The 112,764-nt window shown below is 53.8% G+C and overlaps 8 protein-coding genes and 2 long non-coding RNA genes across 29 annotated transcripts; 4 read left to right on the top strand and 6 right to left on the bottom strand.

Moving 5' to 3' along the window:
• Positions 1-7,194: 7,194 nt before the first annotated feature.
• Positions 7,195-22,907, bottom strand: TMEM161A (transmembrane protein 161A). 2 transcript variants are annotated; one of them, XM_017642275.3, is made up of 12 exons: positions 22,810-22,907; positions 19,510-19,613; positions 18,832-18,912; positions 18,403-18,500; positions 18,125-18,281; positions 17,021-17,172; positions 9,209-9,269; positions 8,967-9,110; positions 8,750-8,863; positions 8,431-8,605; positions 8,211-8,307; positions 7,195-7,734 (listed from the first exon to the last, which is right to left on the bottom strand). In XM_017642275.3, exons 1-12 carry the CDS (start codon positions 22,810-22,812, stop codon positions 7,481-7,483), a joined length of 1,440 nt encoding a protein of 479 aa, XP_017497764.1. In that variant the 5' UTR covers positions 22,813-22,907; the 3' UTR covers positions 7,195-7,480. The 2 variants fall into 2 exon arrangements, with proteins under 2 accessions (XP_017497764.1, XP_073076366.1); XM_073220265.1 differs by having other exon boundaries at positions 8,211-8,605.
• Positions 8,447-17,778, top strand: LOC108385010 (uncharacterized). Of its 3 annotated transcripts, none has more exons than XR_012124477.1 (4): positions 8,447-8,615; positions 16,732-16,821; positions 17,031-17,151; positions 17,244-17,778. It is a non-coding gene; the product is annotated as an uncharacterized lncRNA (long non-coding RNA). The 3 variants fall into 3 exon arrangements; XR_005055308.2 differs by having other exon boundaries at positions 16,732-16,837; XR_012124476.1 differs by having other exon boundaries at positions 16,732-16,837; positions 17,241-17,778.
• Positions 22,908-25,309: 2,402 nt separating the features above from the next.
• Positions 25,310-29,881, top strand: LOC118967960 (uncharacterized). 3 transcript variants are annotated; one of them, XR_005055312.2, is made up of 3 exons: positions 25,310-25,422; positions 28,753-28,839; positions 29,348-29,881. It is a non-coding gene; the product is annotated as an uncharacterized lncRNA (long non-coding RNA). The 3 variants fall into 3 exon arrangements; XR_005055313.2 differs by having other exon boundaries at positions 25,326-25,532; XR_005055311.2 differs by lacking the exon at positions 25,310-25,422 and adding an exon at positions 26,026-26,164.
• MEF2B (myocyte enhancer factor 2B) lies at positions 26,156-41,913 on the bottom strand. 2 transcript variants are annotated; one of them, XM_017642262.3, is made up of 9 exons: positions 41,833-41,913; positions 30,019-30,101; positions 29,288-29,491; positions 28,199-28,333; positions 27,587-27,734; positions 27,286-27,419; positions 27,101-27,194; positions 26,826-26,937; positions 26,156-26,528 (listed from the first exon to the last, which is right to left on the bottom strand). In XM_017642262.3, the coding sequence occupies exons 2-9, from the start codon at positions 30,070-30,072 to the stop codon at positions 26,303-26,305; spliced, it is 1,107 nt and encodes a 368-aa protein (XP_017497751.1). In that variant the 5' UTR covers positions 30,073-30,101; positions 41,833-41,913; the 3' UTR covers positions 26,156-26,302. The 2 variants fall into 2 exon arrangements, with proteins under 2 accessions (XP_017497751.1, XP_036852058.1); XM_036996163.2 differs by lacking the exons at positions 30,019-30,101; positions 41,833-41,913 and having other exon boundaries at positions 29,288-29,581.
• Positions 41,914-46,481: 4,568 nt separating this feature from the next.
• On the bottom strand, positions 46,482-56,023 carry BORCS8 (BLOC-1 related complex subunit 8). Of its 6 annotated transcripts, none has more exons than XM_036996172.2 (7): positions 55,894-56,020; positions 55,587-55,679; positions 53,362-53,474; positions 52,757-52,821; positions 50,097-50,207; positions 48,645-48,720; positions 46,482-46,823 (listed from the first exon to the last, which is right to left on the bottom strand). In XM_036996172.2, exons 1-6 carry the CDS (start codon positions 55,928-55,930, stop codon positions 48,687-48,689), a joined length of 453 nt encoding a protein of 150 aa, XP_036852067.2. In that variant the 5' UTR covers positions 55,931-56,020; the 3' UTR covers positions 46,482-46,823; positions 48,645-48,686. The 6 variants fall into 6 exon arrangements, 5 of the variants coding, with proteins under 5 accessions (XP_036852067.2, XP_036852069.2, XP_036852068.2 ...); XM_036996174.2 differs by lacking the exon at positions 46,482-46,823 and adding an exon at positions 48,080-48,305 and having other exon boundaries at positions 55,894-56,022; XM_036996173.2 differs by lacking the exon at positions 46,482-46,823 and adding an exon at positions 48,080-48,309 and having other exon boundaries at positions 55,894-56,021.
• RFXANK (regulatory factor X associated ankyrin containing protein) lies at positions 56,011-61,812 on the top strand. Of its 5 annotated transcripts, none has more exons than XM_036996168.2 (10): positions 56,011-56,140; positions 56,882-56,962; positions 57,437-57,627; positions 58,820-58,900; positions 59,024-59,089; positions 59,361-59,461; positions 59,618-59,743; positions 60,114-60,180; positions 60,575-60,655; positions 61,588-61,812. In XM_036996168.2, exons 1-10 carry the CDS (start codon positions 56,103-56,105, stop codon positions 61,656-61,658), a joined length of 903 nt encoding a protein of 300 aa, XP_036852063.1. In that variant the 5' UTR covers positions 56,011-56,102; the 3' UTR covers positions 61,659-61,812. The 5 variants fall into 5 exon arrangements, with proteins under 5 accessions (XP_036852063.1, XP_036852062.1, XP_036852061.2 ...); XM_036996167.2 differs by having other exon boundaries at positions 58,817-58,900; XM_036996166.2 differs by having other exon boundaries at positions 57,437-57,678.
• Positions 61,285-63,470, bottom strand: NR2C2AP (nuclear receptor 2C2 associated protein). Its single transcript, XM_017642285.3, has 5 exons — positions 62,927-63,470; positions 62,675-62,765; positions 62,377-62,482; positions 62,234-62,301; positions 61,285-61,981 (listed from the first exon to the last, which is right to left on the bottom strand). Exons 1-5 carry the CDS (start codon positions 62,962-62,964, stop codon positions 61,865-61,867), a joined length of 420 nt encoding a protein of 139 aa, XP_017497774.1. The 5' UTR covers positions 62,965-63,470; the 3' UTR covers positions 61,285-61,864.
• A 4,905-nt stretch (positions 63,471-68,375) lies between these two features.
• Positions 68,376-92,902, top strand: NCAN (neurocan). 3 transcript variants are annotated; one of them, XM_036996149.2, is made up of 15 exons: positions 68,376-68,512; positions 72,688-72,767; positions 73,642-74,052; positions 75,686-75,860; positions 75,978-76,105; positions 76,566-76,859; positions 77,698-78,294; positions 78,487-79,959; positions 84,283-84,399; positions 85,435-85,548; positions 86,797-86,955; positions 87,965-88,047; positions 89,914-90,058; positions 90,807-90,989; positions 91,217-92,902. In XM_036996149.2, the coding sequence occupies exons 2-15, from the start codon at positions 72,695-72,697 to the stop codon at positions 91,546-91,548; spliced, it is 4,284 nt and encodes a 1,427-aa protein (XP_036852044.2). In that variant the 5' UTR covers positions 68,376-68,512; positions 72,688-72,694; the 3' UTR covers positions 91,549-92,902. The 3 variants fall into 3 exon arrangements, with proteins under 3 accessions (XP_036852044.2, XP_036852045.2, XP_036852046.2); XM_036996150.2 differs by having other exon boundaries at positions 91,213-91,490; XM_036996151.2 differs by lacking the exon at positions 90,807-90,989 and having other exon boundaries at positions 91,213-91,490.
• Positions 92,903-96,393: 3,491 nt separating this feature from the next.
• HAPLN4 (hyaluronan and proteoglycan link protein 4) lies at positions 96,394-103,679 on the bottom strand. 2 transcript variants are annotated; one of them, XM_073220261.1, is made up of 6 exons: positions 103,026-103,679; positions 102,782-102,894; positions 101,896-102,013; positions 101,238-101,600; positions 99,220-99,552; positions 96,394-98,878 (listed from the first exon to the last, which is right to left on the bottom strand). In XM_073220261.1, exons 2-6 carry the CDS (start codon positions 102,782-102,784, stop codon positions 98,487-98,489), a joined length of 1,209 nt encoding a protein of 402 aa, XP_073076362.1. In that variant the 5' UTR covers positions 102,785-102,894; positions 103,026-103,679; the 3' UTR covers positions 96,394-98,486. The 2 variants fall into 2 exon arrangements, with proteins under 2 accessions (XP_073076362.1, XP_036852057.1); XM_036996162.2 differs by having other exon boundaries at positions 102,782-103,679.
• Positions 103,680-103,784: 105 nt separating this feature from the next.
• On the bottom strand, positions 103,785-111,103 carry TM6SF2 (transmembrane 6 superfamily member 2). Of its 2 annotated transcripts, none has more exons than XM_073220260.1 (10): positions 110,323-111,103; positions 108,654-108,757; positions 108,235-108,376; positions 108,063-108,166; positions 107,600-107,682; positions 106,907-107,031; positions 106,646-106,747; positions 106,224-106,316; positions 105,437-105,556; positions 103,785-104,508 (listed from the first exon to the last, which is right to left on the bottom strand). In XM_073220260.1, the coding sequence occupies exons 1-10, from the start codon at positions 110,767-110,769 to the stop codon at positions 104,302-104,304; spliced, it is 1,527 nt and encodes a 508-aa protein (XP_073076361.1). In that variant the 5' UTR covers positions 110,770-111,103; the 3' UTR covers positions 103,785-104,301. The 2 variants fall into 2 exon arrangements, with proteins under 2 accessions (XP_073076361.1, XP_017497756.3); XM_017642267.3 differs by having other exon boundaries at positions 108,235-108,332; positions 110,323-110,556.
• Positions 111,104-112,764: the final 1,661 nt, after the last annotated feature.

Raw genomic sequence — 112,764 nt, 5'->3', positions numbered from 1 at the left:
CACTTAAGACTGGGGAACTTAAAGATGTGACTGAAATTTATTCTCTCCCAGTTTAGGAGGCCAGGCGTCAGCAGGGTTGGCTCCTTCCAAGGACCAAGAGGGAAGGATCTGTTCAGGACTCTCCTTGTTTGGGCTGTCTTCTCCCTAGCCTTCACATTGTCTCCCTTTTGTGCCTATCTGTGTCTAAATTTCCTCTAATAATGACAAAAAAGAAAAAATTCCTCTTGGAAGGCCACCAGTCCTGTTGGATCTGGGCCTACCCCAATGACCTCATTTTAACTTCACCACCTCTTTAAAGACCCTCTCTCCAAAAATGGTCACATTCTGCAATCCTGTTAGTTAGGACTTGAACATAAGAATTTTGGGAAAGATGCAGTGTAGCCCAAACCCTCACTAATGGCCAATCACCAGCCTCTTGGATCAGCACGAATCTGACAGGTAAAAAATGGTGTCTCTAGAATTAATACTGTCAAAATGGCCATCCTGCCCAAAGCAATCTACAGATTCAATGCAATCCCTATCAAAATACCAACAGCATTCTTCAACAAACTGGAACTAATAGTTCTAAAATTCATATGGAACCGCCAAAGACCCCAAATAGCCAAAGCAATCCTGAGAAGGAAGAATAAAGTGGGAGGGATATTGCTTCCCAACTTCAAGCTCTACTACAAAGCCACAGTAATCAAGACAATTTGGTACTGGCACAAGAACAGATCCACAGACCAGTGGAACAGAATAGAGTCCCCAGACATTAACCCAAACATACATGGTCAATTAATATACAATACAGGAGCCATGGACATACAATGGGGAAATGACAGCCTCTTCAACAGCTGGTGTTGGCAAAACTGGACAGCTACATGTAAGAGAATGAAGCTGGATCAATGCCTAACCCCATACACAAAAGTAAATTTGAAATGGATCAAAGACCTGGATGTAAGTCATGAAACCATAAAACTCTTAGAAAAAACATAGGCAAAAATCTCTTGGACATAAACATGAGCGACTTCATGAACATATCTCCCCGGGAAAGGGAAACAAAAGCAAAAATAAACAAGTGGGACTATATCAAACTGAAAAGCTTCTGTACAGCAAAGGACACCATCAGAAGAACAAAAAGGCATCCTACAGTATGGGAGAATATATTCATAAATGACAGATCATATAAAGGGTTGACATCCAAAATATATAAAGAGCTCATGCACCTCAACAAACAAAAAGCAAATAATCCAATAAAAAAATGGTCAGAGGAGCTGAACAGCCACTTCTCCAAAGAAGAAATTCAGATGGCCAACAGGCACATGAAAACATGCTCCACATTGCTTGTCATCAGAGAAATGCAAATTAAAACCAGAATGAGATATCATCTCATACCAGTAAGGATCGCCACCATCCAAAAGACAAACAACAATAAATGTTGGCGAGGATGTGGTGAAAGGGGAACCCTCCTACACTGCTGGTGGGAATGTAAATTAGTTCAACCATTGTGGAAAGCAGTATGGAGGTTCCTCAAAATGCTCAAAATAGAAATACCATTTAACCCAGGAATTCCACTTCTAGGAATTTACCCTAAGAATGCAGCACTCCAGTTTGAAAAAGACAGATGCACCCCTATGTTTATCACTGCACTATTTACAATAGCCAAGATATGGAAGCAACCTAAATGTCCATCAGTAGATGAATGGATAAAGAAGATGTGGCATATATACACAATGGAATATTATTCAGCCATAAGAAGAAAACAGATCCTACCATTTGCAACAACATGGATGGAGCTAGAGGGTATTATACTCAGTGAAATAAGCCAGGCGGAGAAAGACAAGTACCAAATGATTTCACTCATATGTGGAGTATAAGAACAAAAGAAAACTGAAGGAACAAAACAGCAGCAGAAGCACAGAACCCAAGAATGGACTAACAGTTACCAAAGGGAAAGGGGCTGGGGAGGACGGGTGGGAAGGGAGGGATAAGGGTGGGAAAAAGAAAGGGGGCATTACGATTAACATGTATAGTGGGGGGGCATGGGGAGGGCTGGCAAACACAGGGAAGACAAGTAGTGATTTTACAGCATCTTACTATGTTGATGGACAGTGACTGTGAACGGGTATGTGGGGGGGGACTTGGTGAGGGGGAATCCTAGTGAACATAATGTCCTTCATGTAATTGTAGATTAATGATACCAAAAATAAAATAAAAAAAAAAAAGAATGCAGCAGCCCAGTTTGAAAAAGACAGATGCACCCCTATGTTTTCGCAGCACTGTTTACAATAGCCAAGATATGGAAGCAACCTAAGTGTCCATCAGTAGATGAATGGCTAAAGAAGATGTGTTACATATACACAATGGAATATTATTCAGCCATAAGAAGAAAACAAATCCTACCATTTGCAACAACATGGATGGAGCTAGAGGGTATTATGCTCAGTGAAATAAGCCAGGCAGAGAAAGACAAAGCACCAAATGATTTCACTCATCTGTGGAGCATAAGAACAAAGCAAAAACTGAAGGAACAAAACAGCAGCAGAATCACTGAGCCCAAGAATGGACTGACAGTTACCAAAGGGAAAGGGACTGGGGAGGGTGGGAGGGAAGGGAGGGATAAGGGTGGGGGAAGAAAGGGGGCATTACGATTAGCATGTATAATGTGGGGGGCTTGGGGAGGGCTGTGCAACACAGAGAAGACAAGTAGTGATTCTACAGCATCTTACTACGCTGATGGACAGTGACTGCAATAGGGTATGTGGGGGGGACTTGGTGATGGGGGGAGTCTAGTAAACATAATGTTCCTCATGTAATTGTAGAGTAATGATACCAAAAAAAACGGTGTCTCGTGATTTAACACTACGTGGTTTCTGTTGTATTTTTCTCCCCCAAGTCCATCCTGGGGAGCTTTCCGTATAAGAACCCAATTTTTCATGTGCGTACTGACTGCGTAAGTTTGCACAGCTGAATTACTCATTCCCAGGCCAGCTGTCAGCTGTTCGAAATAAGGCGGTGACTGCCACCTTTGCTTCTGCACCCTTGGGCACAAATCTGTGTGGAATGTCCCCCTCAGGGACCTGCCAGCCATGGGGTCGCCTCTTCCAGGTGCTGCCAAGGCACTCCCCAGCATGGCCATGCCAGCGCAGGCATCCCGGGGTGGCATGCAGCACTCAAGCCACACCCTGGTTTGTACCTGATGGCCTCTGGCTCCTCCAGTTGGGGTGTGTGGTGTGTCGTCTCCTGTTTGTTTTAGTCTAGATCCTCCTGTGATCTCTGGTGAGGCAGGGCATCTCTCCACGACTGTTGACCATTTATTTTTTTCCCCTCCTCTTAGCCATTGTGTGTATTGCAGCCCCAAACGCCTGGTGAGAGGGGTGAGAGAGATTCTCACTAAACATGAACAGGAATTTTATGTGTCATGTGGCCTAGTGAGACGGGACCAGGTGTGATGTCATATGCTGGCGGCGTGCAGCCGACTGTGCCGCTGCCTCGTGCAGGCCCCATGTGTGATGGATCGTGTGCATCATCAGGAAGGAGTGAGTCAGGGTTTCAGACTCTCTCTAGCCTGGGGGGCTTCTTCAGGATGGACAGTGCGGATGGGTGTGCCGCTCTGATCTTGCTGCAAAAAATTTAAAAAACACGCCATGCTGCTGAAGGAAGGCAGATGGGAATTCTGGAGTGCAGCTAAGGAAGAGAAAGACCCCACCCAGAGTGTTGGGAAAAGCCCCAGGAGGGGCTTTAGAATCCCCTGCAGGGTGGTGACAGGCAACAACTCCCGAGTCTGGTACTGGGGAACCATGGAGGGTTTTTGAGCAGGGGAGACAGGGGGAAGGGGGAGCAAGAGCATGGAGCTGGGTTGGGGCTTGGCTGAGCAAAGGGAAGTAGGCAGGGTCTGTGGGCTGAGAAGGTTCCAGAGGACCCTGGACCTGCCTTCAACCTGTCACCTTCTGCCCAGCCCAGGCTCCAGTCTTTTACTTGGGGTCTCCTTCAGATAGTGATTTCTAATAAATCCTCGCTCTGCTTGGATGTCCCCTCCCAGAACTCAGTTGGAAGATTCTTCTTCGGGCCCTCCCCTAATTTCCTCTGTGTCTCCTTCTGTTTTCTATATCTTTTATCTTTTTGTTCCTTCTGCAAGATTTGTACAACCCTATCCTCCATCTCCAAGAGCTCCAAAAGAAATGACAAAGTTCTTCAGAAGCTCCTTTTAGTACTTACTGTTCTCCTTTCAAGGATACAACCTCTTCTCTCTGGGAACATTCTGGACTGTTTGTTTTGTAAGTTTTCTTTTCCCTATAGAGTTAATTTCCCCAGGTTGCTGTTTTCTGTTTGGGTCTGTTTTCCATGCTGGATGCTTCCTCAGATCCCTAGGCAGCCCTGGCTGTGGGCTCATGATGAATGGGGACTGAGACAAGCAGGTCGGGAAGCCAAGCGTGAGGCTGGCAGCATGCGGACTCAGAGCCAAAGTGGCAGCTGAAGGGAGCGCCGTGGTGCCAGTGTCTTCAGGTCTTTCTTCTTGGCCTGGTTGGATTCCTCAGGAGCCTTCAGTTCTCATGCCTGAAAGGTTCTGGAATCCGCACGCAGGGTGAGGAATGGTGGCTCTCTCCATTATGTGCGGACACCATTTGACACACTCCCTCCCAAGCCCGGCTTCCCTCCTCCTGGCTGTCCAGTGGCACCATATGAGGGCCTTGAGCACCTAAGAACTTTCCAAGCAGCTTCCACACCAGCAGCCTCCATGTTTCACCCCCATCCTCAGCCCAGCCCAGTGGCACCTGGTGCAGTCAGTGCCTCTGGAAGATTCTACAGGTTAAATCCAGATAGTTCCTGAGCTTTAGGTTTGACGTCCACAGACCTGACGGTCAACTGTGGCTCCTCCCTTAATTCCCACCTTCCAGAATGACCTGCAGCCTCTGTGCTTTTACAGGGATTTTGAGGAGGATCAGAATTAGATGATGCATTCGATTCTCCTAAATACAGGTGTAAGTCCGGGGAGAGGAAATCCTGGGGCAAAATACCTCAAAAAACCGAAATCAGTCAAAGGGAGAAATAAAGTTTAAAACCCATTTACTGTTCACAAACTGCAGTCCCGGGCCATCTTTCTCCTCTGCCCCAGCAGCAGCAAAACCGGCCCTCCCCTCCCCTCTCAGGTACAGATCAACCCTCCTGCCCAAGTAATTACCCACTGATATGGAGAGGAACTTCTCTCTACCCCCAGGAATGATGCAAATGCACCAAAGCCATACTTCTCTGCACCTCTGAATGCCTGCTGATATGCAGATGCACTAAAGCCAGGCGAGATATTCTGGAAATGTTACAATTTTACTCACACCAGGTTTTAACCCTTATTTTTAATATACTTTGCACTTTTATCCACATAACAAAAGCTGATGCGTGTCAGTGCTTTCCGTGGGTATCTGTTTATAACCTCACTTTTCTAAGGGGAATCATGCTTCCTTTGGTTTAAGATGTCAGTGAGGGGCAGCAAGCGGTGAGGGTGCTTCTCCCCACAGGTGATGCACACTTGACACAGGGGAGGGAGCTCAGAGCAGGTGGCCCAGATAAAGTACAAGGCCCCAAGGCAGGTCACACTTGCAGAGATGGCAGGGCAGCAACAGCAAGGCCCAGCTGCGGGCTTCTGAGCAGATCACATGGCCCTTCAGCTCTCTGACCAGGGGCATGGCTGCAACTCATCGTTTTTATTCCTAGTATCCATTGGACATATACTAGAAGATTACACAATCCACACAGTGTAAATAAAGAAGACAACCCAAATAGGAGTCTCATCAACTCCAGATCACCACATGGAAACTTAATTACAGTTTTGGCTTTTCCCGAAGTAGAACCTTAAACCAATCAATCAGGAATCCCCTGATCAGAACAACAGGTGACCTGCTTGACAGACCCCTGCGACCACTAAAGGAAGGTGACCTTGCCACAGCCAATCCAAGTTTGGCCAGTATAACCCCCTTCTTCCTGCTCCCTTCTGTCCATGAAATTCTCTCATTTAATACAGCTGCTGGGAGTTCCATCCTCCAAGCTCCTAGCTCCAATGGCTGGATTGGATCCTGCCCAGTTCATGAAATCATTGAATAAAGCCAGTAAGATCTTTAAAATGCACTCAGATGAATGTGTTTTTAACAACACGTCCATTATACTACATGCATGCACACACACCAGGTTCCCACCATGTGACAGTAAAATGCCAGAGTCCGTGACCTTCTCGACCTCCTTCCCCAGGGTCACCAGGGCCTCAACAATGTGCCCATTTGCCTGCATTGTGATCTTCATATTGTGCAAGTGAATAAAGGAACTTCACTTAAAATGGAGTCAGGAAGCCAGCAAGGGGAGTTCTCACACCCAACCACTCACCTTCAATTACAGAGGCAACATAGACAGACACACCTTGCACAGCCCACAGGAAGAAACCTCTATTTTCCTACACCAGCCGGAAGATTTTCTCTTGGCTCAGAGACAGCCCAGCCAATGAGAAGCCACTACACTTCAGAACTCCCTGTTTCCTCCAATGGACTTTTTGCTTAGAGCAGCCACCCCCCTTTCCTCTAGAAAAAAGAAGTTCCTCCCTTTTATTTTCCAGATTTGCCTATGGCTTTGCTCGAGTTTGCAAGTTCTGACTTGCAATTCGCTGCTGTTTCCAAGTTCATTTTTGCTGGTAGAATAACTGACAAGTCTTATTTCTAAGGTTAATAGTGTGAAAGTAGTCTTTGTGCCTGTGGCGGCAGCAGGTAGCGGGCCCCCTGCCCAGCGCCCTGGGCTCCCGCCACCGCCAGCTCCCTGCCTGTGCTCACTCCTCACCTTTGTTTTCCCTCTGGCCCTTTCCAGGCATTCTTCTGCAGGGCTTATTTTCCTGCGCTCCCTCCCTCTACGGGGGCTGGTGCCGCGCCCTCTCCTCCTTTTACTAAATCCCCCAGCACGGGGCGCCTTCCCTGTCAGCGCCACGCCCTCTGCCCCTTCTCTCCTCCACCCTCCCTCCTGTCCAGCTTGTCCTCTGAATGTTGTCATGTTTCTTCTCCCCCTTTCCTCCTCTCCTCACTTATCCTTAGGCCGCTGCTTACCGTCTGGGTCGCCCTGCGTCTCACTGTGGATCCCTTTCATTCTCAGCACCGAAGCCTGTCCCCCAGGGCTCCCACCCTGCCCCTAAGTGGCCCAGACCACATGGACTTGAAGGAAGGCGCCTCCCAAACCACTCAAATCTTCTTTGTAAAAAGTGGCCGGCTCCTTTATTTGAGAGAGTGTCCGCTCCCACCCAAAACCAGGCACACAATCCAGGAGCAGTGGCCCTGGACCCTCAGCTGCTGGCCCTGGGGCACAGTTTCAGGGAAGAAACGCGGGGCCCCAAGGGGGTCACAGCACAGGCACTGCGGTGAAGGGGCTCCCGGCCCCGATTTGCACCTGGGGACGCTGAGGCACATAAAAGGGGGCCGTCTGCGTCCCACTGGCCCAGTACAGGCCTTGCAGCCCCAGGAGCATCTGCAGGTGGCTAGGAGCCTGCCAGGTGCTGGTGGAAGTAGAGGCCAAAGAGGCTGGAGAGCAGCTGGCAGGCAGCGGTCCACCAGACGAGGAAGGAGAGGACCCCGCGGAGGAAGAGGGGCGTGAGCAGGCTGCCCAGGACCTCAGTGATCCGGGCAGCCGTCTGCTGGGCCTCATCTTCCCCGGTGCCGGCCGGATGATCGTGGACTGAGGACAGGGTGGGGGGCAGTGGAGGGACCGGCCCCAGGCCCCAGGAGTAGTAGCCTGCGAAAAGTCAGGATGGAGAGGGTGATGGCCAGGGCGGGCTGGCCTCCTGGAGCCCCGGCTGCGCTGACCCTCACGGCACCTGCCCCGATCAGTCCCAGGAGGCCCTGCACCCTGCTCTGTCTCCCGACCCCACGTCAGCCTAGGCCCCGCCCGGCTCCAGCTCCAGGCCCTCGGGGCCCCACCTCCACCCCACCCGTCTCCGGCCCCAGGCCCCACCCCCACCCCGCTACAGCCGAACCCCGCCTCCACCCCACCCTAGAGCGGGGCCCTCCCCTCCCTACCCTCCGGGCCTTCCAGGCTCCGCCCACGCCCCTCCCCCACAGCCTGGCCCTGCCCCTGCCCCCCTGTAGCCGGAAAGGTTCCCTTCACGCCCCTCCCCGTTCTAATCCGGCCCCGCCTCTGCCCCGAGCCCCGCCCCTGGCCCTCCGGGCGGAATCCAGGCCCGCCTGCGCCCCGCCCACGCCACCTCTCACCCAGGGTCTTGAGCAGCAGCGTGCAGTTGAGGGTGAGGATGAGCGGCGTCAAGTACTGCAGGCTCACCACTGTAACGTAGCAGTAGACCCGCACCACCTGGTGGGCAGGCACAGTGACTACAGTGTGGGACCGTCTGGCCTCTGGGGGACTCCATGCCCAAGAAACAGGGGCCCCTGTTGCCTGAGCCCCAAGTTCGGACTCCGCCAGGGGCTCCCATACCCGCCTCTGGATCTCACGGGCCTCGATGCGGCCTGCCTCCCGCCGCAGCTGCTCCACGCGGGCCTTGGCCAGGCACAGATAAGCCTGTAGGTGAGGCCGGGTCACCGTCAGCCGCAGCAGGCACAGCGCCACCAGCACCCAGAGCCGTAACGAGTCGAAGGCCGAGTCCGACAGCCTGTGCGAAGGTAAGGGGGCTAGCAAGGCAGGCCCAGCCCCCGGATCTTACCGCAAGACTTTTGGCTCCTCCTGAGCCGCGGGGACTGGAGTACCCAGAGGGGTCCCCAGGTACCCTCCCTCCCAGCCCTGCCCGCATACGCACAGGGAGTAGGGCGTCCCCCCAAAGGGCGCCTGGTGCAGGAAGTCCCGTGCAATGGGCTTGGTCCAGAGCCACAGGACGAACAGTGGGGACAGGAAGCTGGTGTGCAGAAGGAACCTGGGGGCAAGGGTGCAGAGGGGTGAGTCCTAGGCACCCACCATCCCCCAGCTTCTCCCCCAGGCCCTCCAACCACCCGCCCCCAGCTGGCCCCCCACATAACTGCAGCATGGGCCTGCCTTCGGACATGGTCAGTGCATCCAGGTGGGTCTGGGCAAGGCGCAGGCCTGGGAAGGTGAGGAAGGCACCCAGCATGGAGCCCAAGACTGCCAGCCCTACGCGGATGGCCAGCTTGGCCAGAGGGAGCCTGGGGAGAAGAGAAGGGTCGGGGAGCCCCACAACCTGTCAGCAGCCTGCCTGCAGGTCACAGCCCGCCCCTGTCCCCCCTCCCTTCCCAGAACTCACGCCCAGTCCCAGCCCTGCATCTTCAGAAGTGGCTCCAAGTTCTGAGTCAGACTGGCCAGGCCTGGGGAAGACAAGGAAAGGGCGTGGCCTGGTGCATCCCTCGGGTCTCAGCGCCCACTCTGTGCCCCTCCCAGGTGTCCTTTGCTCCCCAGGTAGGAATGCACTGGTGGCAGCCAGGCCCTGTGCCAGGTGTAAGGAGAGCTTTGTGCTCTGGCTATATGCAGGTCTTTTTATTTATTTATTATTTTTTTATTAAGGTATCATTGATATACACTCTTATGAAGGTTTCACAAGAAAAACAATGTGAAATTCACCATTATTGAATCCCCCCCATACCCCATTGTAGTCACTGTCCGTCAGTGTAGCAGGATGCCACAGAGTCACTGTTTGTCTTCTCTGAGCTACATCGTCTTCCCTGTGACCCCACACACACCATGTGCACCAATCATGATCCCCACAACCCCTTCTCCCTCCCTCCTCACCCGCCCTCCCCTTTGGTAACTGCTAGTCCCTTCTTGGAATCTGGGAGTCTGCTGCTGTTTTGTTCCTTCAGTTTTGCTTCCTGTTTTACTCCACAAATGAGGGAAATCATTTGGTATTTGTCTTTCTCTGCCAAAGTTATTTCACTGAGCATAATACCCTCTAGCTCCATCCATGTTGTTGCAAATGGTAGGATATGTTTCTTTCTTATGGCTGAGTAGTATTCCATTGTATGTATGTACCACATCTTCTTGATCCATTCATTTACTGATGGACACTTAGGTTGCTTCCATATCTTGGCTATTGTAAATAGTGCTGTGATAAACATAGGGGTGCCTGTGTCTTTTTGAATCTGAGAAGTTGTTTTCTTGGGGTAAATTCTTAGGAGTGTTATTCCTGAGTCAAATGGTATTTCTATTTCTAGTTTTTGTGAGGAACCTCCATATTGCTTTCCACAATGGTTGAACTAGTTTACATTCCCACCAGCAGTGTAGGAGGGTTCCCCTTTCTCCACATCCTCGCCAGCATTTGTTGTTCCTAGTCTTTTCTATGTTGGCCATCCTAACTGGTGTGAGGGGATATCTCATTGTGGTTTTAATATGCACTTCCCTGATGATTAGCGATGTGAAGCATCTTTTCATGTTCCTGTTGGCCATCTGAATTTCTTCTTTGGCTAAGTGTCTATTCATATCTTCTGCCCACTTTTTATAGGGTTATTTGCTTTTTGGGTCTTGAGTGCAGCTCTTTTCAAAGAACAGAAGGTTCCAGGCAGACACTCATGATTGGACTGGGGGATCTGGGGACACTGAGTCTGAACTTCCTTGGATTATACCAGGAATCTGGAAAGGCATGCAAGAAGGTCTCCCACAGGAGAAAACAAAAGTTCTGGAAGAATCCTCAGTTCAGGCCCCTAGATTTTCCACAGAGTAAATGCAAGTAAGTAAGAGTTCACAACCAAAACTGCCACACACACAAGGAAACAGATCACCATAAAGGACAGTCAGAAGAAGAAAAAGAAGGTGATAACGATGAAGACAACAACAAAGAAGACCAAGAAGATGACGATGAAGATGAAGAAGAAGAAAGAAGAAAAAGAAGCTTAGACCCCCAAGGACTTCAGAAATTGGTGTTACCAGTTAGGTGTGAAATGCCTGAGGAAAATAAAAGTTGGAATCTGAGAACAGATGACATAAGGCTACCTCAGATAATGGGGTGGATTTGCAAAGGAACCAATTAAGCTCTTCCAAAGGGAAAATATAATTATTGAAATGATAATGTCAGGTAGCATATTACAGTCAAAGGAGGAATTGATAAATTGGATCTGTAGAAGTCACTCAGATTCCAACTTAGAAAGACAATGAGGAGGGAAATATGAAGGGAGATTGAGAGATAAGGAGGACAGAACAGAAAGTCCAGCAAAAGTCAGAGCCCCAGAGAGAGAGGAGAGGGACTGAAGGAAGAGAGGAGATATTGGAAGACCACAGTTTAGAAGTCTGCAAAATGGATGGTGCTCACAAAATATATCAAACCAGAAAAATACAAAGAAATCCATACCTAGACACACCATAGTTAAATTGGAATACCAAAAACAAACACATCACAAAGCAGCCAGGCAGTTAAGACAGATCATATTATATTACATTATATGACAGCCAATATCAACAGCAACAAGAGAAATGGAACAAACAGAAAGTCAGAAAGTAAGATAATAAAAATATAAAGCCAAACAGGCCAGTAATCACAATAAATATATGTGTATTAAAGTTTGAAGTTAAATGGTACAGGTGGTCAGACTGGATTGAGAATATCAGCTTTCTAAAGGAAACACCTCAACATAAGGTCACTGGAAGCTTGAAAGGATAGGGATATTTAAAAGATACAACAAATACTAACCAAAAGAAAGGTGTGCCTGTATATTTGAAAGTTGGTAAAAGATTAAATCTTAAAAGTTCTCATTATAAGAAAAAAGAAATTGTAACTATGTGGTGATGGATGTTAACTAGACGTATTGGAGTGGCCACATTTGTGATATATACAAATATCAAATCATTGCGTGTACACCTGAAACTAATATAATGTTATATGTCAGTTATATCTGAAAAAAAAAAAAGGTGGGGGTGGAGGAGAAAGCTGGAAAGGCTATGCTAATACCAGATAAACTAGACTAAGACAGAAGCATTTCTAGAATCAGAAGGGGTCAAATTATCAAGATAAAATGGCTGATTTTATGGAAGGATGAACTATAATGGAAAGATGGAAGATGTGGAAATTTTAAACTTTTAAAACACTTTGTCATTTAGCTCCAAAACATACAAAGAGAACACTGACAGAACAACTGGAGACACAGTGTTCCACTATCCGAGAGAGGCAAGTAACCCTTTAATGGCTGACAAAAAGTTAGGAAACATGGAGATATTAATTTACTGGACATATAGAGGCAGGGAGTATACTTTCTTTAAGCACACGTGGAATAGTCACAGAAGCTGACCACAGTCTTGGTCATAAGGCAAGTCTTAACAAATTTTAAAGCATTTATTTCAAACAGACCGCCTTCCGTAACCACAACACAATTAAGCTAGAAATGAATTAGAATTGTTGTAAAGTTCTATGTTTGAGGCTTTTGAAAAAGGTTAAAATGGAAACTTTAAAATACCTCAAACTGCATAATGAAAATAGAAATCAAAACGTAAAGACCAGACAAAAGTGGGACTCACTGACATATTTATAGCCGTAAATACTAAAAATAGAAATAGAAGAAACAGAAGATTAAAAAGCTAAGTAACCAACTAAGAAACTGGAAACAAGAAAAGAAAACCTACCAAGGCTGTAAAATCCATAGGTCCCATCTGAGCTGAAGGGGAAGTATTTGAAAGGATGAAAGAAAACCAAAAAGAATCCACAATTCACTAAAAATACAATTATTTAGCAAGGTTATTATTCTGTGGAAAACATTAATCTGATCCTCACCTCCTAACACAATAGTGAAAACTCCCAGGAATGTAAGGGTTTATGTGAAAAGCAAAACTTGAAAATTTGAAGAAAATAGAGAATGTCTTTCTGATAGTAGGAAAGGGACTTTCTTCAAGATAAAAATCAACTAAAATAATGAACTTTTCTTCATCAAAAGATAACCAGAATTGGGGATTGCAATTATTCTCAATGGTTTAGCCCAAAAATGTGTGGTGCATATGTGTGTATAAAGAAAACACAGCTGAGCCTTGAATAATATGGGCGTCTAGGGTACCAATCCCCTGTTACAGTAGAAAATCCTCGAATAAATTTTGACTCCCCCAAAAACTTTACTAATATCCTATTGTTGATTGGGAGCCTTACCAATAACATAAGCAGTTGATTAACACATATTTTATATGTTCTATCTCTTACACACTGTATTCTTGCAATAAAGTAAGTTAGAGTAACGATTGTTGCAAGTCTCCAAAAAAAATTGCAATACATTCATTGAAAAAAAAATCTGCTTATAAATGGATCTGTGTGGTTCAAACCCATGTTGTCCAACAGTCAGTTATAATGTAAATGTGGTCAAATGAACCTAGGTCAAGGGCATATTCATTAGAGGATTCTTCCAACTTCTCTGTAGGTTTGAATTTTTTTTAAATAAAACATTTGAGGGGAAACTTTTAAAGAAACAAAAAAACACTACAAAGAAAGTAAAAAGACACCTCACAAACTGGGAATTTAATCAATTCCAGGATACACTTTTTCCTCACATTTTAACTTCTTTAAAATTAAGATACATATGACAGTTCATGGCATGCAATAGTTTAAGTGACAAGTTTTTTAAAAATATTTTTTCAATGGTTCATGAAATAATGATGTATCAGATTTGATAGGAGGAAGTATGTTCAACACATGTAACAAAGCATGAGTATCCAGAATATATGAAGAAACTCTACAGATCATAAAGAAAAAAAATAAAAGAGAGAGAGACATAGCTCAGGAAAAACTTTACATTAGATTTGGAATGATTTCTTGGATGTGACACCAAAGTTACTGGCAACAAAAGGAAAAACAAACGGGACCTCATAAAAGTGAAATTTTTTTGTGTAGCAAAAGATACTATCAATGGAGTGAAAAGGCAATGCACAGAATGGGAGCAAATATTTGCAAATCATACCTCTGATGAGGGATTAATACCCAGAACATATAAAGAGCTCCTACAACAAAAAGCAAACAACCCAATTCAAAAATGGGCAAATGACTTAAACAGACATTTCTCCGAAGACGATATACAAATGATGATATACAAGCACATGAAAAGATGCTAAACATTACTAGTCATTAAGGAAACGCAAATCAAAACCACAATAAAATATCCCTTCACACCCACTAAGATGGCTACTCTTTAAAAAAAAAAAAAAACAGAAACAGAAAATAACAAATATTGGTGAAGATGTAGAGAATTTGGCACTCTTGGGCACTGCTGATGGTAATGCAATATGGTGCAGCCACTGCAGAAAACAGTTTGTTGGTTCTTCAGAAATTAAATATAAATTCACATAATCCAGCAATTCTACTTCTGGGTATGTACCTAAAAGAACTGAAAATAGGGTTCTGAAGAGATATTTGCACTCATGTTCATAGCAGCGGTATTCACAGTAGCCAAAACAAAGGAGTGACATAGGTGTCCATTGATGGATGAATGGATGAGTGAAAAGTGGTCTGTCTGTACAATGGAATATTACTTGGCCTTAAAAAGGAGGGGAATTCTGATACACACTAGAACTTGGATGAACCTTGAGGACATTATGCTCAATGAAGTAAAACAGTAACTAAAAAAAAAAAATACTGTATGATCCCACTCATATGAGGTTCCGAGAGGAGACAGATTCATTCAAACAGAAAGTAGATGGTGGGGGCCAGGGATTCGGGGAGGGGGAGGAGGAGTTAGTGTTTAATGGGGACAGTTTCAAATTTGCAAGATGAAAACTGTTCTGGAGATGGATGGTGGGGATGCTGCACAATAACGTGACTGGATTAATGCCGCTGAATTCTATACTTAAAAATGGCTAAGGTGAGAAATTTTATGTCATGCATATTTTACCACAATAAAAATTTGGAAAAAAACACACACCATATACAGCCCAAAAGAAAAATGGGTGACAATATGAACAGGCTTTTCATAGAAGAGGAAACATGAATCATCAGTAAACAGGAAAAGATGCCAGAAACCAGACAACCAGAGAAATGCATGTTAAGACCAAAAAGAGCACTGTTCTACAAGACCAGACGGACAAAAATCAAGCACTTTTCATAGATCTCGAGTTATTTATACCTTGCTGTCCCCTTGGGAGGCTGGTTCAGCCACCACCCTGCCTTTCAAGCAGGGACGCTGAGGCAGAGGGTGGGGCAACCTCGCCCATTCTCACATGCAGAGTGGCCCGGACTCAGTGGGCAGCCTGAGCCCAGAATCCACTGGCCCCCAAACTATGGAGTTGGTGGGTGCAGGAAGGAAATTACTCTGAAAAATACAGAGGTACCACCTTATAAAGTGGTGCTTTGTAAGTACCCACAGTCCCCAAATCCTGTGCCTGTAACAAATACCTGCACGTGTGTATGAGGAAACAAGAATGTTTCCAGTAGGCCCTGTGAAAAAGCTAAAATTTAGAAATCATATGAAGGACCAGCAACAGGACAATGGATAAATAAAGACAAGTGGAATCTCACAAAAGACCATCGTACATCTGCGACAGGAGAAGAACCGAAGCCACATAGATGGACACAGCCCTGTTTTGTAAACGAATAGCAAGGAAGGAAAGCACACAGTGGAAGGTTACACGTTGGCTGAGGCCATCAACGGCAACCACAGAAAGGAAAACCAGACCGTGGATGCTTTAGGGGCAGAAATACATGTGATGAAACTATTTTTTTTAAAGGCAAAGGAATCATAAATACAAAATTTGAGAATCTGGCTGGGTCTGGGAGTAAGAGAGGACGGCAGTGGGATCAGGAAGGAGCACCAGGGACCTGGAGAAGCGCTAGGAATGTTCTAGTTCTTATTTGAGAAGTGAGTTCATGGGTATTTAACATTATTATGTTGTTTTGTAATATACATATGAATGCTCTTTTATATATGTCAAACATTATTAATTTTAAAGATTGAAAAGTGAGGAGACTTGGTGAAGATATGAGCTGAAGGAGTCAGTAGGGCCATGTGGACCATAGAGAAAACTCTGGTCTTTACCCGAAGGCCCTTAGCTAAGTGGCTAGTGGAACAAGCCACTTAAACTCCACCCTCACCAGCTTACAGTAGCTTACATGACCCCGTGCCCCAGACTGACTTAGCATCTGATATCAGGCAGAGAAAAGACACGATCCAAATTATGTTTTCAAAAGATCATTAAAGGAATAAAGTCAAAAGAAAAATGGGGAACTAAGAAAAAAATAATTGCAACTCCTATCACACACAAAGGCTAATTTCCTTAATGTATAAAGAGCTCCTACAAACCAATAAAAGGGTCAACAACCTAGTAGAAAACTGGGCCAAAGAACAGACCTTTTCTGGAAGAGAGCTAGAAATAACTCTTCAACATAGGAAAAGATGCTCAACCTCACTATATTCACACCCACCAGATGACCCAATGTTGAAAGTCTGAGGAAACACATTGGAGCGGATATAGGGAAACAGGCACATTCATAAATCTTTTCCTGAAGGGCAATTTGCAACATTATCAAAACTACAAACGCCCTTTCTTGTGCAGGGCCACAGGCACATGGCTATTCCTGTACAGTAATGTTGTATAACCACATGGTATTGTGCAAACACCATCCATAAAATGAAATACCATGTAGCCGTTACAACAAATGACACTGTATGTAGCATCAAGGGACGACCTCTCCAGTATTGTTTTTAAGGGAAAAAGACAAGGTGTAGAGCCATATACACTATCATTTCGTATGAATAAAAGAAAGTGGTGGCCTAGGTTTCCTCTTGGAAGAACTACGGTGGAACGGTGATTATACTCTATGTATATCCTCTTGTACTTTATGAATTTTGTAACATTTGCCTATTTCCTCTCACAAAGTTGATTACAATAGGTAAATGTCAAATCACTGCAGCTGCTGAGTAGAGGACAGACTGGAGGGTGTGCCCGCATGGAGAGCTGCAGCCACAGGTGACCATCAGAGATGGTGAGACGTGTGTCCTCTTATCCCCAGAGCCCAGGGGGGCGCCCAGGGAGGCAACCACCTGTGGAGACTGCTCAGGAGTCTCCTCCTACTTACTATGTGCTAGTGGAACAAGCCACTTAAACCCCACCCTCCCTAGCTTGCAGTAGCTTACACGACCCCATGCCCCTGACTGACTGCACCTACCTGGCTCCAGGCCCAGCTCCAGGGTCTCCTCTCGCACCACCTGAACCAGCATGGCCAGGAGCAGGAAGAGGAAGGCGAAGGTGAGGCAGACGGAGCGCTCGCCCCCCTCCTCCGCGCTGAAGTACAACCAGGTCACCGTCAGGAACACCTTGCTGGGGGTGGGGCTAAGGAGGTCTTGAACACCTGTAGCACCCCCCGACCCTCTGCCGCCTCCTCCCAGCAGCCTCCCAGCCCCAGAGCACAAGCATCGGTGTCTGGGTTTGGAGACTCAGCGAGCAGAGGAGTGATCAAGGAGAGTGAGCCGTTCATCAAGGCCAGGATCTAAGGCCCAGGACTGCCCGCTCCTGTGGCAGCAGCGTGCGGTGTGCTGGTGGCAGGACACCTGGGCCAGGCCTCCAGCTTCGCCTCATCACCCCACCTGTGACCAGTTAGAGATGGCCACCAAGTCTGTCTTTTCAGGAGGTCCCACCACCCCAACCCGCCTAGGCACCCCCCAGCTGCATCCCCCAGCATGCAGTTTTCCTGTTCTTCTGAGAAGCTATCAGATACACGAGGACTGCATCTGTGATCTGTCCTCAGAGAGACCCTTGGGGCTTTCAGGAACCAGTGTGAACTTCAAGATGGGCTTCCCTTTCTCACAAGCCTATTCCACAAGGACACTGTTTCCAGCTTTTGGTTCTCAGAGTCATAGGTCTGCCTTGGCCCTCCATGCAGCTGAATAAAAATATTGCAGAGAGCTCTCTTTGCATACCCTTGTGTCTGGGCTGGCCCCGTGCCTTGCTTTGACCAAGAGAATGGACAAGGACAGGGGTGGGCTGAGTTGGGCAAAGTCTCAGGCGGCCTGCAACAACCCCTCTTCCTTGCTAGCACCCCTGCTGTGATGAGGAAGCTTGGCCCAGCCTGCTGGAAGGCAGGGCCACTTGGAGATGAGGTGGCCCAGCTGAGCCCAGCCATGAAAACAATAGTGGAAGTTTTGAACTCTGGGGAGGTTTGTAGCACAGCAGCTGATAACCGATGCACCAATTTAGGGCAGTCAGGGAAGCTGGAGTCTGGGTCCCACCTCCCTCCCACCTCCTCCGCGCAGGGATCCAGGAGGAAGGATACATGCAGAAGGCAACAGTGAGCAGACACCAAAACACAGCGATGTTGGTTTCCTTCGCTGGACCCACCACATAGTAGTAGACCTCTGTGAAGAGGTACATGCCGCCCGAGTACACAGCAAAGTCCACAAACCATTGGTACTCCAGGAAGAAACGCAGAACTGGGGGGAGTATGCAGCTCAGCCTCCCACCCAGCACCCAGCCAGCCCAGGGTGTTCCCCAACCAAACCCACCAGGGTGTGGGCCAAGGGAAGGGCACGGGGCACCCAGCTGGGCTGTTACCGAGGGCATCCACAGCTGTGAGGGGACAGGTCTTCAGCTTGAAAGGGGCGGCTCGGGGCACAGACAGTGGCTTCTCCTCGCTGTAGCCATTGGCCCACCTGGCAGGGGTGGTGGTGGTGGCTGGAGCTGCTTCCTGTTCTCCCCTCCCCAGCCAGCCACGGCAGCCCACCCCACCCCAGCCTGGGAGGCACCGCCATGACCACCTCAGAGCCCTGGAAGTGCTGGTCTTGGAGGAACATTCTCCCCCAGCGGGTCTCCTCTGGACAGCAGGGCACCACCCACCCACAGGGCTGACCCATCTAATGGCCACTGGAGGAAACCAGTGAATGACAGCAACCATCTCCTCAGCCTGGGGTGTCCCCGCTTGCCCTCTGTGCCCAGAGCAATGCCTGGAAGTGGGCAGGGCAGGCCCCAGGCGGCCTCACTCACCGCTCCTTTCTGCCTCTGGGCCTCTGCTTCCCCTCCAGGGCCCGAAGCTCTTCCTCGGAAGGGTGCTTGTATCGGAACAGACTGAGGGCCAAGATAGTCAGTCAGGAGAGCTCAGGCATGGGGAGATGGAGGCAGTGAACCCTAAAACCCTGGACTGGAGTCAGAGGGAGGGTTGGCCCCAAAACTCCTGTGGTCAGGATGTGCAGGGGTCATGGAAGGCTGGGGAGGCCAGGGAGGTGGGCTGGGGCTTGGCTGGGGGAAGCTCTGGGGAGAGGTGGGGTGGGGTGAGGGAGCCTGAATCCTCTGGTGACTTCTGGTTGAGCAGGTAGCTACTCTGTCCTGGAGAGAGAGCTCAGTTTCCCCCAGATCTCAGAAAGGCTCCCAGACTCAACAGTGACAAAAAGCATTGTAGGAAAGAGATCTACAGGGAGCCTTAGGGTGGAAGGGGGGTTGGATTACAGGAAGGCAGTGGGGAAGCTGCTGCTCCCGAGGGTGGCGATGCGGTCTCCCACGTGTGGACATCTGGCAAGAGGGATCCAATTGTGAGCTTCAAATATATGCCGCTATTGTACGCCAGGTATATCTCAATACAGTTTTTTTTTTAAAAGACCAAGCCCAGGTCGGCTCTTGGAGGCAGTGAGGGGGCGGGGCTCGACGGGGCCCCTCCCACAGGCTCACCTGCCATTGCAGAGCAGCCAGCGCGCGAAGGAGCAGTGCGGAGCCAGCCTATGCATGAGGGTAGCAGCGAGCAGGGTCATCACCAGCTGCACTCCAAGGACCGCCTGAGGGGAGAGGTATAAACGGCAGTGCCCGCCCGAAGGTCACACGCACACTGGCTGGGAACCCAGGCTATTTATAGAGACGCCAGGCCAGGTGGGGAGGCAGCTCCCTGGCTCCAGCTGCATCCTGGGGAAAGGGCCTGGGGTAGGCTCAGACCCGACGCAGGGAGTCCCCACTGAGCGTGGATCCCTTACGCCACCTACTCCCCACCTAGCTGGGGTGTAGCGTGGCGGAGAGCACGCGCCGGAGCAGAGACTGGGGTTCCTTCCAGCCTCTGCTTTGAATCTCAGATATTAATCTTCCTGAGCCTCCGTTTACGAATCTGGAAGTGGGGTGCTTAGTACTTTGTTTCATGTAGTCACGACCACCTTCTGGAGGTGAAAGCCTAGCACACACCCACGGAAGCACCTCCTCTCACGGTCCCATTCACGTACCAACTATGTCTTGGGTGGGCTTCTAGCTTCAGTGTTCACCTCGGTGGGTCCGTCCCTGTCTTCCCCCTCTTACATTATTCCGGATGGCTCCACCTCCCCGTTCTCCCTCCAATTCGTGAACAACCTCCTTGGAAAGCCGTCTATTTATAGCCACTACCTTTTTCAGGATAAAGACTTAACACATTTGAGCAGGATGACTTTTTTTCTATTCTTTTGTTGATTTTTTTTTTTTTTGGTATCATTAATCTACAATTACATGAGGAACATTATGTTTACTAGGCTCCCCCCTTCACCAAGTCCCCCCAACAAACTCCATTACAGTCACTGTCCATCTGCGTAGAAAGATGCTGTAGAGTCACTACTTGTCTTCTCTGTGTTGTGCAGCCCTCCCCATGTCACCCCCCCCACATTATACATGCTAATCGTAATGCCCCCTTTCTTTTTCCCCCTTATCCCTCCCTTCCCCCCCACCCTCCCCAGTCCCTTTCCCTTTGGTAGTAACTGTTAGTCCATTCTTGGGCTCTGTGATTCTGCTGCTGTTTTGTTCCTTCAGTTTTTTCTTTGTTCTTACACTGACTTTTTTTTTAAGTAGGAATTTTCTCACCAAATTCTGTGTAACAACCTTTAAACAACAATTCATAACATGTTTTTATACACTTACTTAAAAAAGCTTTAGAATTAATGTTTTCAGTAAGTCTGAAGCTAAAGCTGGGTTTTCCTGCTTGAATGCAGTAAATACCGATTTGCTATCAGTAATTATGTAATTATGTAAAATTATGTGCTCAGGAGAGCTGTCTTCTAGTCCTATGATATTATAATTAGCAATTAAAATGAAATAAAGGTAACTTTAATATCAAAATAAATTATTAAATTACCCTTTAATCAGGCAAAAATAAGCTAACTTTAATAGGAAAAGCTCCAGTGTGATGTATACCGGGCCTAGCACTGTAATTCAGAGTGGCTGCTGAGAAATCCATCATTAAAATAATGGACTATGAGGTGGTTTCTCTAGGCCTGTGACTTCTCAACTGAGGCCAGAAATATTTTTTCAGTAACGAGGATGGGGCGCTATCTTTCTGGTCTGTAAATCTTACCAGACTCCTACACTTACTGCGCACCACCCCCAGCACCGAACTGCGCGGGGAGCTCATGCCCACTCCAGGCCTACTGGGCTGGGCCTCTCCGCGGCCCCGCCCCTGCTCCTGGGACCCCTCCTCCGCTCCTCCCCGCGCCCCCAGCACTTCACACCAGCCGCGCTCTGAACTTGAGAATCTCGGAGCTCGGCCGCTGGCCCTTCTCTTCCCTCTGCCCTCTCCTCTGTGACCCCATCCCCTGGCAGGATTTTAACCACCCACCGCTCCAAGCGCACGGGCACCTCCAGCCTGGACCTCTCTGCCAATCTCAGATCATCTCTGCTCCAGGTCCTTCCAGGAGGCCCAGGTCAACATCTAACTCTGCTCCACAGCCTGAAAGGCCTGGTGGGCCTGGCTGGCTCAAGGCCACCCTGTCTCCCTGCACGGTTCTTTCCCAGGCCCTTCCGGAGTCCAACCAGTCAGGTGTCAGGGGCCCTCCCAGACCCCCGGGCTCTCGGTCACTGACTCCATTACCCTCCGAAAGCTCCCAGGGAGGGGACCATGGTTCAAACTGCAGTCCCAGTACTTAGGACAGGAAGGACGACGGAATGATGGAGGGAAGGGAGAAAGAAAAGCATCCTTCCCTCCACCTGAAGCGCTGGAGGTCTGTCAAGGATGTTGCCCACGCCTGGCTCCCAGCAGCCTCTGGTCTTGGCGTCCTCTCTTCACAGATCTCCAAAGATCTGGAGCCTCCCATTAGTTCATGGCTCTCCCCTGCTCAACGCCTTTCCCTGGATCTAAGATCCCAGAATCTAACACCAATGCGACTGACTTTCCTCAATCCTGTTCCCAGAACCCCTACTCTCACCTCCTCCAGCGTCCCACAGCCCGCCCCAGAATGATGCCTTTTCCATCAATTGCCCTTACTTCAGGCCCACCCCCAACGCCCCTCCTTGGAGATCCCCGCAGGCAGGGTCAGTCCGCCTTCAGGAGCCCTCCCACTGTCCAGTCGGAACCCCCAGGGATTGGGGGTTCGTCCCTCGCCCCGCACCAGCCTGAACCGTAGTGGCTGGTCTAAGTCTGCATTACAAACCCAGTGGGTGGGACCCAGAGCCACGTGAGACCTGAGGGTTCTAACTGTGCGGTTGCCAGTTCTGGGACCCTTGCCCGCCCTGAAGCCACCCAGATCCCCTTGGCCTGTTCCCTCCTCTCAGCGTGCTCCCTCGCCGGTCCAAACACCCCAGTATACCCTTCGCGACCCCACTGGACCCCACCGACGCTGCCACGCACCCACCCCTCACATTTCGGCAGGACCCCCGTCGCCAGAGGGGGACCCAGCCAGACTCCAGACCTCCCTCGAAAGGCTCCGAACGTGCTCAGGTCCCTAGGCCCCTCTCCAGGCCCACGACCCCTCGACAAGACCTCTGGTCCCTAGAGGGTCTCCAGAGACTTGCCCGAAGCTCAGAACTCTCAGGGCCTTTCGGTCCCCTAAGCACGACCCACGACCCCACAGAGGTCTTGCAGCGCGACTGTGACCCCAGAGAGGGACACACGGGCCTCGGCGCAACCCAGGGTCCTTCAGAGCCCCCAATCCCCACAGAGGGATTCCTGTTCCCTCGGTGTCTCCCTGGAGCCCCTCGGCGGGACCCCCGGCCTCTCAGGGCCCCTCATGCAGAGGGCCGCCGGCTCACCATGTAGCTGGACCGAGCGAGGTACGCTGTCCCACGGGCCTGGGGCTCCGGGCACCTCGGGGGGAACTTCACCAATCAGAGCCCGACTCTGTTCTGACAAACAGCCCGTGTCACCAATCATCCAGCTTGAAGCCAGACTCACGAGGGACAAGGGGTCGCTAGCACTGCATGCCGGTAGTTGTAGTTCGGAGACGCTCTAGCGCTCAGACCGAGGTTGAGTTAAGAGCGTGTCTGGGACCCTTATGTGGCCGGCCTCTCCGAGACTTGGTCTTCTCACCTGTACTTGTCTCGCAAGTCACAGGTGAATAAACATTCTGTCATTCACGTACTGTCTCCCTCTGGAGGGTTCTGCGTGTGGAACTCCCCTGATCAAGAACATTGAATGGCTCCCACTAACTAGACTCCCAAGTGCTCAGACTCAATTCAGACCCCTCTGCCAGACTTCAGTCGGCTTCCAGCATTACTGTACTGGCCATGCTCTCTCATACCTCCAGGCCTCTGTCTTCCACTTGGAATGCCTCCTTTTTCAATCTTTTTCACCTGGCAAAAGTCTTATTCATCTCTATCAGCCAGGAAGGACTGGTTAGGAGCCACAAAAAAATAAAAAACAAAAAAAATACAGTCAGTCTAACTCAAATAGGCTCCAAAAAGCTAAAATTTGTGCTCACATAACAAAAAACTCGAAAAGTATTCAGCTTCATGCATGGCTTGGATCAAGGACAAAAAGTCAGCCTCAGGAATCTGATGTTTTTTGTTTCCAGGCTTGGAAGAAAGAGCTTCTAGCATAAGCGCCTAAGTTTTGCCATCTGTGTTTCTGTGGATATGCCTGAGTGTGGACACATATGTGAGTGTAACGAGATGTCTGAGAGCCTGTGAGTGGGGCGTGTGGAGTTGACTGCCTTGTCTCTGTGGGTGTTTTTGTGTTTATGAGCACATGCGGACGTCTGGGGATGCACTATGACCTTGGTCCTCTGGACTCAGTGTCTGGAGAGAGGATGGGTGATCATGTTGGGGAGGGTCAATGGGGTTTCTCAGGACCTACATGGGGGCCATGAGATGCCCCTGAGGACCAGGGCACACAGCTGGGATTTGGTTTCAGGGAAAAGGCACCAAGAAAGCAAGCAGGGGCATTTGCACATTGCTGGGGCAGGGGAAATGGCACTGACTCATGTGCTCTCTCCAGCAGGCCAGGGTGGCAGAACGATTGTCATTCCATTGATGAAGATACTGAGGTTCTGAGAGGCCCAAATTTCTACTTCACACCCTGACCTCTCCCCCTGGGCCCAGGCTTAGGGGTCTAGGTGTCACCACACCCCCACATGGTAAATGACATCCTGGTCACCTTGCCTCCCCCACCTTCCCCATCCTTCAGGTGTTTATCCACAAAATCTGCAACTGTCTTTGACTGCTGTCTTGCCCCAGACCTGATCTGCCAGCCTCCCCCCGATGGCTCCACCTTCCAGTGTGTTCACAGCCCCACCCAGCCTTCGCCTTGCACCCTCCACTTATTTCAGCTTCCATCACCTCTCCCCTGCAGCTCCCTCCTCCCTAATATCTGGCTTCCATCTCCTGCCCCCAGCCCCACCCCTATAGTCTATTTTCCCCTGAGCAGCTTGAGGGTTCTAGTTAAGACTTGAGCCAGATCATGTCCCTCCTTTGCTCACAACCATCCATGGCTCCCACCTCACACAGAGCAAAAACCAAAGTCTACGTTGGAAGGTCCATATACTCCATCCTTCATTGTTCAACACCTCTGTTCTACATTGGACATTCCCCATTCTATATTCTGCGTTGGATGTGCATGCTGTCTGTTCTGCATTTTGGACGTTCCTTGTTCTCTCGTTTCCATTGGAGGAACCCACATTCTGTCCTACCCTGGCTTTGCCATGTTACCTGAGCCTCACTGGATGCTCCCAACATCCACATTAACGTCCCACATTCTCTGACTACACTGAGATCCATGCTCTCATTGCACCCTGACCATTCCACTCTATTTATGGTGTTCTTGGAAATTCACCTCTCAGATCTCTGACTTCTGTCACTACGTATGTGCCCAGGCCACGATTCCCAGGGTGCTTCCAACCAGTGACCAAACTCCTGGGAGATTCAGGGCCCTCCTGATGGTGACGTTGGCCTGCCCAAGATCACTGTGGTGTCCTTAGTAAATCCTGGGTGTAGGACACTTCCACACAACCCTCCCTGCTTCCTTCCCAGCAGAGCTGGGGTGTGGACTCAGAGGTGTTTCCAGAACCTGGGTAGTCTGCCCACTGTCCCCTCATGGACCAGGACACCCCAAGCTATATAGTATAATAACGCCAGGCACAGAGCCTGAAAACGTGCGGCAGAACCCTTGGAAGCCCAAATGGACTTTATTACTATTTCATTTTTTGCTTCGGAGAGGGGAGCGCAGAATCCAAAGCACACTATCTGGCGCCACCTAATGGCAACTGGCGAAAGTGCAGCCTCCCGGACTTGACGCAGAACCAGGCCCTGCCCCACCCCCACTCCGCCAGCCTTTGAAAACAGCCAACATCTTTATGAACCCCACACTGAGTTCATAGCCTGTGGGCACCAACTTCAAGGGCTGGGCCCGGCTTCTTGTCCACCGTGAGGGTGAGTTCCAGAGGCTGAGAAGGGACCCTCTCTGGTCGTGGCCTCGATTTCCCCCAACCGAGGCTTGAAACTGCAACTATCTATCTAAGGGGCTCAGGACATGGGACATGGTGAGAGACAGGGGCAGAGTGGGTGGGGGCAACAAAAGAGCTCGGGGGAGGTCAGGGGTCAGGTCTGAGTGTTAATTTCACTTAGACCATCCAGACCACTCCAGATGAAGTTTGGAGTAGGGGGAGGTTGCTCCCCCCTCTCCCCGCCCAATGGATAAATGCCGGCTCTTCCCTCCGGTAGAACAAAATTGTTGCTTTAGATCAAGGATATAACCATTTAAGAGAACAGTGTACCCCTCCCGGGGATTCCCATTGGAGCCCACGACCCGACACCCCCAGGATTTGGAGGGCGAATAGCCCGGCCCCTGTCCCCGGGGTGGAACCGTGTAGTGCGCGCTATACGCGGTCCCCTAGGGCCGCCGGCCGGCTGAGCACCCGCCGCCCACGCATCGTCTGCCTGTTGACGCCGCTGCAGGGCTCCTCCCTGTCACGTTCCTGCCCGCCACCGGTCTTCCCGTTACCCAACCTGCCTTCCCCTCAGGGTCGAGTTCCGGAGGCTGTACCCCAAGCCAAGGCAAGGCAAGACAGGTCCCTGGGGAAAAGGTGGGAGGACCTAGGCATGGGCTCTGAGCAGCGACAGGTAGTTTTGTCCACGGACACCACGCGTGTTTTATTGGTGGATACACACACAGGTACGGGGAAAGGAGCCCCCGACTGTGGATGCAAACTCCAGGCCCCCACCGCGGAGGGGGTCGTAACTGTTGTGTCTGCTCTAAGGACGCTGGGAGGCTGGGGCGCCGGCAGGTGTGGGGGCATGACCCCTGGGTCCTCTACCGCGGCCAGCTGTCAGCAGTGGGCAGCCGGCGCAGGGGGGGCCCGGGCCGTAGGGGCTCTGCCAGAGGCCGGGCCAGGAGCAAGGGGTAGGGGAAGGTCTTGGGAAAGTCTCCAGGGCCCCCGGGGGCCGGCGAGAGGCGCTCAGACTTGATGCTGACTGGGGGGGTCGACGGGGAGGCGCCGCGGGCGGGGGCACCCTCCTCGCCCAGGCTGCGGAGCCCACTGCAGGGAGAGAGAGAAGGGGTACCGTTATCTCAGCGAGGAACGGAGGGAAGCCAGGGAGATGGCACAGCTTGGGCAGAAGGTTCGGCGGGAGGACTTTGGGAAAGAAGTGAGTGGATTTTCCTCCTGGGGCCTCCCAAATTGCCGCCCATCCCCACCGGGGACAATCTATAGGGGCTGAGTGCAGAACCAGGAGTGGCCACTAGGGGTCAGCAGCGGCTCGGGCTTCGGAAGACTTGGAGGGGCCCCACCAGACCGACTGAGGCAGGGCTAAGGGACGGCGGTGGGGGCACTTACCTGGGCTGGGCAGGGGTGGCTGGGGCTCCATCACCCCTGGAGGGCTGCCAGGGGGCCAGGGTGGGGGGCTGCAGCAAACCGGGAGGCGGAGGAGGGTCTCCCAGGCCATATTCTGGGGGGTAGGAGGAATAAGCTGAGGCCTTGACGTTCGGGAGCCCCTTGCCCACGCCTGACCCATCCCTCAAGCCAGTTTTCAGTTTTGGTGGTGGGCCAGGGGATGTGGGCAGCAGAGCAGGCAGATGTGTGGATGCCCCCACACGGTAGGGGGTTCGTACCTGGGGGGCCTGCAGGGAGGAAGGGGAAGCTCCCAAGCGGGGGTCCGGGGGCGGAGGCGGAGCACGGACTCTGCAGGCTACCATAGAGACCTCTCTGTGGGGAGACAAGTAAAGGGGAACCTGAAGCCCACACCCAGGCCACCTGCCTCCCCACCTCCGCCCTGCCACACCTTCCCTCTGCTCACCGAGGTGCTCAGTCCCCCTCGGGCCCCGGCCAGGCCACCAGGCAGGTCCGGCCTCCGCCCATCTGCTGCCAGGTACAGGGGTGGGGGTGTCTTGCTGGCAAGGTGGCTTGGTGAAAAGAGAGGGTGCGCCAGGCCTGGGGAGCAGGAGACCCCCAGAGAGAGGGCAGGCAGCCATGTCATTTAATGAAGTCTGAGGCCCAGAGGTGATGTACACAGCCAGCAGCGCCAGTCAAGATTCCCCCTGCAAGCCCTCCTGGGACCCTGCACCCACTCCTCCCCTAGGCCTAGGCCCCATGCTCACCTGGGGGCCCAGCTTTGGGGGCTGCTGGCCGGAAGGGGGATGGGCGGCTCTGGGCAGGCAGGGCCTCCCCTAGCCCAGTGGGGTCACAGCTTGGTGGGGGCAGGGCCCCATATACCACGTCCGGGCTGGGCATAGTCGGGGCTGCTGGCTGAGGGCAGAGAGGATGGGATTGGAGGAATGTGGAGATGAGGGCATCAAGTCCAAAAAAGAAAATCGCAGTGCATTCCGGGGTCAGCCTCCACCTTCAGGGAGCTCTTGATGTTCCTCCCTCTGGCCCAGCCCCACATGGCCCAGGAGCCTGTGTCTGGTTCTGTCATCCCTCAACCATTAGGCCAGGAGCTGAGTCTTACTCAGTCCGGCTGGCACTGAGGAGGCTTCCCAGGGTGTTTGATGAATCAAAGAAATAAGGCAGGAATGAGCTGCCTATTGAACTCTCATTCATCCTTCAAAGCCCCAGCTATCATACCCACTCCTCCAGGAATCCTTCACTGCCCACCCAGGCAGATGCCTGCCACCAAACTCTAGGCTTCCTGGCCTTAGGTCCCTCAGTCTCAGCCTTGACCACTTGGGCCTAGGAGATGGAGAAAGGGCCCCATTCAGGGGGTCACTTACGTAGAGCCGGGGCCTGGGCAAGGCGGGGTCACCCCCATCACCTGCCAGCCTCCGCAGCTTCTCTCCTGGCCCGTCAGGTCCATCATCTGGCTCCAGCTCTGGTCCGTCAAGGCCCACACCCCTCCGCTTCAGTGTCTGTGGAGGGGGGAGACAACAGAGTGGGCCTCCCCTATCACAGCCAGGAAACCTGGTTCTATGGGAAAGAGGCTAGACCTATCCTATCTAGCTCAGTAGGTAGGTGGAGTGCAGGCACAGCCTGTTCCAGCCAAATCCCATTGACTAAAAGCCCTAATGTCCCCAAAAGCACGTGAGAGAGGGACTGTCCTCCCTGGCACCAGAGAGGCCCAGGTTGCACAGTGAGTGCACAGATCCACGCACAGGCCTGCCGGCATTGTCCTAAGGCTCCTCCTGAGTATGACTCTGCATCCACATGCAGCCTCAGAGCCTGGCATGCAGTAGATGCTTATAAATGTTAGCAGAATGAATGCCTAAGGACAACTTTATAGGTTTTCCTAAGCTGTCTTTCCCTTGGACCCCTGCCTTTCCTTTGCCAGCTTCTCCCCACCCTCTGGAAACACTGGGTGCCAGAGTCCCAGGTCCACTGCTCTCTCCAGCCCTGTGACCTCAGCTTCCCATCCTGGGTAAGGATTCCTACATCCAAAGGGCAGCGATCTCGCCCCTCCTGGGGGTGCGGGGTGGGGGCTGACCCAGCTAGTGCAGGGGCTGTCCTGCCTCTTTCTCCAGAGGACACAGCTGCTCAGACACAAATTCTCCTAGACCACTGTGAGGTCTGCTCATTTCATGATGCCTTTTATTCTCTTTCTCTGTATTCATCAAACGGTGACAGGATTAAAGGAAATGATGTATGAGAAGCACAGAGCAGAGTCCCCAGGGCATGCTGGTTGCTTTTTTGTTTCTGTTGCCCAGGTAGCTCTCCCTGGAAGGCACCCCCATTTACCCCAAACCTGCCTTTACTGGCAACAAAGCCAGATTGCAACACCGATCTTTTGTGCAAACCAAGAGTGCCTAGGCTCTGAGCAAGCGGAATGTGGGGGGCTTCACAGGGCCAGGGAGAAGGACCAGGGGTACCTCGAGGATGTCAGTGTTGGTGCGGCTCTCGTGGGGCTCACTGTATTCTGTGTACTTCAGGAGCACGCGGTCCATGTCCGTGCTGGCATACTGAAAGAGGCGGTTGGCGCTGTTGAAGATGATGAGGGCGATCTCACAGTCACAGAGCACGCTCAGCTCATAGGCCTTCTTCATCAGCCCGAACTTGCGCTTGGTAAATGTCACCTGGACCCAGGAACCACAGGTGGGGTGGGGAAAGACAAGGACTTGGGGTGGTGTGGAGGAGTTGGAGAGGCCTAATTGTTCCCTGAGCATGCCTCATGATGCTGTGCCTTTGTGGGTTCTGTTCTTTCTGGCTGTACTGCATCTTCCTCCTCACTGCTCAGCCTGGCAAGCTCCTATTGGTGCTTCAAAACCCAGCCCAAATATCTCCTCCTTTGCTAAGTTTTTCTTGGCCTCCCAGGCAGAGCCCACACTCCCTCTCTGAGCTTCCCCAGTTCTGCACCTCCCTCTGGCCCAGTTGCCTGAGGTGGGTGTGTTAGTATCAAGCTCCATCTGCCCTCTGACTGGAGCACTAGTCCAGGGAGAAGAAATGAATAAATCATCATGAAATGAGCCCGTGCCTCATCTCAAACTCTGTATCAGAGCTCTCCACTCCCTTGCAGTTCTCCAGAATGACCAGGTCTTTCCCCAGGCCATGTTCCCTGTAGGAATGCCTTTTCTCCAACCACTGTTCTACCCAGCAAACTTACCTGCCGATTCCTTTGGTCCAGAATTCGTGAGATCTGGATTTTTTTTCTCCCCATTGTCTCAGGCTGGGCGGAGCAGCCTTGGTCTGGGAAGGAAGGAGAAGAAAGAGTGATGGGTGGAGAGGGGGGCCAAGTCCTCCAGCCTGGGGCCTGTCCTCTGCCTGCCCCTGCACTGAAGGGGAGGTGATGGGGAAGTCAGCCCAGGGAGCAGTGAGTGGTCAGTGAACGCCTTTGGGCCAATTCCACATGAAGAGAGGGCTGACCAAGGGCCAAAGATCAAGTGCAGGTGCCCCTGCCAATGTCTGAAACAAAACACACTGGTAACCGTGAGACCTTGGGGGCGCCTGGCCTCCTTAGACCCCCCTGTCTGTGCAGTGGGGATAACATTGTTGTGCACTGCCCAACGTTGTCGGGAGATTAAATGAGCTAACCCACGTGAGGCATTCACATCTGCCCAGCCCACAGCAGATCCCACATACGCGCTGCTATTATGAATATTGGCAACAGCCTAAAAGCCCTCGTCAGGCCAGACAGGAGAGACATCTGATGCACGGTACTCCGTGGTGCTCAGGAAGCATGAGTCAATTGAATCAGGAATTCTGAGCCACTGAAAGTAAGTCTGGTCCACGTATCAAGGACCTTTCAGCTCACTCAGTCCTGCCGCAGCCACCCGCCGAGCAAGATCGAGGGCTGTGGTTACAAGAAAACATCCATCAAAAATTGCATTTAGAGTAGAAAAAAGACTAGAAGGAAATGCTTATGATGAGAGTCATTGCAGGGTGGAAATTTACAGGTGAGTTGCGTTTCCCTTTAAAAAATTTTGAGGTGCAATTCACATAACATAAAAAAAGTAACCATTTTTAAAGTGTACCTGTCAGTGGCATTTGGTGCATTGATGGTATTGTGCAACCATCACCTCTATCTAGTTCCAGAACATTCCCAGCCTCCCAAAAGAAGACCCTGTCCCCATGAGCAATAACTCCCCTTCCCCGTCCCCCAGCCCCTGGCCACACTCATCTGCTTTCCGTCTCCATGGATGTGCCTGTGCTGGACGCTTCATATATGTGGGGTCACACAACAAGTGGCCTTTTGTTTCTTTTCAGCCCCCTTTTGATTATTTGAACTTTCTAATTTTTCTCCTATGATTATACATGTTTTCTGTTTAAAAAGAATCCCCCTGCCCCACTTCCTGGTGGGAAGAGGGGATGCCCTGAGAAGATGGTAAGCTTGGAGCCCTTAGAGTGGATGTGGGCCTGGGGCTCGGAGGCTTGGGAGACACCCTAGATCTTGGATCTCCCTGGCGGGGTCCCCAAGAGAGAGGACTGGCGGAGTAGGGAGGGCAGCACATCCCCACACGCTGTGCATTGGGTCCCGGACTTCCCCAGTGCTGACCACATACGGCCCCTCGGAGGGAAAGAATCCATTGCTTGTCCAGTAGCACCCACCCCACTGGACAGACATCTGCTCCAAGACCCCCAGGACTGCTCCACCAACTCTAAGACCACCCCTCACCTCCCATCCCTCTATGTCACAGGTGACAGAGGCTTCAGATGTGCTGTGGGCCTGCCCAGGGTCATACAGGCCTTTGCCTGGGTCCCAGCCAGCCTCTGACTCCCTGGGCGTCCCTCAGCAAGGGTGGCCATTCCCTAGGCCTTAGCTTGGGGTTCTGTGAATGGGATGGGTATCAAATACAAGCACCCACCGCAAGGCCTGGGGACAAGTTCTCAGGAAGTTCAAGGAAATGTGGATTTGTCTCTGGGAGGAGCCACCCCTACTCCCCAGACCCCAGCTCAGGGAGCCTGGGGAGGACCTTCCATTGTCACCGGGCCTGGGTACGTGAGCCCCCAGCCTTCGCATGCAGTCCACTCTGTAACCTCAGGCCTACCCCCCACTCTCTCTCAGCTGCATCGCCGAATGGTCACAACTATGCAGAGCCCAGCCAATTGGAGCCCCCACTCTGGCCCCCCCAGCTCCAGCGGGACTGGCTAAATTTAACCTCTGGGGCTAATTTTAATCCCCTGCCGGAATGGGGTGAGTTCCCACGGCTGGGATGTGTTGCCCCTGCCCTGATGGGTCCCTGGGGATGGGAGCAGGGTCCTGGTCCAGAGATCCCAGTACCAAGATGGCTCCTGATATGCTCCCCACACTTGGGGTCCTGTGGGGACATGAGCCATGGACAGGAGTCTCAGGGCCTGGAAGATCCAACTCTGGCCCCTCGTCAGTCGTCCCCATCATGCCAGCAAGGGTAGGGTTCATGTCATGGGGGAGCCCCAAGAGCCAGAAGGTTGGTGGGGGTCTTGTTAAACTGAGACCCAAAAGCCAAGACAGGAAGTGAGTTCCAGGAATAAGGAACAGCAGGTGCAAAGGCCCTGAGGAGGGGCGGACAGAGCAAATAGGCTGGATGAGAAGGCTAAGGGGAGAGGCCGCAGACAGTCCTCTGAGCTGCAGGAGGGCCGGGGGTTTTGGTCTAAGAGTGGCGGAAGGCCGTGGGAGGGTTTCTAGCAAGAAGGGACAGGGTTTGGTACATCATTTAAAAATTTGGCAGGACTGCTGAGGGCCAGGGCAGAGGTGGCAGGAGACCAATGCAGAGGCCCCTTCTGTGCTAGGCCTGAATCATGCAGTGTATGTCACTCTCGTCCAGGGGTCTTTGGGTCCCTCGGAAGCCACCAGATTCTCTGCTCTCTTTGGGGCCAGGCCTGACAGGTACAGAAGGGCTCATGAAAGAGTTTGGCTCTTCTGGCCCTCAGTGACCCTGAAACCCCCAATTCTCACCCAGAAATCAAAGTCATTTCCCACTCTGGCCTTGAGGGATCTACTTAACACACAGCTCTGATCATGCCCCTTCCTGTCCATATACTCTCCGTGACTCTCTACTGCCTTCAGAGGAAGTTCCAGTACCCCCCACCTGGCATTCAAGGCCCTGCTCCAATCAGCCTCTGCCCACCTTTCTCTACCTTCAACAAAATGCCTTTGCCTGAAAAGCCCTTTTGCTCCTGCTTCACCTAGCCAACTCCTCTTCATACATCAAAACCCAGCTCAAAAAATCCATTCTTAGCATAAGGAATATAGTCAAAATATTGTAACAACTTTGTATGGTGATAGCTGGTAGCTAGAATTATCATGTATATAAGTTGAATCACTGTGCTGGTAGCTAGAATTATCATGTATATAAGTTGAATCACTGTGTTGTACACCTGAAACTAATGTAATACTGTGTGTCAACTACCCTTCAATAAAAAAAGAAAAAAAAATCCATTCTTCCAGGACACTCCCCACTGTCACTCTGAACTCCACAGCTCCCATCCTTCTCCTCCAGTTCTAACCCAATGAAGATGGGAGGATCTATATCCAAGTATCTCCCCAAGACTGGAAGCCCCTCAGGACCAGACACAGGCATGGCCAGGAAGATTTGGTAAATGGAGAAGGTCAAGAGAGAGACACATCTGAACTCCCCCAGCTTCCCTCAACAACTTCCTCTCAGACTCCCCCAGCTGACTCCCTACCCAGAAATACATGTGCATGCAAATCCAGCTACTCAGCGTTGACCTGTCTCAGGCCCAGGTGTGAAGGGCCAGCCAAGGAATGCGGAGGCGGAAGGCTCAGGGTGTGCATATATATTTGTACTCACATGCAAATCCCCACCCAGCCGCAGACAACCCGTGGCCAGTTCTCCAGATGTTGAGGTGATCAGAACTGCTTGGGGGAGGTGATGGTGCATGCTGAATGTGCCTGGCACAAGGGGGAGGCTGAGGTTGGGGGAGGCCTCTTCTGTGCACACATTCCCCATCCCCCCACCATAGTGTCCAGCCAGAAAGCAGAGAGCTTGTGGCACCTGCTCAGCAGAGAGGCAGAGAGAGGGAGCCATCAATCCAGGGAATGGAGCAGCGAAGAGGGGGCAGGAGAAATCCAATAGGGAATCTGGGAGGAGGAAGCATGTAGTTGGCTTTGACAGAGTGGCTGGGTGGGGGCCTGGGCAGATGGGCAGGGGGTGGGCATTTGAAGCTCCTCCTGACCCCTTTTTTCTCATCCTTATACTTAGCATTTATTAAGTGTCAACCATGTGCCAACCACTTTGAGAAGCTGACCTCAAAAGAAGTAGAAAGTTTAAGTAGAGCAATGACCATAGAAGATCATAAAAGTGACTCAATTCCTACCAATAAAAGGGCAACAGGCCCAGATGGTTTTATGGCTGTTTTGTCGAATCTCAAAGGTGCAACGTTATTTAAACTAACTCAGACCTTTGAAAACAATAGGAATTCCATGTCATTTTTAGAAAACCTTTGTTATGTCAAAACCTAAATCTGAAAAGAGAAGTCTTAACCTCAAAAGGGACAATGTTAGCCAGGGATTTCAAGGAAGACCAGCCCAAGGAGGTGACATTTGAGTAGGGACCTGAAGCAGGAGAAAGAGACAGCCAAGCAAGGGACAGCTATGGGAAGATCTGGGGAAGGGTGTTCCCTGCACGGGAAGCACAATGGCTAAGGTCCAGAGCGATCATGAGTGTGGCATTTTAAAAGAATCAAAGAAGTCTGTGTGGTTGGGCAGCATGGTGAGGGGGAGAGGGTACAGCAGGAGGGAAGACAGTGGGGATGAGATTGCATAGGTCCTTGTGGTCCACAGTGAGGTGTATGAGCTTCACCCTTAGGGCAAGGGGGGCCATGCAGAGTGTGGGGGCAGAGGGGGGTCAGGATATGATTTCACAGTTGTAAAAAACCCCTTGGCACTCTGTGCTTTGCTGCAGGGAGGGGAATGAGGCACAGCCACTCCAGAAAATGATCTGGCATTTACTAAAGCTGAACATATGTCTAAGCTAGGACCCAGCAATCATTCTCAGTATTCACCCAAGAGAAACAGGCCTGTTTTTTACCAAAATACATAGACAAGAGTGTTTTCAGCAGCCTTATTCATGTTGACCCCAAACTGGAAACGACCTAAATGTCCCCAGTAGGTGAATCAGTAAATACATTCTGACAGCTCTTAGGATGGACTACGCAGCACAGAAAAAAGATACACTCTAGCTTCATGCAACCACATGGGATAACCTCTCAGACTGTGTGCCAATTCAACAATGCTGACTCGCACCAGGTGATTCCGTTTACATGAAGTCCCAGAACAGGCAGAACTCACCGACAGATGTCAGCACAGTGGCCACTGGGGAGGCACTGGGACAGGGCAGTTTAAGTCCCAAGGTCTGCTCCCTGGTACAGGGTCTGGGTACATGGGTGTGTACAGTTCTGTTAGTCCTACTCCGATGATTTGTGCATTTTTTTCTACGTGATGTATCTCAACCAAAATATTTTTTTAGAAAGCACCCCCAGCTCATGGCTGCTGTGTTGAGCAGCTTTGTCTAAGCAGGAATAAGGTGACAGGGGAAGGCTGGGGCAAGTGTCCAGGCAGGAGGCATATGGCCTGCCCTGGGATGGAGACTGCAGGTGGGCAGAAGTGGACAGATCCGTTTGGTGACTAAAGAGACAGGATGCGCTGATGGCACATGCATGCATCAGGGAGGGTCCTGGGTTCCTCCAGAGGAAGAGTTCATAAGTGCCTGGAGTATCATAAACTTTATGGCAGTACTTGTGGTCACTAAGTCAATCAACAAACACCCCTGGGTTTGTGGCGGTGTTTTTGGTTGGTTGCGGTTTTTTTAGGCCATACACTTGTTATCTCCCTGGCCTGGCCAGACCTCGAAGACCCCTGGTGATGGAGATGGGGGCTGGAAGGAATGCCACCCTCCCACTGACCTTTCAGACTGACCCCTCTCTATGGGAGGGCTCCCTTTTTCTCACCTGTCAGTGGGGTGAGACTCCTTCCACCCGCTGGGAAGAAGGGGGCGGTGGGGGGGTCTGTCACAGTCAGCCTTGTCTTCCTGCCTTTCAAAGCCAGAGGGGCGAGGGACGAGGCGTTGAAGTGGGGATGCTGAGTCAGCGCGCTGCCTCCTAAGACCCCTGGGACACGCGGGGCCACACGCTGGGTGGCATCAGAGCCCCCACTTCCTCCCCATATAATGGGTCACAGAATTCTGACCTCAAGGCCTTTGCAGGGAGGGTTGGAGAGGAAAGAGCGGGGCCCTGTCAAGTCCCCCGCGTGGGCTCCCAGCGGGGCTTTAACGGGGGGACGAGGGGCGCCGTCACGCTGCCAGACGCCTGAGCCAGAGGCCGCGGCCTGGCGGGGAAGCGGACCGGGAAAGCAGGCGGGAAAGGAGAAGTGAGAGACAGGTGGGTGGCGGGGGGAGGTGAGGGCCCGCGGGAGGCGACCAAGCGGGGAGGGGGCGCTGCTCCGAGCGCTACAGCGAATCGGGCCGGCGGCCCCGCCTCACGCAACCTGGACGCTGGTTTCATCACCTGCTCCCCAAGCACCTCATTATGGGCGACAGGAAGAGCCCCTTGGAAAGCTGGGACCCCCCCTCCCCTCTCTTGAGGGCTGGAGCGCCTCCGACCCCAGCTGCCGGCGACCCTCCCCCCATCCGGGCCCCAGGCCTGCCTTCCCCTGGGGGCCTGGGAGAAGGCGCCCTGGCTGGGGGGCACTAGGGGTGACCTAGGGGCTGGCTCAGCCCGCAGCAGCCCCCAGAGCCACGCACCTGCCCTCGGGGACAGGGTGGGCTCTGGCAGTGATTCTGGTGTGGCCGAGCTTGTGTGGACCTCAGTTTCCTCCTCCAGAGAATGGGGAGAATCAGGGCACCCAGCTGAGATTTTGGGGGCTTCCACATAGGTGCTCTCTATATGCTATTTCCCTCCTTCTCTGTCTGGCACAGGGAGCTCTTGTGGTTACTGGGCCCTGACTTTGGGGTCACCGCTCCTTAGCCCTGGGGGGCACCCAGCTCAGTGTGAGGCTCTAGGAATGGGGGCTGAGGGGAGAAAACCCATTCCTCATATGGACAGACTTTGGTTGGGAGCTGCCCCACGCAGGGAGACTCCCCCACACGATCAGAGCCCCTCAAAATCCACAGATGCTTGAAACATACAGATGCCCAGACACATGCACCACCCCCAAACACACACAAAGTCCCCCCTACACACAGGCAGACCACAATACAATGCAGCCACTCCCAACCCACACAGTTCCCCAAACACACAGATCCCCAAAATACACTCAGATCTTCCTGCGCATGTAGATCCCCCAAATGCACACAGACGTTTCCAGGCCCACACAAGGCCCCAACAAATACTGGTTCCCCAAATGCACAGACACCCCCAAACACACACATACTCCTTAAATCCGTGCTGGTTTCTAGACACAGGTAGGGCTCCCCTCCCTGCAGGGGTATGTGTATTCTCTGGCTTCTTGAGGCGAGGTCAGCACCTCCAGGGCAGAGATGGGGGCTGGGGAGTCTCAGAGAGGATGGGAGGCATGAACATTGGTTGTGGGGGGGTGACATGTATGGCTGCTGCATGAGGATTGCAGTTTACACTGGTGCAGGTGGCAGGGGATTTGGGGATCTACAGGGTGTTTCTGAGGACGGTGGGGCTCTGAGGGTGGGAAGAGTTATCTACGTGTGGCTCTGAATCCCATAAACCCAGAATGTTCCAGTTGGAGAAGGCCCCTTGGTGGTTGCTTTCTCTATAGGTCAGTCTGTCACCCATGGAGAAACTGAGGCCCAGTGGGAGCCCCACAGACCCACCTCCACAAGCCCCTCCCCAGGCCTGTTCCTGGGAGGGCCTGCTGAGGCCATGCTCTGAGAGGCCAGGGCTCTGGCCGTGGGCCTGGCCAGACCAGGGTTCAAATCCTGGCTCCATTATACACTCATTGCCTGACATGCTCTGAGCCTTAGTTTCCCCATTGTATAAGGGACAGGTATAAAGACCAGGTGGGTGGGAACTCCCCAGGCACCCACCCAACTGTCCCTGGTCTTTAGAAAGGCCTCAACTACCAGCAAATCTGCAGTCCACCTTCTGCTCCTTTCCGGACACCTGACACAAAAGCCCCAAACAGACCTGCCACTTCCCCATCCCCAGGCTGTTGCCCAGGCTGCTACCTGCCCCTGGATTACCCTTCCCAGGCATGTCCAGGTCTCAAGAGCTGCTACATGTCCTTCGAGGCCAGGCAGAAGTCCTTTCAGGGGACAGCAATTTTCCAAGATAAGATTCATCTTTCCTGCAACATTCAGCCCTACCAGAAACATTTTGTGCTTCCTTGTCTCTTTAGCCACCATGTCTCCCTGGCACACAGTAGGCCCCCAGTCATCCTTCTTTGAATGGGTAAGTCAACAGCTGCTTGTCAAACAGAAGCAACATTAGCCACTGGATGAATTTTCTTTTAAACATCTTACAGCCCATTGAACAAACCAGACGCCTCTGTCTGACCCGTGGGCCACCAGTTTGAGACCCTTGCTCTGAATAGCCCGACTGCACAACGGCCCGTGGATGGTGGCCAAGGGACTGACCCTCTCAAAGCCCCCTGCCTACCATAAGGAAACCTTGCCCCCAGAGCATGCAGGCCTGGCCTGGCACACACTTACCTGCCAAGAAGGCCTGTTTCTCTGTCACGGCCATTGCATATGGAGGCCTGCTGCCCCATCCCACTTCCTGGAGCCTAGAGAGACTTGACATTCAAAACCCAACTCTGCTGTCCCAGGTCAGAGCCCAGGGCCACCTAAGGTTCTGGGCAGTGTCCCTTGAGCTGTAGGGGCAGATGCAGAGAACGCCTAAGGTTTCCTTCTCTTTGTTCCAGAGAAAGATCTCCCCGTGGGGCCCCAGAAATTTGTCCCCTGAGGCCAAGGCCTCCCGGCTTGGGAAATTAGCACATCTGTCAGCACTGGCAGAAGGGACTGGCCCACAGCCCAGCAGACCCAAGATGCAGCCAGCCAGTGGGGATCCCAAGATGGGGCCTTGGGGCATCCATGGTCGGTACTCTTACTCCAGAAATGTCTGGGAGCCTACCTTGTGTGGGGGACACAGGGCAGGGAGTGGACAGATCCAGCCTGGCTTCCCCCACTGTCCAGTCTGCTGGGGACAGTAATAAAAGAAACATAACCATGTCAGGGACAGAGACCTTTGAGCAAGAAGTTCAACAGGGAAAAGTAGGGGAGGGGAAAGTGGCAGGGGAGGGAGCTACTTTGGATAGAGGGGCCAGAGGGACCTTTCTGAAAAACGGGGCCTCAAGGAGAAAGGACATCAGTCATGTGGAGATATGGGGGAGAGACTGCCTGATGGAAGAAACAGCAAGTCCAAAGGCCCAGGGGTGGGACCATGCTGGGAAGGTTCCAGGTACAGGGAAGGGCCGTATGGTTAAGGCAGAGTGAGTGAGGGGGCAGATGGAAACAGAGGAGGGCAGGAACACCATGTGGGACCTCAAGGGGATGGGGAGTGAGAGGGTGGACTGTAGAGCAGAGAGCCATGGAGGGTATGTGAGAGGGGAGGGCTATGGCCTGATTCAGGATTTTCAGATGGTCCAGTGGCTGCTGCAGGGAGAAGTTCCTTCTGGGCAGGAAGCCGGGACAGGAGACCATGGGGACTGTGAGCGTGGAAAGTGGAGTGGAAACTGGACAGGGGCAGGCCTGTGAGCCCAGAAGTGACTCCTTCTGTTAACCTGCCTCAGCTGCTCCCTCCTCAACCTCGGGTGAGCCTGGGCCTGGAGGAGGTTGGGGAGGGCAGCAGACAGGCCTGAGGACTCCTTGGCGGCAGGTGGAGGGTGGGCCTGGATGCCACTCGGCAGGTACCTCTACTCACAGTTCGGATGGCACCTCTGGTTACCGGGTGCCTCCTGTCTGCCTGGCCCACATGCCACCTCATTTACACACAGAACCTGCCGGACCCACGGGCAGCCCAGTGAAGCAGAGATGTTGCCCCCATTTTACACAGGAGGAAGCAGGCTTCTTCCCAGGGCCACACAGCGAGAACCCCAGATCCTCTCTGAAGCCTGGATTTGTACCACCAGAATTGTCCTGCTGCACCCCAAACTCACCAACCCCAACTAGTCTGGGAAGTGAGCCTAGGACACCTTCAGGATCCGAGACACTTATTCCTGGGTCGGTAGTCAGCCTCACAAGCCCCTGAGATGCAGACAGGGAGGCCCTTTGGGGGGCTGAGAGACAAGACCCATCATCCTCTGTCTGTACCCCATGGGGATTCATGGCCCAGGGCCAGGGTGAGCTCTGTGACCCCAAATGAGATGTGAAGCATATGACAAATCCTCTCCAAAAAATGATATCTGTCTCCAGGTGCATATGCACCTCAAATTCTCTGGAAGGCCAGATCCACCACCTGTCTACATTTATTGTGTCAGAGTTGGAGTGACAAGTGATTTTATTCCCATTCTCTTAATTTGCATTTTCCAGATGTCTGCCTAGTTGGAGAATGATTTAACAAATAAATCATTAGTTGGAGAAGGGAAGTGAGATGGAGCTCAATTTACTCAGGTCAAGGGCAGCGAAAGAGCTCAGAGAGGGTCAGCAACCTGTCTGAAGCCACACAGAGAGGGGAGAGAGGAAGCTGGGCCCCTCACTCCTGGCTTTTGTTCTTCTGTGGGGCTGAGGGGCAGAGCCTTGGGCCTATCCTTCCTCTAAGGGGCTGGGGTGTCTCCACCTGGCTTCATTCTTCTCTCCTGCCAAGAGGTGGGGGGGGGGTGCTTCAGACCAGATAACCAGCTTCCATCTCTTGCAGGTGAAACCCCAGGGCCCTGCAAGTCCTGAAATCCTATTCCCTGGAGGCCAAGATTCACTCTTGACTGGGGCGGCGGCGGCAGGCCCGGGGACAGGAGGGAGGAGGCTGACTTCTCCCAAAGCTCCTTTGACTTTTGGAATAAAACTCCACACACTTGTCCTTCCAAGTCTGAATGTATTTTGGACCCTGTTTCCTTCACCCCAAGAGTCAGAGTTCTCATTCCTAGACAGTTCAAAGGTTCAGAGGTCCTGACCTTCCCCAGTAAGGATGTTTGGCTAGGCCACACCAGCGGCTTCAGCTATTTCTGACTTGGTGGGCCTACAGATAGAGGGCTGGGGATAGCCAGGGACCCCTGTCAGTGACATTTGCAACCCTGGACCCTGAGAGAGGCAGGGGGCAGCCCATAACCATGAAAGTAACACAGCCACCAACTTGTCATATGCTAACAACCACAGAGAGCTGTGACAATTGTTCCTACACCACATCCCAGTTGGGGAAACTGAGGCACAGGGAAGGGGGTGGCCCAGGCAGCTGTGGCTCCCCCCATCCAGGGCTCCACACTTACCACCCTGCACCCAGCCCCTCGGGCCCATTTGAGGCCCCACATTCCCTGTATGAGGTGCAGACCCTACGGGCCAGGTGAGGGTCACAGGCGCACATGGATGGTCATGCTGCCACACACAGGCCTGGGGCAGTGACACACCAGGGCACACCCACAGAAGGAAGGCACAGGGTTGTGCACAGGAAGGCTCGGAGGACATGGAAAGGAGTGTGCCCACGAAGGGGGGACACTGAGGCACACAGATCAAACACACAAGTTACAGACACACAAAGGGGTCAGTGGCATCACACTTCGGGCACAGAAGTCCCATACTGACATCAAAGACCTGGGACATATGCCCCTTGGACACACGGCTGCTCAGACACACACTCCTTCAGACATAACTCCTGGACACACGACGCCTTGGATACGCACCCCTGCACACACACAACACCCAGACACAACTGCTCGGACACACAACCTCTCAGAAACACACATCTAAGACTCACACCGCTTGGGCACACACGACCTCTCAGACTCACAGTCCCAAGACGCACAGCTCTTTGTCACAGAACTCTCCGACGCACAACCGCACACTTGGATCTCCAAACCCAATCCAGCCCACAGATGCCGTTCAAAGGACACCCCGCGGAAGCCTTGGCCCGACGCGACACGCACCTGCTCTGCCTGGGCCTTAGGACGCTCGCGCGCGGACCAGCGCCCGCAGGTGCCTTCAGAGCGGCAGCCACGCCCCCTGGAGCTGATTGGGCGGGGCCGGACTCGTTTGCATAGAGGGCGTGCCGGCCCGCAGGCTGCGGTGGGCGGGCACCTGGGCGCGGTCCCGCCCCCGGAGTCCAGGGGCCGGGAATTTAGACCCGGGAAGACGCTGAGATGTGGGGCGCGTAATGAGGAAAGGATCCTGGAGAGGGGCCTGGATCAGACCCACCAGGCTTTCCCCGCCCTCACAGGGCGCCCCTGACCTTCCTCTGTGACTCTGTCTGTAACTCGACGACCACTAGCCCCTAAACCCTGGACTTACTCCAAACTGAGCAAACTGAACTCCGAGCCGAACCCGATGGCCCCAGGGACTGAACCCTTCTCGAAGCCAACACTGACCCTAGCTCTCACACAAACCGAGGGATTGCAGAAAGGGGCTCCGGGGTCGCCTGTGTGGCCGCACCCTCCTGTGGCAGGATGCACGCCCTAACAGCAACAGCAGGGTAACCGACCCCTCAGCTGGGCGCCCCCCTCCACTTCAAAGGTCAGCGGGAAGGGCGAGCTGGCAGGACTGGACCCCAGCGCAGACCTCTAAATCCGTTCCTGGGGGATCCCAGCACCACCCAGCACAGGGCCAGGGCCAGGCCCAGGCCCAGGCCCAGGCCCAGAGGGAGAGCGGAGCAGGACTGGTAAATCAATGTGAAAAGAATTGCAGGATGAAGAGTACTCTGGACTGAGTAATCCTGGGGAAGACCCCAGGCTGGAGGAGGTGGATCTACCACACACTCGCCCTGCCCTGTGGGGTCAGGACTGGGCCAGAGGGGTCAGGGAGGGCTGTCAGGAGAAAACGGTATTTGTACTGGGCCTTGAAACATGAGTAGGAGTTTGCCACTGGGAGAGGGATTTTCCATTAGAGAACAGCACTTGCAAAGGTGCAGGGGAAGAGTGAGGAGTATTCTTTGGTGGGAGGGGATGAGGGAGATGACGCCAGAGCCCTGGGCAAAAGCAGACTGGACTGGGTACCCAGGCAGAGGTTCAGAGATGGAGGGGCGGGGGTCGACTTGGGGCAGTTGAAAGGAGAGAGTCAGCATGTTGCAATGGCTGTCTGGTGTCCACCTCTTTTTGGAAGACAACAGATTGCTGGAGCCTTGAACTCAGTAGGGAGCATGTGGAAATGTCATTTTGTTGGACACTGAGGCCGGGAACAGGGGTCCTGTGAGACTCGTGTTTCTTCCCACATCTCAGTTTACCCATATGTGACATAGGAAGTTTGATCCCTAGCGTGGGCACAACTTTCTCTTCGGACATAAAAGTAGGGTTCACACTGTCATGAGAAGGTGGGGAACAAGGGTCCCGCCTCACCCCCGACTCCACCTCCCTCAGTGCCCAACACCAAACACTCAGATGTCCTGAGGACACACTAGAGCCCAGGCCAGGCTGGGGGCTTCTGCCGTGGTTCCGAGGCACAGAACAAGGCTTGGGGAGCGTGAAGGTGGCTGGGGAGCCCCGGGCCCCCCGAGAGCTGCTCTGTTTACCCGTGGCCGCCTGCCTGCCTCTGATGCAACAGGCAGGCTCTGGTTACATGAGGGCGGCAGCTGGAGCAGCTCTGGGAGCAGCCAGGGTGTGGCGGGAAGGGTCTCCTGAGCTGAGCTGGCTGGGGCTGCCCCCCATGCGCCCACCCACCTCCCACGTTCCTGCCCCCTTATGTCGCCTCTCCCCCCTGTCATGCTCCATGACACCTCCCCATTCTAACCAATTCCATCTTCTTCAATTCATGCCCTGCTTCCTGTAATGGCCCCTCCTTTTTGTCTTTGCCCCTGTTCCTGTACTATACCCTCCCTCATCCCTGGGGGGGGGGTCACCCCACGTGAACCTGTGTCCACCATCAGGACAGTCAAGAGTGTTAGTTGCTGGAATAATAAGTTGGGGTGTGGAAGGGAGGGCTGGTGGCAAAAGGGAGGGAAAAGGTCCAGATGGGGGTATCTGGGGAGGGGCCTGGAAGATGGCAGGGGGCAGGTGGAAACAAGGCCGGGAAGGCGGGGAGGTGGAGAAGCTGCTCCTCCCAAGTGCCCGTCCTCCAGATCCTCTTCCCCAGTGTCAGCGGAGAGAGGCCTCGGAAGACCCCCCATGGTAGGTAGTGTGTGGTCCAGCAGGTGGGGGGCAGGGCTAGTGACCATGGAGCCCCATCCCAACTCCCACTCACTGTGTGACCTCAGGCCACTCACTTCACCCCTCTGAGCCTATTTGCTCATCTGAAAAGTGGGCCCCTGAGTAGCAGCCCCTTCCCCCAGCTGGGGGTGCTCCTCAGGGCCAGGCCCAGCATGTGGCAGCACCAAAGGGGTGCCTCCATGGGTTTCTTGAAGAACTGGAGGGCCCTGGAGAGGGTGTGAGCGGTGGGGGGGGGTATGGGGACCATGTTTGGCGCATCCAGACACCTTGGTGGGGGACGGTGCAGGGCTACCCAGGAGCAGGGAGTGTAGAGCAGGGCTGAAATAAAAACCAGGACTTGGACCAGGGGCTAAGGACAAAAAGTAGAATTGAAGTCTGACTGCTATCCTGACCACTGCAGACCAAGGAGAGGCACGATTGCTGCCCTCTTGGACCTCCTTTTATCCCATCCGCAGATTTGAAGGAACCTGGAGGGGCACAGCTCACCCAGGGCTGGTCTCCCTTCCAGGTCATCCCCACCCTCATGGGTGCTGGCTTCAACTTGAATGCCCCAATGGCACAGGGAACTCACTGCCTATCTCCCAGCTACTTCCCTATCTCTGGGACTGGGCTGGGAGCAAGTCCTTCTGAGCCGGGTCTGAGAATGCTCACACCCTCTGGCCTGACAAGGAGTGGATGACTCCAGCTCACGTCCGGGAAGCACATGGGAGCATATGCGAGGTCTTTCTGGGTAATCTGTCCTCCTGGAATCTTAGTTCGCTATCTGAAAAATAGGAGCGAGGGTGTGTATAGGGTGAAAATGGACAAAAGATCACAATGCGCCCACCGGGAGCAGCCAGGACTGCGAACGATGACCGCTTGGAGGCCGAGGGCAGACCAAGTCTTGGTCTCTTGCGCCCCCTCGCGGCCAGCCGCGGCGGGGCGTTCTGCAGGCGGGAAGGGCGAGCCGGATGAGACGAGATGCAAATTAACCAGCGTTCCCGTGAGCCCTCGAACTCGGGGTCGCGAGATCTGATAGCCCAGAGTCCTGATCATACCTCTCTGAAAGGAGAGGACTACTAGCCACTGGCTGAGGTCGCTCCCAGGGCCTGTGGGTGATGGGGAGCCCTGGGAGGGCCTGGGGTACCCCACGGCTGCTCGCCACTAGCTCGCAGCACTGGAGCCGCCCAAGGCAAGCCCCTGGACTGTATGTGATTACTTCACTTAGCCGTCCGTCTGTCCCACCGGTCTAAACCCCGGGGCCAGGGCTGGGCGGTCGTGCTCACAGGCAGGTCCTGGCCCATAGGGGGCAGTCGATGTTTGCGGATAAATGGCTGCATGGTGGACTGGTGGAAAGACAGAGTGACGAGAAGTGCCTTGAGAGTGCGCAAGAGAGGGAGGGTGACTCTGTGGGAGCCGCACACCAGTCAGGGCCTCTAATGGGCTTACCTGAGGCTTCTCCCTCCCCCTAAACTGAGCTGGGGCAGTGGGAAGGCAGGATGGTGGCCCAGGACCCCCTAATTCGCCCTAGAAGGGGAGAGAGAGGGCTGGTCCCCATTCCCTGGAGGTGGCAGACAGTCCTTCTCTGACAGCTGTCTCTTGACTCCTCCCAGACCCTCAGGCCCCTCCACAGCCCTGATACCCCAGCACACCCTCTCTCCCCACTAGGGTGCCCTTGGCCCTTGCCAGCAGCCCACAGCACCAAGGGAGGTGTGGGGGATCCTCCCAGAGCAGTGAGCCTGGGACCTTCCCTCACTATGCCCCCAAATATCTCCATTCTGATCTTTCTGATACATTTTGCATTGACACACAGCTGGCCCTGGAGGTGTACGAACTGTAGGCTTCCATTGCTTGCAATTCATAGGGGTCAGTGTGCGCTTCTTTGCAGTCAGCCAAAATGAACTAAAAGCCGTTTTAGCAAATGACCGTAGTTTAGGGACTCATGAAACCAAAGAATCGAGATTTTCTAGTGTCAGGTACAGCTGGATCCAGGGCCCCAGACAATGTTCTCAGGTCTCTCTTTCTACCTATCCAGCTCAACAACCCTGGTGGGAAGACAAGTACCTTTCCCACGCTTCCAGCAAAATCCCTGGGTAAGACCGCTCTTTGGGTCACATGGTTACCTCGAACCAATCGCTGTGACCTGGGAGATGAGGTCTCTGATTGGCCAGGCCAGGATCCCACTTCTACCCCTCGTACTGAAGGTGGCTCCTCAAATGGCCTGAGCCTGAGCCTGAAGTGGGCATTTCTGCTTAAAAGCAGAATGCAGGCTACACAGGCATGTACATGGATATATCCCCCTCAGCCTGTAGAGAGGGTCCACTCCAGCCTTTCTTATCCAGATGGAGAAAGGGAGAGGCCCAGAGAGGGTCAGCTCCAGGCCCCATGTCACAGAGCACGTCAGAGGCAGGGCTGGGACCAAACCAGGGTCTGCTGTGTGACCTTGCACAAGTCATACCACCTTTCGAACTTTTCCCCATTTGTATTTGGGGATGACACCTGCTTTACAGGCTAAGGATAAAAGATGACCCTTGCAAAGCCCCCAGCAGTGCTAGGCACACGGTGGGTGATTAATCAGGATTAACATGGTAGCAGTCTTTGGTCTAAGGAGCTGTGACTGTAACTGTGTCCTTGGCCTGTGGGGGTGATCAGTAGTCCAGGGACCTCAAAGCCTTGTCTTGGGACATTCATGGCAGGGCCCAGATGCTCTGGGTAGAGGCAGAATGAACCCACGGGCCACACTTGCTCAATCTTCAGTCCCTGCAAGGTGCCACAGGTTGTATCCAAGGGCAGCTTCGGTTGGGCTGCGGGGGCAAGAGGTAAGGATTAGGACGAGGCCTGAGAGGCCTCCAGGGTTGTGGGGTGGCCCCGATCAGGCAGCGCCTGAGGCAGGAGCCCAGGGGGGCCTGAGGAAAGAGGTGAAATGGAGTTGGAGGGTGAGGGTATGACTCCTGAACTCATGGTCAAGGACAGTGACCCCATCTCCAGTCTCTGTGCCTGGTTCCTTTTCTGTAAAATGGGGCTGTGTAGGGCCCCGGACTGGAGAGGCAGGTGAGGTCACAGGCTGGGGAAGGCTGTGACTTGGTCCTGTGAAACCCCAGGGACAGCAGCTCTGGGGAAGTGTGGGGTGGAAGGCTCTGAGGACAGGGGTGGTAGCTAACTGTGGGGAGGAACAGAGAGGGCTCAGGAGGAGCCGTGGAGAGTTTTGTTCTGAGGGGACGCAGCAGTGGAGGGACAGCAGCTGATGTGGGCTGTGGGAGGGTGGCAGGGCAGGGTCCTTACGGTGTGAGGGTATGAAGGGCCAGGGTGCGGTGAGGGGATGGGGTAGGTGGGGGAGCCCCCTCGGCGGACCTTTTGCTCCAGGCCCTCCCAGTGTCCCCCAGGCCATCCTGTGGCCTGTGCCATTCCTCACCACCCAGGCCAAGAGCCAAGCCTGGCATACAGCAGGTGCTCAGCAAGTGCTGACCGCATGTTTACAAATTCCACTGCCTCTTGGCTCTCGGTGCTGTTATTTTAGGGGCTGTGGGGACCCCATCAGCACTCCAGCCTCCCCAGCACTGAGACAGCCTCCAATGCACAGAGCACCAGCACAGCACAGCACCTGGCACACGGGCACGGGGCTCCCTGAGCTTGGCAAGTCCCTAGGCATCCTGGATCCGCCAGGGCCTGCCCTGCGTGGGCACAGACTAGAAGTCCATCAGGCCTTTCCTGGCACCATGCTCTCCTCACATGGTCACACATCCCTCCCAGCAGGCCTCTCCTATCTGGTCCTGGGCCTGGCCACAAGACTGGCCTTCATCAGTGGGGCATTCATAAATGTGAGGCAAGCAAAGGCCGATGAGCACATGTACACTGGGACCACCCTCTTGGTGCCAGGCACCAGGAGCCCGGGATGACCTATTGGCAAGAACCAGACCCGCCATCACTGACACCGCCCATCAAGGACCAGATGTGTAAGTGAGGCTACCTCTGGCTATCTGGCCCCATAGAGCTTCGACAAATGCCACATGAATGGCCCCTAGCTGACCCCATCCAAATCGCAGAGAAATGAGCAGAGAAATGACTGGTGGCATAAGCCTTGAAGTTTGGGACACTTTGTCACGTAGCAGTAGCTGACAGCTACAACACACATCACTGTATGCAACAGCGCCCTCTGCCACCTGATGACCCACTCTGACAGAAGGGAAAAGCAGAGACCAGAGCAGGAGGGACTTGCTCAGGGTCACACAGCAGGTCAGCGGTGCAGCATGGAGTCCAGAGCTGGTGGGCATCCGCCGTGCGGGGCTCTGCCTAAGAAAATGTGTGTGGATAAAGCAAGTACTAACACGAGGCAGGATAGGGCAAAGGTGGGCTCCCCTCTGTCTTGTGGGGGATGTCCTTGAGATTGGAACAGGGCCTGAGGCCTGGATGAGGGGCAGGAAGATGGCAGAGAGAACATGAGGGAGATGGCCTGAGCAGCAGGGGTACAGGCCTCCCCACCCTGAAGCCACCCAGTGATGAAACTATCCTGCAAACCCTGGGAGGCAGCCTGAGTGGTTAGACAAGCAGGCCCTTCTTGGGAACAGAGGGTGGGCTAGCTCCGAGCATGGAGCACAGGAAGGCTCAAGGCCCTGCTCGGCACTGACCTGGCTCGGAGGAACCAAAGCACCTGCAGGTCTCTTCCGGGATCAGGCAGAGAAGGGTGGGGGTGGCTCTTCGGGGCTAGAACAAAACACGTGCAGCATCCATGAGGCTGAGGCCACAGGCCTACTCACTTGGCTAAGCTGGAGTGCAGGTTCAGGTTGCCCCCTGGCTCCCTCAGATCCGTGGCCTCAGCCTTCAGGGCATCCTCTGTAAAACTGGGGCCAGCCACCCTCCTCAGAGGTCATGGCTGGGACTTGTGCAGAACTGGGTGTTTCAGACCCACAGGGCTTGCAAAGAGGCACAGCACCTCAAGCTGCTAGTAGTGTCTTTCAGAAGCACATTGTGTTTTTGCAACAGCAGACACAAGCAGAGCGTTTGAAAGCAGGGGAAACCATGAGTTGAAACTAGAAGCTATGGTTATATGAGGCCTACTGTGTTCAGGGTGCTGTGCAAGACACTTCATGCAGGGACCTCTAGTCCCATTGGCTGTCACCGACCTGCAGCAGAACAGCCAAAGCCAGACAGTTTAACTCAAATGAATCCAGATAAACCTTTGTTGTGCTACTTCAGAGCAAAGACTGCCATAGATTCATTCTTACATATTTGCAGGGCTTTTTCATTTTTGACAGTTCTCATTTCTTAATTCTCAGAAACAGCACACAGATTTTTTTTTTCCCTTTCTATATCCCTGGTGGGGAACAGGCATGCCCCAAACAGAGAGAGCCGAACACATGTCAAGGTAGAATTACAACTTACAGCGTGTGTGTGTTCAAATGTGTTTATTAACTTACAATAGAAACAAAAACAAAAACAGCTACTTCTCCAAAAACCTCTCCCCGGTGTGCAAGGGCTGTAAGCACTTTCCATTTTTAGGCTGTCTGGTGCTCGGTTCAAAGCCTCCTGCAACTCTGGGTGCCCTCCCTGCTGTCTGACAGGCCCCTGCCCACCTTGCTGACAGCCCTCGCTTACCTGCTCCAATCACACCTGCCTCCAAAACCCCAGGGCCCTCACCCTCACGACTGGCCCACCCAGAACACCCTCCCTGGGTCTCCTCCGCCTGACTGTCATCCAGGCCGCTGCTCACACCTCTACCACCTGCTCAGAGAGGCCCCCCATCCCTCTTCTTGCTTTGCACATATCTGAAATGCTCTCTGCTCCATGTTTACCTGGTCACTGTGTGTCCCCTGTGACACCACGAGCACACCTGTGTCGATCACCACTGTGAACTCAGCACCCGGCCCAGAGCCAAGCACACGGAACAGCTAAGGGCCCGGGTGCCAAGGGAATGAGCTCTCCCGCTACAGATGCCAAAGGAAGAAAGGAAGCCAGGGGCCGCCGCGGGATGAGGAGAGGGAGTTGTGTAACAGAGAGAAGCAGCAGTTCCTGGCTGGGCAGCGGAGGTCCTTACAGCGAGGAGGCTGCGGGCAGGAGGGGCGGGCGGTCCCGGGAACTACCTGTGGCCCTGGGCTGCAGCGTGCATGTGGTCCCGGATGCTGATGGCCTGTTTGAGGAGACCCTCCACGCTGCGGAAGTAGACGCTGCTGTCGACGAGGTTCTTCACGGCGCTGAAACGGGAGGAGGGTCCCCGTCGGCGCCGCCCTGCCCTGCCAACCGGCTGCATCTCCCCGACCAGAGCTCAGGGCGGGCCGGCACTCCTCGGCCCTCCCGCGGGCCTCCCTGAGAGCTTAGTGTTCAGACTTCCACGCCAGGCCTCGATGTCATCCACGTGACAAAGCGCGGGATGGCTGCAACCTTCCCATCCCCCTTCCAAGTATCTCGCTTTTCCCCTATATCACCTATTCCTGCCTTCAAAGGAAGTATCAGCTGGAGGCGAGCAGCCCAGGAGGCGAGCTCTGGCGGAACCAGAACCCCTCTGCGCTGAAGTGAGGGCACGGCCGCGCCTAGCTCTGCTGGGGGTGCCGCGGCGATGAATGACTAATGAACACGTTCCTTCCAAGGGCACTACAGGGAAATATTCACCAAGCTGCTTTTTTTGGTCCCTGCTAAGGCCAGAAAGTCGCCTACACAATGACAAACAGAAGTAAAACAAAAATATCATTTTAAAGTCCGTCTATTGAAGACAAACAAGTCCCTCCCGTTCATTATCAGCCAGAGACCTGCTTGCAAAGGGCGAGATCAAAGTGCGGGGTGGGGGTACAGGGGGGGTAGGCCCTCACTGGCTCCGCTGACGCGCTCATCCCAACGCGACCGGGCGCAGTTGGCCTTCTGAGCGCCTGCCCACCTTGAAAACAAGCTCCCTGTTGAATAGTTTACCCCGTTTTACTACCTTTCCATTTTACACCATTAAGACTACCTATCTAAATAAAGCATTTTGAACAATTCAAAGATAAGTGTTCTTTCACGTCTATAAAGGAAACGTGATCCTTTGCATTAGAAAAAAAATCACATCTCCCTAAAAAGAGGTGCTCAGAGCTCAGACCACACTGGCCCTCTGTCTCGTGAGCATGGTCCGGGGGATCCTTCTGGGACATGATGGACATGTTCTTTATCCACTGAGAAGGTTAGTAAGCACTTGAAATGTGGCTAGTGAGATGGAGAAGCTGAATGTTTTATTGCATTTTAATGCTTTAAAATATATTTTAATGCTTTAAATATAAGTGTAAACAACCACCTGCAGCGTGGGGCCCTGCCCTGGGATGGTGACGCTAGAGGAGCCGGGAGAACGTACAGACTTTGACACGTTCTTCCTTTACCGTGGCCTTGCTGAGGAGCTCATGGCTGCCCAGGAGCTGCTCGGCAGCCAAAGGAAAAACCCCTTTTCTACTTTTTTTGAGCTAAGGAGGTGTCTGCAACCACCATCCTCAGGAAGATGCCATCTGTCCAGGTGGCCCCTTGTCCCAGTGGAGGGACCAAGGCCGCCGATGGCAGGACACTCAGCTCGATGCCACCAGCAGCCGGACTCTCTGTCAAGGAGCCTTCATCCATGCAACAGCAACAGGCAAGCTGTGCCCGTCCAAATTCCACCAAAATAACTCACAGCCCTTGTCAGGGGCCAATGGTACCTTTAAATAGTCACCAAACTTATGAGGCAAACGGAACAAGCCAGGGAGTGAAATACAGGCTAGAAACATAGAAGTGGCAGAGGCCAAGCTGCCAAAGAAACACCAACCACTGCTCTTCACGCAGGCACATCTTTCCTTGGGGGAAAAACAAATCTGGAGATTTAGACAAAGCTAAAAAAAAAAAAACCAGTAAATGGTATACCCATGTTCATAGCAGCATTCGTTACAGTAGCTAAAACATGAAGCAACCCAAGTATCCATCAACAGCTGATGGGGAAATAAAATGTGGCCCATCCTTGCAAGGGAATACTATTCAGCCTTAAGAAGGAAGGACATTCTGACACCTGCTGCACCCGTGAACCTTGAGGACATCATGCTGAGTGAAATCAGACAGACGACACAAAAGGGCAAACACTGTATGGTTCCACTTACAGGAGGCCCCTAGAGGAGTCAGATACAGAGAAAGTAGGTGGGGGGGACCCAGGGCTGCACACAGCAATGGGGAGTCATTGTTTAAGAGAGACACTTTCACTTTTACAAGATGAGTGAGTTTTGGAGATGGATGGTGGGGATGACTGCACAGCATTATAAATGTGTTTGGTATCACTGAACTGTACACTTAAAAATGGACAAGATGATACATTTTATGTTCTGTGTATCTTACCACAATAAAATAAAATGGAAAGAAATAAAAATTTGAAAATAAATAGCCCTTTTGTGCTTCGGCCTTTGTGCCAGCTGCCATCCACCCTGCCAGCCAGTCTGTGGTCCTGGCTTGGGGGTGGGGGGCACACTGGCCTCTCAAGGTACAGGCCCATGTCCCCAAATCCTTATGGTCCCCTTCTGTGACTGAAGGGGAGGAGCTCAGCAATGGAAAGAAGCCTGCCCAAGGAACACAGGGCCCAGGCAAACGGTAGAAGCGCAGGCCTGGGCTGGAGCCCATCTTGTGGCCAGGTGAGTCGAGACCCACATGCCTCCACTCAGATATGTTTGGCAGGGCAGAGCTCACAGGGCGGCTGAGATGCTCCTGAACACAGGTGGCACCCTGGGGCAGAGGTGCAGTCCTGGGAGTGGGGAGGTCACGTGCTCACCTGCAGGCGTATTCCACCGTGTAAATGGCTCCTTGGCTCTGCTCCTCCCACCGCTGCATATCGGCCTGTGGAGGTGGGGATGCTGTCAGCAGTGGGGGTTGCCTCCTCCGTCCTCCCAGCTCTCTGGGATGGAGCACCTGATCTCCGATCACCATGACAGCAGACACCAGTGCCCTCCAGCCCCTGCAACTCCCCTGCCTCACCAGTCCAGGCTTTCTGTGAACACACAGCTACCATGCCTTGCAGCCTTCCCTCAGGTCCTCACATGCTGCCTCCTTCTCATCATGCAGGTCATGACTCACGCAGACCTTGCTTGTTCCCTTCTTCCAAATCTTCCCTAGATCTGTTCACCCACAGCCCCAACCTGGCTCCATGACCACATGCCTCCTCGCTGGTGCCCCAGCCTGGACTCCCGCTCCTACAGCCTCTGCTCCACATGGCAGGCCCCAGCTCACAAGGTGTGGACCGTGGGCAGGTCGGGTGACGGGGGCGGCTGGGGCTCACCTTATGCTGGGCCAGCTCGGGCAGAGAGCCCACACAGCAGGCCCCACCTCACACGGTGTGCACCCTGGGCAGGTCGGGTGATGGGGGCGGCTGGGGCTCACCTTATGCTGGGCCAGCTCGGGCAGAGAGCGGCGCACATGCTCCTGCAGCCGGTACAGGGCCACAGAAGGCTCGTTGGCCAGGACATAGACGCTCTCAGTGAACTTGTCTGTGACTGGGTCCAGGATCAACAGTCCGGAGTAGGCGTGAGGGACGGCAGAACAAGGGAGAGTAAGAGGGGGTGTGGACGCAGAGAGCCAAAGCTTCAGACCCCTGACCGCTCATGAGCTCTGCCAGAGCAGCAAGGAGTGCCCCCTGCCCCCCAGCAGCTGGGTCCCCTGTGGCCTGGGTGATGGGTGGAAGGTCACAGAATGTGTCCGGTGGCCTCCTGATCTCTCCCCTCCCAAGCCCACTTGCAGCAGACATTGCCGCTGCCTGCTCAGATCCCCTCACATTCCTTTACCCCCATGCAGGAATCTAAGATTCTTCCTCTTCGGATTCCCACCAGTTACTGGACCCAAAACTGCCTGGGAGTTTATGTGCCCAGACGACCCTTGGCTGAGACTGACCATCCAAGGGTTTGAAAGCCCAAGTCCCATATCATGTGTTGGGACAACTCGGAGGCCTAACTAATCCCCCTGAACCCCCCTTCCTCTGCCTCTGCAGGATTTCACCAAAGGTCACTCCTTGCTCAGCCTCCTCCCCAGCCCTGTCTTGTTACTCCCACCCCTGGGAGGTTCTCCTGGCAAGTCAGTTACACACACATCCTCATCCCAGGGGCATTCCCAGCCAGCAGGTCCCATCTATGCACTCCCATCTACGAGCAGGTCCTACTGGCTCTGGGGGCAAAACAAAGCCCAAACCTCACCCATTTTTACTACTACACTGACCAAACATGGCCACCTTCCACCTAGATGCCAGATTCAGCTTCTCCTTGGTCTCCCTGCTTTCCCTCATACCAACAGTCCAATCTCCATACAACAGATACCATGAGCTCCAAATGAATGTATCAGGTATGTCCCTCCCTTACTTGAAAACCTTCCACAGTTCCCATCAGCCAGAGAATAGACTCTGTCTCCCTTAACATGGCCCATAAAGCCCCCGTGTGTTCTTCCTGCTGTGGACCTCCCTGCCCTCCTCGCCCTCTGCCCCAGGCACAATGGCCTCCTGGCTATTCTTTGAACACTCCCAGTACTGTCCAAGAGAACTTTCTGAGATGATGAAAGGTTTGTAATCTGTACTGTCCCACATTGCAGCCACTAGCCACATGTGGCTACTGGGCACTTGAAATGTAGCTAATGTGACTCAGAAACTGAATTTTTAATTTCACCTAATTTTAACTGAAATACCTGTAATACTGTGAACAGTAGCTACTAGGCTGCGGCACAGCTCTGAACACTTTGCTGTCTCAGAGCCTTTGCAGCTGTCGTTCCCGCCATGGACACGCCCTTCCCCACTGAGTCATTTCTCCATCTCTCAGCTCCACCGCCTGGGCAAGTCCTTCCCTGCTCACCAAGCCTAATCAGATATCCCTTCCACCTCATTCTTGACATCAGCACCTTGTTCATTTCTCTTACATTTAAGTTCTCATTCTTTATTAGGTTACATGTTTACAGGAAAAAAATGTCCTCATCTGTAAGTAGAATGATAACAGTACTCACCTCGAGGTCTGCTACCGAGATGGACCCAATGCTATTGCCCAGTGCAGTGTGGTTGGCAAAAGGGGGGACCCTGGTGTGTCTGGGAGTCAAGGGAGGCTGTGCACTAGTCTGCCCAGTGTTGGTATGTCACAGCCACGCCCTCAGTGGGGCAGCACGCAACCCAACACCTCCAAATTGTATGTCTTCTTACTCTCTTAAGCCTCCTCGTTTTGAAAATGAGCATAGTAATAGCTTACACCTCAGTGTTGTTACCAAGGAGGTGGAACTAAGAGTACTTGTGCCTTTTAAATACTAACTAGAAATAACTGTGTTCATAAAACTTTATGGTTTGGGGAAGGCAGTATAGCACAGAGAAGACAAGTAGTGGCTCTACAGCATCTTACTATGCTGAAGGACAGTGACTGCAATGGGGTATGTGGGGGGGACTTGATAATGGGGGGAATCTAGTAACCACAATGTTGCTCATGTGATTTTATATTAATGACAACAACAACAAAAAAGAATAAAGCGCAAACTCCTTAGTGAACCCAAATAAATAAATAAATAAAACTTTATGGTTTAAAAACTGGCATTTTGCGATTTGTAACTATGTGAGTTACAATTACTTGCTGCCAATGTAAACGTACCCCAAAGCGTAAACATAAACAAGGCCACAATACGCATGATTGCCACGCCCCAGGCGTTCTTCCAGTACCAGGTCCTTGAAATCCACAGCAATCCTATGGGGGGAATGACTCCCCATTTCACAGATGACAAAACAGAGGCATGGAGACTTTTTAGGTTTCAAAGCTAGTCAGCGGCCAAGTGAGGATTCTATGGCAGTTCGATCACTGCCCCCACATGCTCCCTCCGCACCCTGCCCCCTCCCGCCCTCTGCCGGGTCGCCCCTCCGCGAGCTCCCGTTCCCTCAATCACCCCGGGGTCCCGCACCACCTTTCTTCCCCTTGAGCTGCATCTCCGGTTCCTCCATAGCGACCTCAGCCCAATTCCGCGGACCGGAACCGGAAGTCCGCAGGTAGGGGCCCTCCACCTAAACCTTCCCCTGAGAAACTGGACGCCGAACTGCTCCAGTTCTGGTATCATTGGCCTACCCTCCCCAATCCTCCGTCCACTCTGACGAGAGGGGCCGTGAGAGACTGGCCATGAGCGAGAGTGAGGAAGGAAGCACACCGGGAGGCGGGTGAGGAGGGACGGATAGCCCCTGAAGCTCAAAGAGGGACACCTAGGCGGGGGAGGGACAGGGGCGCATCGCTTCTAGAGCCCCATTTTCCAGGGGCAGGCGAAATGGGGGAATGCTCTACACACTGCCCACTTCGGGCTATATAAACGGCCTCTTTGTACCCTCGTGCTGCCATCAAATCCCTGCCCTTGTCCCTAAACGCCTAAAGCAACAGAAGAGGCATTGTTATGGACGGGGGCGGTAATGGTGGCGCCCCTTTAAATTTAGGAAGTCCCGTCAGCGCCCCCCCCAACCCCACCCCGCCCTGTGATTGGAGGAAGCCCCTCCCACCCCACCCGCGGAATTTGGCCTATTGGCTCCCTCTGGAAAGGCCTGTGGGTGCAGCTGGGAGTGAGGGAAGAGGGTCAACTTGAAATCCTCAGAGATCTCTGAAGCTCCGCCCATCGCTCCGGAACCTGCGGGGTTTCCTCCCCAGCTGCGGGGACACAAACACGCAAGCGTAACTGCTGTGCTTGGGCCTCAGCGGAAACCACGCCCCTCCCCCAAACCTTAAAGGGCCAGGAGCACCTCCTTCAGCTCTGGCCTTTCTGCACTTTTGTGGGGCGGAGGTGCGCAGGCGCAGTTGGGGACCTCTTGGGTAGGGGTACCGGTAGCGTTATCAAGTTGCTGTCTGTCCGGGCGGAAGCAGCCAGAGTGCTGACAGTCCTGGCTCCAGCTTGCTCTCCCATATATCAATTGTAGGAGAAAAGTTTGTGAATTGGGCCCCCAAGTTTTGGGGGACCCGGGCTTCCGGCGTAGGGTGACAGAGGAGGCTCTTTGGAGGTGAGTGGACCTCCTGGGCCGGTTTGGGGAGGGTGGGTGGGATGGGGCCAGTCACATCTTTGTTGAGCTCTCTCTAATTCAGAAGACCACTCGCAAAAAGTAACCACAGCGAACGTTTATTAAGCTCTGTCCGTGTATCAGGCTCCCTGCTCAGCTATTTACAAACATGATTTCTTTATAGACTTCATTTCCCCATTTTATTAATAAGGATACTGAGGCTCAGAGAAGTTAAGTCATGTGCTCCAGTTTTTCAAACCAGGTAATCTGACCTCAGAGCCCAGGCCTTTTAAAAAGCAGTGCATGTTATATGTGCCCTGGGGGTGGGCAGAAAGCAGTTGGTTTCTGGTTTTAATGAACCGACCGAGCCCGAGTTTTCCCACCCTCACTGTGCAAAGCCAGGTATGCAGTCGGTGCCTACTTAATAAGAATTATTGATCGTTATTGTCATTTCTGCCCTTTTGACGCATCCACCAGCCCCATGGAGCCCATCCAGCCTGCAGAGGACCTCAGCCTGGCCCAGCAAATGTTCACCCCAGAATTTGGGGACCCTGAAGAGCCCGGGGATGAGGCCACCGATGGCTCAGACACCGTGGTGCTCAGTATCTTCCCCTGCACCCTAGAGCCTGAGACTCCTGAACCAAATGCTGGCTCCTCCTCACCTCAGGGTAGGATTTTTCCCCCGGACTCCGTCGTCAGGGATGCAAGGACCATGGAATGTAAGGCCCAAAATGGGACCTTTGTCTTTATGTCCACTACCTAGGATGTTCTCTCTCTGTCCAGAGAGGGATTGCTTGTTTTTATTTTCTTGTATTCTGGTAAAATCCACACAACATTAAAGTTACCCTTTTAATCAGAATTTCATACAGTTCAGTGGCAGTACTCATTTGCAATGATGTATAACCCCCATCTGTCTACAGCTCTAGAACATTCCCATCACCCAAAAAGCAGACCCTGACCCCATGAGCAGTCGCTCCCCGCCCCGCCCCCAGCCCCTGGCATCCGCTGATCTGCTTCTGTCTCTGTGGATGTGCCTGTTGGGGAGGCTTCTTGGAAATGGAATCATACGTTATGTGGCCTTTTATGTCTGGCTTCTCTCACTCAACATTGATATTTTCAGGGTTTATCCACATGGTACCATGAATCAGGGCTTCATTCCTTTTCATGGCCCCATAGTCCACCGTAAGGATGGACCCCACTGTGTTTATCCACTCATCCGCTGAGGGACAGTGGGTAGTGTGCCTTCTGGTAATTGTGAGCAGTGCTGCTCTGAATGCCTGCACATAGGTTTTTGTCTTAATACCTGATTTCAGCTGTGGGGTAGATCCTTATTCTGTGTTGAACTTATCGAAGACCCAAGGATTTCTTTTGCCTGGAGTGCTTAAACATGTCTGATTCAGTCCTCCCAGAGCTTCATCCCTTCTCTTCCCCCTTTGTGAAGCCCTCTTCCCAGGACTGGTTTCTTCAGCTGGCCCAGCTCTCAGTCAGGGTCACCTCCTTGGAGTGGGTCTCCCCTGACCACCTTATCCAAAATGGACACACCTCCCTCCTTCCCCTCTTCCTCCTTTACCTGCATTTTGTTTCTCCTGAAGACTTACTTGAATTCGAGCTTTCATTCTCTTTCTCTGTTTTTGTCTGACTCCCCAGCCTGTCCACGGGCCTCTTGAGGTCAGAGACTTTGTCTCGTTTTCCTGGAACACTGCAAGGTACAGAGGAGAAGGTGCACCTGGGTGTCCAGGAGGGCAGAGTGAGCCCCCGGAGTCAGTGGAGTCAGGCACTGTCTTTGGTGGCTCCAACCGCCTGCAGCCACAGAGACATACCCCGAGAGGAAGCTGAGGCCCTTCCCCTCTGTTCCAGCAGGCAGTTCCCTGAAGCACTCCACAACCCTCACCAACCGGCAGCGGGGAAATGAGGTCTCGGCCCTGCCAGCCACCCTGGACTGTGAGTGGGCCCCTGTCCCTAAGGGCGGGAGGGGTAGTGGGATGGCAGGGGCTGAGAGGGGCAACTTTGGACAAGGGATAAACGGAGGCACAGAGGTGAGGACTGTGTCTCTCTGGCCCCTAGCCTTGTCCATCCACCAGCTTGCAGCCCAGGGGGAGCTGAGCCAGCTGAAGGAGCATCTGAGGAAAGGTATGCCCCTGCCCATCTGACCCCTGCTGGCGTGTGCACTGGGTGCCAACAGGACCACTGGGTGCTTCCCCCACCACTCCCATTACTACTGCCTCTACCCCTCTCAGTTGCTGACTCCACATGTGTTGGAGCTTACTCACGGGTGTGAAGTCCACTGTGTGCTTCCCTTCCCCCGACACCCTACCCTAGCTGCCCACCCCGCCCCTGCTCCTGCAGCCTTGGGGAGAGAGGGCAGGGGTGCATCCCAGTGGTACCACCCCGTTCCTGCCAGGTGACAACCTCATCAACAAGCCAGATGAGCATGGCTTCACCCCCCTCATCTGGGCCTCTGCCTTCGGGGAGATTGAGACTGTCCGCTTCTTGCTTGAGTGGGTACGTCCTACCCCAGCTGGGGGCTGGCCAGGGACTCGAGGGCAGGCCAGGGTCTCGGCTGAGCCTGCTCGTGCTGTGTCCGTAAGATGGGGATGCCATGGGGGCCCCTTGGGGCCTCCCCTTCCCCTCCCATTACCTCTGCCTTTACTCCCGTAGGGTGCCGACCCCCACATCCTGGCAAAGGAGCGGGAGAGCGCCTTGTCACTGGCCAGCACAGGTGGCTACACAGACATTGTGGGGCTGCTGCTTGAGCGTGATGTGGACATCAACATCTATGACTGGGTGAGGCACCGCTCACTGGCCTGGGGCACCTCACAAGCCTGCCCTGGGTGCTGAAAACACAAGACGGAGCCATCCCTGAGCCCCCCAGAGCTCCTAGTGTTTGGGTAGGGGAAGCTGACATATAAACAGTCAGCTAAGATATAGTGAATAATGCTGTGATGGCAGGCACACAGACAGCTTCAAGAACCCAGAGGCAGGCTGGGTAGCGAGGGCAGTAAGGAAAGGCTTCCGGAAAGAAGAGGTAACTAAGCTGAGATACATAGGAGGAGCTAGGTGGGCAGGTGACAAGCAGGGGAGGAACCACACTAAACTGGAGAGACTGGTGTGAGGATCCAGAAGACAGAGTGTTGGTTGCCCCTGCCTCTTACAGAATGGAGGGACACCACTGCTGTATGCTGTGCGCGGGAACCACGTGAAGTGCGTCGAGGCCTTGCTAGGTGAGTGCAGGGTAGAGGCTGGCCCTTGGGGCCCCAGAGTTCCACCTGGCCCCCCAGGAATCCCGAGGGCCAGGGAGGAGTCCGAGTTCTGCTTGGGTGGCCACTCCTGCATTCTCCAGAGGATTGACTTGGGGTCAGGAGGTGGGAGGACAGGACAGGGGTCTGGCCATCCTGGTTGAATACTTTGTATGCCTTAGGGACCCCCAGATGGGGAGACTCTATTGACCACATTCTTCGGAGAGCTCAGGCTCTCGTCCAAAGCCACACAAGCAATTGGCAGACCTGTATCTCTGTCATGGAGGGATCACTGGACCTCCCAAGTCCCTGTGCCCCATTTTGAACCCCCAGCCCCCAAGTAAAGCCCCCCTACTGCAGCACCTGCTCTGCTTTGCAGCCCGAGGAGCCGATCTCACCACCGAGGCCGATTCTGGCTACACCCCAATGGACCTTGCTGTGGCCCTGGGATACCGGAAAGGTTTGCCTGAGACCTATGGGGCACTGACAGGGTGTGTAGGCAGGGTGACCACAGAGGGGTACATGGACAACCCTCTGGGATGTCAGATACTGACAGCTAGAGTATTCACTTTAGCAAACACCAAATGCCGCTGTATACCTGGCCCGGGCTTGTGCTAAGCCCACTTCTTGGGGCTCCCCATGCACTGGAGACAGGAGGCCAATATTTGTCCATGACTGGGGCCACACCAGGGGACGCACAGGTACCGAGAGGCTCAAAGGTGGCCCTAGCCTAGCCCAAGTATGGATGGTGGGGGTGGAGGGTGGGGAGGGACCCAGGCTGGAGGAATAGCACCTGCAGAGGCCTGGCAGGACTCAGACACCAAGGAGGAGGCCAGGCCACATGCACAGGGCCTCGGAGGCCAACCCTCACCCTGGTGAAGGTGTGTGTGAGCAGGGCCGATAGGCAGGCCCTGGTTTTCCGCATGTCTCCCTTCACAAAGTGGGGAGATCCTAACAGATCCAACAGCCTGGGGCCCTGGGGGGTTTGAGAGCTTGAGAAATCTCCCCTCCTTAGAGTTTTACTACATTTCGAACAGAAATCATTTCCCACAGCTCCTCCCATCTTTCATAAAAATCACAATTTGCCAATTTTGTTGGGTAAGAAAGATTTTTATGATTCTGCAGACTCTAGAAATGCATTTTTACAAACAGGGGAAGTTGAGGTTCCTGAGATGGGGGCCTCGGCCTTCCCAGCTGTGCTTGGGAAGGATCTGGACGTCCCCACGTAGGAAGTGGGTCCTCCACCCAGGTGCCAGGGCTGGGACGCCTCTGTTCATCCCACGGGGAGGGGGCAGTTCTCAGGGTAGCACACCCCAGCTCGCACACCGTGGGCCCATGTCTCTGCAGCCTCCACTCGGTTCATGGCCCGACTTGTCCCTGTCCTGTTTTCAGTGCAACAGGTGATCGAGAACCACATCCTCAAGCTTTTCCAGAGCAACCTGGTGCCCACTGATCCTGAGTGAAGGCCACCTGCCAGGGACTCAGACACTCAGGGAACAAACTGGTTGACCCAGAGCTGGGGGAACCCAGAACTGGCTTCAAAGGCAGCTCCTGGACAGATGGTGGGAGGGGACCCTTCCTAAGAGGAACCAATAAACCTTCTGTGCAGAACTTGAACACGTTGCTATGCTTCCCCAAGGCTTCCTGGAGAAGGCAGCCTCCCGTAGCCTTACGCCTTCTCCCCCAGCACCCGCAGATGGTAGATGACCATGCGGCCAAAAAAGTCAGTGGCATCCTCAAATGTCACTCTCAGCCGGTCCACCTTGGCAGCTGGCACAGGGAAGGTGTAAGCACAGGCAGTCAAGGTAAATGGGGGCTCATCATTTCCCACCTGCCAGCCCCAGTTTAGACACCATCAGTGTGCTAGGCAACCCCGTGTAATAAGGGCCCCTCCAAAGCTCTTGCCCAGAACTGGTAATCATCAGCTTATTTTACAAATGAAGCCAGCAGAGGCCTGGAGGCCACTTATGCAAGGTCAAGTGCCAGGGCCAACAGCTTTCAGAGACAGACCTCCCTACCCCCGAGGCCAGCAGGATATCTGAAGTGAGTTGTTGTCCTCAGGGTAGAAGTCCACGATCTTAGTGAGCGCCTCCTTCCCCTGGGAACCTGCAGCCAGGGAGGAACAGACTGTGAGGCTGACATGCACTCCCCAAGGCCCCACCTTCCAAGGCCTTCCAGTACCTTCCAGGTGGCCCCGGCGACTGGAGAAGCCCCCCTGGAACTGGATCTGTAGCTGTGAAACACAGATGCGCTGGGGAAACTCGAGGATCACCCACTGCGAGGAGCCCTGGAAGCAGACGGGGACACAGACCACTGTCACTCAGGGCTCAGAGCCCTGCTGCGCAGCCGAGTTGGAGAGGGGGGACACTGCGCACGTTCCCTCCCCGTGCCCAGCCAGAGCGTCCTGAAGTTCTCAAAAAAGCCTGGGTCCCTGAATCTGAGTCATGAGGGGCGGAGGGCCCAGGAGAAGGTGCCTCACTTGGTCGGAGTTCCAGCACGTCTCCTCGTCCTGGTCGAACATGTGCTTCTTTCCAAACTGCCGGGTGTTGCGATTCAGCACCGAACTCACCCTGTAGGTACCAAAATCCCGGTGAGGGGCGGGGCTGAGGCTGTCCGCTCCTCACCACCGGCTTCCCCCCGCCCCCCAGCTCCGTCCTCGAGAGGCTCAACCCCAGGCCAAGGGCCACGCGCACCTACTCCCCCACACACACCCCGTTTCCCCGGCTCTCACCTGGTCACTGTTTCCCCACAAACCAAAGAGTGGGTCATCTCGCCTCTACAAGGCCTCGCAGAGCTGAGCTGGGCGCACCCTCGGTTCGAATCCCGGCGCCAACAGAGCCACAGCGGCGCGACCCCGTCCACGCTCTGAGTCTGCACGTCCTCACCTGCACTACAGGACCAGACCCATCCTTGCCGCGCCCGCTCCAGTCCTAAATGTCTCCTCGATCAGTCCCCTTGGTTGTAAATTGGGGACTTCGGGGAAACTGCCAACGGTCCGACGCCAGGCCTTTCACAGTGGGTCCAGGAAAGTGAAACAATAGGTAGGTATCGGGGGCGGTCGCTCCCTCTCCGAACCTCAAATTATCTGCGAAAGACTTGGGGATCCCAAAGCCGAACCCGGAACCGCGTGACCAATGCGCATGCCCTCTCTACCTGGGCGGGGTTTTGGTTTGAGCCCCGCCCCTCCGTGTCCGCCTCTTAAAGGGCACGTATCCAGGGACTGCATTTCTTTTGGAGCCGGAGGAAGGCTGCCCTCTAAAGCAATTTGGGCCGAATGCGCGTGGGGCGTTGATTTGACATTTGGTGCCCGCTGGTATAAAGCATTGTTTTTGAAGTCTGAGAGTCTTAATATAATGATGTCTTACTACTTGGGAAAGTCTGCCAAATTCATTCCTTAACTGTTTATGCAGCCTGGGAACCCCTGCACCTCACTGCCTCTCAGAGGCCAAGGAGGAGTTCAGGAAGAGGCCTTCATGTTGCGAGTACAAGGAGTCCTGTCCTGCCTGGGACATGGGAGACCTGGCCTCCAAATCTGCCCTCCCAGTGAATGTTACCTGGGACAGACTTCTTGGAGGATGGTGTATGTGATGTGGGTTTTGAAGGATGAACAGGAGTTTGCCAAACCAGATTGCACAAAGCCTCAGATACCAGGCTAAAAGATTTGGTTCCCTGATTCACTAAACTCTTGCCACTGTTACTGCCCAGTCCTGTGTGGGTGGTTCTGGGGACTGGGGCCAGGCCTGAGCCAGAGGGAGAGACAGGACTGGCGGAGCAGTGGCTCTACCTGGAGGGATACTTCTTGGGAGGGAATATTTTGCCTGCACCTTAATGAGTGTAGGAATTCACCAGAGAGAAAAATCTGGGGCAGGTGGTATTCAAGCAGGGAGAACCGCATAAGTAAAGGCCTGGTTGGGTGAAAGAACATGAATTTGAATAAAATATGTGGAGCCAGATCCTGCTGGGCCTGGAGCAGTCTGGGGAAGGTGTTTGAGAAAATGCGGGACACTATGCCATCTTCAGGAATGGAAAGTTCTGAGACAGATCAACCACTGGCAGGAGGCTGCAGCTCCTGGCTTTAGCTGAATGGCCTGGGATCCAGCCCCCTTCTTCAAGGTCTGGGGAAATAGTCCTCCTGGCATCCCACTAGCATCTGCCTAAGCCCACTCCAGGAAGGGGGCTGGCTGGGAAACTGGGACACCAGCGGAAGCGCTGCCCCATCAGCCCCTGTCTGCCAGGACTTCCTGCAAAAATTCATGGCCTGCTGCCATCCAGACCTGGCTTGCTGGTTTCAGACCAGGGCTGGGGGTGGCAAAAAACACCTCCCTACCCCCAGAGGAAGTTAGGAGGAATATGGACACACACCCACACCCACACAGGGCCACATCTGTTTCAAATACTGATTGGGCCACTCACTGGTTTTGTGATACTGGGCAAGCATGTTGACCTCTCTTGGCCTCAGTTTCCTCATCTGTGAAGTAGAGGGGATTCTATTTATAGGTATGTGGAGAATTCACTGGGCTCTTCATATAGACTCATAACAACAGTGGCTGACATTTGTTGACAGCCCATCCTGTGTTTGACTTGAAGCCACGTTTTGTCTCCACCTATTGGCTCCTAAACCTTCTGTGTCATCTCCATGTTGCAGCTACTCTGAAGGTCCCCCAGAGAAGACAGGCATAGCCCCAGAATCCCTCATGCCACTCCTGGTCTTGGCATGGAGCCACCTTGCCCACTGGGACGAGGCCAGCTCCATACCCTTTCCCCGCCTCCTCACCCCACTGGCGCCTGGGTATGAAAGAGCCTCCTGTTTCTCCAGGGAATTAGCAGCTCTAAGCTCCCAGCAGAGCAGCCAAAAGTAGCCCATTCATTTGGTTGAGTGGGGAGAGACTAGTCTGGCACTCCCTCCCCACCGCACCCAGGAGATGGGGAAGAGGGAGCTTCTAGAGGAGTCAGGAGTTGCAGCTCTGGTTTGCTGAGGGAAACTGAGGCACACTGGGCTCAGGTCACCCAGGGGGACCAGAACCCAAACCCCAGTCTGATTCTGGAGTTTCCTGCACTGGGCTGAGTTTTGCTTTGTCAGGAGAGGAAGGCTCAGAGAGGGTCAAGAATTTGCTGGTCACACAGCAAGTATGGGTCAGTGGGGACTCTCTGGAGAAGCAGCCCTTCCCGTGGGAGAAAACAGGTCCCACTTCCCATGAGCTTGTCGTCCAGGAGTGGGGCAGACAAAGGCCCTCATATAGCTTTGAGCCCCCGTTTTCCCTTAGGGAATAAACGTGATGGTTACCCCAAAGCCCCAGCCTGGAGAGTCTGTGGGGAGCTGGCAGCCCCCTTTGGGGCAGCCTGGGTCTGATTTATCCTGCGGAGTCTGCCTGGATCTGGCAGGGCCTGGCTCAGACTAGACGGATGCTCACCTGGTGCCAACTGGACTTGTCGGTCCCGGCAGCAGGCGAGCCTGGGAGCCTGGGTAACCGGAGGTGGCGATGGGAGAGGGTGACCAGGCATAAAGGGACTGAGGTGAGCTCGGAACACTGGGCCATGAGGGGGCATGGTGAGTGGTAAGCATGAATAGTATGTTATCAGGATGGTCCAGAAGGACCGTACATCTCCTGGTTGGAGACGTAGTGCCAAGTGAGGGTGCCCATCCATGGCTGTAGATGTGGTTGTGTGTGAACAACGTGGGACAAATGTGGGCTGTTTGTGGCTGCAGGAAGGCTAAGGTGTGGGTGTGAGCAGCAGTGGGTGTGAGCGTGGAGGGACTCCAGGTGCAGCCGCCTCACAGCTGGGAGCAGGCTTGACTTGCGTGTGGCCAGGTGAGGTGTGTGTGGCCTGTGTGACTTACATGTGCCTTGCTGCATTGGTTATATATGAGCCGCCTGTGCTGTCAAAGTGTGTCTGGGATGTGACTGTGTGTCTGTGGTAGTTGTGATGTTGTGTGTGACGGCTGTGAGAGTGGTTGCATGTGCCCTGGCTGTGTGTCACCTTGGTTATGTTGAGAGGTGCTTTGTCTGCCCCTGAGACTGGGTTCTCCTGGAGGGTCCAGCCCCCCTACTCCTGCTCTAGCTCTCTAGCCCCCTCCTCTACCCCCTCCCCCAACTTGCTGCAGCCCCTGGCCCAGGCCCCAGTGTTGGGGGACAGAGCAGGCGCTGGGGGCTGGTGGGGGCAGCTGGCTCAATCCCAGTGCGGGCCTATAAATAGCTCTTTGAGCCCAGCAGATTCCCAGGCAAGGCTGCCTCATTCAAGCCCCCGGCAACACCCCACCCCCGGGCCCCAGGCCAGTATCTCTAAGTTCAGCCCTGGCACCAGCCAGGGGACCAGGGGCTGAGAGGATGGAGTGTGGAAAGATAGAGGGGGTCAGGGGTAAAGGTCAGCTTGGCTCTGAGGCCCCAAACCTGGGCTCCCACTTGGCCCCGCCCACACTGTGCAACCTGAGGCAGGTGATCCCGTCCCCTTGAGCTTCAGTTTCCCCAGCCGGAAAATGGGCAATGGCATGTGAGCAGCCCCCATTTTCCCATTTCATTTGCCAGCAACCCTGTAAGGTGGAGACCCGTAATTATCCCCGTTTTAGAAGGTGAAACTGAGGTATGGGAAGACAAAATGGCTGGCCTTTGGTCACTCAATTAGGAGCCACAGAGAGGGGTTTTGAACTCTGGACTTGAGGAAGCCAAGCTGCTCAGCTTCCATGCACGTCCCACAACCACACCTAGACCCCCATCCCCCACTGCTGTGATGCTGTCACCACCACCCCCATGCCTGCAGATACTCCCATCAGTATGATCCCTGACCATCCCTCCTCTGTGACAAGGAACTGGACAGTAAGCACAGCTCCTCAAGGGGTCACTTCAGCCCCAGGGGCCACCACTCATCTCCCCCTGGACCAGGCTGGGTCCCCACGCATGAGACAATGACACATACAGTGATCCTGCTTCTCTGGGGTGTTGCCTCATCCTTCACTCATTTCTACCCACTCTGGTAATCTTGCCAATACCACCTTGTCCCCTGTTTGTATGTCCCCCCCACCAAACTAATACCCACCCTCAGAGACACACACACACACAGATGCAGACACAGTGCAGAGGGCACAGACCTTTGGCTCAGTACAGCCCCTTCTCAGCGCCGAGAAACCACGACCAAGCTTGTGGGAAGGAAGTTGGGGGAAGGAGCTGACCTCTTTAAGCTTTTGTCCTCCTCATTTCCATTTCTCATTGTGGTAATATACACAGAACACAAAACACTTTAAAGTACCCAATGCAGTGGCATTAATTATATTCACATTATTGTGCAACTCCACCACTATCTAGTTCTAGAACATTCCCATCATTCCGAAGGGAACCTTGTCCCCATGAGTCATCATCCCCCATTCCCCCTTCCGAACCCTTAATAATCATTAATCTGCTTTCTGCCTCCAGATCTGTCTATTCTGAATATTTCATATAAATGGAATCATACTGTGGCCTTTTGTGTCTAGCTTCTTTCACTGGGCATGATGTCTTCAAAATTCAACCATGTGGTACAGTGTATCCATACTCCATTCCTTTTCATGGCTGAATAATATTCCATTGTACATATCTAGGTTTTTCGAGGTCGGAATGGATCCTCCCTGCAAAGGCACACACCAGCCCCCTGCCCAAAGCAAAAGTATTCTTAGAACAATACCTGATCCACAGCAGGTGCTCCATAAATGCTGATTGGATGCAGGCATGAATGAATGAATGGAGCCGGTGGAAAGATCTCTGGGGTGTGAACCGCCTGGACTCCCACCCTGTGAGCCCCTTGTCAGCTGTGTGACCCAGAGATCTTCCTAGGTTCTCCGAGCCTCTGCTTTCCCTCTGTATACGTGGGATGAAACAGTAATTGTAACCAAAACTTCTTCCCAGAGAATCCGACAGGCCGGGGTTGTCATCCCAGCTCTGCCCTTCTCCGAGAGACCTTTGGAGCCACTTCACCGCTCTAGGGCTCAGTTTCTGCATCTGTAAGATGGGGCAGACCCCACCACGGAGCACCTGAAGATACTTAACGTGGCTTTTGGGGGATTGAAGGAGGGAAAATCAGGGGCAGTCCTCCCCTGCTGGGGTGAGTGCTCCAAGGAATGAATAGGGGGTTTTAGGCAGGAGGCGCCCCCCACCCCCAGCTTCTCAGGCGGCCGAGGGCTTTGAGGGACGCATGCGCAGAGCAGCCCCGCGGCCCCTTTATAAGCGCCGAGGCGGCGCTGGGGTGAGCGGAGCGCAGGGCGCAGGGGCTGGACCCGGCGCCGAGAGCGGGCCGAGCTGAGTCCTTTGTGCCTGGGGACCGCCCGGGATGCGTCCGAGCTAGGAGTCAGGTGGGGATCCGTCGTGGGGAGGGGTCTGCGTTGGGGGGAGAGGTCCCCGGTTTAGAGACAGAGCCCGGGATTGGGGAGAGGCCCGGGATCAGATAGAAGCCCCCAGAATAGGGAGGGGAGCCGAGGGGGGAAGGGAGTCCTGGGTTGGAGAGGAACCGCAAACGGGGAGGGGGCTTGGCAATGTCAGGGGGACGCGGATTTGAGGGTAAGGTTATCCAGGGAACGTGGAGATGACCCCACGGTGGGGAGGAAGCCGAGCTGGGGGTGGGTCTCAGAATTGGGGGGGGAACACTGGGAACCAAGAATAAGAGAGGGGCACCCCAAGTTCGGAGAGAAAAGGGGAACACCCAGGTGCTGTATGGAGGACTCCAAAACAGGGTACCCCAGGGTCTGAGCTAAGACGCCCCAGGATTCTAAGTGGGGATCCCCAATTTGCAGATGAATGGAGGACTCTGGGCTGTACTGCAGCAGGGAGGGGGCACCCAGATCATGGGAGAGGGTCTGTGTGAAGAGTGAACGGCTGCAGGGAAGGGGCGCCCTGTGGTCTCCCTCTCCTTGTGGCCCTGGTCCTGTCACCACATCCTAACTCAGGGAGAGGGCTCTATGGGGGCTCCATCCCAAGGTCCTTGTTCCCTCGGACCTGGAGTTGGGGTGCTGTCCCTTCTCCCAGGGAGCACACATGGTCTCCTAAGTGAATGCTGGGTGGGAGCTTTCTAAAGCCCCTGTCACGGATGAGGACCTCTGAGGGGCACCCAATCCCAAGAAGGGGGCACCCCCAGCACCTTCCCCTCTGACCACATCCTCCCAACAAGACACAGACCTCAGCCTCACCTCCTCAATTCCATCTGTCCCTGTAGATACGTGTGGAAGTACTGCTTGGTTTGGGGCACAGGCGCTGGGAAGTAGAGGCTGGTTTCCCAGCCTGGACAGGAACAACCCCCATTCCTGCACGCGGGGCTTTGTTCCTCTCAGCAGCATTAGTGGGAGACAGCCAGGCTGAGGAGAGGGTTGGCACTGGTCCCCAGCGGGGGACGTGGAGGAGGGGTGGGGAGAGAGGGGTGGGCAGAATGTGGGACCCCAGAACCCAGAAGCCTTTTGCTCATGTGTGGACATTACCAATGGAAGGTGCCCCCCACCCCAGGCATTGGGGGCTTTGTGTGTGAGTGTCTACCCCGTGCTGGGAGAGGGTGTGTGCCCATAGGGGGCTCTGGGGTCTTCTATGAGTCTAACGTGACCGAGATCGTGTCTTTGTCAGGAAACTTGTGCCAGGGGCCACGACACCAGGTGGCAAAATGATGTGTGCCTTCCGGTCACCAAGCCCCATTTATCCAGCCCGGTGTGTGCCAGGGGCTGGCATAGCTGTGTGTGTGAGTGTGCGGAGCTATGTCTGACAGTGTGGCCTCATCGCGGGGTTGACGTGGGGAGGCTGAGACTGGGTGTGTGTCTTTGTGCAGAAGACGTGCTGCCTGTCTTGGAAGTGCCCATATTGTCTTTCTTTGTTAATGTCACTGGGAATCTGTTCGCGTGTGAGTCTCCCAGGCTCTGAGTCTGGGGTGTGCGGCTGCATGTGTGCCCTATGAGTACAGCAAGGGCTCTCTCCGTGTGATTGGCAGTGTGGATCCAGGCATGGGGGTGTGAGATGTAGTCTGTGTGCAGAGTCAGAAGGAGCTAATGAGGGAAATGTTGGCAGGCGGCTCAGGTCCCTAAAGGGCAGACTGGGATGATTTGCTGAGCCTGGCTTCCTTTCTCTGAAGAGTTTTATGTTCACACCCATGCACACAAATATGCCCTAACTCTCAGGCCAGAAACAAAAACATGTGCTTACAGCCCCTGCCGAGGGGCACCTGGACCCTACACATCCAGAAATCACACTAGGTCCCCTACGCGTCACACAGTACACAAAGCTGCTGCGGACCCATGCATACATCCACACATCACAGGTGCAACCTCATGGACATGGATATCCTTGCCTGGATACAGCACCTGGTGCACACCCGGGTGCAAACATATAAAAAAGCCTGCTGGCAAACTCATCTTTATTCAGTGCCCACTGAGACAAGAGGTGGGTGTGAAGGAGAGGGACACACACACACACACACACACACTTTCCTTTCAGGCAGCCCCTCCTCCCAAGCCCTGTTGGCCCCTGCTTGCATATGCATGAGGCTCATGCATTATTCATGAGGGACGGGCCCCAGACAGCTGTGTAAATGCTCACCTCTGGTGGCCCTGGGAAGGAGGTATTTTAAGAGAAGAGGTGTCAGTGTGTGAGAGTGCAAGAGGAAGGGATCTAGTGCGTGTGGGAGGACTTGTGCGCGTGGGGGCGGTGCACCTGAAGCTGTGTCTGTCATTATATTGGGCCCTCTCTGTGTATTTGGATGTGTACATGAGGTTCTGGGTACAAAAAGCTGTTTTTTTTTTAAAATTTAACATTTCTGGGACTTCATAAGTCTCAGCTCGTTCTGTCCTCACTATAACCCTATGAGGTATGGTCTGGGTGATCCCCATTTTACAGGTGAGGAAACTGAGGCACAGAGTGATGAAGCAGCCTGTCTACGGTCATGAAATGTGTAGGAAGTAGAGGCAGGGCTTAAAGCTAGATTATCTGGATGTAGCCTGAGCTCTTAACAATACACTGTGTGTGTGTATTGTATGTGTGCGTGTGAGAATTCTCTGAACTCACCCCCTCTTTCACCCCCTCTTAAAGCTCTCCTGCCCCACCCTCTAATACCCAGAGTCCTGCTCAACCGTCATACCCAGCCAGGACTTGAACAGCCATCAGGGGGCCCCACACTTGCTCAGGGTTCCAAGGGCGAGAAATCAAGAGAGCCTGGGATGGAGACAGAGGTTGCTGAGGTTTACAAATTGGTAGCTGGGGGCACATTCCAGGCCTGGCCTCTGCCCTGCTGTGCAGCTCCAGGCAAACCACTAACCCTCTCTGGGCCCCTGGGTGCTACCAAAGAAGGCAAGGAGACCAAGAAGGCGAGTTCCTGCCCCAGAGTTCAGCACCACGGACAGGTCCCTCTCTGCAGGAGCCACTGGCAGCTGGGAATGGGCACTGAGGGCCTCTGGACTATCCATACTCTCCCCTTCTCAAGGCTATTCTTTTATTGGGGTGAGGGTGCAATAACTGGGTTTCTAGGTGATGCTATAACTTCCCCTCTGGCCCCACCTCCTGAGCCCCATTGTGGGGGTGTATCCAGAGGGATGGGAGGCTTTGGGGATGGGCCACTCCCAAAGGGAATAATGTGAGGTCTGGGAGACCCCTGCTGTGTTCCAGTTCCTGGAACAGGCCTTGCTTACAGTCGGCTCTCAACAATTATCTAGTTTATGCCCCTGGGCCACAACCCCTACAGAAGACTGGACAGGCACCTGGAGTTTCTGTGTGACCAGGAGGCATCTTTGCCAGGCAGTGTGAAGTCAGGGGGAGGATGGGGTGGGCAGGGGTGAGGCCCCTTCCTTCAGCTGGGTCTTGGCAGCTCCTTAAAAATCCCAGAAACCAAGAATAGAATCTTAGCAACAACCAAATCCTGGAATTGAATCTGAGAATCGTGTCAGTCAGCTGACCCAGATTAAAAACTGGCTTGGAAGCCAGCCTGCTGCTAGGACTGGTGACCCCGGGCAGACTGGAACTGGCTGCTGCCCTCTAGGAGCCCTGAGTCTGATTGGGGAGGTGAAGCTAAAAAATGGGATTTTGATCTTGGCTGTATTAAGGCCAGTAATAATAACAACAGCTGAAATTTACTCCTTCATCCTAGGCAGCTGTAAGCATTTTAAGTGTACTGACTGTCTGGACTCATCTATTCCTTCTGACTACTAGATTTTATCCCCATCTGACCTACAAAGAAAGTGAGGCACAGACAGGCTAAGCTACTTGTCCAAGGTCACACAGCAAGACACAGGCAGAGGGGTAACCCCAGGTCTGATTCACTCCAGCATCATGCTTCTGACCATGAGACTTTACTGTTGGGATTCTGAAGTCAGCTGGTCCTGGGCTTGGATCCTGGCTCAGCTCTTGCTTGCTGACTGTGTGACTTTGAGTGACATACCAGCCTCTGTAAACCCCAGTTTCCATATCTGTAGAGTGGGGGGACTTGGTCCTTCCATGTCTGTTCTCTGGGAGTGGGGGTTGTATTCACCGCTCTTCTTCCCCCTCCCTCTCCGTCTCATTCCAGGTCCAGGATGGGGGCCACATCTGTCTGGGCCTTGGGCCTCCTCATACTCCAGATGCTGCTCTTTGTGGCAGGGGAGCAGGGTGAGTTGGCTTACTGGGTGGGAGAGGTTTGATTCTGGGGGACTGACAAGATGGGGTAGCTTTTAAACTTGCAAGCCTTATCCTGCTGGTTACCCACCTTGGTCTAGAAAATAAAATGAGAATAGATGAAAAAGGTTTTTGAACAGTCAAAAGAGAACAAAGCACCTGAAAGGTTATTTTTAGTCATTGCCAGTGGAGGCTGGAGATTCCCGCCTCTCACTGTTTTGCTGAGATGAGCTAAAGAAAGAGAAGAAAAAGAGAATCATGCAGAGATTGATTAGTGATGCCTGCCACGGGTGGGGCACTAGCAATAAAGGTCTAGAAAGCCTTTCTCTGGAGTCTCTCCAGGGGTGGTCAAAAGCCCCGGCTTTAGAAATGTCTCCTGGTTTGCTCTGTGGGCCAAGTACAGTTTGCTCACAGGCAAGCAAAATGACGTCTCTGGTCCTCAGTTTCCTCAACCCCGTCCAAAAAAGGATGAGACATGGCTACAGGTGGTTATGAAAATCATAGAAGGTGCTCCACAAACACCATCTCCTTTCCAGTGGCTGCCTCTCACTTAACTTTTGGAGAGACTATGGCTCAGAGGAGGAACGTGACTTTTCCCATGCCACACAGTGAGTGAGGGACAGAGTCAAATCCCTGGCCTCCAGGGTCTGCACTTCAAGTGGAGGCAGAACCGTGAGAGGATCTGACCCCATGACTTCTCTTCTGCTCACAGATTGGGATGCAGATCAATGATCTGTACGCTGCATTATGTTGTGTAGACAGCCTAACCTCTCCAGGCTCAGCCTCCATATCTGTAAAGGGAGGGAAATAGCAGTCTGTGCTGATCCTGCCTTTGAGTCAGGCCCTCTCTCTGCCTTCTCCACTGCAGGCACACAGGACGCCACCACTGCAGCGGCAACCACCGAGAAGGGGCTCCGCATGCAGAAGGTGGGGTCTGGGTCGGTCCGGGCTGCACTGGCAGAGCTGGTGGCTCTTCCCTGTCTCTTCACCCTGCAGCCATGGCTGGGTGCAGCCCGGGAAGCCCCTCGAGTCAAGTGGACCAAGGTGCGGACCGCATCAGGTCAGCGGCAGGACTTGCCCATCCTGGTGGCCAAGGACAATGTGGTTCGAGTGGCCAAGGACTGGCAGGGACGCGTGTCACTGCCTGCCTACCCCCGGCACCGGGCCAATGCGACGCTGCTGTTGGGGCCGCTGAGAGCCAGCGACTCGGGGCTCTACCGCTGCCAGGTGGTGAAGGGCATCGATGATGAGCAGGATCTGGTGCCCCTGGAGGTGACAGGTCAGTTGGGGGGGGGGGTAGGGGAGGGCCAAGGCTGCTGGTGGGAGGGGCTGAGCCTGAAGCACGCCCACTGAACGCCGCCTTAGAAATCACTCCCTGAACAGTGATTCCCTTTAAATTCTTCTGATAAAGTCCTGAAAAAAAAGCCTCCACACGTACCCCGCTCTCTTTAGCACCTCTCTCTTCCAGCTAAGAGAGCAGCCTCTGGCTCAGTCTCCCGGACCACAGGGCTGCACAGGGTTTCACGACCTTGTTTGAAAGCCCAGTTAATGGCTCTCTACTTTCACATAAGGCAGAGGATATTGGCTTTCTATTTAAAATGGAAATACACATTTCCTTTTACAATAAATTTGTTTGTAAAGAGTAAGACTCTTTTTAAACACAGTTGAAAATATATCTTAAGTAAATAACAGTCCTCAAATACCTGCTTGGCCAATTCCTGTATTAAATTCTTTCTGCTGAAATATCCAGTGTAGTTTGTTTTCCTAACTGATCAAGGTGAACAAGGCACAAAAAACATTTTTTTAATTCTTAAAGCAAAGTCCTAGAACAGGGCATGGCACACAGCAGATGCTCAATAATATTTCACAAATAACTCAGGGAAAGGATTGGCAGAAAATAGCCTGTGGACTCCTGCTGGGAAGTCAATTTCCCTTAACCTATTTTGGCCATGGGCAAGTCCCCGCCTCCCTACGTATTTTATTGGATCAACCAATCATCCCCTTTCCAAGGTCTCACTTCTCAAAACCGATAAACCTCCAAGAATACTGATAAGTGGTAAAGGAAGTGAATTCCACCTTTGGGTTCGTGCATTTATTCAGCTGAACATTTACTGAGCACCTACCACGTGCCAGCACAATGCTGGGAACATAGCCAGCTGCTTTGTTCTGGGAGCTCTCCGTTTGATACGATACAGCAAAGTAACTTCATTCCTTTGTCTTGCTCTTGTTCATTTCTTTCATCTCTAAATCACAATTGAGTCGCAGGAAGCCTATCATTGATGCTTCACATCCTGGCTTACATCTCACCTCTTCCAGGGAGCCTTCTGTGACTCCATTCCTAGGCTGGGCAAGAATCACATCTGATCTCCCATTGCTGCCCATGCTTCTCCTATCAGTGCATGTACTTAGTTGTTAAAGGGCAATTTCTCTCTTACTCTTCATTACTCTTGCCATCTCCACTACCTATAACCCTGGGCATGAAGAGTGCTATGCTTGGAGTCAAAACTTTCTGGATATGAATTCTCATCCTTGCTGTGTGGCCCTGGACATCCCTCAACCTCTCTGAGCGTTAGTTTCCTCCTGTGGAAATGGGGATAATCAGGACTGTTGCAAGATTTCAATGAGATAATGCTTACACATGCACTTGTACAGGGTAACTATTTGACAAATTCTAGTCTTTTATGGTCACTGCTATCAATTTACTCATCTGTTAAATGAGGGCATATCAGTTTCACTCTCCATCACCCTAGAGCTGTGCCTGGTGCTGAGTAAACAGATGTGGTACAGGGCAGTATAAAGCAGCAGGTCTCTTATTATCAGACTGGTGGAGGGAGGGGGCATTCTGCAAGAGGCAGGTCTGTTGCTGAAGATTTCAGCATAAATTAGCCCCTATCCTGGATGTTCCCCCACAGGTGTTGTGTTCCACTACCGGGCGGCCCAGGATCGCTATGCGCTGACCTTTGCTGAGGCCCAGGAGGCCTGTCATCTCATTTCGGCCATCATTGCAGCCCCGCGGCATCTACAGGCTGCTTTTGAGGATGGCTTTGACAACTGTGATGCTGGTTGGCTGTCTGACCGCACTGTTCGGTGAGGGGGTACACAGGGTGGGAATATGGGGAGCCAGCCTGTCTGGGTAAAGATGGTCCTTGGAAGGGGGTGCCCAGGAGCACACATCTGAGAGGGACCCCTTCCTTCTTTTGTCAGGTATCCTATCACCCAGTCCCGTCCTGGTTGCTACGGTGACCGTAGCAGCCTTCCAGGGGTGAGAAGCTATGGGAGGCGAGACCCACGGGAACTTTATGATGTGTACTGCTTTGCCCGGGAGCTGGGGGGTAAGTCTGGGTTTGGCAGCACCTCCCCCAACCTTCCCTGAGCCCGCCAGCCTCCTAGCCCCCCTAAGTTCTTGCCTGACTGACCGTCTCATCCCTGTCTAAATCTGCAGTCAAGACTTGGGCCCGGCCCTTTCCCAGAGTCTTCCTCCTCTCCAGGAGCCCCTCTCCTTTTCTGAGCCTCTCCGCCTCCCCGACTCCTCCCGTCTCCTCCTCTGTGTTCCCTCACTCAGCCCCCCTCCCTCTCGGAGGCCCCACTCGCTCAGGGGCCCGAGTTACCTTGTTTGTAAAAATGAGCCAACGCCCACTTTCATCCTAGCGATGCGTGAGGGTAACAACGGCGTTCCGATGCATGGCTTTGCATCTGTCGCCACCTCGTTTAGGGTGTTTGGAGTGGGTCCCCCATCCCGGTCTCCCGGGGAGGAGTAACAGCCCTCTGACCTCCGCCCGCGCCTTCCCGCAGGCGAGGTCTTCTACGTGGGCCCGGCCCGCCGCCTGACGCTGGCCGGCGCGCGTGCCCAGTGTCGCCGCCAGGGCGCCGTGCTGGCCTCGGTGGGACAGCTGCACCTGGCCTGGCACGAGGGCCTGGACCAGTGCGACCCGGGCTGGCTGGCCGACGGCAGCGTGCGCTACCCGATCCAGACGCCGCGCCGGCGCTGCGGGGGCCCAGCCCCTGGCGTGCGCACCGTGTACCGCTTCGCCAACCGCACGGGTTTCCCTGCGCCTGAAGCGCGCTACGACGCCTACTGCTTCCGAGGTGCGTTGAGGCCACGCCCCCTGAGAGCGTGTAACTGGGTAAAGGCCACGCCCCTGGGAGCTGTGCAGAGGCCAGGCTGGGTAGAGAAAAGTGGAAATCTACTCGACGATAAGCCACGCCCTCGAGCGAAGGCCACGCCCACAAAATAATTACTTTCTTCGGAGCCTTGCGGGGGTGGGGGCGGGAGAAGAACCCAGCCGCACAGGAAGCCAAACTCAGGCGGGGAAGTCCTGTTTAGGGTCTGGGCTGTATCTCCTGAGGTCTCTGAAAGACAAGGCCCTGAATGGAGCCTCTCTTACCTGGGGCCACGCCACAAGCACACCTTGGGGAGGAAGTGATGTCTCAACTAGCCACCACCCGCGAGGAAGGCACACACCCAGACACAGCACCCTGGACGACCCTCGCCCCTGGGTGGGCCCACAGACTCAGAAATGCAAAGGACACCACCAAGGAGCTAAGTGTTATGTGTAAGGGGGGAAAGAAGAAACCCCTTCGTAGGAAAGCCACGGCTATTAGGCGTTTCCTCCCCCACGGGTAGGAGCCCCGGTCCAAGTCTGACCTGCCCTGTAAGAGTGGACCACTGCCTGAGATTCGCTAGCAAGTCACGTCGTCCCTTCACCCCTGACTAGTTGACTGACTTTGACAGTGGGCTCCAGCCTGAACAGTGGGAGTGATAACTTTGTACTTAACCCTCTGGGGAACCCCAGACACCACCCAAAGAGACAGAAGGGCACAGAGATACAGAGGTGCTGCAGCATGCTGAAAGGTAGGCAGACTTCAGGCTGAACTTCCCAGCAACTGCTGCGCCTCACACAGCCTCTTCTGCTTTCTCCCACAGCCCATCACCCTACACCACAACACGAAGACCCAGACACCCCCTCCTCGGGGGATGAGGGGGAGATTCTGTCTGCAGAAGGGCCCCCAGTCCAAGAACTGGAGCCCAGCCTGGGGGAGGAGGAGGTGGTCCCCCCAGACTTCCAAGAGCCTCTGGTGTCCAGTGGGCAGGAAGAGCCTGTGATCTTGGCAGAGAAGCCGGAGTCTCAAGAGGCCCCTACCCCTGCCCCTGGGGATCCCACACTAGCCCCAGCGCGGGCCCTGGAGGTTGAAGAGGAGTGGCTGCACATGGTGGCCCCCAGTCCCAGCAGCACAGAGGCAGGCACAGTGGCAGGTGTACACACAGAGGCGACCTCAGGTGGGCCCACGCCCAGGAGGAAGGGGCGTTTTAAAGGGTTGAACGGGCGCCACTTCCAGCAGCAGGAACCTCAGCCAGGGCTGGAGGGGGTGCTCAAGGCCAGTGCCCAGCCCCCAGCCCCAGAGGCTGCTGGAAATCACGTGGAGCCTCCCCTGGCCCTGGGAGCCACAGAGGCCGCAGGGAGCGGCCGGAGCCAAAGCCCCTGGGAGGTGCTGACCAATGAGGTGGATGTGCCTGGAGCTGGTGAGTGGGACCCAGGGGGCAGGGGAATCTGCTTGGGGACCCAAGGGGGACTGGGGAGGAGGTTCCGAATCCCAGCTGGCTCCCTGGCCTCAACAAGCCTCAGAAGCCCCCCTTTCCTTGGGCCTGGAGCCGAGGAGAAACAAAGGATCTACCAAGCGATGATTACAACTGCTATCGTTGATATTGTTGCAGGTTCCCCTGGTGACAGGAGCCCCCCAGAGCCCTGGCTGTGGCCCCCAACTGTGGTCCAACCCAGCATCCCAGGCTCCAGCAGGGCCCTTGGCCTGGAACTAGAAGAAGCTGAGGGCCTCAGCGGGAGGCCAGCCACCCCTGACCTGCCCCGGTCCCCCTTGGAGGCCACTGTCCTGGCTGTCAGCCCGTTGGAAGGCCCCAGCACTGCCCCCAGGGAAGCATCTCCCACAGTCACTTCCCCAGACCTCCCTGTCATAGCCATGCTTCGTGCCCCCAAAGTGTGGCTCCTACAACACTCTACGCCCCTCTCCACCCAAGCCAATGGGGTCGAGGGACACGGTGAGGCCATGGCTGCTGCCCCACCTTCTGCTGCCTCAGAGATAGAGGACAGCTCCCAGGACCCCATCCATCCAGAAATGTATTCCTTGCCTCCCTCCTCGGGCCCAACAGGACAGGGTGAAGAGGCCACGTCGCTGTCACTCAGTGGCCACGAAACAGGAAGTCCCATGGCCCCTTTGCAGGCAGTCACAGATGAACAAGCTGGAGCCAGTCCTGACACCCCCAGGGCAGCTTTTGGAGAAATTGGGGGCATCCACCCTCCTGGGCTCAGCAAAGCTGAGCATCCCAGCCCCAGCCCACAGGTTTCTACGGACAGGAATGTGGCAGCCAGTTTCACCCCCACTGAGATTGCCATTGAGCCCGTGGTAGCCAGGGACATCTCAGGGTCTGGGTCTGGGGTCTTCAGCACTGCAGAGAACCCCACCTCCAGCCTGGCAGAAGCCACAGTGGACGAGGCACGGGGCATGTGGCCATCAGTGCACAGCAAAGCGCTGGACACCCGCCCCCCATCTGCACCCTCAGGGGTCCCTGGAGTCTTCCTGATGCCTGAGGGAGCCCTGAGTTTGGAGACCTGGACTGCTTCCACTGGAGGAGCCACAGTGGGTCCCACGGGTGCTGTAGCCGCACCGGACCCCGGAGATGCTGGTGGGATTTGGGAACCTGGATCCCACGCAGTTGAGGAAGCTGCAAGCCCCACCTTGAACCCTCAAGTGGCTACGGATTCAAGCATGGTGACATCCCTCATGTCCCCGGACCAGGGGGACGAGGCTGGCATCCTGGCCATGTCCCCAGTGACCTCTTCAAGCTCCCCACCCCAGCCAAAACTGGAGGGCCAGATGGTGACCCAGGGGATGCTGGGGGCCTCAGCCCCAGGCAGCCCCCCAGGGAAGCCCACTCTTTCTCCCTGGACACTGACAGCAGCCAGCACAGATCAGCCCATCTCAGTTTTTTGTGGGGAGCCTACAGCGCCGTGGGACTCCCTTGGCACCCTGCTGCCTGCCTCTCTGGGGCCAGAGGAGTTTGAGCTGGAGGACTTGGCAGGGAGCCCAGGTGTGGAGGGCTTCTGGGAGGAGGCAGCGAGTGGAGAAGAGCCAGCCCTGCCAGGCACCCCTGCAAATGGGAGTGCAGAGGAGGGTGAGTTCTGAGCTCATGGCCTCACGCAGCCCAAGGTGGTCAGGGCTTGGGGATCAGGGGCTGAGGGAGCCCAGAGCTGGGAGGAAGGGTTGTTCCTGGGAACGTGGGGAGGGTTTGGAAATGGGAGCTCATTGGGTAGGGTTGAATTCCAAAAACAATGTTCCTGGCAGGGACAACAGGCTAGGCAAAGGTCAGGAGGTGAAGTTGTGCTTGATGCCCTTTGATGTACTTTGATGCCAGCTGGTAATGAGGTTTTGGGTGGAGTTTGGAGACCGAGTTCAGTCAACAAATCACGTTCATGCCCACTGGGAGCCAGACAGAGCTCTGTGATGCTGGGGTCCAGCCTTCAGTGATGCCCCAGGCTGGGGAGGACAGAGCTACACACAGACACCCTCCAGGTGGGGCCAGAAGGAAGAGGTGTGGCCGGGAAGAAGTAGGCAAGTGGGAATTGCAGCTGGAATTCGGTGGTGTGGATCTTGGGGGTGCTCAAGACACAGGGAAGGTGGGTGCTCCAAAGGTGCGGGAGTGATAAGCATCACCCCCATTTCACAGACAGCAAACTGAGGTTTAGGCATGGATATCACTTCTGGTTAGGCAGTGACCAGCTTTCAATGGGAGCCCAGGTTTGAGTAAGCCTTAGCTGCTCTGTACCCCGCGGAGTCCAGGGAAAGCTGCCGGCCGCCCTGTTCTCCTGGGGCCCAGTCTGCCCTGCAGCTCAGCCTGCAAATTCCAGTGCCCCCCACCGACCCTCTCCCCGCTACCGTTCACCCCACCTTTTTTTTTTTTTTTTTTAGGAGAGCAAGTGAGAGGCTTTTATTTAGAGAGAAAAGGAGAGGACAGAGCTCCCAGCTAATGCCAGGAGGGGACAAGAGAGCCCCGCAGTGGTGCGTTGTCTAGGGGTTTTATAGGTGGTGGAGAGACAAAGGGCTAGGAATGCACACCTGCCAGATGGTCCCAAAATGTTTATCTTTGAAGAGACATGAAGTTTCTTACTATTCTTCCTGGTTATTTGCAAGAATTTACTGCTCTGATTCCCTCCCAGGCTAGCAGCTTCCTGGTCTGGGAGTATATCACTCAAGGCTGCCTGCTTTGCTCCCAAGGTGGGCTGAGTTACTGTCTGTTTGTCAAAGAGTATGTTAAAGCTACTTTTTAACAAATTGGGTTTTAAAATGCAATCCTATTTTCAAAATGGAATCCTACCTGTTTGTTTTGGGCTTGCTTGTTACATTGCCCTGGTGGCAAATCTCTTGACTAGGGCTGGAGGAAGAAAAGCAGCACCTGGGTAAAGTCAGAAAAACAATTGGGCCCCCCAGCAGGCCAGAGAAAATCCCACAGTGGATTATCTTGCTTTGTTTTTTCCGGAGGCCCTCACCCTGCTCTGACTACACCCATGGCCCCTGTCTAATTCCCGGCAGCTGCTGCTCGCCCCTCCTTTTTTTTTAAGTCCTGCCATATTGAGCTGTTTTTTTGGTCAAGCAGCAGCTAATTAAAAGTCACTTTTTCTGAGTTGCAAAACATGTATTAACACAACTGGTTTTACACTTGTTCCCTTCTTTGAAGACAAAGTGTCATGGAGATGCAAGTAGTGGATGCAAGGTTTCATCGCCCGCCCTGTCACCTCTGCGCTCTGTAGCAGAATCACATGACCTCTGCCCAGATGCCCCGGAGGCAGGCAGATCCTGGGCAGAGGTGCATGCATCTGATAAAGGCTGACACTTATTGGTGACTGCCTGTGTGTTTGGCTTATTCTGAGCATTGATTGGAATCAGCTTGGTTAATCCTTATGATGTGCTTGTGGAACAAGTTCCAGTAAGACCCTGCTTTACAGATAGGGAGACTGAGGCACAGAGTGGTCAGGTGGCTCGTGCAGAGTCATGCAGCTGGAGAGTGTCAATGGTGAACTTTGAAACCAGGCCATCTAACAACAGTCTCTTGTCTTGATCGCTAGGCTGTACGATGCTTATTTCGCTGGTGTAAAAAATAAGACACCTGAGGTCTCAGGGAGCTCACCAGGGAGGGAACAGAGAAGGGGCTGCTTGGGGGGATGGGCAGACAGAAGGAGGCTCAGTGCCAGAGGAGCTAGAGAAGGGGTGGTCTGAGAGGGCAGGGAAGTCACGTGGTGATGAGCTCTCAAGGCCATGGCTGGATCTGTCCTGGACTTGGCTGATTTCTTGGCTACCGTCTGAAGCCAGCAGCAGCCTGGGCAGAGGGAGGCATTCAGCGCTGGGGGAGACCCGGGTGCCTACCCACCCACCCGCTAGCAGCAGAAATGCTAATGAAGCCAAAAATAAATGCAGCATAGCAAGCGACTGAGTCACCGCCAGTCCGTGGGCAGGTGTCAGCAGCTCCGGGCCCCTAGTGGGGCTAACACATCCCCAAGCCCTGCAGCCCCACGCATGTGCACACATGTGCTGAGGCGGCGCCGAGGACAGGACATGGCCATGGACCTTCCAGTCAGGTGTGAGGGCACCTGCCACCACCCCAGGCACAGGGCTCAGCTACTGCAGGTGCACTAGCAGCTACTCTGATTCAGTTAATAAGCAACTGTTGAATGCCTGCCATGTTCCAGATCCCACGTTGAGATCAAATCCCTTATCCTCTGGAAGCTGACGTTTTAGAGCAACACTCTAGAACATTCCCAATGATAGAAACGTTCTGGAGCTAGGTTGTCTAACATAGTAGAAACCAGGCACATATGGCTACTGAATCCTTGAAATGTGTGGCCAGTATTGACTGAGGGATGGCGTATTTGCTTTTATTCCATTTTAATTAATTTAAATAGCTATATGGGTCTGCCTGTCTAACCACATGAAATCTGAGCAAGCCTGAAGGAGGTAGAGAGGACATGCTGAGGTCTGGGGGGAAGAGCCTTCCAGGCAGGAGGAACAGCCCGTGCAGAGGCCCTGAGACAGGCCCCTGTCTGGTGCGTAGTAGGAACAGCAAGACCAGTGTGGCTGGAGCAATGTGGGCAAAGGGGAGAGAAGTGGAGGTTGGGCAGGGAGATGCCGGAAAAGATCGCACAGGCTTTGTGTGGCTGCTGTGAGGGCCCTTCGGCTTTTCATCTGAGGGCAGTGTGGAGCTGTGGAGGGATTTAGGCAGAGGAGGGACATAACCTGACCCAGGTTGACATAGACTCTCCTGGTGGCTTCCTGTGGAGGCCAGGAGACCCGGGAGGAGAAGGTGCTTGTTACCACCTCAGTTTCTTGTGAAGCCCAGACCAGGCCAATAAAGAAACACATTGTGGGTTACAGGGGCTGGAGAGAGGGCCTTAAGCTGGGCTTCCAGAGCCTTGGAGGCCAGTCTTGGCTCTCGTACTGTCTCCCCGTGTGCCTTTGAACCAGGCCATGCCCTTCACTGGGACTTGGTTCTCGGATCTGTGCTGTGGAGGGGTGGCTCACTGTCCTGACAGGGGCTAGGGGTTGGCTTGTTCTGCCCCTCCCAGTCTCTGGGGTGGAGACCACCCACCAAGGCATCCAGGCCCCTGAGATGGGGAGGGAAGACCCTCCTCCCTCCAGAGAAAGCCCGCTGATGAGGGAAGTGGTGGTGAGGCGGGCAGGGACCCACATTCCTCGATACCCGCTGGGGGCCATGCCCGTGCTGAGCAATGCTGAGATCCTTCAAGATGCCCCAGCCTGATACAGACAGAGCCAGACGTGGCATATGGTCAGGACTGGGGGAGAAGGATGAGCTATTTTTATTTCTGTTTTGTGGATGAGGCATCTGAAACTCAGAGAAGTAATTTGCCCAGGGTCCCCTTGTGAGTGGCAGAGTCAGGGGTTGAATCAACCTCTCTGACCTCAGAGGCCATGGTTGTAACCGCTGTAATCCACCGCCACTCTACATTATAACCGCTGAAGTTGCGTCAGAAGGTTGAACCACCAGAATGAAGGAGGCGATGGTTCCCACTCTTCCTAGTGCTGTTCATACTCCACCTGGACCCTTATGTCCAGTTCTGTGCTCCAAACCGTGGAAAGTACAATGGCCAGCAGGATATGGCCAGAAGAGGGGCACAAGTCAGGGATGGCACTTCAGCCTGCGTTCTAGGAGAAGACCCGGCAGAGAAGCTTCAGGAAGCCCATTCCAGTTGTCTGAGGAGGGGCTTGGCCGCAGGCAGGGCAGCCCGCACGTTTGGGGGCTGTTCTTGGAAGGAGTGAGCTCCTCGTCACAGGGGCATGCAAGAGGAAGTTGGCGACCACCTATTCGGAAGTTCTAGAGGGGTCTCCACAAACAGGATTTTTGGGGGTTGAAAGCCTGGATTCTGGGAAGGCAGGTGACATGGTGGCCTGACTTCTTCCCACACTGCCTTGTGTGTCCATCCCGCAGCCGCCTTGGATCCCTGCGAGAACAACCCTTGCCTGCACGGAGGCACCTGTAAGGCCAATGGCACCATGTACGGCTGTGGCTGTGACCAAGGCTTCACTGGGGAGAACTGTGAGATCGGTGAGTGCCCCAGGTCAAGATCTGAACCTAGATTTGTTTGACTCAGAGCCCTGGGGTAACAAAATGCTGACTTCAGATGCCCCTTTCCCTCCCGCACTCCTTGCATCCAGTAAATCAGACCCAATTATCTGAACCAGCACCAAACAACTGAGCTCTCACCCGGGGACCAAGGCTCAGGTGTGTCGCCTCCCATTACTACCGGGCAGGGATAGGACAGGAAGACGATAAGGCTCAGACTCCCCCCAGCCAAGGACCCCCAGGGGTCCTACCCTCTCCAGGATGAGCAGCAGTAGAGGCACACCAGAAACACTGGATGTTAGCCCCAGTGCCCAACACAGGAAATATAAAAAATGATGAAATTATCACAATAAATATAAGTGATCTAGTTTCTTGAGTCGTATGCATTATCTCACTGACTTCATAACCACAGTACTAATTGCAGAACTATAACAATGAATGCAAGTGACATAATTCTTAAGCCCTTTCATTGAGTCTGCACTCAAAACCACCTCTGAGAAGGTGCTATTATTATCATCACCACTTTGCAAAAAAGAAAAATCTCAGATTGGAGATGTGACACCCACAGTGACATACATGCTTCAGGTACTGCCTACACAGGGTTTGGTAGAAGAGCTCTACCTACAAACAGCTTTGTGACTCCCTGCAAGTCCTTGCAAATGCTCTGGAACTCAGTTTCCCTAGGTTGCACATTCTGGAGAGAACCCCCAGCTTCGACATTCTGTGGGTCCGTGTTTGCCAGAATATAACCTGCACTGTTCTTGAATAAAGTAGAATGTTCTGCACCACTCTCCGGCTGTCAGCCATCCCAGTGGCATCTGCTCTCATTAATGCTAATTCACGTTAATTGTGTGAAGCTCTCCCGCCTTGACCTCCAGAGTCATTGGGCGGTGCAGACTGCCACTAAGGCCCAGGATGGATGGCAGGAGCGTGACTGCATCTTCTGCCTTGTTTCCTGTGGGGACTGGGAGCCCAGGAAAGTCTGATCTCTAATTCAGTCCTCTGCCACCCCTCCAGATATTGATGACTGCATCTCCAGCCCTTGTGAGAATGGAGGCACCTGCATCGATGAGGTCAATGCCTTCATCTGCCTTTGCCTCCCCAGCTATGGGGGTAGCCTGTGTGAAAAAGGTGAGTCTCTGTTGAGACCCCACAAATGGTACTAGGAGTGGGGTTGGGTGCTGGACCACAGGCTCCCCCCTCAGGTTCCAGGTCTCTGTCTCAGGTTCTACGGCAGTGAGTTGAACAGGAGGCAAATTGTTTTTTTGACATAAAATTCATGTAACAGAACTAACCTTTTTAAAGTCTGTATGCAACACAATGGCGTTTAGTACGTTCAGTGTTCTTCAACCACCACCTCTGGTTAGTTCCAAAACTCTTTCATGAGCCCAGAAGTAAAGCTGGTCCCATGAGCCGCCACTAACTCGACCTCCCCCAGCCCCCGGCAAACGATAATCTGCTTTCCACCTCAGTGAATTTGCCCATTCTGTACGTTTCATCTAAATGGAATCTTATACTTTGCAGCCTTTTGTATTTGGTTTCTTTCACTCAGCATGACATTTTTGAGATTTATCCTTCTAGTAGCATTTATCAGAGCTCCATTCCTTTTTATGGCTGAATAATATTCCCTTGTATGAATGGACCACATTTTGTTCATCATTTTATCACGTGATGGATATCTGGGTTTCCCTCTCGTGGCTAATGTGATTAGTGCTGCTATGAACATTTATGTACACGTTTTACTTGAACACCTGTTTGCCTTATTTTTTTCCTGTTCTTTTTAGTGTATATACCCAGGAGAGGGGTGGCTGGGTCCCATATGGTAATTCTGTGTTTAATTTTTTTAGGAACCGCAGACTGTTTTCTGCAGCAGCTGCACCATTTTACCTTCCCACCAGCAATGTACATGGTTTTCAATTTCTCCATATCCTCTCAAACACTTGTTATTTTCCTTTTTTTCAAAAAAGTGAGCTGGTGTCCCACTGTGTTTCTGATTTGCGTTTCCCCATGACTAATGATGCTGAGTATGTTTTCATGTGCTTCTTGGCCATTTGTATATCTTTTGGGGAGAACTGTCTACTCGAGCCTTTTACCACGAGGGCAGTTGTATTCCTTCCTGAGACCATTTCCTGAGTTCCTGGGTCCTCACAGAAGGTGTGACCAGATCAGAGCAGGAAACATCAGAGTAGAACCCAGGGTCTGGGCCTGATGATCTTCAAGTTGGATCCCTTTGTGCCACAAACAAGCAAGGGGAATGTGGAAGGGGTACAGAGCCTTACAGGGTGGGGACAGGCCCGAGGAGACGGGCGATCTGACCTGAGACTGGTTCCTGTGTCTGATGGGAGACCAGCCCCTCTCACACTCCGTCCCACCTTCCAGACACTGAGGGCTGTGACCGCGGCTGGCGCAAGTTCCAGGGCCACTGCTACCGCTACTTCGCCCATCGGCGAGCATGGGAGGACGCCGAGAGGGACTGCCGCCGCCGAGCCGGCCACCTGACCAGCATCCACTCACCTGAGGAACATGGCTTCATTAACAGTAGGGACTCTGGGGTGGCCTTTGCAGTCCTTTGCCAGGGTATCTCCCCCAAGGTCCCAAAGACACCACCTCTCTGAAACTTTTCGTTAACACAATCCCTGACCCCATTTGTGTGTCTGTTTATTCACTTGTCAGTTCATACCTTCACTTCATTCATTCACTCACCAAATATTTCCTGAGCACCTGCTATGTGTCAGGCCCCATTCCAGGCACTAGGACACAGCAGTGAGTCAGACACACATTATCCTGTCCTCAAGGAGCGATGTTCCTGTGGGGATGTAGGCAAACAAGTAAATATCTAATTTAATAAGTCTATACTGTAATTCATACTATAATTTAGCTGGCCCTAAGTATGCTGATGACAAAATGGCCAGGGGATCGAGCGTCATGGGGAAGCATCAGTCACATGGGAGATGAAATGAGGAAGTTGCTGAGCACAGACCTAGGAAAAGTGTTGCACTAATTAAATCTGGCACATACTGATTTAACTCGTTACCCTTCCACTGTTTGCTCGGCCATCCATTTACTCATTTTTCTCCCCATCCTGTCCCTTTAATTCTCTCATTTGTTCGTTGCCCGGCTCCCTCCCTTCTTTTTCCTCAATGTAATCAAACCCGCCCATCCGACCACTTCCTCCTCGGTGACCCAGGGGCAGCCCCATCTCACCTGCCCACCCCGTGCAGCGCCACCTGCTGGCCGTGCTATCCCTTACTCTCATTTTTGCAAAGATCGGCCATCGCTTTGTTTATCCCTTCCTCTGCTGTTTAAGCCACACATCGTGGCAGGGAGGGCACCTAATTCCAGCCCATTCTGTGCCCACCTCCACCTCCCAGGTAAGAGGGGGCCTGAGTCCCTGCCATCTGGGAAATGGGGGACCATGGCCTCGAGCCCACCCTGAGGCTAGGGCAGAGCCTGGGTCCTTCCCTCCCACATCCTACCTGCCCCTCTAGCCTGCACCCTAGACTAGGGGAGGCACAGCACCCAGCCCTTATAACCCCCCACCCCACAGGCTTTGGGCACGAAAACACGTGGATCGGCTTGAACGACAGGATTGTGGAGAGGGATTTCCAGTGGACAGACAACACCGGGCTGGTGAGTGGCAGGGGCTGGGGGACTGGGTCCCTGCCATCAAGCCTGCTGACTAGGGCCCTGCCTAGGACAGAGGGACAGATGAGAGCCGTACTGGGTGGCACCCTGGCTTCACCTTACCCTCTAGTGTAAATTGTCTGCAGATGGCTGTCAAAGGTCCCCAGTGGCTGAGACCCGGGGGTTGGCAAAGGAGCTTCATTCAGTGAGGCCCCACATCACCTCTGACTTCGCAGCCTTGTGAACGGCCCAGTCCACCCCGTGGCTGAAGCTGCAAACCTGGGGCTGGGGACTGACATGCCCCCTCTTACTCACCGGTCTGGTCCTCCCGCCATGGGTGCTGATACATTCCTATTTCCCTACATTTCTGCTCATTCTGCAGCCTTTGTTATCCCTCAGTGGGAGCCCCGCAAGCAGCTCCTCCCACCTTCCCTTCCCCAGACTGGCTACCTATGCTCTTCCCCTTCCACCTGGAAGCCATGGGGAGTTTTTTTTTTAATTGAGGTTAGATTCACATGACATAAAATTGATCATTGAAAAACTATAATTCAGTGACATTCAGAATCTACACAAGGCTGTGCAGTCACCACCTCTATTTATTCCAGAATATTTTCAGTACCCCGAAAAGAAACATCATACTTGAAGACCTTTTAAAATCATGTATCAGATCAGGATTCTCCCTGCTTCCAGCCCTCTTAGATAAAAAAAAATCCATCTCTTCCTGCTGTGGAAAACTCTGGTGGACCCTCAAAGAGTTAAACACACAGTTGTGACACGACCCAGAATTCCACTCCTAGGAAGATGCCTCAAAGAGGTAAAAGCAGGGACTCAGACTGATAGTCATACACCCACAGCCACAGCAGCAATATTCACAATCACCAAGAGGTGGAAATAACCCAAAAGTCCATCAGCAGATGAATGGAGGGACAAAATGTGGCCCGTACCCACTCTGAACACTACTCGGTCATGAAAAAGAGTGAAGCCCTGGTGTGCTCCAGTGTGGATGAACCTTGAAAACATCGTGCTCACTGAGAAGAGCCGGACACAAAGGCACCGAAGCATTTGGTTCCACTCACGTGGAATATATCTAGAATAGGCGAGTCTGTAGAGACAGCGTACATCAGTGGTTCCCCAGGGCTGGGGCAGGGTGGAAGGGGGGGAGACTTAGCGGATACAGTTTCTGTCTGGCACGACGAAACGTTCTGGGACGAGACAGTGATGGAGATTGCACAACATTATGAAACTAATTAATGCCAATGAACTGGACACGGAAAATGATCAAAATGGTAAATTTTATGTTATATATATATTTTACCACAATGAAAGAATCCACCTCCTCTCCTGTATGGTGAGAACTGGCCCTTGTCCCTTCTCTGACCACCTGACCACATCCCAACTCAGTCAAGCAGCTCCAGCCCCAGGCCTCCGTTTCGTTCCTCAAACAGGACAAGCTCAGTCCTGCATCCGGGCCTTTGCATTAGCTGTTCCCTCTGCTTGGAACTCTGTTCCCTGCTTACATCATTCCTATCCTTGCATCTTCAGCTCTCCCATTGCCTCCTCAGGGAAGCCTCCGTGGACTTCCAGGCTGCGGTTATCTTTGTTCAACTATTTATCTAATGGTGACCCATGTGGAAAATTGACTGTTGTGGAGCAAGGCAGGAAGTAGGACTAGAAGTGAGGGCACTTCACCTCATAGCCAGAGGAGGAGTGCGTCAGGCCTCAGGGGCAGCCACCCTCAGGGTGGGCAGAACAGTGCCCATTGTAGAGATGGATACACTGAGTCCCCTAACAGTTGAGTGGTTTGGCCAGGGGTGAGTCCTGCAGTGAGTGGTGACAGAACCCCTGAGCACCCCCTGCTCCCCACTCCTGCAGCAATATGAGAACTGGCGGGAGAACCAGCCTGACAACTTCTTCGCGGGTGGGGAGGACTGTGTGGTGATGGTTGCACATGAGAGCGGGCGCTGGAACGACGTTCCCTGCAACTACAACCTCCCCTACGTCTGTAAGAAGGGCACAGGTATGCTATTTACCACCACCCCAACGTCTCTACTGCCTCTCACTTACTGGTTCATTGTTTTATTTAAGTTTGTAAACGGAAGAGTCGTCCCAGCCCAATTTTCACCTTCCAGCACTATGTGAGACAACTCATTTTTTTTCCACCCTTACCAACTGTGTGTTCTCAAAATGTTTTGTTGTTTGTTCATCTAAGTAGTGAAAAAATAGTGTTTAATTGTTACTGTAGTTTGCACATCTTTAAGGATGAAAATAACCAACTGTTCATATGTTGGTAAGCTATTTGTATGTATTTATTTTCCTATGTATGTGTTTAGATGTGAGTTCATCTCCTTTGCCTGATTTTCTACTGGCTTGCTCTTATTGATTTGTAAGAGCTCTTTACATATTAAGGAAACATTCCTGTGCACGCTCATGTTCATCTTTCTCTTAAACTTCCATCTTTCTTTCCATTTCTCTGCCAGTTTTCACATCCTTTCTTCCTTTCATTTGCTCAGATCATTCTTGCCTTCCATCTCCTTCATTTCCACATGCCAGCTTAAGAACTAAGGGGAAGGTTGTGGCCAGGAGTTTCCTGCCCCTAAGGAGCTCCTGGGTTGGGTGAGGAGACAGACACAGTTACTTCCAGCCCTTTGAGGTCACAGCTAGGCAAATGGCAAGACCTACTGAGGGGTGTGTCATTCCCAAGACCGGAAACCAGTTCAGCCCCAGTCTTGGCCGCTTCCCTAACTGGAGGTTCCTCCATTCCCCAGTGCTATGTGGTCCTCCTCCAGCTGTGGAGAACGCCTCACCCATTGGTGCCCGCAAGGCCAAATATAATGTCCATGCCACTGTCCGGTACCAGTGTGATGAAGGATTTGCCCAGCACCATGTGGCTGTCATCCGGTGCCGGAGCAATGGCAAGTGGGATCGGCCCCAAATTGTCTGCACCAAACGTAAGTGGCTGCCCCAAGACACCTCAACACAGGTTTTCAACTTCAATTAAAACATCTTATTACTACACACATTGATGTGGCCAAATACTTGCTTGATAATACAGCTTTGAGATACGAGAGAACTTACCAGCGTGCCTGGTGTGTCCTTCATTTCACCCCCATCCAAGGGGGGTGCTTCTCAACACCTTTTGCCGCTTCCCTGTGCTCTCCCACTTTCCTGCAGCCAGGCGGTCCCATCGAATGCGGCGACACCATCACCACCACCAGCACCACCACCAGCATCGCCATCACAAATCACACAAGGAGCGCAGAAAACACAAGAAACACCCAGCAGAGGACTGGGAGAAGGAAGAAGGGAATTTCTGCTGAAGAACCAGGCAAAAGAAAGCACAGTCCCCCTTCCCACACCTCCTCAGAGCCTTCACCTGGGGAGACAGAACCCAGGGAGAAACGAGGGTCTGGAAGGCCTCGAGCCCCAAACCACATCTCCCCCTACATAATCCTTTGTAAAAAGCTCCTCTCTCCTCTTTCTTACATACACAGGTCTTGGCAGGCATAGCCATGTGTCTGAAAAGTCGGTTCTAGTCAGGCTGAACTCTGGGAGCATCACCCAGTGGAGGGAAGCACAATCAGCACAGATCATTCTTTAGTTTTGTCTCTTGTTTTGACAAGGTTGATTGCCAGTTGTTGAAATAAGGTTTTGATGAGGTTGCAAGAGTGTATAGTTTTGCTTTTTCATTAAGGAATTGCTTTTCACACCAGAGTATCAGGTTTGGTAAACCGTCAGAAGTCCTAAATGCAGGCTGAAGCCTTTAGTTAAGTCATAGCTTTGGGAGTATAAAACTATATGAAAGCACACGGCTTGAACTTGATGGCCACTCCTCCTTTACCTTCAACTTGATTCGGTCTTTGGCCTTGGTGGATAAATAGAGTACTCAACTCCTATACACTGAATTTTAGGAATGTTGTTGGAACGGCCTCCCTCCATGCCCTCAGACTCAGGGGTCAGGACAGTCTGAGCAGTATGTGGGCCATGGAGGGGAGGCGCATCGCTCACCCGCCCAGGTCTAGTGCCCCGCTGAGATCTGTTGTCTCTGCATGTGTGGTAAGTTTCTCTCACACACAGATGACAGGATGTTTAGGGCTCAACATGCCCAGATTTATTCCCTCTCCATCTCTCAGGGAGACAAAGTACCTCCTTTCTGGACCAACGAGGTGCCAAGTTTTCTAGTTCAGTGCCCATGCCCACCCCCTAAGCAGACATTGGTAGTATCCTTGCCCTGGGTCCTACCCTTAATCCCCACTCCATCCCTGTCTCCATGCAATGCCTGGCACACTAGAAACACTTAAAACTTATGTAGTGACGTCTACCTGCCATCATGTTTTAGAGAGATTCACAGTGTTCAAACCAAAACACACGCACACACAAATTTTTCTCTCGTGTTTTTAAGATTTTTTAAGTAGGAAAGAATTCACTGGCCTTCCTCCCCGAAATCCACAGCCTTTAAAAGGACTTTCCAAGCAGAGAGCCAGAATCCAGCTCCCTGACCTCTTGTGGGAAGGAGCCACAGCTTTTCCTCCATGTTTTGTTCACTCTCAACCATTCTCGTCTGGGTAAAGTCTGTGGATTAGTTAGTGGAGAATGAGCCCTCTGCAGGAAAGAAAAAAAAAAAGGAAACATATGGTCTGTTAAGGGTTCAGTAGAGAAAAGTGTGTTGATTGAAGCTATATTCCTCCTGGGAAGTAGTAATCATAGTTGACAGCTATGGAGTAGGTACTTACTATCTCCTCGAATCTTCTCAGTGACTTCGCGACCATTATTTTCCCATTTTACACAAAACTGAGACTCAGATTTCTAAAAAGGCACTAGGTGGGAGCTACAGTGAAGAAAGGAGTATTTGGTCCTCCCTCTGACTCCAAATACTGCTCTCTATTTTGGGGGAAGTGGAAACATAATCGCACTCTTACACACACACGCAGATGTAGGAAAAGACTGAGAAGTGCAAACTAGACCTTCATCCTTGATGGCAGTCTTCAGTCTTCCCTGCTACAGACATTATCCATGGTTCTAATTTATGGTTATCAGTGAGAAAGTCCAGGGATATAGATTTGCCTTCTTGCTTTGATAATTCTTGGTTTAAAAAATATCATAACACATCTTCAGCCATCCATGACACAAAAGAATTTTTCTTTGGGGGTGCAATGGGGATACAATTGGGGGGGTGTCTCGGTTTATGTATGTTCCCTGCCCATACTCTCCTCAGCCCCTTGCCCTGTCCCCACCCCAGCACCATGGTGGAAGGGGACTCTGGTCTTTTCTAAAATGGGTGGTTTGTCTTCTGGTCTTTCCCCTTGGGATGTGTGTGTGTCCGCATGTGCCGGGTGCGTGGCATGCGTGAGAGTGCGTATGCGTGTGAACAGCTTTGGGTTCTGCTGGTTTTGCTGGGAGCTGCAGTGTTCTATGGGTCTGTGGTATTTGACACTGTGGACATTAATGTACTTCTTGGACATTTTAATAAAAATTTTTTAACAGTTCAACCCGCCTGTCACTTCCTGACACCTTCTTTCATTCATTCACTGAGCAAGTACTTCCTAAGTAACCATTATGACTGTGTATGGTGCTGGGTGCTGGGGAGTAGTGATAAACAGGACATACCTATCCCCTGGGAGGAGGTCAGGAAGGGCTTTCTGGAGAGGGTGGATGGAATCTAAAGGAGGAGGAGCATTAACTAGACAAAATGGGGAAGAAAGGAAGAGCGTGTCAGGCAGAGGTAAAAATCTTCTTGCAGTGGGGAAATGGCTCATTTGGAAACAGCAAGGAGTCCATAGTAGTTTGAGCAGTGATAGAGGCAGAGGGCGGAGGAAGATGAGGTTAGAGAGGCAGAGGATGGGCCACTGAGGTCTTTATGGGTTGTAGTGAGGAGTTTGGGCATTTTCCTAAAGGCAATAGTGGCAATAAACATCATAAATGAAGTCAAAAGACAAATGCCAAGCTTGGAAATGTTTTTTTCAAAGCAGAAATAAAGGAGTTTTCGCCTTAATATATAAAGAACTCCTACAAATCAATAGGAAAAAAGACTAATCCAGTAGCCAAATGGACGAGGGCTATGAACAAAGAGTTCACAGAAAAGGAAATAACAGGTTGCTCTTAAAATGACAACATGTGCTCCACAAAATAACACACATTTTGCAAGAATACCAAGAAATGTATATATTTTTTAAAAGGGAATAAGCAAATAAATCTAACAAGGGAGCGACCTTGAATAGATCAGTGATGAAGATCTGCCTGAAATGCAAATGATTTTATGATTTACTCAGCCACTTGCACCTAAGGTGAAAGTGGAAGATATTCACTTTTACACATAATAAGAAAATTGCAAGTGACAGCCACAATAAGATACCATCTTTTACCTATCAGGCTGGCTAAGGTAAAAAGTGATAACACACAATGCTTGTGAGGATGAGGCAAAAGTACATGTGTTACTGGCGAGGTATAAATCGACCGCACCTCTAAGAAGGGGTGGAGCTCACTGTAAAAAAGGCAAGTTTTGATCTCTTGACCAAACAATCCTGATATCCTCATTACATTTGCACTTGTGTGTGATGGTAAGGGTACTTATTAGTAGCAGCAAAATATGAGAAATAATCTAAATGTCCTGGGGCATCCAAATAATGAATACTCTGCCATGCTTTGAAAGAATATGTGTGTGTGTGACCTTTATATGCTGATGGAAGTTATCTCAAAAATATATTATGTAAAAGAAAAATTCTTTAAAATACGTATGTGGCACATGAATGTTCTTAGCAGTGTTATTCACCTTTGCCAAAAGGTGGAAAAATCCAAAGGTCCACCAACTGATGAATGAGTAAACAAAACGTCTATTCACACCATGAAATATTACTCAGCCATAAAAAGGAATAAAGTTCTGCTACATCCTACAATGTGAATGAACGTCAAAAACATGCTGAGTGAAAGAAGCCAAATACAAAAGGCCATATATTGTAGGATTCCCTTTATATGAAATGTCCAGAACAGGCAAATGCACAGAGACAGAAAGTATAGTAGCAGTTGCCAGGGCAAGGGTTGGAGGAGGGAGGAATGGGGAGCAACTGCTTACTGGGTACAGGATTTTCCTTTAGTATGATGAAAATAACTTGGAATTAGAATAGCAGTGATGGTTGCACAACACTGTGAGTGTACTAAATGCCACTGAAAGTACACTTTAAAATGGTTAAATGGTGAATTTTGTTATGGAGTTTACAATATAGGAAAATGTGTTGCACACTCTCATCTGTAAAAATGGGGCAAAGAAATATACATTCATGTTTGCTTGAATAAACATAAAACATCTCTGGAAGGACATGTAAGAAACTTGAGATGTCTCTGGGAAGTGAATTTGGTGGTGGAGAACAGGAGAGAGAGACATTTTTCTGAATAAGTAGCTTCAGGAAACAGTCTTTCCAGGTTGTCATCCTGTAACTCTCCTCCAAGTGGGCCCTGGAGACTGCCACTCCAACAGTGCTGGTACTTGAGCAGAAGGAGGGCTCCCTCAGCTCAATGGATCCACCAAAATCCCAGGGTCTGAGTCTCATTGGTCTACCTGCTTCTATGTCCATCCTTGGGCCAATCAGGATTGCCCAGGGAGGTGGGCCACAGCATTCAATGGCCAAGCTGGAAGAGGATGGAGTCAGCCCCTCCTACTCCCTTGGTATGGTGTGCTTTACACTCAGATATAACATACTCATGGAAAAACCAGGGCGATCTGGTACCATGGAAAGGAGGGAGGATCCCGGCAGGGAGAGATGGGATGAAAGAAATCCCGTGTACTCCTTTCTGGAAACATGCCTCTTACCATTACCGCCTTTCTGGAAGCTAATGCCCAGCTAGAGCCTGAGGCACTCTAACTGAGGGGCTGCACCCTGCCTTCAGATGAGAGGTTTGTCACTGGTATTGAAGATGAGCAGTTACATTTATCATCGCACTTGTACAACCTAATCAGACCTTTACACTTTTTCCTCTTCTGCTTTTGTATCCCAGAAACTTTGAATGCTTGTCCACCGCACCAGGGAAAATTTGCAACATCTCTGCCTTCCTGGTGCAGGAACTCCCCATCCCGTGCTGGGGGATTGAGAGGAACCTCTGGATCTGTCAGTGACTGAGTCAGAACAAGGTTGAGAAGGGCCAGACCCCTGGGGGATGGCTCAGGGGAACAGTGGGAGCAAGACAGGGGAAGGAAAAGCAAAGAGAGATTGGAGAGTGGGGAGTGGTCTTGAGGAATCACCAAAGATGCTTCCCAATAGAATCATCATCAGGCTGCCCCGGCTTGGAAACATTTTGTGCACCAAAGTGCGTTTATGCAGTAATTACCCCCTGGCTACCTCATTTTCTCACTCATCAAGAAAATAAAGAAAGAAAGATTTATTGAGCCCCTGCTGTATGCTTTGCACTCACTTAGAACAGTCCGGGTACAGAGGAGGAGGAAACAGGCTCAGGTCTTTTGTCACTTGGTCAACAGAGGCAGGATTCAAACCCAAGCCTATCTGCTTTCAAGACCCACAGATGTGTTTCCTCAAGATGGATGGCTTAAGGAAGGCTTCAGGAGGGACCCCAGTGCTACTCCAGGCAAGATCTCGGAGCTTGGGTCTCCCATCATCGGGGTGACCACGTGCACGGGCCATCTCTCCCAAGCTGGCTCCCAACACTGGGGACTCTGGCTGGGTCCTCACTTCTTAGCTGTAATTGCCCCTTAGAATCTGGAGCTCAGGATGGATTTCCAGGTTTGCAGACTTTCTCTCTCCTGCATCTCTAAGGAGGGAAATTGTGGCGAGGGGCATTGGGGGGCTGATGCTGTGGGGAGTTAGGAAAGGAGGAGCTCAATGAAAATGAGGATGTGATCTTAGGAAAAGGGGAGTCCAGTTGCTTTCACAGCTCAAAAGGCAAGGGCATGCCGGAGCCTGTTTGTTCACCTGCACGGAGGCAATGAAAACACCTGGGTGTTGCAAAGGTGTCTCGTGCACAGCTGCTGTCTGGAATATACTTAGCGTGCAAACGGAGGATGTCCAGCAGCTCCGGAAGTCCAGCGGGGTCTGGGGAGGCTGCTGGGCACTGGGCCCATCTGGTGAAGGGGCAGACATGAAGCCCTATGGGGCGCAGTTCCGCCCCATGGAAAGAAGTTTCTGGGAGCTGCTTGGTCGGTTTCATGGGGATGACATTGACAGTCTCCATGGTGACAGTTTGGCGGGAAGAGCCCTGCCCACAAGGGAAAGCCTTGGGACAGGTGTTCTGTTACCTCAGACACCAGAGTTTGGTCTCCATGGCAACAACTGTTGGGGTCCAAGGAGCTTGGGGGTATGGCTTGGCGGGGGGACAAGGAGCTGGGATACACCTGGGGAGAGAGGGGCAGCCTGTTTCCATGGTGAGGGCAGGAAAACCAATGATGGGACAGCTTGCAGGGAGGATGGTCTCAGTGGCGGTTGATCAGGGCGGGGACGGCCTGAAGTCGAGTTGTAGGTCTCTGAGGTGGGGGCTGGTGAGATGAGAAACGTTTGGTTTCCATGGTTACAGCTGGAGAAGGGAGGCAATATTCTTATGGGTGTGACCAATGAGGAGGGAAGGGCTGTGTGCCTCTAGGTGACAGAAGCTGGGCCGGTCGCCTTGGTAACAATGGGAAGTGGGGCAGCTTGTCTCCACAGTAAGTGACATGGATCGTATGGGTCCCTGGGCCGAGAGGACGGTCTCTTTGGTGACAGCCAGGAAAGGGGCCGTCAGGGGGCGGATTTGCTCCCGTCAGAGAGATACCTGAGGGGTGGGGCATGGCCGCCAGTTATGCGAGCCAGCTGGGGGGTGTCAGTCTGCTGTAGCGGTGACAGACAAGGGTGGGCTCCCCTGAAACTGAAGGGGTGGGGCCGTTCTCCTGGTGTCCTGAAGACGTGGCCTGTTGTGGAAATTTCCGGGGACTGGAGGGGGCGGGAAGAATGGGAGTACCCAATCTCTAGGTCTCCATAGGGGAGAGGACAGGAGCCCATAGTCTTCCTGAGACCACGTGTGTGGTCACCTGATGAATTCTGAGGTTTCTGGTTTTTCTACAGGTGACAGGAGGGTTCAGTACCCAGGTGACCATAAGGGATCAGTCTTCAGTCTTCAGGGGCAAAGGGCATGTGGCCAGTCCCCAGACAACCCCGGGGGTCCAGCCTCCAGGCGACCACGGCGATGGTTCCGTCTGTTTCCAGGTGACCTCAGGAAGGCATGGCCAGTCTTAAGGTCTGCTTCCCTCCAGGTGTCCTCAAGGGTGTGCCCCACCTCCTGGATTAAGTCGGGGGAGGAGGGGAAACCCACTGTCCAGGAGAGGTAGGGCTTAGTCGGTCTCCGGGGGACTCCGAGGGACTTGTCTGTGGGAATGACCAGTTTCTGGGGACCTCAGGGGGCGTGTTCTGTCTCCAAGAGACCGCAGGGCACTCGGCCAGCCGCCAAGCGCCCCAGCCGCCTTCGCTCTGGGCCTAGACGCGTAGCGGCGTCCAGGCGGCTGGGTCGCGCGCCCCTCCAGCCCAGCCACCGCCTCCTGCCCAGCCCCAGCCCCAGCCGCCGGGTGCGGGGTCAGGCGCTCCGGGCGCACGGTAGCAGTAGACGCCGAAGAGGCGGCGCGCGGTGTCGGGAAAGCCAAGGCTGCGCACGCCGGGCCGGCGACCGCCGCAGCGCGCGCGCGGGTTCACGATGGGGTAGCGCGCGCTCCCGTCGGCCAGCCAGCCCGCGGTGCAGCGGTCCAGCAGCTGCAGCTTCCACGCGGCAAAGAGCTGCCCCACCTTGGCCACCGCCGCGCCGCGCGCTGCACACGCGCGCGCAGCTCCCGAAAAGGGCACGGGCCGCAGTGGCTTCAAGAAGAACACGCGGCCTGCAGGGGGGTGGGCGAGAGTGGTTAGGGCCGCTTCCGGGACTTGGCCTCCTCGAGATTCAGTACACCACCACCCCACCTCAACTCCTGCAGCCCGGGACCCCCCCAGCCTCGGCCAGGGCAGTGTTGGCGCCAGGCTTAATTGCCTCGCCGTGGCAGTTCTGGGGGAGGGATCTTCTGGTCGGGACCCCTAAGAGGGCCGTTATGGGGACGAAGGGCAAGGGGAGAGGAAACGGGGGCGTGGGTGGAAGAGGGAAAGAGACCCCATGAGAGGACAGCCTAGGGGCGGGGCCTCATGGCCGGGGAGGGCTTCGGGAATGGTGGGGGCGGGGCCTACACACCCGGGAGGTTGGATGTGAAGCAGAAGGCGTCGTAGCGTTCCTCCGCGTTGTGGCGGTAGCCGTAGTTGCGCACGCCCCCGGAGGCACTGCCGCCCATCCCGGCGCTCCCGGCCCCGCCTAGGCCTCCGCAGGGCTCCCGGGGCTGGCTCACCGGGTACTGCACGGAGCCGTCGCGCAGCCAGCCCGCATTGCACCAGTCCAGGCCATCGCGCCAGGCCGCGTGCAGCTGCTCAGCCGACGCCAGAATACCGTCCTGCTCAGCGCACGCGCGCTGCGCTTCGGTGAAGGTCAGCTTGTAGCGGCCTCCACGGGGGTGGTATGGGAAGACCACGCCTGGCGGGACGCACGGGGGTCAGCTCGGGCCCCCCAGCCTGCCTCCACCCGCCTGACAGATAAGAGTGACACGTGACTCTTCAGCCTAGACCTTCCCGACCATCCCTTGCTCTGGCTCCAGACCTGACCATGCCTTTTCCCAGCTCACACCCCTCATGACTCCCTTTACCGTAAGTTTAGAATTCACTTGACCCTTTCCCTTAACACAGTTAATCATTTCCACCACTGGACACCTTTACTCATGTTCTTTGCTCACTTTTCCAAAACCTGATGAACTATTCATCTTTCAAAACAGCTCCCACACAGAACAGTGTATCACAGAGAAGGGACATAGGGGATCTCTGGCAACTTGCTGCACTGATGGACAGTGGCTGCATTGGGGTCTGGGTGGGGACTTGATAATATGGGTAAATGTAGTAACCACATTGTTTTTTCATGTGAAACCTTCATAAGGGTGTATATCAATCATACCTTAATAAAAAATTTTAAAAAATTAAAAAAATAAAATAGCTCCCACAAGCCTTCTCCATTCAGTCCTACATGCATCTCACATTCCCCCTGCAGTAGGAGCTTCCCTCTTGTTGTCCACAGACCTGGGAATGTTTGTGTCCAGTGCTGACTCCCCTGAAAGGTAACTCTGGGCAAAAACCTCTTTGATTCCCAGCATTGCCCAGGGCAGGTCCCATCGGTTTCCCTTTCACCTTCAGTTCTTACAACTTGTCCCTCATTTGACTCACTGTCAACTCAACTCATGAGCAACTTGTGTGTCTGTGTTTGAGGGGCAATCCTTAGAGGTGCAAATGCATCTCTCAACAGAAGCGGGAAGGAGTGAAGGGGCCAGAGAGAAGACCTGAAGCCTGACGGATCAGGGTTTGAGTCCTGGCTCTGTACTCACTAGCTTGTGTCTTGGGCCAGGCTCTAATTAACCTCTGAGCCAGTTCCCATCTGCTGGTAATAGCGTCTTCCTCAGGGTTTTTGGAAAACTAAATGAGACACAACAGAGAGTTCTTCAAGAGCCTGGCATATTGAAAACACCCAATGTAGGAAAGTCGCTATTATTATTTGCTATTGTTGGGAAGTTCAGCAAGTGAGGGCTCTGAAAGCTCTCCTAGCATCTTCTAAAATGGACTGAGGAAAGGAAACCAAGTGTGAAGGAATTCTTCAGATAGAGGCCCCACCTCCAAGCTCCACTGTCAGCCAATCAGTATCCCATCACCCAGCCACAGCGATTGGCTCATGGATGAGCACGTGACTCAAGCTGGGCCGCTTAGGGACAACTCTGGGATTCTAGCTAGCATTCCTAGGAAATCAATCGTCCTTTGGTTTCATTGGGGAAGACCTACGCAAGGGAAGCAGAGCTGAGGGAGGGGTTCCTGGCATGTGAATGCCTGGATCTCACTGTGCCAGCACCCTAAACCCATTACTGACATTTTGGACTGGATTATTCTGTGCCCTGGGGCACTGTCCTGTGTGTTGTAGGATGTGTCACAGCATCCCTCACCTCTACCCATTAGATGGCACCAGCAACCCCCTTCTGGACATGTCCAATGTCCCTGGGGAGAAAAACTGTATCCCAGCAAGCCTCTCAGTTCCTTCAGATCAACTTGATATGGTTTCTGTTCCTTGCAATACTCCCCATTCTCCTTTCTTAGAAATACAGCTCACTCTGCCCATGAGCTGCTTACCTTCCAGGTCCAACTTGACCATTCCTGTGTCATCCTCCAGCTCATTGGTGACCTCACACTCATATCGTCCATAATCCTGCAGTGTCACGTTGCGGAGAACCAGGGAAGCATCCCCCGGCCCGTCGCCCTGCAGCTCTGCTCTGCCGCGGTAGCTGCCGAATGCCCGGTGCTGGGGGCCCAGCGCCACGAAGACGTCGGCAAAGGCCAGCGGGTCCACCACTTTGGTCCACTTGAGGCGAACGCTGTCATGGCCCTGGGCAGCTGCCTCGTAGTGGTAGCGGCAGGGCAAGACGATGGTGCCACCCCTGTGGCTGACCACCTGCCCCGGTGCGGTCTGTACCACTACGGAGCCAGACTCACCCTCTGCAGGTGATCAGGCAGGGTTCAGAAGAGTTCCTAGGGGCAGGGAGGGGGAATCTGGGGAAGGGGACCCTGGGGAGGAGGGGATGTGAGAAATCTTGGGTGGAGATCAGGGTTATCAGAGGGGCCAGGGGAGGGGCCTGGGACTCAGCGGAGGAAGGGACCGGAGCTGGGGTGGGGGGGCTTTGGCTATCATGGACGTTCAGTGCCCCACTCCCTGTCTCCTCCCTGCACCCAGGCCACCCCATTTGGCCACAGCTCCTGCCGGGCAAGACCCGCTTCCACTGCCCAGACTCACCGAGCACGTGCACTACCTTCTTTCGGCCGCGCTGCGCCCCCACAGGGACCGCGAGCAGCAGGACTCCGCAGGCCGCGGCCCAGAGCCCGCCGGGACCGAGGGCCGTCCGAGCGCACACCTGGGGGCACGGGGCGCTCAGCCCAGCCTCCTAGCCTTTGCCCTTCGGAGGATCACTCCTCTGGCCTGCCCTCCCCGCGGCAAGGACTCCTCCTATGCCCAGGTCCCCGCCCCAGCCAGGGCCCCAGAGGACCCCTCCAAGGAGGGGGCTGGCAGACCCTTCCAGACCCAACCCCACCCCCGCACTCCTCCGGGCGCCCACCCCTTCTCTCCTGTGCAGAGCCCACGCCAGGGCCTCACCCTGCCTTAGTTCTGCGCGGGCATCCCGCCTGACCCCCTAACCCCAGCGCTGGGGGCCCGAGCTCCGCCCCCTCGTGTCGGCCCCGGCCCGGGATCGGAGGGGGGAGGAGGGGGAGCTGGAGCAGCGGCGGCGACAAGGTTATCGGTGCGCCAGGAGACTGCAGCAAACCGTGCCGGGGTTGAGGGGCGGCGGCGGGCGGCGGGGGGTGACAGAGATCGGCACACAGGGAGGGCGAGAAAGGGGGGGACACACAGAGAGGGAAGCGGGGAGAGATGAGGGAGAGGGAGAGACGCAAAGAAGGGGGGACACCGAGGTGGGGGGACGCAGGGGAGGAGAGAAGAGGGGGAAACAAGAGGAAGGAAAAGTAGGGAGAGACGGAGAGGGGCTGCGAAGGCGGCCGAGAGTTCCAGAGACACCAGAACGTGAGAGACAGAGAAGAGATGGGAGACACGGAGCGACGTAGACACAGACACAGAGACAGCATCCCGGGAAGGACCTACAGGGACACGCGCCTCCGGCCCCACTCACCATCCTGCCCGTGCGGCCCCCTCCGAGGGGCCCCCACGAGCTGGGACTGCGCTCCCCGCACACCCGGGAAGGACTGGGCAGGTCCTTTCAGGGGGCGCAATCCTGGCGTCTGCCTGCAAGGGGAGGAGGGAGATGGCTGGAGAGGGGGGGCGTTAAAGGGAACGTGGCGGTGCGCGCTCCGCGGGAGGAGGAAACGCGCGCTTGACAGTGAGTGCAGGAGCAGTTCGCTGCCCGCCTGGCTGACCTTGAGCCCGCGGGACAACCTCTCCGGGCCTCATTAAAATGCAGGAGGGAGAACTGGTGGGGCCTTCCGTCTTGGACACCCTGGGTGGGCAGAGGGCTTGCGTAACCTGGGAAAGGGGCTTGGCGGGCCGGTATTAGTTTTCCCGTTTGCCGTTGGGAGACCATCTCTGGGTCCTGAGCTCCGGCACCCAAAAGGTGCTCACTCTGTGGGGTGAGGAGCCCCACAACAGTCACACACTCTGCACGGCAGACACACAGCAACAAGTCCAAAGCCCCCTCCACCCCTCACTGGCTGTGGGACCTTGGAGGGGGCACTTGGTCTCTCCAAGCCTCAGTTTCCACCTCTGGGGAATGGGAGTGCTGGTTCTTTGCTAGATGTCTAATAAACAGTAGGGCAGGGAGCAGGGGAATCTGATCAACCCCTCAACCATTCTGAGCAGGGGTCACCCCGAACCCGGCCTCTCACCCAAGTTCAAAAATTGAACCAGGGAACAATGAACCCTTCCCCCAATCCCTTGGCTGCCTCCACAGCCTCAGTTTCCCCCAAAATATGAGCCCCCCAGACAGCAGAGGCAAAGTTATGAGCTCTATGTTTGAACAGGCCCAGACAGGACTCCACCCCTCACTCAGCATCATCCAGGAAACTGACCTTGGACCAGAATCTTCCCCACCTGAAGTATAGGGTGAGATCCAGCATGTAGCAGGTGAGGTTAGCCCTTGGCATGGTATACAGCAGGTGCTTAATAACTGTGCCACACTCTTAGTTGTTATAATTTATTGGCAGAGCTTAGATTTGAGACTTCTCTTCTGCCTGTGACCTCAGACAGGTCTCTGGCCCTTTCTGAGCCTCAGGTGGAGCTGTACACACCAACCAGAGGCAGGCTTCGGCTGCCCAGCACCTCCAGCTCCAGATGATCAGGCAGGCAGTGATGAGTAGGCCCTGGTGGGGTCTGAGAAACAGGTCCCTTGCCCCTGCACCCTGAAACACTGAGGCAGCAAATGTTTTGGGCATCAAAGGGTTTTTCCTAAGAGGACCCATGGGTAGGCTCTGGGAGGGAGTAGAAGAGCCTATGTGGAGTCGGGACAGCACGGGAGCGGAGCGTGGCTGTGGCCCTCTCTGCTGGAGCCCACGGCCCTTGGGCCTCCTGGTCCCCCTGCTGGCCTGGAACCACCATACCCAGAGCCATACCCCCTTCCTCTCAAAAGCCCAACCCACCCTTCCCAGGGCAGGGAGGGCTGGGCATGTAAACAGAGTCCTGGGGTACCCCATGGCTCCCTCAGTGCTGCTTCTTGTGGTGTGCTGGGGGCCCAGGGGGTGGGTGCAGGAAGAACGTAGGCCACCACAGGCAGCGGAAGGCCAGCAGGTGGGGGCCAAGCGCATAGAGCAGGTTGCACGTGAAGAAGCAGGCCCAGGCGTCATCAGGCACCCGGTAGGTGAAGGGGGTGCGCAGGTGAAGGGAGGCACCCATGTGTGAGAACTGCGCCTGTGGCCACAAACGGTGGAGGGATTTCAGGGGCCAGGAGAGAACAAGGCCCGGTATCACTGACCTTCCACCCTGGGCAGTCTAGAGTGTCACCATCCCCTCCTTGCTGGGTCTGTTCATTCACCTGCCTGTCTTCCATCTCCAGTTCCGCTGTCTTTAAATATTCCTGTTTCACATGCCCTGTCTGTCCTTGTCCATCTGTCTGTGACCTGCTCCTCAAGTGCCTAGCTACAACTACCTTTACTGCATCTGCTGGGCCCTGCACCTCATCTCTGTCATGTGGGTCCGACTCCTCTTCCCCATGCCAGCTCACGCACGACCCTTGACACAAATCCCACCAATCCTACCCCATAGATGTCCTCCTGGCCCCCACTGCCCTGGCCTGGGCCCAGGCTTTACCACTTCCCATCAGGAACCCAGAAACAGGACCCCAGCTCCAACTGGGACTGTCACTGCTCAAACACTTCCCGTGGCTCCTACAATTCTCAGCACAACCCTCCGAGCTCAGAGTTCAAAGCCCTCCGCATCTAGCTGCCCATTTATCTTGCCTCTGCTTTTACCCACATTAGAGCTCTGCAAAATCACTGACCCCTCGGTGCCTTTCTTTATGCTGTTCCCATTCCTGCCTGGAGAATTCATACCCACACATCAAAGCCCACTTCCTGTGCTTCTAGGAAACCTTACCCCCTCTGGAATCCTCCTCAGCCCCCATCCCTCCCTCTCTTCAGTTCTGATCCTGTGAGGTTGGGAGTGTCTGTCTCTGGCTCTTTCTCCCCCAAAGTAGGAATCCTGGGGCAGCAGGCTGGGGGTGGGACCTCTCAAAGGCCCAGCACCACCCTACCAGGGGCATCATAAAAGCAGTTGATGGGTAGGTAGAAACTTTCTTCCCCACATACCTACCCACCTCTCCCTCCAAGCCCCACCTCACCTGGCCGATGGCTCCAGCAAACACCAAGGCCCAATCAGGTAGCCAAGTGCAGCCAGGGAAGATGAGTGCATAGACTGCCAGGCCATAGAAGGGCAGCACATAGAACATGTACACCAGCATCTGAGGGGCACACAGACAATGGGATGGGCAGCCACCCCGCCAAGTCTCCTGAGGCACCTGAGTTGGGTCCCCCAGGGAGGATCTGGCCAGCTTCAGACCCCACCCAGGAAGGGGACATTCTGCACACCCCACCCCTGTGCAAACTGCTCCTATTATTACCCTTGGGTCTTCCCCCGACTCCACAAACACACACCCTGAGTCCAGCACCTCACTCAAGAAGAGGCATGTGATGTGACCCTGGCCTGGCCAATCAGAACACCCCAGTCTCCTGGCCATAATGGTCAGCTACAGGATGGGCATGTAATTCAAACTGAGCCAGTCAGAGCATGGCTGGAACACGTGCATCTGCTCTGAGAAAACAGGGGCTCACATTCCTCTTTTCCAGCTAAACAGGGCCTGGAGCTGCCCAAGGCTATTTCGGTCATACCACAAAAGGACTACTTAGGAGTGGAGCCCCATACAAAGGAAGTGCAGCCAGGGATAGAGCTATCCTTGAGTTCCTGGATCCGGCCACACATGAAGACAATATCTGAACTTTTTCGGCAGAACAACAAATTCCATTTGTGCTTCGTCAATTTGACTTGTTTCTGGCACCTGTTTTTAAGAGGCCCAGTGGACCCTTATCCGCAGTAGGATCATGGCCCTCTCTTCCCAACCACCCTCTCACCTGCACCTTCGGATAGGCCACAGGGTCCCGCAGGTATGGCTCATACTGATAGATGTAGACAAAGCAGGCGTCTGTGGGGCAGTCAAGTACCACCTGGGGCAGACAGACAAGCCGACAAGCCACCTCAAACATCCCTCCTACAAGACACTTCACCACACACCAGGGTGGGGCTCATGCCCCTTGTGCTGGCCTCCCCCAGCCCTGGTTCTCTCCTGCTGGCTGGGAACCCACAGATGTTGGAGCTTGGGAGTTTACTGGGAATGGGGCTTGGTCACACAACACTCAGGTTAGACTTGACAAAGAACTTCCCCGGGTGATCAGACAGATGAGCTGCGGCCTTTTTGCACTAGGTAAAGGGAACCCAGTGGGAGGTCGGGGGCAGGGAGGGAGGCTGTGGTGGCACAAGGCCAGTGCAGACTCACTAGGCCCCGGAAGAGAGTGAAGAGCCCAGCAAAGATGAGGTACGTGATGAGGGCCAGGTCAACTGGGCGTCGCAGGAGGCCCTTCCTCTGCTCCTCCTGCACCTGCCCCATGGGAGAGACACGGTGTGAAAAGCCAGCTATCCAACAGGCACTCCACAAAGATTCATCCTTTCTTTTCTAATGACCAAGGATATCCTTTCAAAAAGACAATGTTTTGACTGGAAACAACTCAGATGGGGGACATTCAGGCAAGGCACTCACCACATGCGGTGGGCAGAAGGTGGGTGCCTGGGACTGGCTGAAGACCCTCATAGCAGCCCAGCATGGGACCAGCATGTAGGGGATGGCAAGGAAGAAGGTGGGCCTCATCTCTGAACTGTACTTTCCTGTCATGGGAGGAGAGAGGGAGTGTCACCCAGCAGGAACCTTCCAGGCCTGGCCAGACCCATAGCTGAGCCATGCCAGAGCCCCTGGCTGGAAGTCTTAATTCACAAATGCCATCCTTGCCCAAGCTCTAATATACTTCTGGCTGCCAAGTGCTCACAAGATGATGTCCACGCTCTTCAGCCTGGCTTGCCTCAATTTACCTTCTGGATACAGCTCCTATGCTTCAGCTGTTCTGTGCTTCCCCTGGATACACCTTGGGCTTCTTCCTGCTCGGCCATCCCCACATCTCCGACTGCCTCACTGCTCCGCCTCCCAAGACCTACCTACGATCCGCTTTAAAATTCCCTTCCTGTGCAAGAGCAGCGATCAGGCCAAATTCCTGGGGCCAGGGCCAGCAGCCTGGAATGTGCTCCTCCCACCAAGAGGAAATGGGAAGGCCAGGAGACAGGAATACGGAGAGGAGGGCCTCTGCAGACCCTGTGGAGGGGATGAGGACCCCTGGGGGCTCCCAGGCACAGGGCAGTGACCCAGCCAAGGAGACGGGATTCCTCAAAGCCAAGTCCTTACCAAGGAGGTTTCCCGGGAGGAACACCAGGATGCTCATGACGAAGGATCCCAGCCAGTACAGCCCAAGGTTTCGGTACCTCTTCCTGGGTGGGTGACGGAAGAGTGACCAGTAGACACCTGTCCCCCAGGTTCAGAGCTCCAGCCAGGGCCCAGGATCCACTGTGGCTTCCCCAGCCCTGGGGGAAGTTTCCCAGTGAAAGAAGACGAGTAGTTGAATGAGGGAATAAGTCAGACCCTCTGGCCAAGGACAGAGTGGCTGCCCCGGCACAGTGCAGGACAAGAGAAGGGAAAGGCAGACCACCATTCCACCTGTGGCATTCCCTGGACCCTTCTCCCTCAAGCCCGAGAGAGGCCTTCTGATTTCCCCTACAGACACTTGCAGCTACATCCGGGCCCAGGACTCCACCTAAAGGGGTGGACCTCCTTTCCAGGGTCCAGGTGCCACCCTGCCCACCCCACACACCTTCTGCAGATGGCGCTGGCCATGGCCAAGTAGAGAAGGTAGTGAACGGTGCCGTCCCAGTAGCAGATGAAGATTCCGTGTGCAGTGCGCAGGTAGGGCACGCCCTGTGGGGGCAGGTGCAGGGCTCAGAGCCGCAGTCGGGCAGGAGCATCCCAGGCTGCTCCCTACGTACCTCCTTGGTGTAGAAGTCCATGAAGCCCATCATGTAGCCATCTTCCTGGAGAGCGATAAGGAGGTCCACCACCGACGAGAAGGCAAAGAGAGCGAACACTGCCAGGAGAGTGGGCGGGGCCGGGCCCGGGCCCGGGTGGGGCCTGGAGCTGAGCCGCAGGACTGGATTCCAGGCGAGGACTCCCTGCCCAACTGCCCCTAGTCCCCACTCCGCAGGTCACACGACCCGCAGCCCGGCCTCTCGCATAGTCCCTGCTTTTGGGAGTCCCCAGCTGTAAGAGTCACTGTCCCTGTGTTAAGGGGGAAGCCCTCTGAGTTTCCCCAATCACTAGGCATTCTTCAGTCTCACTGAGATTCTCCAGTCTGATGGGGGAGGCCTTGACACGTCCTCTTCGGCAGGCCCTCCTCCCACTCACTCACCTGCATAGAGTGGGTCGTAGGAGATCTCGCCTTGGGAGAAGTTGTAAATAGCCACAAAGAGCAGACCTAGGATCAGGGTGCTCATCAATGCTCCCCCCACGGACCTGTGGAGAGGGAAACTAAGTCAGGGTGGCCAGGCCTAGTGCGGAGGCCCCATCCCACCCTGGTGAGGGCAAGAGCAGGCACTGGGAAGCTCCAGGTGAAGAGGCTGAAGCATCTGTCTGTCCAGGAATGTCCTTCCCTGAAATTGCGCTTTCCCATCACCAGGCTCTTGCCCCAGCTGTTTCTGCCTCCTGGAAACTCTTCCAGTTGGCAAATTCCTACTCATCCTTCATGGCCCATCTTTCATGGCTCTTCCTCCAGGATGCCCTCCCTGACTCAGAAAGAATCATTGCCTGACTTAGGCCAGGTACAGAGGGAGAATCTGTCAGCTCTTTCTGACTGTATGCAGATATGTGTTTGACTCAGTTTGCCGTCAGGCATGGGACAACCCTAAGCCCACCTGTGGCCAGACCCAGCTCCCATGCCTGCTGGAGGGTCTCTACTGCCTAGTTCTGTCCACCTCACTGTCTGATACTCCTGACTCATCCCAGCTAAAGTCCAAATGCCTACATCAACTTCACCCCACCCCTGCCCTGATCTGTCCCCAGCAACCCGATAAGGTAGGTAACCAGTTGCATAGATAATAGAAGCCAGATCTCTGGGCAGATCCTAACATAGGTAGGCAAACCAAGGTCCAGAGAGGAAGACCTATCCAGGGTCACACACTATCCCCTGCACTCTCTTCAGATTCCTACCTTCTCATAAACCCCTCTGATCCCTGGACTCCCACCCTGTCCCCATATGACCAACAAGGACAATTACAGTATCAGGTGTTACATCAGACACACCAGAGTCTTTGCACTATTCATAATGCTTAACTGTAATGGGATGAGAACTAGGAATATATTCATTACACAATGAAGAAGATGAGCTCTCAGAGGCTACCTGACTTACCCAGGGTCTGGTGGAGATGCAGCCAGGAATTTGTACCCAAGGAGCCAACCCAAAGCCAAGAATCCCTCTCTTCCATGTTTTGGGGTAAGCTAGGTTGGGAGCTTGAGGGGCTTATGCATGCCTAGTACCCTGTGGCAGGAATCCACGGGGCTGAGGTCTAGAGACAGGGTCAGCAGAGGTCACAGCATGTAAGGGAAACTGAGGCTAGGAACAGGGTGGGCCAGCCGTCACAGAAGAAAGTCCCATGCCTGTGACTGGCGTTGGAGGGACCATCCGGTAGCGGCGGTGGAGCAGAGTGTGTGTGGCAAGAGCCAAGTCACCGGGACCTTATCTGGGACACTTTGACCCTTGTTAACTATGGATCCAGCGCCGGGCACATCCCTGGGAAAACCCCTGTAACCCTCCAAAACCCTGCCCTGTTGGGGGCTCTGCTTCTCAACGTCCCTTCTCCCCAGACCCCAAATGTCCCAGGAGCGCCCCCATCCCATCCACACAGCCTCCTGGCGGGTGGGAAGGGGACTTCCGTTTGGAGGGGGCTTCTTTGGCCCCGCCCTCCTCCTCCACGGCCGGGGCCGAGAGGCTCGGGCTCTCGGGAGCAGGCCGCCACTACGCGCGTCCTCCCTTCCGCCCCCGCCGCCCCCCGGGAGGCCGCCCGGCCCCTCCCGGCACGCACTGCGAGAGCGCCGAGACGTAGTTGAGCCCGTAAGATACGGGGAGGGCGCAGAGCGACAGAACCGAGATTTTGCCGGCCAGCGGCGGGATGTCCATAGCGGTGGCGCCTGGACCCCGGCTCGTCCCCGGCGCGGGCTCCGGGGCGCTCGGCTGTTCCGCGGCGGCGCGTCTGGGCGCGGATGTGTGTGTGTGTGCGGAGTGTGTGCGGAGTTGGCAGCGATTTGGCCCGGCCTGCCCCGCCCCACACAAAGGTCGTCCTTCGCACTCCTGGGGAGCCTCCGAGGCCCCTCCCCTTTGCGGCGGCTCCTCCCGCTCTAGTCCTTCGCTGGACTCCGCGCGACCCTCGGTGGCCGTCACCGCTGCGCAGCCTGTTTCCCTCTCTGTGTCTTGGATGCTTCCGCTCTGAGGTCCGGACCTGCGTCTGGAGGCCCTGGGCCAGCAACTTCATTCTCCAGGTCGCCTTCTGCTTTCTTTATCCCTAAGGCACCGGCGTTCCAATGTCGGCCTTAAAAGGCAGCCTTTGTAACTCATTTCCGCAGACGTCCCTCCTCCGAGTTCAAGAGTGCATTGTCCGTGCGCGCTGATCGAGGAACCCCGTCCGCTTGGGTGCTCTGATTTGAGCGTTCACGCCGTGGCCAGATTTAACCGTATGCAGGTGTGAAGCTTTGACGGGGCCTGGGGACCATCTCAAGGCAGGCGGCCACTGCCCGGGACTTGTGGGGGGAGGGGGAGAGTCCCTTGAAGGACTCGGTGATTCTGTGCTCTAAGCCTTCTGCGCAGCCCCAACACCTTGAGAGACCCTGCTCACAAGGGAGGGTGGGACCCCAAGGGGAGGGCTGTTAGGCAGTGGTGGGGATGTTTGGTGAGGAGCTTGGGAACAATGTTCCCAGCAACAATAGTTCAGACTTGGAGCTCAGCTGCTAAAAGAAGCCTTGGGCTGGACTTGTGGTTGAGGGGCTCCAAGAAGGGGAGCTCTGTGTTCTGAAAGGCCTGGGAGAGGCTGGGCTGGGTCCAAAGATAAAAAGTGGGGACACTGGACCAGGGAGGGAGCTGTAGGAGAGACTTAGGGGGCAGCTGCTTGTCTTTGTCACCCCCTCCAACCAGCCTGACTCCGCTGTAAACAGGGTGGGCAGTGCCCGCTGATTCCTGCTCTTCGGTGGGGGGTTCCCAGTCTGTGGTTGGGGTAAGGGTCTAACCCTCCTCCATGCAGCCCCTTGGCCTTGTGCCAGTTAGGCTCCATCTCATCCGAGTGTGGGTGTCATGATCTTGTAGCCCCTAACCTGATAACCTCCATCCCGAAGTGTCCAGTTCCCCATGGGTTGAAGTTCAGGTTCTTCTGGGCTGACCTAAGCCTCTAGCCTGTTTCTTCACTTTTCCCAACATGACTTGTACCAACACCCCACAGGCCTCTCCTGTCTGCAAGATGGACCCTCACCCCTTAAAGCAGATCCCAATGTCTCCTCTTCCAGGCAGCCCTCCTACCACACTAGTCCCTTTTCTCTCTCAAGAGTCAGGAGTGTCTAGCAACCTCGCCTTGTCCCCCCCCAAGTCTGGGAGGTGCCTGCACATACAGCATTTACAGGCCATCTTTTCCGGTTTTCCCTGTGCCTGGGGGTAAAGTCCATGGACTGATACTGGCAAACCTCCCAGTTACTAAGAATTCAACTGAGGGGCAACCTTGACCTGGATGGCAGGGTGCCTAGGACTGAGACTGGGGTTCCCATCACTGCAACCTCTGGGTGCCCAGAGGTACACCCTTGTGCTCCAGACCCTGGCCCACTAGAAGCCTCCACACATGGATACATGCCACCTCCTTGCCCCGCCCTAGGCACAGACTCCTTGGAAGGAAGACAGGGTGGTGTGTGTCACCCCAGCCTGAACTCTGCTGAGACCTTCACTCCCTGAACCCTACCAAACTGAGACACTTCTAGACCACCTCCATAGCTCCAGGTTCCTTCATAGCACTGGCCAGTCTCAGATTGTGCTTGTAGTCACTACCATGTCTCTAGCAGACTGTGGCTGTGAGGGGGCAAAGCCCATCCACACAGGTGGTGCTCAGCATTTGCTGAGTGACCGTGTGAATGCAGGATGCTCTGGGAGGCTGTTCCAGCTGGAGTCCTTAGAGCCCATGAGCCCCCCTGGGGTGGAGCAAGACCCACTGGGTGCATGTTGGGCAGGTGGGTGAGTTATGGGGGCCCCTCAGGTCCCCAGTGCTTGACACTCTCTTAGGTCTGGGCCACCCACCCCATTCCTCTCCTTCAGGAGGTGTGTGATGTCTCAGCATTGTGCATCTGTCCACAAAGCTGTGCCCAGAGGCACCAGCCCCAGGGACCTGTCACTGGCTGGTGTTGGTATGTGGGGTCTTGTCAGTGCCGCCTGCTGGCAAGGTGAGGGGCACAGGAGTGCCCTGGGTCCCCTTGCCTGGAAGATCTGAGGGAGGGCT

This window comes from Manis javanica, chromosome 13 (assembly GCF_040802235.1).
Source record: "Manis javanica isolate MJ-LG chromosome 13, MJ_LKY, whole genome shotgun sequence".
In the NCBI taxonomy this organism is placed as follows: domain Eukaryota; kingdom Metazoa; phylum Chordata; class Mammalia; order Pholidota; family Manidae; genus Manis; species Manis javanica.
Note: the sequence above shows the minus strand (reverse complement) of the source record. Positions and strands in the feature narration are given on the sequence as shown.

Excerpts from the sequence above, each read along its gene's own strand:
- TMEM161A (XM_073220265.1), bottom strand. Across the intron at positions 18,501-18,831 it reads CCCAGAGGCAGAAAGGAGCG|GTGGGCCAATGGCTACAGCG; the intron begins GTGAGTGAGGCC and ends CACCCCTGCCAG. Across the intron at positions 9,270-17,020 it reads GGAGCTGGGCCTGGAGCCAG|GCCTGGCCAGTCTGACTCAG; the intron begins GTAGGTGCAGTC and ends TGTCTTCCCCAG.
- MEF2B (XM_036996163.2), bottom strand. The coding sequence starts at position 29,581 with ATGCTCAGGGAACAATTAGGCCTCTCCAACTCCTCCACACCACCCCAA. Across the intron at positions 27,735-28,198 it reads TGCCCAGGCCCCGGCTCTAC|CCAGCAGCCCCGACTATGCC; the intron begins GTAAGTGACCCC and ends CTCTGCCCTCAG. Across the intron at positions 26,938-27,100 it reads CCTCCCTGCAGGCCCCCCAG|AATATGGCCTGGGAGACCCT; the intron begins GTACGAACCCCC and ends CCTACCCCCCAG.
- BORCS8 (XM_036996174.2), bottom strand. The coding sequence starts at position 55,930 with ATGGAGGAACCGGAGATGCAGCTCAAGGGGAAGAAAG. Across the intron at positions 53,475-55,586 it reads GTTTATGTTTACGCTTTGGG|TCACAGACAAGTTCACTGAG; the intron begins GTACGTTTACAT and ends TCCTGGACCCAG. Across the intron at positions 50,208-52,756 it reads ACGGTGGAATACGCCTGCAG|CGCCGTGAAGAACCTCGTCG; the intron begins GTGAGCACGTGA and ends CTCCCGTTTCAG.
- RFXANK (XM_036996165.2), top strand. The coding sequence starts at position 56,103 with ATGAGCGAGAGTGAGGAAGGAAGCACACCGGGAGGCGG. Across the intron at positions 60,181-60,574 it reads GTGCGTCGAGGCCTTGCTAG|CCCGAGGAGCCGATCTCACC; the intron begins GTGAGTGCAGGG and ends TCTGCTTTGCAG. Across the intron at positions 60,656-61,587 it reads GGCCCTGGGATACCGGAAAG|TGCAACAGGTGATCGAGAAC; the intron begins GTTTGCCTGAGA and ends TCCTGTTTTCAG.
- NR2C2AP (XM_017642285.3), bottom strand. The coding sequence starts at position 62,964 with ATGACCCACTCTTTGGTTTGTGGGGAAACAGTGACCAG. Across the intron at positions 62,483-62,674 it reads CGTGCTGGAACTCCGACCAA|GGCTCCTCGCAGTGGGTGAT; the intron begins GTGAGGCACCTT and ends GTCTGCTTCCAG. Across the intron at positions 62,302-62,376 it reads TCGCCGGGGCCACCTGGAAG|GTTCCCAGGGGAAGGAGGCG; the intron begins GTACTGGAAGGC and ends CCCTGGCTGCAG.
- NCAN (XM_036996149.2), top strand. The coding sequence starts at position 72,695 with ATGGGGGCCACATCTGTCTGGGCCTTGGGCCTCCTCATACTCCAGATG. Across the intron at positions 72,768-73,641 it reads CTTTGTGGCAGGGGAGCAGG|GCACACAGGACGCCACCACT; the intron begins GTGAGTTGGCTT and ends TCTCCACTGCAG. Across the intron at positions 75,861-75,977 it reads CTGTCTGACCGCACTGTTCG|GTATCCTATCACCCAGTCCC; the intron begins GTGAGGGGGTAC and ends TTCTTTTGTCAG.
- HAPLN4 (XM_036996162.2), bottom strand. Across the intron at positions 101,601-101,895 it reads GAAGGTAGTGCACGTGCTCG|AGGGTGAGTCTGGCTCCGTA; the intron begins GTGAGTCTGGGC and ends GATCACCTGCAG. Across the intron at positions 98,879-99,219 it reads CTTCACATCCAACCTCCCGG|GCCGCGTGTTCTTCTTGAAG; the intron begins GTGTGTAGGCCC and ends ACCCCCCTGCAG.
- TM6SF2 (XM_073220260.1), bottom strand. The coding sequence starts at position 110,769 with ATGAAGTTGCTGGCCCAGGGCCTCCAGACGCAGGTCCGGACCTCAGAG. Across the intron at positions 107,683-108,062 it reads GCCAGCGCCATCTGCAGAAG|GAAGAGGTACCGAAACCTTG; the intron begins GTGTGTGGGGTG and ends TCACCCACCCAG. Across the intron at positions 106,317-106,645 it reads TCACTCTCTTCCGGGGCCTA|GTGGTACTTGACTGCCCCAC; the intron begins GTGAGTCTGCAC and ends TGTCTGCCCCAG.